The sequence below is a fragment of the Pungitius pungitius genome, chromosome 2, assembly GCF_949316345.1.
Source record: "Pungitius pungitius chromosome 2, fPunPun2.1, whole genome shotgun sequence".
Classification (NCBI taxonomy): Eukaryota; Metazoa; Chordata; class Actinopteri; order Perciformes; family Gasterosteidae; genus Pungitius; species Pungitius pungitius.
This window is the reverse complement of record NC_084901.1, coordinates 21,768,618-21,912,796: the sequence shown is the minus strand read 5'-3', so window position 1 is coordinate 21,912,796 and position 144,179 is coordinate 21,768,618. Positions and strand designations below refer to the sequence as shown.

At 40.7% G+C, this 144,179-nt stretch overlaps 2 protein-coding genes and 1 long non-coding RNA gene across 5 annotated transcripts; 2 read left to right on the top strand and 1 right to left on the bottom strand.

Annotated features, from left to right (window-relative positions):
• Positions 1-23,102: 23,102 nt before the first annotated feature.
• On the bottom strand, positions 23,103-141,560 carry pcdh11 (protocadherin 11). Of its 3 annotated transcripts, XM_037460122.2 has the most exons (7): positions 140,651-141,559; positions 134,488-135,068; positions 127,082-129,589; positions 86,736-86,795; positions 69,466-69,501; positions 65,166-65,364; positions 23,103-27,236 (listed from the first exon to the last, which is right to left on the bottom strand). In XM_037460122.2, exons 2-7 carry the CDS (start codon positions 135,025-135,027, stop codon positions 26,776-26,778), a joined length of 3,804 nt encoding a protein of 1,267 aa, XP_037316019.2. In that variant the 5' UTR covers positions 135,028-135,068; positions 140,651-141,559; the 3' UTR covers positions 23,103-26,775. The 3 variants fall into 3 exon arrangements, with proteins under 3 accessions (XP_037316019.2, XP_037316021.2, XP_037316022.2); XM_037460124.2 differs by lacking the exon at positions 86,736-86,795 and having other exon boundaries at positions 140,651-141,560; XM_037460125.2 differs by lacking the exons at positions 23,103-27,236; positions 65,166-65,364; positions 69,466-69,501; positions 86,736-86,795 and adding an exon at positions 120,858-122,848 and having other exon boundaries at positions 140,651-141,555.
• On the top strand, positions 94,432-96,228 carry LOC134121203 (uncharacterized). Its single transcript, XR_009952750.1, has 4 exons — positions 94,432-94,539; positions 95,753-95,842; positions 95,946-96,080; positions 96,170-96,228. It is a non-coding gene; the product is annotated as an uncharacterized LOC134121203 (long non-coding RNA).
• Positions 96,392-99,010, top strand: LOC134121187 (uncharacterized). The gene is made up of 6 exons (XM_062560607.1): positions 96,392-96,567; positions 96,821-96,914; positions 97,008-97,334; positions 97,941-98,118; positions 98,208-98,335; positions 98,540-99,010. Exons 1-6 carry the CDS (start codon positions 96,476-96,478, stop codon positions 98,870-98,872), a joined length of 1,152 nt encoding a protein of 383 aa, XP_062416591.1. The 5' UTR covers positions 96,392-96,475; the 3' UTR covers positions 98,873-99,010.
• Positions 141,561-144,179: the final 2,619 nt, after the last annotated feature.

Genomic DNA, 144,179 nt, shown 5'->3' with positions numbered 1-144,179 from the left:
TTTAATTGAAGTCATGGTATCTAAAGTCAATAAAAAAGCAATTTGTTTCTTTTCTCAACAAACCCCCCCCCCCCACAGTGTGCCATGTGGTTATATAAGTATCTGCCCCTTTTTATAGCCGACCTGTCAGAGTACATTACTACAAGTCTTATTGGTTCCCTGATTTTAATTTAATCTCCCTCCAAGATGCATTATCGCCCACTCTTTATGATCTCATATTGTTTTATTGAACATGCATTGTGCTTCTCTGGTAGTGCTTGCTTTTATTGCAATGCAATAAATTCTACTCTTTTAAGATGAAATCTTGAATTACTTTGAAAAGTTGGTGCTGGGCAGCATAGAGGGCATGGACTAATTCGGGGAGATACGGTGTGGTGGATTTGTGCTTTATGGTCGAGCTCACAATAAGAATAGACTGCCGTCATGGAGGTTATTTTCAGATCCAGGTTCTTTCCTAAATTTGTCGCCGTGGCAGATCAACAATGACATTGATGAAACACTCATTGATTGTATTACTTTGGCTTCAAACAGCCTATAGAGTACACACATGAGGTATGGAGGTGACTATTATCTGCTTTGGGATTTAAATGACGGATGGCTCCTGCTGACATTTCACCTGATGTCATAAATGGACACATTTCTGATGCTCTAATCAGTTTTATAAAGAACAGCAGTTAATACGTGACAGGGAACTGGCAACAATAACTATGGGTTTGTTTTGGCACCCTGCCTACAGAGTCATCCAATTATCCTTAATTATGAGTTTTGTATTAGTAACCAAACTAAGAGAACACGTGATAAGGATATTATCCCCTCCATCGCTCCGACCGAGCTTCATAAAAAAGGAAATAGCAGTAGAAAGATGTGTTATATATTTGACAAACCGGGATATTTGACCTGATATTTCAAATTCAAATATTACCGGGGTAATGTTTCAACACCTGTTGCATGGTTTTCTTGTATTTCATCTTTTTGCATTCTGGCGTCCTATCACACGGTGACTAATCTTATTTGAATCTAAAAGCATTTTCTGCAAGTGTCAGCAATGCACTGTGGATTGAACATGTATGTTATTATGTGCAGACCTAGTGCCTTTTGAGTTGTGCATTTTATTTAATCAAAATGTGTTATTTATTTAACAACTGCTATCTAGTTGGAATGAAAATGTCAGTTTCACAAATGTGGATCTGAAATGGAACATCTTCTGTATCATAGTTAGTGTAACCACTGTACAAAGTCCTTCCGTGGTATTGCAAGTATTATGACTACACGAACACAAATTAATGGTATTCAATAAATAGTTGAATGGCTCTGATAAAGTTGGCTTTGAAAGAGGCAGAGCACACATTCATAATATACAAAAGGAGCACAACCAATATTACTAACAAGCTCTCTAGTTTCCACAAGAAATGGCATGGCAACCAATAAAGAATGGTTAGTTTTGCTTTATGGGAATCATTGGCTCTGTTAGAGCATATCTTTGACCAAATTACTTGGCTGAAATGCCAAATAATATAATAACCACAAACTATAGGTCAGCAAAAGTCAGGATGCATTACAGCTGGTGCAAGCACTCTACTTTTTAGAATCATTAGACAACCATTCCATAACAACCATTGAACACAGTGTACTTCAGAAGGCTCTGTTTTAAGGCTATTGCAAAGTCAAAGGTCACATGTCATTCCCAAAAGGGAATATTGATATTGTCTATTTATGGTATTCTGGGGAATTTTCACATCCTTTTTGTGAAAGCCTGATTCAATGATGGAATATAAAAGTTGCATTTCCTACACAGACAAGACCTACCAAGTACAAAAATATATTACTCTCTAAAGTAATAAAAACAGGTTGTCCAAAAGTCATGAATCAAAGTTACATATAAATTACGGCAATTCAAAAGAAAACAGGACTATAATTGGGAATTGGCACCAAAATGAAAATTGCAATGCGGCTTGATGTCTATTACATGTAGAGGTTAAATGGAGCATGTGCATTTAACTATGCCTGGCTGGTGCCATAATTGAATTAGATCAATAGGGGTTCGCAGGTACCTTCAGACAAAATATATAGGCATACAACTGGGATTCATGAATTCTAAAACATCCTGAAGTTCATTGACATAACACCTACACCTAACAGTTTTTTAAATAATTTAACTGGAAGTACTAAAATATTATACTGGAACCCTTTGTTGACCTTGAGATGCCAAGCACGAACACTATTCCGAGTAGTATTATATGCCTCCATTTGAGAGCATCAAACAACATATTTTCTATACAAAAATGTTTCTATACAAAATAATTAATATGTTATTCCCATTATCTTTAATTTAAAAGAAATATTGAGGTAATGCCAGCTACAGATGTTTTGCAGACACCTCCTGTTGATGTTTACTCGATGTCAGTAGGACACTCATTGCACCGATTTTGAGCGCTCAGTAGCTCTTTCCATGGTGCTGTGTCGGGGTGTTCCTCGCTGTGAGAAGAATCATATGAATGTTTAAATCAAAAAGTGGATTCTCAACTGATAAAAAGGAAGATAAATAGGCTCAATCCAATACTGCCTCTGGAAGGAGCTGTGGGTTTGATGCATTCAAATGCAGCCCACCCTCTTCAATAAGCCATGAGAGACGAATGGACTGCTCTCCCATTCTGGGCTGATTGGTGCTGACAAACTATAGATCACCTGCGAGAAGGCAGCACCCTATTTCAACAGGACGTGTCTCACTCTCTTCCTCAGCCCCTAGAATCTTTCTGCTCAAGACAAAAGGCTTCCCAGGACTTCTGTGGGATTTCCTTTCACCCACAGAGCAAGTTTAGTTCTGTGGAAGGATTTTTTTAAAGTACAGGTATTGTCAATTGTTCTAACTATGGACATTTTAAAGGGGGCATGGTGGTGAAGTGGTTAGCACTGTTGCTTCCCAAAACGGTGCCTCTGTGTTGGGTCAGTGGCCAAGAACATAAAAAGTTCTGTGTTTGAAAACAAACACTTGTAAAATATCTTGGAAAAATAATCATGAAATTCTTACTATGGGGGGGGAGCGGGAGGGGGACCCGATGGTGAGAAAACATACATTTGAAAAAAAAATCTGAATTTTTTTTAAATGGGGTAATAAGAAATTAGCACGGCTCCGGTTGACCATTTGGTTCGGGTTCAGGTTTTGACTCCACACAACGGTGCCTCTGTGTCCACAAAAGCCCAATATTTGAGCAATAAAAAAAAGAAGAAATGTGAATTGAGTATGACAAAGAACACTTTAAAAGGTTGCATGTTTGAAAAGAAACATTACAAATATATATATATTAAATGTTTGTGGTCTGAAAAAATACATTTGAAAGATCCCCATATACAAATTTCAAAATTTTCCCAAAGAGGTGTTACAATTTGTACAGTTTAGCCTCTGAAGAAGGATCACCTACCCAGGATGGACAGACACGCTGTAGATTCCGTGTGTACAGAATGAACAACATAATTCATTTCTAATCAATAAACATGGCAGAAATGATACATCTCATTTTAGTTTGTATGAAGATGATATTTCAGGAAGATTTCAAGCAGCCAGTTGTTGCCAAACCAAGATGGAGACTTAGCCATACAACCTCTTCTCTGTTTTGTAACCTGAAAAGAGGACAGGCACTCGAGGAGCACATCATCCACACGGGTCGGAGAACGACGCAAGCACACAGGAAGAAGGAGAAAAGAGGCAAGGCTGAAACACCTGGAGGATGAAGATCTAGAGCTAACATGTGGAATGAGGTAAATGAGAGAGACAGAGAGAGAGTGAGAGAGAAAGAGACAGAGAGAGAGAGATTTCTTTGGATGAAAAGCATTAGCTAAAGGACATGTAATGAAAGAGTTGCCAAGATGACCTAAACCTTATTTGTGAGAAGAATTGTTACTCGGTGGAAAATATTCCTCACTGATCTCAGTTTGTTAATGCCTGGCATCACTCTTGTCTGTGTGGACTATGAAAGCCATCAGATTGAAAAAATCTCAAAACGCAGAGATTGTACCCAAATCATGCAGAGTAACCCCATAAATGAATCATTTTAAGAGGACAAATGAGGATGCCATGTCCATGGTGACTTTTACTTTGAAAATCAGCTCATTAGAAACAGAGAAAAGTACATGTTTCTAGAAATAACAAAGAACAGTTGGTTTAGTAGTTACCGAAGCAGTTTTTTTTTTTTTGTGAATGATGAAAATACTCTGTGAACTAGAGGCAATGCTAAAGTTATCAATTGAATACATTGCAGGATTTTTATCCTGTTAATATATCCTTCAAACTCATTTTTAATACATCTTTTATCGCCTAGGGCAAAACTCTTTTGCTTTGATCCTCTGCAAGTCTGTGCATAAAGGATCATAAGGAATTGTGCCATTAGGATTAGGGGAACAGCTTCTTTTATCAATTACATCAAAGTTTCAGCTGGTGCCCATTAAATACATGCTCACAAAGCCACACAAACAGACAAATACACACACGCACACCATTTAATTCTCTGGACGTGCAAAAGATTGTTGGTAAAAATAAGGAGCAGATTTTTGTACTCGACTTGACTCAGTGTCTGCATAGTAATCAGCTTGTAAATTTGGGTTGAATCACAAGTCAATCCTCAAAGCATCATGCTTGTTATACCCGTATTCTTGAGGCTGGGAGCTTGGAAGAAAGCTAGGGGCATTTAAAAACCGTCTTCTATCCAAAGGGATGAAAGCTTACTTTTAACTCTTGCTGTGTTTCCAGTGTTGAAAGTGCATCGCTGTGTTCTGTGTAAACATGCTGAAATGTACACCATCCGTAAATGACACTAATGATAATAAGCAGCAGGGAATATTTTGATTTTACCATCAGTGCTGAGACTTATGTATCTCATTAGCTTCTGAAAGCGCAGCTACTATTTACAGTTAAGGGGATTTTTTCTGATCAAGACAGTACATTTACTTTGACTACAGATTGACTGGAAAGCAACCAGCTTGAATTAAAACTTAAACAGCAACCTTCACACTGCCCTTGTGAGACAGTGAATTTTATGACGCCCTCTGTGTTGGCCATTCATTGAATAAAATCCCTCATGACTTGTTATATGGCAGCTAAGAGGAGATGGATCACCCGCTCAAAGCAGATGTTGCTGCCACACACAAAGCCCCCTGAAAACAATGTGATCCTTAAAGACCAAGCACAGCACACACACACACACACAGCGGCAGACATCAACAAAACACAGCCTATAACACAAACTGATCTTAATATATTGCATGGTCATCCCCCCCTGTAGGCCATGCACAGACCCACTCGTCTTCACACACATGATTGTACTCCTTTTATGTACTTTCATAGCACGGAGACGCACAAACACAGCAACAGATACACAAAAGGATTTCGCAGGCACAAAAAAAAAAAGCGCATCAACCAAGCTTTATTTGTTTGCGTTTTATCCTCAGAGCCGCCATAGCAGAGAGGACATCACACGGCGATGGGCTGTCGATAAAACCTGCTCAGCAGGCCCTATGGTATTTATTTTAGTATGAGAGGTAAGGTCACACCATTCTTCAGGTAGCAAGTACATATAGAACACAGAACACAGATATCATTTGTGTAATATTGCTGGTTTTATGTTATGTTTTCTTTGTTTTCAAATGAAGACAAACAGGAACTAGAAATCATGCAGTCCATGCTCTAAGAACTTTGTAAATCTTCTTCTTAATGAGGTAGCAGCTCACGTGGAGCCATTTCTATTCCTTTTTGATATCCCTTTTATGTTTTAAAAATTCAGATGCTTGCATGTTTTGTAAAGCCACCATTGTCATGGGAATATAAATGGAGCACATGCACACAGAGAGCTAAATGTCAACCCTCCTCCCTTGGGTAAATGAATCATATGGTGCTTGGAGACTGAAGAAAGGTGTGTAATAGACCCAAGTTACCGCCGATTTAAAAGTTGTTGAAGGCTGGCCTACAAAAGTAAAAAGATTAAAAGCATTTAGTCTTTGCATTCTTTTCATATTTCTTACAAAAGAAAAGCGTCTATCTTAACCTTGGTGTCTCAGTGGTAATTTAATTGAAAGTAGGTGAGTACTTTATTCAGTACAAAGACAGATGCAGAATGAGCACACTTGATGAAATCCAACAGACAAATTTTATCTTGCAATTTTAGGTGAAAGTCCATCTGTCCTCAGCATGAAGGACAATGCCACGAGCTCTGTGTGCAAACTTCCCCATTGTCTCTTTTGTGTGATCTGTAAATGAGAGACAATTTGCATTAAGTGGCATTGGTTAAGGGATTTGGGGACATGATTTATGCTCGAAAGACATTTATCGTTCCAAGCAAACGAGTTTCTTTTCTCAGTGGAACAATGGAGGGCTGCCTGACTCCTCCCTTAATCTTTGTGAACAAAAAAGAACTCACTAAACTGGAACTGAGGGTCCATGTAATTCAGACCCTGATTAAGCCACTTCTCCCTAATTTTACATTAGCCAGGCTTTCTATTCCCATAGTTATGAGCATTAATCACGGTTACAGAAGCCAATCAGAGGTCAAAACAATTTGATGGGTTGCTTTTCTATTGGTTATTGTTCTTTGGAATTTCATTAATTTTTTAAAAATTGGAGAAGCTGAAGTAAAGCAAACATTTTCTTTGTTTCTTTTGTTCCTTCCTTTTCTCCTTGGGAGCCATTTTTTTACACTGTGATCTGAAGGTGCCTTTGATTTTTCTAAAATAAGCTGTTGCAAAAAAAAAAAAACACTGTTTGCTACTGTCCCTTTTGAAAATGATTTGTTGGAATTGCTCCCTGACAGCTCGAGGATATTTTGCAGTTAACAACCGAGATCCAAAATATTGTTTTTGACCTCCTTCTCTCCCATTCGCTTTTTCCGCACCGCACACCTGCACCATAGATCTGAAACCCACACTGCGACTCCTGTTTCAACCTGGGTCCAGAAACACATAAACTAACGGCATTGACTGGAGTGCTTCCTGTTTACTGGACATTACGTCCTCTCTGCAGTTATCAGAGGTTCATCCAAAAATCCCAAAGAGTCCAAGGGGACGTCAGGTTCAAAAGAGTCCATGTGATTGGCGTGACTTTCAACCTTGGTATTGGAGCTTAGCTGTGGAGAGGGGGGCTGTGTGGGGGGTCTTTGCTGTTAACACTTGGCATGGTACTCAGCCAGGGAGATTAATGGTTCTGACTGCATCAGCCCAGTGAACGGGATCAGAGGATGTAATTGGGTTGAGCCCAAATATGGGCATCCTTAGACAGCTGGTCAAAGCGGGAACCAATCATACGCTCTTACCCAGTTGTTCACCACCTCAAGTCAAGATGCTTGAATTTCTTTTGCCCTCCAAGCTGTTTTGATATTTTGATAACTTGTCTGATGTTTCAAGAGTTTCTTCCCAACATTAGAGACTTAACAGATGAAAAATAATCTTTTATAAGTGTCCCTAGGAAGAAGTAACTGCAAAAAAGTACGATTTTATTTGAAAATATAAAAAACCTCATTTAAATAAACTGCATATTTTACTGTATCAAATCCTCCTGATATTAAATACTCATACTGTATGGGAGAAAAAAGTGGAGCAGTTTCTTAAAGGTATCAAAGACTTTGGTGTCCTGGAGGTCGAGTGGTTTAGGATGCAAACCATTTTATTGCAATGCTCCTGTTTCTCCTCCCTCCTCCTATACTGTCGTCCTGTAAAATGGATGCAAAGTGCCTTGGCAAAATCGGATCTATACAACTTGAATAAGAAAAACAAAGGGGGGTATTTTTCAGTTGAGCCGCACAGTGCGTAGAGGAATACGGCCTGCTCACTTCTGGACTTGAATTATTGTGTTCTAGTTACATGTGTAGCGATTTCTAACTAACTATGTCGAAAAGAAGTATCAATGTTTACTTCAAAACTTGAAACAAGCTGGTCCTGCTTTTTTTTGACATTGTCACGCTCCCCTAAATCCAGCAAAGTCCTCTCTCTGATCCCAGCTGTACCAGGGAAAGAAATCATGTAAATTTATTGGTGACATTGAGATGGTTCTTTGCTATTCAAATGAGGCCTGCCTCGTCAGACGCTAAACGGCAGCGCGTATCGGCTGGTAGCGGCGACCTCCCCGCAAACAGCTGTGACCCCGCGCAGGAAGTCCGACGCCCCACTTCCTGTGGCAAGCTGTGCCGCTGGCTCTCTTGGCCGAGGATGGCTTTCTAATTGGTGTCCTCTCACCCCTTTACTCTGAGATGCTCCTGCCTGACAGGTCTTGGCAGCGGGAAGAGATGTCCTTGGGGGGGTGGGCGGGGGGAGGGGGAGTCGGATCTGAGAAAATATTAGAGTACACCATTTCAGAACTCGTCCCTCAAAGTCTCTTCAGAAAGTAAACCAAGGGGGAGTTTTATTATATAGAAAGAACAATGAAGAGCAGAATCCATGTGAGCTGCCATGAGCTACCCGCCGTTGAAGTGAGATGCCATGAGAGCAAAGTGAACCTCTTCATTGTGTCAACAGAGCGGCTGCTAGTTTAAAAACTGGCATTCAGTCAATCACTTTTTTTTTTTTTATCAGGGGCTGAATAGGTGGCTGTGTAATGTCAATTGTTCATTGAAAAAACTCATCCAAGGTTTTTAACAAGCTGTACTGAATATCTAAAAGAATTCATTGTTATGAAGGTTGAGATTCTTTTTCTTTCATCTTGGTTCTGTTGAAAGTGTGTTATTCAGTAGCACCTAACAAAGATTTTTTAAGCTCGAGTTCAAGAAATGTACAGATTTTGTTAAAGGTTTTGTAAAACGTCAGCAGGATAAAAAGCTTGGAGATGAACACTGGGTTCTCTTTGATTGGTGGTGTTGTTGACCATAATGTCATGACATGCCAATTATAAAGCCTCATGGGATACGATGAAAACAGTATACACTGTTTACATGTTACGTGTAAAATAATGACAGTCTAAATGTCTATTTTTAAACGCACACTAATCGAACCATTTGTATCAGCAAAACATTTACTTTATTACACAAAGGTTGCCGTCTAAAAAATGGACAAAAAAAAGAAAGTGGGAAAAAGAGGGCAGCACAGACAGCTCGTCTGAAGGAGACTCGCGTACGTGCAACAGTCATCTCTGATCAAACATCGGAGCTCTGGGCATTGCTGTTTGTGTCAAAGGTTTGAATACGGCTGTACTTTGCTCCTATTACTGTATTGCTTGTATTTTGTGTCACACTGAATGACGCTAACAGTCCTTGAGCTGTAACCGTCTGCTTTCTTTCTTTTGCTCTATTTCAATTGAAATATTATTCCTGAATGGACCCTGTCAATTTTCTTCTCTAAGTATGTCCCCATGGCGATGATTACATGTCCATCTTATCTCTTATCTATTGAGCGAGCACAATATTTTTAACTTTAATGATCTGCAACCTACGTATGTAAAATCCCATTGTATGGGTACTGCAGTAACAGTGAATAGAACAGAGGAACATACAGCATCCCTGATATCCAAGGTTCCGATATCGAGTGCACTTGCTGTGCTTTCACACTTTATCTGATGATGCACAGAGGAAAGGAGCACTATCTACATTGTTCAAGCCAAAGCCTGTGGGCTTCAAACATCGAAATGTCAGGGTTGGGCTAAATTCAAAGGATAAATTATTCATTTGGCCCTGGTAAAGGCTGTGCATGAGGTCACCAGCAGGCCTCACAAGCCAAAGGAGAACTTGACAGGGTGCAGCACACGAGCAGTGTTAGGAAATGTGGGTGGGGAACGAGGGGGGGGGGGGGGTGGGGGTCATCACTAAAGCAGCTGTTCAAGCAAGCAAAGGAAGTGACCTGCTCACTAAACCATGGAAAAAAGTGTGAGGAATATGTTTTAAAAAAAAGCGTCGGCAGTGTACGGTGAGTTAGATTTGGCAGAATAGCGTTTTCACCTTTGGGAGGTGATGAGATGAGAGAGGCACGCCAAGCCAAACACACTGATGTGCGCAGATTTAAGAACGTGTTTGATCCCACTTATCGTCCCAACGTTGTGACAGGAATCTTTGCCATCACATATCACATGACAAGAAAAAACATTCCGGGTCAAATAAAACACAATGTTGTTGATTGGGTTGCACTCTGAGTGTGAATATGTAAAAGAAAACATCCCTTTTTGTTCTTTTCACTCAGCTTGATACAAGAAAGCTTACAGGATTACAGACACATCAGGCTGACTAAAGACTGAGACAGGTAACAATTTCATCTTTCAGTATGCCTGCTGAGAAGTAACTCCAGGTAAATACGATATAATTATGAAATGATATTCAGGCTCATCCTCAGGAGAAAGACACTTCCTGCTGTTTCTCCTATTCGCTGGGACAGTTCAGTCTACATTAGAGAATCATTTCTATCCTTCTCACAGCAAGAGAGCGGACACAAGTGTTTATCGACTCCTTTGATATTGCAGACAAGGTTAGAAACTGAGGATGTTGAGTTTACTTAAACTTAAAAACTGGGTGCATAAATGGTAAATGATGAATCAATCTCCCGTTACTTTCGGTGACTCACTGTCATTCGTTTGATTTCCAACATTAGCAAAGAAAGTTTTTGAAATGCAGCCCATCTATAGAGTCTATTTTAAATGCTGCCAATTCTGCTACCTGAGTGGTGTGTTTCCTCCTTTGAATGAGGCCGTTTTGTTCTCTCGCTGTATGTGCGCACATGTGCTGTTGCACACTGCGTCTACGACATCCTGCAAGCTGAAGAGAAAAAGTTGAATCCCTAAAGACAATAGCAACCACTTCCCTTCTTCCCGAGACCTTTTCCTTTCAAGAACACAGATTACTATATTTCTATTGTGTCTCTCTGAGGCAGTGACAAGGAAACCAATGCTGACCTTCATTTAGACTATGGAATGACAATACTGGAGGGGAATAAGAAAGTGAGAGGGGAAAAGAAAAACGGAAAATCAATAGCTCATTTTCTGCTTTTTTGTATAGGGATTCTGATGTTTGCTGAGATAAAGGTCGACAAGCCTGAGAGATCTGTTGCCCTGTCTCAACTCGAACAACCCTGAAATTGCTATTGTATCCACGGCCATTCAAAACTGAGAAATCAGTTTTTTGCCTATTGACTCAGATGTGCGACTCATAGATATATAGTTCAAATGTGTGGCAAATTTTTTGCACTGTCTAAAAATGGACCTTATTTTCTCTCATCAGAAAGAAGGTGGTCGTTAATCCAAAGGAATACAAATTCCACATAAGTGTATACTGATTATGTTGTAAATGATCAAAATAAATGATTTCCAACAGTCATTTCAAGATCATGTGTTAGTGTTTGTTTTAAGCAGCTACTTGCAGAAGAAAGTGATGTATGATCAAGAGACAAGCATCCTCCAAGCTGGTAAGGTGTGTCTACGCTGTACATAAACTTTGTAAAATATACTTGATGCAAAATATCAAAACCACTAAAAACAGCTTGGATGTGAGGACCCGACAGATGTTGAATTCTGACATTATAAATTACGATTGATGAGGGGATATCTTTGAAATAAAGCTATGGACTAAAGTTAAGCAATTTGCTTTTGGACTGAAATGTCAGTAAGCAATTATAAACAGATTTTCTACACATGACTCGTGACATATTGTCACGCATTGAAGTGAAGAGTAGACAACTGGGGATGGACTCAACCGGAGACAGACCACAAAGACAAGATGTCAAACAAGCAAGATACAAGAGGCAGATCATAGAAAACTAAGAAGATTATGAAGATTATAACCGATACAGCAGCTCAGTTTGTTGGCCCAGAGCACAGCATTGGAATACTAGGAATGTTTCAAACTATTATCAATGAAACATTGCATTACAAAGAATGAAAACTGACCAAAAAAATTAGGATTTAAGAATGGCAGAAAAATAAATATGAAATACTATTTAGTTTTTACAATTTTAACAAGTTACCAGGAAATAGCAGAGAGAACGAGAGAAAATGCAAAATCAAATGGATTCCTGCTCCTCATCTCTGCAGAGCGGTCCATCCATGTTGTGCATTCTTAAAATAATTTGTTGGTCTCACATCCATCCGTCCTCACTTCCATCATTTCCCCCATTCGAAAGGGGGGCGAGTGTCTAGTTCACATCCTCTGGTAATTATGATGTCCTTTCTCAGCAGGAGGGATGTGCCGAGATGTGTCACAAACCACCACTTCAACCCATGTTAGGGCTACTTTCAAGTGGAAAAAAATGGAAACTATCGCTCACACGGTCATAGAAGCCTCCATACACTCAACAGACCGTTGAAAGAAGGATTTGCATTCATTATTAACTGTCGGTAGCTTTCCTCCCTCCACAGCCGCAGTCCTATCGAGTCACAAACTTGAGTGTATGTGAGTGAGAATCAGGAATATTGTGTTCACAAGAATAAGTTTGTATATCATCAGTCAACCCAGGCTCTGTATTAAATATCAAACACAGCGTATCATAAGCCACTCTGCTATCCAGGGGGGGAATTCTGACTTTGATGTGATTGTCTCCTTTACGTTATACCACATGCAGAATTAAATGCAAAGTCATCAATTTAACAAAACCAAGAGAGTTGGAGTATTGAATAATAATGTGTTCTGAATTTGATATTCTATTTTTTTTTGTTTGGTTGAGACTATGTTAGGGAGTTTTGAAACCCACTAGCTTCTCGTCCTAGTCTATTTATTGGGAACTCTTTTCCTCTGGCGAGTAATGATGTTCCAGCGAGGGCTGTACGTATGGCAGCAGAATGGTGTATGGATTTGAATTCAAATAAACTACCGTGCACATGTTCATTGAAAGGAAGAATGAATGCAACCCAGCGCAATAGTTTGTGAACAACGATCAAGCTGCTCAGCGAGAAGAATTAACACTTATCAGGCTTTGGATTGACAGACCGTAGCGTACTTATATATAGCATCAATTCATTGCTAATCATGTCTTTTCATAGGTTTTAATTGCAAGACGAATCTCTAACAGCTTCAGCCTTGTACTTTAAAAAACATGTCAAAATCTATTCTGATATCTAGTTCTCTATTTTTTAGAACTGAAGTGTCGAGCATGTGATGAATAGTGATGTTCTCCACCTTTAGTCGATCACTTGTCTGTCGCCTTAATTGAGATCCGTTTATAGAAGCGTTGTCAACCACAGCTGCAGTGTGCTTGACAATCTATTACAAAATAAATCGTGCTCCAAACTGTAAAGCTAAATACAAAAAAATACTAATAAAACCCCTCTTCATTCTCATGAATCTGATGACGCCAACGTTGTGTATAGATAATGAATAATGAATAATGTAAAGCAGCAGGCTGCATATTAAAGTACCTGTAGCTTTTAAACCACCTGTTGTATGTGATTATTTGTGACATTGATGGCATAAGGAATGGAACCAGATAACAGCTGCTTCCATCTAACCAGTCTGCTGGGCTACTAATTAATCACAAAGCCCTTGAATGCTAAGTGGCATTTGAGAAGTCCCAGGGTAGGCTTGTTTTTTTTTTTTCAAATCTGAATGGTTTTCCCAGTGCACCTGCACTGTGGCAGCTAGATGCCTCTTCCAGTACATCACATGGACAGCTTTTCAAGTGTGTGATGAAGGATTTAGGGTCGTAATTGAGAACATGTTAAATGGTCACATACAAGTATATGAGTATAACATGCTAAAGACGTGTAATGTATGTACGGTAATGGCAAAAAAGTACAGTTGACGCATTGTCTCTAGTGACGCTTAGCCCTCGGTGAGAGTGACTCGTGGCAAAGTTGGATCTGAATGAGCAGCATCCTTTTGTCCCCTACAATTGACTTGCACACATCAGCTGTTGTCTTCTGTGATCAATTACCTGGGATGAAAGTGACAAGGCTGCTGCACCTTTACAGTGCAGCATTTCCTGCACCAGCCTCAGCCGGAGGAGTGATGGGACATCTCTGTCAGCAAATCTATCTCTTGAAATTCAGGCCTCTCAGGTGTGACACGTGCTCAAAGAGCAACAAAGATGTGACTACAGTATGGAGGAGGGGGTGTCAGTTATTGAATGACCCCCGCACATATTGGTGGAAAAGAATGAGGTGTCAGAACAAAAGTGGTAATAGACCGGAATACATTAAATGATGGGAGTGTCCATTGGACTGGAACCAATTCTGCTCATTTCTTTAAAGCTCACATGCTCGAGGATCAGCAGTGGAGAGTGGACTGCTGGTTGGTTTAGGGGATTATGTGAGGGTTTGGAAATAGGGTGGAAATGGAATGTCAACAAAGCTGTGTATCCTCAAAACTCATCTCTGATTTCAAATGTATTTTGATGTCCAATGAGAAACAATTTAAAGTTTGGATTTGGATTTGGGGGGTTTATAAGCGAAAGATATTTATTCAATATTAGAGATTTTTTGTCTTTTTTGCTGCATAATGTTTGGGCTTGGATTTGCTGATTGTAGTACGCGCTGTGGGAGATTATTCCTCATGATTTAGGAAGATACATCCATTAACAGAGTCACGTTGTAGGGACTCACCTTCCTCATTAGCTGTTACATTTAAAGGTGAAGACTTGGTTTCGTAGTGGGTTTAGCTTTTTGTTCCGGTTCATGAAGCAGTGTGTAGGAATCCGTGTCACCTTGTGGTGAGGTTCCAATTAAGTCCATTCAATTGAATGTGAAAGTGGGTCCAAACTTTTGATGTATATATATATATAAATATATATACATACTTCATACATACTTCATTAAGGAAACATAATGCCTATTTTGACTCTTGGATGTCTGAAATTGTCTGAAAATTGTCTGAATTTGGAAAAGCACGCGCACACACACACACACACACACACACACACACACACACACACACACACACACACACACACACACACACACACACACTCACACCTCCACACTCTCCTCTCTAGTAAATCTCATAGCATCGGCTTTGAAGCTGCTGGGATCTGCTATTTTGTTCTCTTTGGGATTGCTGCCTCTTCCCACTTGATCCAAACAGTCAGCTTAGGGAGTTTGTGGCACACAGGCGTACAAGTTGCCAAGGAGCTGTCACAAAGATGTCCACACAAAGGATTTCTGCTGCAGACTAGTGGAGTTCGGTATAAAGAACAGAACTTTCCCTCGGTATTTGAATGTACATAGCAGTGGGGGGTTGATCCAATTGCAGCCCCAGGAAATGTTTTATACCACAAACGCAGTTTAGTAATGAAATGACAGCTTGAGAAACACATGGGTGTTGATGAGGTACAAGATGCAGCTTCACAACGCTGACAACAGGGTTTGTATGGCAGAAAACGGTTCATTTCTGATGCCGAGCAAAGGAAAATCAGGCAAAATTAGGGAAGGCAGTTGGGGAAGATAACATAGTTATCTTGTATTTTTCTCCCCGGCACTCTAGAAAGGTTATACATAGTAAATAAAAAGGAAGAACACATCCAAACAGTTTGAGAATATGCCAAATACACAGAGAAGGTTGTTGGGAACTTTGAAAAACAAAAAAATCTCTACTCCTTTATGATTTTATTGGCCTTCATCTCTCCTGATTGCTGATAATAGCACAGCCTTGATAGTTTTTTTTTGATGTTTTTACCTTCGGTGTGTCGCAATGATTACTGACACACCAGTGTCATTCCGGTTGGACGGGTTTGGTTCAGGTTTGGAAAAGAAAAGTGAAAAACTCCAGAGAGAATCTTCCGCCGCTGTCCGTCTAATGGCATAAGAGGCTTGAGCGAACCCCCGACCACGGACAGCACTCAATCAGTCTGGGCCTTCAGACTGACCTTGCACAGCAATCATCAAGCTACAGGGGATTAGGCAATCACTCAAACCACCTGGAAAGGACTGTTTGTTCACATCCCACAGCCTCCATCATATCACAGATATACGTCAACGTTTATTTTTATTTTTCTTTAATCGATACGTCTCTGATGAGGGAGCAACGCCAGCGTTTCACACAATCAATGTTACAGTGTCAATTGTGCATTCATCGCGTTCATTTTTTAGATAAAGGAATGTCTGTGCACTCCTAATTGGACATTGTTGCCTGATTATATCTATTATACACAAGATAATGAGGAACTGCACGAGAGACATTCAGCCCCGCCTTCTGTTAGAAATAACACAGGCAGAATATCAAGTTTGCTCAAACCTCTTCCAATGCCGTTCTACTTATTTTATTCTTAGCTGTTTGAATTAGTAAGTACTGCATTATTTAAAGAAAATGGTTGTGACACTTATTCCCACCAGAATAAGGGTGTCATGCAGCGTCCTCCTCCCCCAACATTATGGTTGCTGTGTGACAATTATTCCCACTTCTCCTCTCAGACGCTTTCATAGTTTACAGTTTGCTCTTTAATGGCAAGTGAGAAGATCAAAGAGAGATCAGGATATAAGAATGCACGTGTTTTGTTCTGTTATTTTGCTTCCATGTTTTTGGTCGCTGTCATGCGTGGCCTTATTTCCATGAAGCCACACGTGTACGGTGGTTACGCAAGTACATCAAAAGTCAGAGAAATTCAACTTGAAAACATCCATGCTAACTTCCTTTTTGCTAAATGTAAACGTTATTTAAAGAGTGAATGCATGAAGACTTTCTTCCAAAGAAAGCTGTTGGAGCATTCAGCGTTCAACGATAAGTGTAGCCGTGCTATCAAATGAGTCCTTTCGTTCAAGCACTTGCTCACTTGATATTTTTAAAGTAGGCGATGCCGAATAGCTGGATGCAACCCCACCAGGCATAAACACATAGCAACACACCTCGACAACTTGAGGGAGTAGCACCGTGTCACCGGCACGAAGGATGTGCTCAATATATTCAGAGTTTCCATGGAAGCAAAATATTGTGTTTTTTGTTTGAAGAGTCAGATATGATTTACTTTAACGTTTACTTTATTTTGCTTTTGTTTGTCAAGCAAAGCCACTGTCCTTGAGAAGATAAAAATGAACTTGCAGTAGTGCTCAATACCAAATCTATGTTAGAAATGCTAATAACTTCTGTCTTCATGCGGTACAGAGTTAATTAAGGAAACATATATTTAAACGCCTGTCATGTTACAAATCCTGGTTTAAATCTGCTGTACGAACTTACTGACATCCGACAGGGAAAGACAAATGATTATTGCATGAGATGTGGGAGCCAGCTTACGAGTGACTTTTCAACTCAAGACACAAAACATCGACTGCGCTCATCCCTTGACTCTATGCTAAATGTCAATGTATTAGCACAAATGAGAAGGATTTGCTGGCTGTCGTTTTCAATCACGCTGCACCATCTCTCTCATCATCGCTGTAGTGTTCCCTTTAAAAAAAAAAAAAAAAAAGCATTGTTTCAGGAGCCAAAAAGCCCCGCCGCAGTTTTCCCTTTATATTATACTTCCTGCATCAAATTACGGGCCACGTTAGGGTAATTGTCTCCGAGGGGCTGGATTTGCATTCTGTGCAAGACAAGCGACAGGGATGTCAGTCATTAATCATGCCCCAACGAGGGCTGTCGGAGCATTGTCAGGCTTGTCAAACGTCCGCTCTCTAAAGCCCCTTCAGTTATCAGAGCCACATCTTTGACCCACCTGCAAAGCTTGAGAGAACTGGAGGTGACCTCTTTAAAAAGCAGGTAAAAGCATTTAGGAGGCGAAACGTGGGTGTGTGTGTGTGTGTGTGTGTGTGCGTTGTGATCTGTCGCCCTGTCCTTCTTTCTCCCTCACTTGCCGTTTGTCACTCTCTCTCTCTCTCTCTCTTTCTCTCTCTCTCTCTCTCTCTCTCTCTGTGTGTTTGTATATTTGTCTGTGTATTGTGTTGACCGAGATCTCAATTAGCTAATTGCTGTGTTTGTTGCTCGTGTTCTCAGGGATTGTGCGGCCGATAAAACGTAATAGCTAACGGCGCTCTAACAGAGGCTGGTGATTGCGTACGAACATAAAGAAGAACCCGATGATTACATCATGCTAAACAATGCTAATTCAGCTGTGGAAAAGCAGGAAAATACCAACGAAAAAAAAAAACACTTTGGCTTTTCTAGAGCCTGGCGACACTAAATCCATGCCAACAGCGCCAGATGTGAGGGAATGAAATGTTTGCGGTATTTGAATCGGCTTTATGTCACCTCTTCTTTTTGGTCATTCCAAATAACACCTTGATGTCCATTATCTGCACACATAATTGCTATATTGATTTTCCCTGTTGCTCCTCTCTTTTAATCCCACCATGCTTTCACTTGCTATTGTTCATTGGATGTTCTTGAAAGTAAAGGTTGATTGGGGGTAGAATAACACTGCTTTGTAGAGTAGTTTCATATATATATATATATTGTATTCGGTTAACAGGGACTGCTCATTTCATTTCTTCAGTAAAATCTGTAAACAGACGATTTTCACATGGTCAGAGAAAATGAACAGTGAGAAAAAAGTTTTAGATAGAATGATAGGTAGAGACAAAAGGAAGCCAGAAAGTTAGGGTACATACATACAGCGCAGTACGCTATATTAACACATTCATTATCCATTTATTAATGTAGCAATAATACAACAACAACAACAAAAAAAACCTAACCATGGAAATTGATTATATATTCAAACCACAAACACAACACACACACACACACACACACACACACACACACATACTGCGTCAACAGTGTTGTTTTGTTTGATCTTTCCGGATTTCAAAGAGGAGGGCGAGGAGTCCCACCATCGAGACTCTGACAATAAACTCCATGGAGGAAGAGCTTCGGGGACTCGGTGCCTTGACTGCAGGAAAGCTGCGTGTTTGCTGAACGTGAACCGACTCGTCACCACAGCGGCTGCCCTGCGATTCCGTCTTTAGATTCGCAGTAAAAGCAGTTCCTCCGATGTACTTCCTGACTGCGAAAGGGGCATCACTGGAACCTCATTTCTCTCTCCTACTTATCAGGCCAGCCAACAATATACATATATTATCTTTTTCCTTTTGTACTCCAGCAGGAACACCCTGAGAGAATGAGAGTGATGTTATTAAGGGGTTTGAAGCAGCCAACCTTTTCATACTTTTCATAATTTTTTCAGCCGTAGGCAGCGTCGTTCACGCCTTGGCTTTGGTCCAAGCTGAAATATTTCAAACATCTTTGGATTAGTTCACATCCATTTTCATACAGACATTCATGGTCCTCAAAGGGTGAAATCCTGTTGACTACAGGTCCAAGGACTTCTCAACTATGTGGTGGATATTTCTGGTTTTGAGAGAAATACCTCAACAACTATTGATGGATTCAATATGCTGGGCTGAATATTTTCAGGGATCCTCAAAACTCATTTAGGTTCAAAGGTTAACTTGAGGCGTAAGTAATAGGCTTCCAGAAGCCTACATAACAAATGCAACTCCCATCCACTTCATGTATACTTCATATTCAAAGCGAAGTGACTTTGAGCATGTCAGCATTCTGAAGTTGACATTGGGTTCAATACGCAGCTCTACTGGTAATGCCATAAAGAGCTGTCAGTGTGTAGATGAATGTACTGAAAGTTATTTGCGTTGGCTCTGATGTCATATTCTTAGAAGTAAAAAACGTATTTCTCAATGACAAATATTATCATGGAGTAAACAACAAATAGAAAATATAAACTAACCACAAATGCAGCTAAAAATGTATTTCTGTCTGCTGTCTCCCTTCGCTTTATTGGCAGCGAGACATTTTCTGGCACGGCTCTGGTTCTCTAATGTCCAAGGGGACAAGGTCATTGTTAATTGCTACCAATTACCCCAAATTTTTGCTAATCATTTGTGTCTTCTGTGATGGCAGTGAAGAGTGCTTTCCCTGACCCTCTTTCCTCCTATAAATACCTGACAGAGATCAGGCTGAATGAGGCTATTCAGAGGGCCATGCCATATGGTTAACATCATTGTAATGGGGTTCAGTCCACATGTGCCTCCGTAACAGACATACATTAACTCTGAAGGAGCCCAAAGAGAAAAAAAAGGACTCTCTTTTTCTTTTCAATCATTTGCAGTAAATATTCGGCACTCATTTAGCCACAAATCACCTCGATTTGTCATCCGTTGCCACGTGAGTTCTAAAGGTTTGCGTAGCTTTGAGAACTAGTTTCCCCACTGTTTCTTTATTCATGTCTGAAATGTGGAGAACATTGTTTTGGCGAGGTCCTGGCAGTAATTTCTGCAAAGCGTCCCTAAAGGTTTAGCAGAGATGGGAAATAAACTCTCCCAGACCTCTGGCCTCTCTGTGCAGAATAGCCCACAGAAACATTTAAGGCAGGAGGGAGTTGAGGCTGCTGGAGGTTTTTGAAAGTCACTGCAGAAGGATGAATCGTGTGAAACGTGTTGCCACTGCTTTGTACATTTCCTTTTTTTGTCTTTATGTCCTTTCTTTCATTTAACATTATGCATTTCTTATGCGACAGTTCTTATGTTCTCCTAAAAAACATTGTTTTTTAACTCAATGGGGTCTGAAATATTGAAAAAATAGAGAATAATGTTTCTTCATATTGCTGTTTTCAGTTTCACCCTGATGCAAGCTGCAGGACCTAACTTATTAAAATAATGTTTATTTCTTGTTAAGTTATGTTTAAACCACCAGAACATGGATTAATGTGTCAGTCAGTAGAGTTGAGTCCACTCAAAAGAAGTGTCATCTTGGATAATATTGCTTCTTAAGCTTCCCCGTGACAAGGCTATCTTCTCCCTCCAAACTCTCTTCAAGATCTTTTACTTTAACTATACATGAGTTAGTCTATTTTCTGGTCAGCAACATTCTTCATGCCGAGAAATGTCCATTGTCTTTCAGGGTTTATAGCGACAATCATATTTTCTCGTACAAAACAAGTTACATTTTTATCCATCAGCTGACCTCGTTTTCGTGGCAAGGCGGAAATCTTTGAGCGGAATTTTCTGTGTGTACACTCAGCCGTCCCTTGGATGTCACTGGCATGTCTCCGAAGCAATTTTCTCAACTATGAATAATTCACCAGATATTATTCCAAAGGTCATCTTATAGTAATTAGTACCTGCTGTTGACTAAACAGCCGCAAGGTACCTGATGGCCAGTTTAATTACAATTTGAAATGAGTGTACTGTTTGACAATCTCTATATGTTCTCATGACACTTCAACAGATGACACCTTGAGAATTAAGTAGGCTTACAATAAGTTGGCTTGTTAGCCCACTGGGACGGAGAGAATGTGGGGTGAGAAGAGACACAAGCATCGAGATGCGCCGTGCAGAGCACCAAGTACTTTCTGTTCAAATATGCAGTAATTGCTGGAAATGTAGTTTGGTATGCATGTGTTTTGACACTGTGGACATCTCCTGCAATGTCACTGTCTCATTATTAGCCAATTACCATGGAAATGTAATGGGGCAGGTCAAAGCCGGGTCTCGTAAGTTGATTGGGGACTCGACATATGCTGAAGAAGCGGCAATATGACCCAGTCCAGCAACCCTTTGGCGCGTTACGAGGTACATGACACGGCTCTCTTTGGGATGCGAGTTCGGACTCGGTGCCAAGAGATGCTGTCATGTCCTGTTGTCGTGAACATCAACCTCTGCACCACACTGTAAGCTTGAGCTTTCCTGTCTGAGGCCTTGTGTGTATTCATAGGATGACTGTGGATAAAACATTACAGCAGAATGGCCTGAGGTGGGACACGTTGCCCACGGGGGATTGTCGAAACAGAGTTTGCCTTTGAGGTATCAAAGCTCATGGATGGATGGATGAATGGATGGATGGTGGAATGATATATGGGTGGGTTCCACAGATGGATGGATGGATGAGTGAATAGACACACAGCATTGGATGTGTAACAACGTATTGCCGCAAAAGTGAAAAATAAATAAATAAACAGAATGCCACATGCAAAGCTATTCGCATTTGAGGCCGAGCAGCCACATGGAGAGCGGACGGCCTCCAGGTATCACTGGCGATGCAAGTTGAATCCAAAGTAAATCAAAGATGACAAGCTGAGCAGTCACAAGGCATGAATGAAAGCATGTCTTTTATTCTCCTCCTTACTTAAGCTGACATATACTTCTTGGCCCAAGAAAACAAAATCCCCAAATGAAGGTTTATTGTGTGGTATTGATTTTCCGCTGAAACCTATGGGCTACTTCCTTTGGGCTATGATCTATTCTGATATGATAACGGCTGTGCAGTTTAACGAGTGGACGTGCAACCTTGTAAAGGGAAGATCATTGATTTACAGTTTTGGACCAATTTAAATATTTTGTAAGGGATCGATAGGTGTTCTGCCCTTCCTAAACAGAAACCCTCAAAGGTGCTGTATACCACATTCCAAAGGCCACATTATTCATTTATTCTTTTGATCACCTAAGTTTGAGGTAAAGCGACACAAGAGTTTGACTTCAGAAGTATCTGTTTCTTTCTGAAGAATTTATTACAGCTGCAGTGTACCTGAGTTGTCATAGTATATAGAAACAATATCTGCAATGTATCAAACCACTAATTGCATCATACCAGTGCAGGAATCCAAATGAATGAAGTAAGATTTTTAAGATGATACTACGTCAATGTTGCCTTAGCCGTTGTTTTTTTTCATCTTCTGCCACACTGAAAGAATCAGGTAAAGGCAGAAAAACAACAGACACAGATTTCTGATGATTGCATATGCATTCAGTGTTATCTTTAAACGCAATATGTTGTTGTATTTTCCGATATAACGTGAAGGCAAACAGAATCACTCAGTGTTGGTTGACTGTAATTACATGTAAAGTTTAGAAACACGTCAATTTATATTTTCCTATTTTAAACCTTAGCCACCTCAAAGGAGATATATTGTTCAAGGAGACATCATTTTTCCTTTGTTGGAAATGGGAAAGCAAACCCCCTTTTTGATACTTTCCATGAAAGCTGTGCTCCTTATCGTGTTTAACAAGGCTTACGTATTTTGTTCTTTTCCCATAAATGTAGATATATGTCAAATGTCATTGATTGAGTTGTCGCCCCTGCGCTGTTCATTTTCAGACATGAAGGTGAAATGCCATGTCCAATTTGATGGGTCTTACATCATTAGCTTGTAATTGCCCTAATTGGAATACTGTGACAGTATGCTCTCATGTCACATCTTTCACTGATATGACAATGCTCTCAGAAAAAATAATCAAACAACAATGTAAAGTGAAGGACAAGCAAGATACGTGCATCATTTGAGGACTTGATATTTAATGGCTCAAGTAAAATTCAATGACAAGAAAAAATCATTTTACCATATTGAAGGTCATTTTTTTCATTTTCATAGATTGAAATGGGATATCTTACAAAGGCATGACAACACAGACTGTATAGCTTTAACGGACTAATACAGATTTGCCGGGCCAGGATTGAAGCCTCTTTTCAAAGCAAAACTTGACCTGACTCACTGATGACTAATTTACAAGCATATACTTAAGTCTTCTATCATATTTTAATATTATTTTGTACAAGATACATTTGTATACATACAATATTCTGGCAGGTGCATGCCAGTACACACAAATGTGCACATACGCACGCTCATACATGCAAAGAGAAACACAGCGTCTCCCTCACACGCACACACGATCACCTATAAACACATTCAAACACACTCTCAGCAATAATATGCATATGTGACCATTTACATTACAAGAGAGATTGTCATCTCATCAGTTGTGTGTTCCGTTTTTTCCTTTGAATCAAAATAGCGACGTCAAGTATTTTGCCTTCGGCATTTAGTCTTTACTTTATTTGTCTTTCCAGTTCATCATTGTTGTGTTAATTCTGGGGTGTACTGTTATTTACAGTTTCAAATCCAGTCTACCTGACAGGGTAGATATTGTGTGCACGTAGAGGCAAAAGTGGTACGCACACTTTACAAAGTCTGAATGTGCACACTGTAACATTTGTTTTGTTTCAAAGACACACAAACACCAACACTGACACTGAATCTAATGATTGATGCATGAACTACAAGTGTTGCGTTGTAGAGGTCCAAACAGATCATGCAAATTATGACACAAATTGACATGGTAATTGTACATTTCAAAAAATTGAAAATTCCGAAAAAATGTGTTATTTATACTATCTTCACTTTTAGGGCAAAAAGAATTAAGAAAAATATGGGTAAAATAAAAGGGAGAGAAGAATCGTGCAAAGTGAGAACCTGTCATTGCCGTCCAAATTTGGTTCATGTTGCTGTTTGTTTTTGTGAAAGATGTAAAAAAAATAAAAACAAATGCACATTCGTAAGCTCCTTTTTTGAGGTATAACATTTAATTTAAAAATGTACTACTTTTACCTCTAGGAGGGTAAATGGTAGAATAACGTGGGACAATAAAGCAGCAAAAAAAAGTGACGTTGGTGTCCAAACGAACAACATAAAGATGTACATTCACGCAGTTGTTATACTATTCTCTTTAGAGGTTGTCTTTCAATGTAGCTGCTGCAACATTACAATAAGTCGAAATAAATGAGGGTTATAGATAGTAACATTGTGCTCACTGTACACATGTGATATGCATTCATTGTTTCAAACAATCACATTTGTATTACAGTGTGAAAGAGTATTATCGCCAACATATTTCATTGTTATTCTCTCCTTCTATGGTATGTGAGAGGGCACTATTTCCTGTCGCAAAACCATAAACACTCGAAAAGCAACACGTCTGTTCTTGTTTGTCAGTGTGAGAGTTTCTTAAAATCATGTGTTATTTTTCAGATTTTTTTTGTATCAAAAATTTCTGAACAGGAATTTCTTTGCCCTTCTTTTTTTTTGACGGTAAACATAGAATGAAAAAAAGCTTTTTGGGGCAACATTTGGAAGAATTTCCATTTGTGAAAGTGATATAATTTCATTTTCAATGACTCCATTTTATATTTTCCCTTTGATATGTGCTCCTTTTGATTAAATATGTATTATTTACACCATTTGGTGATATATGTCTGCACTAAAAATATGAAATGAGATGATAAGGCAGACTTTATTTGAGGATGCTTCTAAAATGCTTGATTTGAATTAACTTCATTTCTGTTATTGACTGGGGGGAAATATAATTACCCACTTTTCATGTCATTAACACACTGTTACTTTAAGCGATCATTTCACTGACTCTCAGGTAAATCCTCTTTTTAATAACACCATTTCTGACCCAAAGTACCAGAGAGAAAGGTGTGGCACCTAATAGCATGCAAACACAATTCTCCTAGTGCATTCGCTGGCACATGCTGAGTTGCATTTTAGATTTAGTACTCTTCCTAATTTGCAAGATGGTTCAAGAAAATGAGTTGCATGAATCACATACTTGATGATTTCAACACCTGGTTTGGATGCTACTTAAAAGAAAAATGCATATCAGCAAAGTCACTTATTGCTCAGGCAATAGATTAAACTGCCCCCCCAATCTGTTACATCAAGTTAGTCTGAAGTAGTTATCATCATCAGTATGAATTAAATAAAATACACAGGCAGTTATGCAGTGCACGTATGAAGGAACTATGGTAAGGGGAAGTTTAAATTGTGCCAATGCCAAACCTTATGACAAATACAAAAAAGAGCGTTAACGTTAATAATTTAGTTTGACTTTTGGCCCAGAGGCCATTTTCCCATTTTCTATTATTCCAGTGCCAACACAGAAAAACGGATAAAGGAAATTTGTTGCCGGGGTGAGTTGCATAAAAACACATGAAGTAATTATTAGCACGGGCAGAAGCCGTTATCAATGATTCCAGGTTGGAGGAGAAGGAGTGTTTGAAGCTGCTATTTCTTTCATAGCATGCGCACAGGCATCGCATGTTTCTTGCTTGCCAACCATTTCTTACCACAATGAGGGTCGCTGCTGAGATCACACATCAAAGTAATTAGACTGAGAATTTCATAATTGGCTCAATAGCAGTTATTATTGTCAGTGATTCTGAGCAGCAAAATGTGAGAAGAATGTGAAGGAAATAAAGTGTGTTTTTCCAAAGTGCTAAGCTGCTGAGATGATGCCAGGAGTGAACATTTTCTTAATGGAGTTGGCGGAGATGGAGCAACCACCACAAGAAAAACATCTTGGCTAAGTGTGTGCATGTGCAGGAGTTTTTTTTTCTTCTTTTATATTTTCTATGTGTCGCTCCATGGTGAAAATGTAGAGTGTAAAAGTTTTCCGTGGTGTTGTCTACCATTGGCCTAGTTCTGCTTTGTAGACAGTTTGTTAATGCTCCTGCAGTCCCTGACCAAAATAGACTTCTGAAAGACATTCATGCGAGACAAAAAGAGAAACCCTCCACCGCCAAAAAATTTTGTACTGTGTGTTATACAAAGCAATACTTTACAAGAACTTGAACAGAAACATTATTCACACAGGGCTCAAAATTAATGGTAGGCATGATGAAGCTCACTCACCACAAAATACAGTATTTGCCAATGTTTTTGCGCAAATGAAGGGTCGGTCCCCTGATCCCACTGAGCTGGGACCAGGGGGCTTGAGGCGTAAATTGCCCACCTCTTGTCACAAAGCAAACATCACCCAACTGAAAACATTTTTTTTTCTTTTTTTTTTTTGTTGTTGATGGAACTACTTTGGCATAGAACTACCTTTGATTTATTATACATGGGTGTGCTATGTTACTTACATTACCTTTCAAATGCTTTAGCTGTAAGACAGACCCCATATGTGATTTTGTCTGAACAACATCGTCATATTCAAATCCATTCTCAACTGCAAGTCATTAGCAAAACCCAGCCGGAGCTGGTCAACTCAAATGATGCATCCCTGCCCCCCGTGCGCATACGCAACGATCAAAACCTCACTGACAGCAAGTCGTCTGTGGGTTGAGTCGTATGTATGTCAGGGCGACGGCGATCTGTCTTTTCCTCTTACAACTGGTGCTCGTGTAAGAAGGAGCTGCTGCCCCCTCCAGTGGGCGTCTGCTGCCCAGGAGAGGAGAAGCTCGCCAGGGGGATGACCTTGAAGGGGTCCTCTTTCTTGCTGCAGTGTCTATCTAAGGTGTTGTAGAACTGCGGCCGATTGATCCCTTTGTCCAGTTCATCTTTTTTGGGCACGGACCTGCCCAGGGTATGGCGGCCGTCCATGACCCCCATGCTGACCATGTTGACTTTGGCTCCCCGGGCGCAGCTCTGCTGGAAGCCGAAAGATGGCATTGTGCCGCTGATGGCGGTGGCGATAGGGGTGGAGGTGGGGCTGTTGCTGCCAGGGCCCTGGAACTGGGCCAGGGCTGGGGGCATCCAGCAGCTGTCAGAGTGGCCCAGTATCAGACACTCCTGGGTACAGGTCTCAGAGGCCTCGGCCAAGGCTTTCTGTAGGTTCACCTCGATGGCTGTGAAAAGAGAATGAAAGAAGGAGAGGTAGAGAAAAAAAACACACACAGTTAATCGAACCGTTCAGAACACGTAGAGGGTGCAGTCTGAATGCAACCATTTTACCACTATGCTGCAAAGCACTGCATGAAGTCACGGATCGTGATGTAAATAGAAGAAAGCTGTCATCTTAACAGCAGTTGACCCACAATGTCAGTGATGTAAAGAAATTAAAGTCAGTAATAAATGTTTCATTTCATCTTTAAATAAGAAAAAACCCCAACAGAGCATTTCATTTCCATTGGTATTCCCATGACTCTATCTGTTTATCTACAATATGCAAGGAATTCCCTATAGCTTAATTAGAGTTAAAAAAAAGGTCTAGCTGCTGTCTCGTACTGGCTTTGCTGTGTTAAATATTTAACGAACACCTTAACAAAGCCTTGTTTATTTTAATCACTGTCAATGTGGCACACCTAAAACCCTTCTGATCTTCCACAATCCCAAATAAACCTTGTCAAATAAGAAAACCCATTCAGGGAGTGTTGGGGAAAGAAATCCCATCACCTCGGGATCCTGTGAGAAACTTATGAAAGCCCACTAAATATACACGCTCAATAGTGGCTGCTTTGAGGTTGCATGGGCAGGGAAGACCAAACTAAAACGGGAACGAGGAGGCAACTGAGCAAGGCTAAGCACTCAAACCATCTTATCTTATTATCCCGGCATTGACATCACATGTGGAACGAGTCGGGGATGAGACCTCAGCATTGAGTCTCGGCATTATAGCCTGTCAAGCCAGATAATTAGAATGTAAAACAGCGGGCACCGAGGCAACCAGGAGCCTGCAGTGTTATGTTTCCTAGGCCACGCAAAGGAGAGAGGGGCCCTCACTCAAACATCACGTTGCCCCTCCAGGCATCAGCTCCAAGCTGTCATGTAGAAATTATTTAGTATATTTGCATAAGTGAGGATGCTATGAATAATAAAGTGTTCTCACACAGGGCATGGCTATTCTTTCATGCGCTCAACGTTTTGCGTGCTCCGTGTAATCCGATTACACGGACATCCGCGAATCTCCTCGCCACCTTGTTTAGTGTTTCTGTGACATTCTACTAAGTTTATATGAATATTCGGATTATGTCAGTGATAGGAGCTTGGCCTCCCAAAACTATCTGGATTGTTGAAAAACGGCCCAGCGCACTTTTCTTTTTTTTTTCTTTCCCTGTGCCGGGGCGGATAGATAACACATTGTCAACTTTTTAAGAGCAGTGTGTCTGAAAATAAATCACCTGGTATAAATTGTGAGGATATACTTGGAGTGCCCACATGGAGTCAAATCTGTCCTCTCCATATTGAACTGGAGCCTTGGAGCAGGAGTGTATAAATCCCCCGGGTGGTAAATGTGTCACCTTTCAAAGGGTCACTAACTTCATTAAGGAAAAAATGGATGCTGCCTTCTTATTCTCTGAGCTTGCACAATAGGGCCGAGCCAAGTCCTGGCCGTGCCCTGACTCAATCTCTCTCTCCCAGTGTTTTCTGCCCACGGTAAGACTTTTTTTCATGGTACTGTCATTTTTGAGGCGGTTAATGTTATTAACACTAACATCTTATTCAAAAAGCATGCACGACACAAATAATTGCTCCTAAAAGCAACGCGCTAAAGGGCATCTCTGCAGGATTTCCTCCCTCCTCTTCAACTTTGAATGATCGGTGCAGCCAGAGGTAAAGCGTAACATACTTTGCAAATGAAAGCACAGTGTGTGGCTCAGTAACATCACACAGTCTGAGCTCAAAGCGGTTCTGTTTCAACAGCCTTCGGTGGCTCGGGATTCTGCATGCAAAATTTCCCCAAAAAGACGTAGGTCTGTACTATTTCCTATTCCGACGGGATGGTTTGGATAGGCGGTGGCGGAGTGGGGGGGGGGGTTGGGAGCGTGGTGTGAGTGATGTTGCTGACAGCTGCGGCTGCTTTCGTCAGCTAGAGGTATGCCGCAGCCGGCTTGTGATGCCGATGCCTTTTGTATTCAGGGGAAACAACTGTACCCCGCGGAGCTTTCGGGAGGAATCACACTTCACTGACGCCATGGATCCCCTGATGCTGAGAACATTTTTTTCTACGTTCCCTTCAAGGAAATTTGAATGGCAGACAAGTGGGGATAATGGCAAACAATTGGTTGTGATCGACGGCATTGCTTGGATCAAACCTGCTGCTTTCTTTGGAGAAGATTCATCTGTGCTGAAAGGCGCTTGTAGTGTGATTGAAAGCCAGTCTGTGATACCTGTTTAGTTACTCTACACTAGACTTGAATAAACATCTCATACAAGTTCAGCTGCAATGAACCGGCTGAACAGACTGAAGTTGACTGAAGTGGAATTTAAATCAATCAATCTTCTGATTCAAAGAAGCCTGCAGGTATACTGCACTGCTCTTTCGTGAGGTAAATTACATTATCAATTGTCTTGTTGTGGATTGTATGGATGCTTCTCAGTTTGAGACAAGGCTTTCTAGTTGATCCTGTGGTCATATGCAAGGTCATGCAAGTTGTAGCCTACAGCAGTCATGTTCTGCAACATCAACACATCCTTTGGCCAGCCACATATTGAACAATGCCGCATCCACCTTCAGCTAACCTTCCATCTGTGCGGTCAAACATTGCAGCTTGTATAAACATGTGTAAGCGAGAGGCCACACCATGCTGCATTGCATACACAACATGATACAACAACTAAACTGGACACACTCTATAAAGTGACCATTTAATTAAGAAATACTAGAGGGTTAGACACAACAACAACATTTTAAATGCCTTCAATGTTTTGCATCCACTCCAATCTGTTGGCAATCCAAACCTTTATTATGTAGACTTTGGTTTGTGTTGTGGTAAGAATAATATTTAAAAAAACAACATGAGCACGAGAATCACATAAACTGCTTTCAATCGAATGCAGTGCAGTATGCCACCACGGCCATGCACCTGCTAAAAGCAGAATTAAAGCTCTTCTGAGCTAATCTTTACAAAACCTACCTCAGAAATGATACATATATTGTATTAGTTGCACTATTGGGTACATGTTCATATGTTTGTATCCGGCCCAGTTTCATAATCCAACCAACGTCTCAACTACAGTCTTCCACAACTGTGATTAATATAGGATTATTCTAGGAATATTTTAATATCTTAATTTTTATGTGTGTATGGCCTTTCCTGTTTTGTATATTCATACAGATGGTAATGCTGAAATAATAACCAGTAATAAAAATGTTGTATATTATTGAGGCTAGCGCACACAGTTATTATAGTAATATAAAGATAAAGGGTTGCCTGAAAGTAATGTAATCATTTGTTTATCCATGACAAACAGTACAAGGCTCAAACCCATGAAGTTGTTCAAGTGCTACATCCCCAACCAGATTTCTGAAATGTTGACATTATTGTACGCAATATATTTTATTATACTGATATGCTTTAAATCTGACTCATTTGTTTCTCTAATGGCCACTAAATGCCCTAATTCAAACACAAGGACTGACAGGCAGATGCTCACCCACAGAGTTAGGATGCACATTAGCCGCCTCCCCTGTATAATAGCATGAGATATTTAACATGACAGTGGATGATATTTACTGACAGAGGTAGTTACATCTTGATGAGCTTCACATTGACGTCTGCACACATATCACGATTCAACTTTAGTATTTACAAACTCATTATAGCTAATTAACAGGATAATAGCATGCATCTAGGATATTAAATTCCTCAGTCAACAGTCATCCGGAAGGTGGACTACACCTCAGACTGTGGTGTCTTCTATGGTCATATTTAATGCAGTCTTTTCATTCTTTTAGCCTGAAACTTGTATTTATCAAACTCACTTATATCGTCAAGTCATTTTCTGCAGACCTCTTCTATGTAAGCATGTAAAGTGCCATTTTTATTGTATATTTGTTTGTTTTATGTGTCACATGTTTTCTATTCATTCCAGAATGTTACTATGCCAAACCCTACAGCTTCGCCCCTCTCAGTGTCAATTCAGACGTAAGGCCAGAAAATAAAATCAAAAAGGGAAGTTTCAGCTGTATTTTATTTATTTCATACAGCAAAAATGTCGCTCATCAAGTCCTTCAGCTATCGTACGTTCAAACCTTTTCTAATTATTGTGTATTCTTATATGGAATGAGATCTGGCTAAGAGAAAGAGGAAAAGAGGCAGAAAGGTAATACGAGCATGGGTCTTGTGTCTTGTATTTGGCGAAGCAGACCAAAAGAATGTGGAAGATTCCTTCAAACGTATAGAATCCCAGTAGAAATAATTGGGTTTGTAATTACCAAGACTTTATCACTTCCGTCGGCCTCAAACCCACTCCAAACGCACAATCTGGATACGCAAATCGACGGTCATTAATAATAATAGCACTATCAAAACCTTTTGGTGGGGCACGCAAAAGAGAGATGCCCTTACTTTCATCACAGCTTTGGCCTTCATCATTTGAAGGAGAAACTAACGTCTCACAGAATGACAAACAGAAGACAGCCGACCAAAATTCAAGATTGTATTCGAGGTGGAGTTGCTCTGATGTCCTGCTTATACATTGCTGTATGTACGTAAGTATGACATAAGGATATGGCTCGTTCCCTGGAAGAAGCTTGTCTCTATGGCAATCAGAGCGAAAATGAACTTTCCTCCTTTGTGTTTCTTTACTTTTAAGGCAGTAAGAAGTTGCCATTGTCACTGCTGACAAGGTCATGGATGAGGAGGAAACTGTTTAATTGTAGCAAAACACTTTGTATGATCTTTGGAAGGTAGATATCAACTGGGCCGCCGAGGTCTCTGGTCCCATGTAGGAGGCTGACATGCATTACGACCTTTAAGGAGACGTGCTGGGTTAGACAGCTGCTAATTCATTTAATTAACTCGACTCTATCATAGAATATGTAGTGAAACAATATAAATTATTAAATTATCGTTATATATGGTCTCAGCTTATAATGACCATTCATCCGCTATCACATGCTCTGAGAAAAAGCTAATTAGTTCGCAGGGATAATAGTGCAGTGGATTTCTTCTCTAATACATACATTTCCAAACAAATCTGTGTAGAAGCAATTGAAGGTGAGATATATAAATGGCCAAGCCATCGCTCCTCTCCTTTTTGTTAACGTTTTAAGACCAACCGTGCCAGGTGCAATAAATGACCCTTTTTAAAAGCAGACAATGTGACGCAGATAAGAGAAAAGCAAGGTTGTCCATATATACTCTCGACTAATTAGTTTTGATGCATTTACTGAGACGGAGCCGAACGCGGCGAGTCTCTGAGCCACATACGTATTTATCACCACTTGTGGGACCTATACAGTTCCTCGCCTGTAATCCATCTAGCCTTGTCTCCTCTCGACCCCCTTTGCTTTCCTAGTGTTTGACCCATTGTAACTGAAAGTAATTGCAGGCAGAAAACAACATCTAATGATTACTCTATCTGGGAGTCTGAGAGAGAGCGAAAAGTCACAGACAGGTACTTTCAACAAAAGGAGGAGGCCTTTTTGTTCCCGACACACAATTTCAGACAACAAAGAATATTATTGACTTGGCTGAGATTAGAACACCAAAACAAATAATAAAGCACAGAGAGAGGACAAAGTGCACAAAGAGAGAAAGGATCCCCAGAACATCCCAGTGCCAAGCACTTGCTCCTTTCTTTTTGTTACCATTGATTTAATGTATGTTGCAGGTTGAAGCACCCATTTCTCCCCTCAGAATATACAAAAGCAACACGACGTAAAGAAATTGTTTCATGTTAATTCCGTTCACACAAAGTCATCTTTGTTGTCAGGCGGCAGGAAAAAAAAAAGCCTAAAATGTTTACAAAAACAGAAAGGCCGGCATGAACAACAGCGATTGTGTGATTACCATCAACAGAGGACACAGTTGGTAAGGTAGAACACACCAACAGTCCGTTTTTTTCTTCTTTTTTTTCTTTGACACTTGATTTTCTACGTGTGACATTGGTTGATTACATCTCCTTCATTATGTGTGGACTACTATTGGGCCTCCCCACCAGAGGACACGATGCCGGTGTCGACATCAACACAATCAGGCCTGGCCAAATACCCAGCATGGGCCAGATAGATGAGAGGTGCAAACCCCATAACAATCTGCAATCAGCACTCATCACCACAATGACACAGAGAGGAGGAGGCACGGAGCTTCTATGGGGGGTAGAGACACAACACACGCTCATGCAGAGAATCACACACACACACACCAGTGCTCTCGTTTATACAATATTATAAAAGAGCAGCCATTTATTCTCTTCTTTGTAAGTCTCCACTTGTGCAAAGACTGAACGATGCTGGAGATATGCAGTAGGTGTGCTGTCCATGACAAGGAAGCAATACATAAATGCATATTTATGAGATTAAAAATGTGAATCCACCTTAGCATTCATTGCACATGGATGAATGTCTGAACATTTCCATATTGTGTAGATAATACAAGGTCTGGGAAAAGAAAATAAAGACCGCGGAATGAAAGGTAAGTGACATTTTTTTTACGGGGATAAAAAAAAAGAAAAAATAAGTTGATTAAGTGGGACCGGACAAAGCTGTTTGATATTTGCAAGAAGATTGGATTGTTCCAGCAGAAATACTATCTGATCAATCATGCTTTCTTTTGGATGATTAGATCGAAAATTGAAAATGCCACTTTACACTCTTTCCTTTAAACATCAAATTAAAAGCTTCTTTGAAGCATAAGCAGGACGTCAAAGAAGAGGAAAAAAAAACCTGTTGCTTGTGAACCACTAAAACAAATGGATTCTTTTCAGATAAAAGCTCATAAGAATGAAGGCTTTGCTGCACACAATGGGGGAGAGACTAGAGAGACAAACTGTATAGCAATCACTGTGCAACATCCTGTGTCATGTAACAAGCAAATTCATCACACTGACCCATTGCCCCCAATTATTATGGAAAACAAGAATGAATCAAATTAACATTGAAGAAGCTCCCGGATCTGGCGGCGTGTCTGTATAGCCGATGGATTCGGCAGCAGGAGAAGAGAGGGTAATAAACAAGGTGCCACCGTATATGCTATATATCTTGCAGTCATTGATGATTAGCTCTGTTTTCCCTTAGCCATACATTACTGTTATTGCCTCCATGGCCAGGCAGATAGGAAGTGGATACAAAGGCATCGTGAAGCCCATCATTCAATGGATAACTGGCAGGCTGAAAAGCACTCAGCACCAGCGGCGGCTGGGTTTCAGTGCATGAGTTATCTGCTCGGTGGAAATCGTAATCTCTTCTATGGGGGAGCCCAAAAGCGGACCTGCGGTGCAGTTTTTTGTTGGGTGTTTCCAGGGTGTTTGTTTTATTGTACAGTGAAGTACAGATGACTCTCTCCTCAGATGACAACAGCTCAGGTTTCAGTGACTGAAACCCCAAAAGCCTGTGATCTATATGAGGTGTCAGTGTCAGAAGCGGACTCTCCTGCTGCCCCTTTTCTGCCTCTTTCCTAGGCGTGAATGCAAACTGTGAGTGCCGTATTAGTCACAGTCATTAATGCTTAGCACACTTATATTTGCAATATCAGTGTTTAACATGAACGGCAGACTCCATAAAGATCCCCCTGTGCAACAACACTTTAAAGGTTTTCCTTTCCGGAACGCCACAGAACCTCCTCCAGGGACAACTATTAATTTTTCACTGAAACCCCCCCTGAATAATGAATTCTGTCCTATTTATACGCTGTGATAAGTCCACTGAATGTCTAAAAAGGGGTTATCATGAATAGGGTAAGGCTTTCACGGAGAGACCTCTTCCTGCTTAACATGTTTAATTCATCCGCATCGCCATGCTCTTGAAAGCAGGAGAAAAGTCATATAATGTATCACTGGCAAACATGAAAGCAGACCCAAGCGGCACATTCAATAAATCAAAGCTTTACTTTAAGTGTTTTGATGTTGACTGTCACAATCTTTAACCCAAACACCAGCCGTTGAAAGTTCAGCTATATGTCGCTCCTGTAGGCTCCGCTGACGGACACGCTCTCACTGAAAGCACATCGGCGCTCAGTGGCTTGTGGTAATGTTTCCGTCACTACGTACTTCATTCGGGACGTGTTAAGTGCAGGTCATTGTCAACTAATGTTGCCGAGAGCGAGACAGACAGGAACAAAAGGGGGGGGGGGGGGATTTTGCTGGTGAAAACTAAGCAAAAATGGCTATTAAGTGTAGCGCATACATATCACAATAAATCAGGAACATATTTCAAAACTGAGAAGAGAAAATAGAACTGATGGAACTGATTAACATTAAAACATGTTTTGCCTTAGTTTAAGTTTAATTCACATTACAGCCAGTGACATCACATTGTTCTATTGTCACAAATGAACTCCACATAATGAAGATGTGTGCCGATATTCAATATCCAATACACATACAAATGTACAAAGTTGATTTGCATTTAGACCGTTTGAATATCCCGAGACATTGCTAACATGGATATTCCTGTTAATGATATTGTGCTGTCATTATTTTAATATATTGTTAGCAGTTTCAATCACAGGATAATCAAACCATTTGGCCACCAGGATCTCCTCAAGTGTCCTCGGCACCGCTCTCATTTCTTGGGTGGCAACATCGAACACCAAACAGTCTCAACAGAAACATCTACTCTATATAGGAAAAATGAAAGGGCAAAAGCAGAAAGTAGGTCCGCTGATTGTGTCCCATATGTGATGATGAAGACAATGCTCCAATGGGTACAACGGTCCACAGAGGAAAAGACGGTAAAAATGGCCACTAAAATAAGTTTGCTCTGGAGATAGCCAGCGGCCCATTGACCCTGATTTATTTCATGCTGTTTAGCCGCTGACTATTAACACCTTGCGTCTTTCATTTTGCATACCTTTGAGTCCCTCGGGGTGCCATCCTCTTTACGTCTGATGTTTCGTTTCATCCACCTTTAACAGGACAAAGTCCCTCAAAGAGGCAGAGGTATGTCACATTTCTCCTGCCTCGCATCTAGAATTGACTCTTATGTTCACACGTTTTAGCGGAGCCTGGGGAGGGCGCGGTGAGACAGGCAGTTGGAAAAAAATAGGAAAAAAAGGGCCCTGAATGTCACTAACATGTCTAGGTGTTTGTGGACTTGTGGGAGACATTTGCCTGAGCTGCTTGGCTTATTACAACCACCACCGCCACGCTTACAATGGCACCACCACAGCTAATTTTAAGCTGCTGGGTGTGTGCGTGCGTGTGTGTGTGTGTGTGTGTGTGTGTGTGTGTGTGTGTGAGGGCGTGCGTGCAAGGAGAAACAGGCTCGCCTTCTATGTAATTCAGTGTGTGATGGCACCAATACCCATCTCTATGATAATTTTATATTCACCATGAGCAAAGACAGCAACGCTGATACAATTCATTCCCCCTTTTATTAACTGGTGCGGAAAATGTTGGGCCCGGCAGAAGTGACTTCTAAAGTCCATCATGGGGGTGGGGGGGGGGCACAGTTTGTTTTACGGATGGGGGGAGAAGGCTACTAGTACAGGTCAGGGGGATTCTTGGAGTCGCGCATCCAACAATGACAAGAGGCTGAGCGTTTATTGACCACTGCATGACAGGCTGGGTCAAAGCAGGTCCAATGATACACTCGCCTTATGTAGGGAAATAAAAAAAAGTCAAGTCACCTTTTCAAACTCCTGGCAAAGTTTTAGTAGGTGTATTTCCCGTATATCTCGTGGGCATTACTTGTTTGGGATTCATGTGTGACATGGAGAGTCAAGTCCAGTCAATCACAGTGACATTCAATTCACTAGACGTGATGACTTGCCGCCAGTCTGCCACTTTTATCTGGGCCCCGGTGTCCTCTTTATTTTTCGTCATCCCAGACTCTTCGTTTCACCACTCTGATAATGCTAATTATTTCAAACTCTCAGGTAGACAGTTTCAATTTCAATTGGATTGCGTCTTCCTTTGCTGACCTTGGGGTGGGAAACGGGGATGCTCTCTCAGCCCTGAACAGTTTCATTGGCAGTTATGGGTCCCATTTAAGAAGAAATTTAAACTCAATTTCAGCCTGACTTCAGTGAATACAGTGTTCACCCTTGTCAAGACAGAAGGGTGCTCAGTATATGTATTCCAGTAACACACTTAATGTGATAATTAAAAGGGTCCCAATTAAAGCTCTAAGGCATAACTGGCTTCTCTGAAACATCCTCGGGTAGCTGTGAAGGACAGATTTACAACCATATGCAGCTAATCTCGCTGTCTGGGATGGGTTATGAATGGTAATACACTAATGTTACAGTGACGTATTGGTGTCGTTAGTGTACAAACATTATATCCTGCTCACAGTATCAATACAAATATAGCCATAAAATCACTGTATGGAAAGCAAATGTGTGCACTTGTTAATAGATCAAAATTTTAATAATATCATTTTTGCACGATGGAAGAATGAAACAAAATGAAGAGTGAAGCCTGTTGCAAAAACAGAGGGCACCATGTACGTAAGAAAAAACAATTACGTGGTATTGACAGCTAGTGCAATCAACGGCTCCCCTGCCAGACTCAATGAGGTGCCAATCAACTGAGTGTCTGCCTCACACTGCCGCTGCTGCCTTTCATTTTAGAGTCAGAAGAGATTCTGTCATGGTGAATCATCAGTCAATACCTCAGAGCTGATGGTAAATGCTGATTGATGACACTCACCCCCCCCCCCCCCCCTCCCCCCCATCCACACCCCGGTGCACATGACACAAGCACACACACACACACACACACAAGCACACACACACTCCCCATCTACCGGCAATGAACAGTTAGGGTGGTAAAAATCAAGAGGAAACAAGCAAGCAACGAATGCATTTCAAATATTTGTCATTATTGGCGGTTTTTTAAAGTAGTACTGGCAACTGTAGTAGTAGTGATAGTAAAAGTCTGGTTTTTATACAAGCTTAAAAGCCTCCATCGTCATGTTTTGATGGCTTTATTGTTGCTCGTCTGCAAGAAAACCGGCTGCTCGTCGATTGTTACTAAAGGTCGTTCATGATTGATTCAAGCTATAATTAAAATGATTATTAAAATAAATGATAAAGCACCAGATACTTTGTCTTCACTCTTTGCGGAAATAATGTGAGAATTAGAATTTATATTGAAAGCATGGCATTAGCCATGGCATCGAAGAACAATTTAGTAAAGGCATGTAATTAGTGTGATTCTATCAAATGTGACATTTCTATCACCACAATACTTAAGCGTGCTCTTCCTTCCCTTCACCTGTGGCGGCTCGCTCATAGCCTGCATAATAGAGCAAGATTGCTCCTCAACAGCAAAAAAAAAAAAGATAATTTCCTCCGGAAACGTCTTAGCGTGAATTTTTGTGAAACACGGAAATGGGGAGCGGTAATAGGCACCTTCCAACTGTCGAGCAGGAGAAGGAACATTGCAACAAAACAGAAGTTTGATATTGAAGTGTCACGCCTAAAAACACACACACACACACACACACATTCTGCGGGTGGTTAATATTCCTTCAGTCTGACTTCGATATGTTGACTCCCTGAGAGCCACTTTAAATAAATAAAGTGGATGAAGGATTGTGAAGTGGGAGAGAAATAATCATATATATATATACTGTATGTTTATTTCTCTTGTTTTTCCATCTTCTTGAGGACACAACTTACGATGTTCTGCTTTGCTAATAGAGCACGTATTGGATCAGACAGCTTCTTCGGCACATTGTCTATCCAACCATAAAAAAACATTATGGTGAACATCGTCTGGTGATGATTTCCTGTATTCGGCGGCATTTGAAAACGGTTCCTTCATTATTTCTCTCCCACTTCACAATCCTTCATCCACTTTATTTATTTAATGTGGCTCTCGGGGAGTCAACATATCGAAGTCAGACTGAAGGAATATTAACCACCCGCAGAATAAACTTTTTTTACTTCTAAATTGCAAGCATGTTACCACAGTAATTTCTGTTCATAATTCATTAGTAAATACAACCGGACATGATACCTCTCCTTAAGACAGCATAAACATGTGTATGAGGAATGAGGAAACCTTAAACAAACTATCTCCACTGGCAAAACCATCTCAACAATGTGTTCAGTGCTTGGAGACCGCGAGGAAGGCATGTGACTCCCGTCCTCTTTCTCTCAATCGCTCTTTGGTTCACGTAGGTCTTCAAAAAAAAAGGTGGTGCAATTATTATTTTAAGTGTTTAACATGCCCCAACTGGTATTTTCTTGCATTTTCATTAAAAATATCATGCCTTAAAAATGTAGAAGAGACTTTTTTGGGTTTGCCAGGCTGTATTGTAGATTTTAGCCACGAGTAAGTAGACGGAGGGCAACTAAATTCAAGTTTCAAGAGAGGAATAATCATCAAGAATGGGCTTCCTTGAGATGCTTTTCTCTCCGAACCAGGTGCAAAGAAGTGAAATGCTAGAAGGAAAAAGTCACAATGACATTCCATATATACAACACTTAACTCCCCATCTATCCCTTGTTCTGTCCACACTTCAGAGAGCACACAACAAAGAGTTGTGAACTCTACTGGCAGAAGAAGAAAAGGTATTCATTCTCCAACCTGTAAACTGCAAACGGAAAATTGCTGCAAAGTAGATAATTCTGTCAGGGAGAGACATGCATTTCCTCCCTTCCTAGTGTCAACACAACTTCTTTTGAGGTGTGCAGCGATGTCTGTATGGACCTGATAAGTCTCTTATTCTTAGCAAAGAGTAATTTGCAAAATGCAGACGGCTGTACACAGACTCCTCACATTGTTAATTAAATCATCCCACTTTTGATGTTTTCTCAGGATTTAATGGGAAAATAACCGTAATAAATAAGATGCGCACTTCCTTCCTTGTGAAAAGAATGATCCACGGGTGGTTTGAAGCTGGAATTCTGTAAATACATTAAATTAACCATAAATAAAGCTGCATGACGTAATACTGAAAGCAAAGCATTGTTTGTCTTTAAAGGTGTCTGGCATATGGTCAGGAAACAAACAACGCAATGTCTTATTTCAAACCAAATGCCGTTTCTCCTGGCCATATTAAACAGACCAGCAAAATGCATGTATGGTTTATGGTGACATTATCCATCCATGGAAAGTTGGACCTATCCGCTTAAGCTAATTTGGAAAAAAGTAGGACAAAGTACACCTGTCATCCCTTGTTTCCTCTCCTGCGAGCTGCCTTTTAATTTGATCAATAAGGATGAGCTTCCCTCTTGATCACAAGTCCGTCAATTGCCGCCATTAAAAGGTCAGGCACCAAAAGGAGTGGGTTTTTTTTGTAATTAGTTCACTCTGCTCAGCAAAGGGCTGCCAAACAATGGTGTTTCTGTAAATGATGACACCAAGCATTTTTTGTCTTGTCAGTAACTCTCTGGACCACTGATATGCTGGGAGCATTACATGGTGACCTTTGCAGTAATACATGCAACATGTTGTGTCTAAAGACTGAAGCAAAATCGAGGAGGGAAAGCAGATTTTCCAAATAGCTGATAACAGAATAGAGCCTCTAAAGTGTTAATGGCATGGTGATTATCTGAATAGTTAGTGTTTTGTACTGTGACCTCTAATTACTTCCAAGGCTAGTCTTTAAAAAAGCAATCATGAATTGGGCTAAAATGTACATCTCACTTTAACGCTTGAATTCATTCATTATTAATTTGTTCCAATTTGCAAACACCCGCAATAGGTAGATGAAAATGAAAAATGAAAAATGACTTTCCCTATTTCTTAATCACTGTAACCTGAAATCATCTTTGCAAATACAGCTGGTGGCTATGAAGATCAAGACTGAACAAGATGCATTACTTATAAATATAAAATTTACCTTTGTCTCAAGCATTTGAAGAATTTTAAATAGGCCCATAATTTCTACATATGACTACATATGGAAGGAACCTAAGCTCAATTATTTGCTTTTATCCACCAGTAGATGGCATATAGTCTCCCTCAGTGGTTCTCTTCAATGTCTTGCATGAAAAGTTACTCAAGACTTCACTTATGCTGCAGCTAAACCCCTAGATGTGCCATTTGGTGTGAGGTACATCTGCAGAGCTCTGTGTTGCTATATAACCGTACTACAACATGTGTACCATTGCACAAGGGAGAGCAACACAAACAAACCCCACCATTAGTGCTGGTAGTCCTTGAACAGTCAAGTGCACACCAGGGACGTGCAGGCAGGACAGGCAGAGGAGGCAGAGTCCCTCTCATCATTGAAAACTAATTAAAGCAAATAATGATCAAATAAAATAAACATTAATATGTCTCTACTGATCAGTAAAATGCATCTGTAAATGTAATTTCTGTTTGATTAAAGGCATTTCAAGCAGAAAGTCTCTGAATCTGCGCGTGTGCAGTTGAAATGAAGGGGAGACACGCGGGGCGAAGCAGCGACGAGGTGGGCCTCCGTCTCTGATCGCGCCACATCTCACAAACGCCGCTGTGATATTCCTGGAGATTTAGAATATATGCCCTCTCTTTTCCTCGAACAGGTAAGGTAATTCACATATGTGTAGAATTTATTTGGTTTCGCTGATCTGACATAAAACCCTAGAGGGGAGGCAAGCCGTACCTCAGCTTCCATGATGAGGGTGTGGGGGAGCACACGGGCGGCTTTATGCTGCTTCTGCAGTTGATTTTCATCTTATATTTTCATTATACCGCAAAAATGATATATTCTCTCTCTACACTACCCTTTTGGCAAATAAACCCTTCATTTGTTTGATGTTCTCTTTATACGTTCCGTGTTTGTTACACAGATAATCAAGGCATCTCAACATTTAAAAACATATATATTTATACTCATACAAGTGAATAGGTTCTTGAAACGTTTCCGGCTGTCTCGTGAGCTTTCAAAGGTGTGAGGCGACCCCTTAAACGATGTGTCCTGCTTCTGTCTAGCCGCAGATGTCCAGAAACAACTTGACAGTGAGTGTGGCCCCACAGACAGGCCCAAGATTAATGATTTGTGACAGCTTCAACAAGCCGGGATATGAACAGTCATCCTGCAGCCATTACATGAGTAGAAACAGCTGTTGTTTCAGCAGAAGCTTAGATTTGCTACCGCAACAGTCCTCACAGAAGCGTGGCTGGAAGGAGCCCCCCCGCGCCACATACAAACAGGCTGAACAATACTGTGGTGCAGCAGCTTTGGAAGTGAGTGAGCGGCTGAAGTACTGGTTGCAATTTCACCGAGAGCTGGATAGAGTGGCTCTCTAATGTCCGGTTTTCCTTGTCGCCCTCAAATATTGAGACGTCGATGAAAACAACTAACTCTATCCACGCAGTTCATATTGATGACTTCAGAAGCTGCTGCCAAAACCTGTTTGTCTAATTATAACAGCCGGAATTCTGTTTGGCGGTAATTCGGCGGCACAGACTGAATTGTGATTAGAAGGAGCATGAATGGAGCTAGATTACACCCAGTAGGAGAATATAGAGACGGGACTGCAATTAGATACAACATTATTCCTTTTATATTTTATTCTGAGAACACTGCCTTGTTCTGCCACAATAGGATTTAAAAGCCTATTTTGAAAACCTGGTGACTTTAAAGAACATGACAAACCACTTTGTGTAAACTGGACAAAGGACGGGATTTGCATTGTTTTCTGACAATTGTCTTTGCTTCTTTTCTTTTTGGATCACCCCATAGAGCCGTACAGAGGGGCTTTGAATAGACGTCCTGGAAACAATCATGAGATTGCTTTGTATTGAAGGTACAAGTGCCTAGTGGATTCCTTTTGAATGGCTATTCTACAGCTTGATCCATCATCACATTTCTATGTTGAGCTCATATTAGATTGTTATTATCAGAAAACTTTGTTTAATGTGTAATTCAGCACAAATTAACTGATGACTGAATGTTACTGTGTACATTATGGCACACTGCATGACAAAAATACATCACTTTCTAGCAGCGCTAGATAACAGACCCTCAAAACAATTGATCATTCGTACGGATTCCCCTTTAACACAATTCCTCAGCAGGTGTGCAAGATGTCAGTGGCTGGGTTTGCGTGTCCGCATGTACTGTCGTTGCTTAGGATTCAGCAGATGGAACCATGGGATGGAGGTTATCAGCCATTCCATTCCCCTCCAGACTGTAATTCGTTGTCGACAATGTGCTGTGGACCCTAAAGGCCTGCCATCTGTTTACTTCCCCTCATTCCAAAGGTGAGAAATTTCCAATCACCACCTGGTTGATGTTTTAGCCATGCGTGGCACCGAGTCACTAGTTCCCATGCACTTACTGCATAAGCATAGAATGTACAGTATATGTATAATAGAAAAGGCAATACCTAAAATAAAATGAGCTGTGTGACCGGCATCATTATAAAATGTTGTATTGTACGTGTTCAGAAGGTAATCTTGAAGATAACCGCTTTAAGGTTCCCAAAAGATCATTCAGATCAGAGTTATTATGAAAATACCTAACTGGAAAAGAAAGGAAAACAGTGAACATTCTCTATACACAATGGAATAAGATTTCAATCTACAGAATGTTTTCTTAGTTGAAATACTCATACTTTTAGTCATTCATCTTAGTACCAGTCTATATTCTACACGCAACAAAATAAGCACGATGGAAAATAGACAAGCGGCCACACACAACCTCCCTACTTATTCACCGCTCCTTCACGATGTGTCCAGTCTTTCCCGTTTTGCCGTTCCTTTGTGGTCACAAGGAGGAAGTCATTTCCTAGCTCTGACCGGATGTCTTGTTACTTAAGGATCAACACTGTGTTGAGCCTTTGCATGTTGACAAGCAAGTCATCCTTAATCCTTGGTCACATCCAGTTGCCGAGTCAATGTGACAAAATGTTCTCTCCGGGTACGTTTGTGTAAGCACATTTTGGGGTGGGCGGTGGGATTTAAACACAATATAATAATCTGATCTGTCTGGTAAATGCTGGATGTTGCACATTTAGTACATTGCTGCCTCCTTCAAAATGTTTCACGATTCATAGCGCAGTCAGTTTAGGGAGGTTAGGAACAGAATGTAAAAACAAAACAAATGTATACTGCTGGTGCACTAAATGACCACATGGAAGAAGAACAAGCATTATTGGATTAATACCAGTATATTCCAGCAATCAACATGGATATTCAACCATATTTCGCAATGCGCACCTCTAAAGAAACAGTGCCCGTGCATTTTTAAGGTTTTCTTTTGGATTTAAAAAGCTAATTCAAGCTGCTGATTGTGAATACTTCTCATTAAGAACATCATTTATTACCATGTGCTGATGATGATGCTGCACATTTATCTTAAAGTCCGTGGGCTCTCCCGTTGCTTCACAATGTGTTTCTGCTGAAACAAGCAGACTGAGTAGAAAACAGAGGGGACTTAACGCGGTCCCTTGTGTGTCTTTACACTTAGATATTGAGCTCTTAGCCCGAGCTGCCAGATAACCCTCAATACATCATCAAATGGATCTAGCGACGAAGATTTAAGCCTGAGCTCAGAGACAGAAATCTTGTTCCAAAGTCGGGTATTGGAAAGCAAAGGTCATAGGTCACCTGTCCCTCACACCTGTCCTTGATGTATCCCAAAGCCCAACTCCCAGAGGGCCCGAGGGGATCCCCATTCTGCTGATGAGTTAAACCTCCTTGAGCCACAAAAATCCACCGGATTTCTATTGGCCTTGTCTCCTGCTGTGTAGGACAGCAATCGCACCACTTAGCTACATCAATCAATACCCCTGCAACGCGGACACAACATGTAGCAGCTGATGTAGCCAATGCATGACGTCCACATCTTGCCCAGCAAACCAAAGCTCATCCCACAAAGATTCAGGGAAATTCATCAATAGATGGATTATTGCAAGAAACTTTTGACTCACATGGATTTCTCCGGAGGCATAATCCACAATCCTACTAAATCACTCATTCCCTTGATGAATGGATGGGAGAAGTGGTAGACTGTGTGGCCATACAGTAAGGTTCGGGGTTACTAAGTATAGTGCATGCAGCACATGGAAATTGTTGACAGAAGGTATCCCCTGGGCGCTCTGAGAATTATACGTATTAAATGGAGCGGCAAACTTTTTTATTTTTTGAAATGGGGCATTATGTATGCATGTGGGGATGTTTGTTAAAACCCTTGTCTGCCGTCAGGCTTCAGCTCCTTTCCCCTAAGCGTGGAGAAGGAAACGTAAGCTGTTTACAAATACAGTATGACAGGTTGAATACTGCTAACTTAAGTTTTCATGTCAAAACCTGTCAGTGACATTTAACAAGAAGAGAAAGCATGTCAGATCAAAAATGCTTCCAGAAGAAAAAGGCCAAAACACATGATGTGTGACTGGAAATAACACAGTAAAACAGTAAATTCATTTCATGTGCTGATATTTTGTGATCTAATTTATATCTATATTTATCTTTTATTTATATTTAACTGCATCTTACGTTTACTCTGTGAAAAAAGCAAATCGCTTAATAATTCATTTGATGAAGAAAAACATTTTTTTTTGTGTGGGTCGGGTAAAATCATAGTATACATGTTCTACAGTAATTCAGTACATCAAATCCTGTTGTTTCTTTTTTTTATTTTTCTTGTCCATCTATAGCTGAATGTATACAGAAAAATATTGAGTTTGGTGAGAAAAGGCTTTGGGCTGTTTTGAGTTCAACAGGGAATAGATTTTTTTCAAGGGCAGTGTGCAATCATGCTGTGTTATTCCCTATGATTGCAAGACCACTGGCAAAATGCACACGCGCGCACACACACACACACACACACATGTGCACGTGGCGAAACTGTGTGAAAGTGTGAGTTCACAACATCAACAACCTATTCAAAGGGAAGATCAGAGTGAAGAGACATCAGACACCCCAGTCCAGGAGATATTAACATTTCTGTGCACCGGGGCTGCCCTTTGTATGGCCCCTTGAACTGTTTAGCCACGTATTTTTCCAGGGCAACAGGATGACCACATATAAAAATAAGTTAAGAGGCTTTTAAACTAATACGAACTAGGGCTGTCAATAGATTAAAAAAAACGAGTTGATTGTACATTTTGAAATGTATTAATTAGCCTAGCAGCTGGCTTAGCCCAGTAGCTAGCTTAGATTAGCAGTGCATAAAGTGGCCCATTTGCCACTCATTCCCCTTCTGCTGGAAATCCTCTGCACAGTATCTCTGCACTGTATGTCGCGCCTCTGTTTTACTTCTAATGCAAAAATCATGCATGCAGTGTTTTTGTTTTTCACTTCCGGTGTGCCGGAAACTGCGTAAAATATTTGATTTTAAAATTAAGAGATATTATGCTATATATTATACATTCATTTTGACAGCCCGAAGAATTCATCAAAATGCTGCTAGAGCAAAAAAGCAAACAATAAAAAGCAATTGGAGCAACTGTAGAAAGGGGACTGTCTAGTTTCAAAATCAGCTGTCCATGTTTCCAAAATTTGGTCTAAAAAAAACGTATATCTATGAATCTTTAAATATCTGTGAAGGACATCCTATACTCAAAACAAAACAATTATTCCATATTCAGTTTGTATCAAGAGGTATGGCGTAACTCAGCTACAATACTAAAAGAATTGCTGGAAATATGACTCATGGCAGTCCATTTTTCGTTTCTATTATCTTATAAACAGACTACATGCATATTGCTCATCTTATAATTAGTCAGGTTAACTTCCTTTATAAAAGAGTATTTTTTGGGCTTTAACTTGAAGGAATTATTCTGGGCAATGAGAGTATAATGGCTCGACGTCAATGATCTAAACTGTGGTTTTTAGGAAACCATAATGAGCCTGAGATCCGAGTCTACCTTTCTTCCATCGCTACGGGCAACAGCAAAAAGTCAGAAAACAAGTCAAGGCGGAAATGGAACTCATTTGCTGGGAAATATATTTGTTACGCATTTAAACTTATTTTAGCAGCCAAGTAAGTTATTCAGGAACTCGGTGAGCAACTTAATCAGGGCAAAGTACAAATGTGAAGCCTGGACTATGGTTGGAGACTGGCTTCGATCTTGCTCGAAGCGCCTTGAAGTTACGTCGGAATTTAACAGCCGCTCCCACAGATTTGGCTCTCCAACATTGTAGAGGCCTTTAAAGGCCGGTTCATCACTCCTTTTAGTTGCAGACAGCAGGGAAAAAGCAGTACTGAGATATGCTAAAGTCATAACCACATTTTGCCCTCCTGCCTTGTGCGTTTTATCAGCTGAAGGAGTTCATGACAGAATGACTATTGAACTCTGACTGTCTCCATACAAACAATTTTTACTATTGAGCTTCTTTTGTGTAGGATGGAGCTTGATTATAAGTTCCTCTTACTGTCAACCAGAGACAGAGTTTGACTACGGAGTTGCTTGTCAACAGTGCTCAGCCCCCTAGTTGGCTGGGAGCGTGCCTCACATCAAGTCTTCTTTTTAACCTTCCCTGAAGGAATCCTCATTTCATTGGGAAATTCTCTTTTGTTGCAAGGCTGCTGACAGACCTGGAGAACAAAAAATACAATTAAACAATTTTCTGCTGCCGACACGTCTTCGAGCACAGCAGGGTTTGGGGGCAGAAATCTACGGGTGGGATTTGGCGCCATTACGAATGCTATTAGATCTGACTTTGATTGACAAATAACTATCCCAGAGGCCCAACGAAGTTTTCCCCAAATGGATATGGTTAACGCTACCGTCCTGTTTATTCTCATCATCAAAACACATTATCTCCTGGCTGGAAATGCCAAAGATTGACAAAAGTGACTTTATTATTAATATAGTTTGATTGGATTGATTAATAACTAGGCTTAGCATATGACGTGTTTTTGAATATGTTCTATGAATTAATCATTCATTCTGTCTTTCAAAAGCCGCTCTGTTTTTTCTTCTGAGATTTACGCAGCAGATGCTCTGAAAAAGTATTGCAAGTTACTTTTGCTGTTGACAACAAGGCAAATCCTCAAATGGGAGTAGCCTCAGGATTTCTTTCTTTTCCTCCTGAAAGTCTACGGCTTTATTGCTTTGTTGGAAAATAGTGTTAGATTTGTCGGAGGGTTGAGTGTTGGATTTTGGCATACCGAGTGCTAGGCTGCATCCTTACATTTTGTTTCCCTCCAGTAGTCCAATTTCATATTGATGAGCTCCGCAGCAATTCAAATTGCATGTCTTCTTCAAACATTTAAATAGCAAAGAGAGCAATCACAGTCTTTGCTCAAATCCTGCCTCTGTCGAAAAAATGCAAATGCTATTGCTGTGAGTGACAATCTGAGAGAGGTACCGTACCTGAAGCAGGTCGGATTTGGCAGCTAATAAAAACAGGCTTTGTCTTACGGTTATGACATGGACACAGTGGGTTGGAAATGCAACCACGCTGCATGATGGATCCTTTGTAGTTCAGCTTCCACTGAGGATCAATAGCAATACCGAATTATAATTTCAACATCTTTTTCAATATAAAAATCGCAACTTGCTCTCAAGAAATGTGCCGTGCTGCATATGTATTTCTCAATGGATGTCAACGACATAAAACAATAAAGTCGGATGCCTCTCTGATATTTGCAATGACGTCCATGGAGAGACCAGTGACACATGTTTCCAAAATAGAGGTCTCAGTTCAAGTTTTTTTTTACATGAATTATTTAAGTAATAAAAACATACTTCTGTGAATTAGCACTTGGTATGTGCAATTGCTCTATTATTCGTTCACCAATAAAACTGATCAGCTTCCTAATGCATTGTTCACATAATAGTTTGTGAAAAATGATAGATATGCCAGCAATTACTTGACACAACACAGTATAGCTCCTAATGCCTTTGGAACTTGCTTAGAAGAGGGTGGGCAGTATATGTTAAGCAATTGGCTAAATTGGCATAGTCTATTTTTTTATATTGCTCATTCTGGATCGTCCCAAGGAAGTTGCTAAAACATGATAATCCAGTAGAGGAAAGGAGAATCCCTATAGACCCGCCTCAAGCTCTCTTTCAACCCTATTAAGAAATATTATGCAGCCTTCCAACGAAACCTAGAAATCAAGCCTTCGCTGCCTGCAAGCCTTCTTTAGCCTCCCCCTCTCTGGCTGAGCAGGTATCACAATGAAAATCTCACAGCACCAGTCAAATAACTAATTAGTAATGAATGATTACCTTTGACAGATATCCATGCATAAATTACATCATTAAACATTACAGTTTAGCATTGTGTTCTATTCTAATTTGATGGTATTGATCATTCTGAACAGAATCAATACTGTGTATAAGCAAAAAGGGCTATACAATAATGAAAAGACATGCAGCGGCCCCCTATGCACTGTAAGGGGCTGTTGCGAACCCGCAGCTCAACCAGGCAAAATTCACTTTTTTTTGTTGATAATTTTCACAATGATTTAAAAGAGCATAGCTTTCTCACACAACTAAACCAAATCCCAAGAGGGCTTTATAGAAGAGTGCTCTGCCTGTTTTTTGGCTATTTAGGTGAGTCTGCCTTGGGCAAATCGTGGGACTCTTCATCAAATGTAGCAAAGGCGCATTGGCCCGGAATCCATCGAGGGCTTCACTTCCTGCTCTTTCTCTGTATAAGGTAGCTTGATCAAGATATGTACCTTCTTCCGTTTGAAACATAACGTTCCTTTATTTTCATATTACGAGTTACGTGTAGTTTCTACTTACAAGGTTGCGGAAATTGAGCGAATTTGAGCTTTAGCTAATGTCTGTCTCTAGTGCTGCAAACAACACTTCTCAACACACTATAACATAGGGATTCAATCAGGTACAAGAAGATGTTACAATGTGACATCCGCGTACTTCACTCACAGAATGTAACTCAGTGTAACTCAGCAGAGCTATTAAAGACACCAGCGATTCCTTATGGATATATATTTCTTTATTAATGGGACTTAACAGCCCAACGTCCCAGCTAAATGTGGACGATATATAATCTGTCACACTTAGATGAATATTTACCTTGACAGACAATCTGTTGAACTTGAAGAACTGAAGATCGAACTCGTAAAGTGTTTTTTGATTTGTTGAGAAAGTCATTTGAGGAATTTTAAATACAAAGTTATTCCACTAGAAAGTATTTTGTTATTATGTTAGATTTGTCATCGGCCCTATCAAATACAAATGATAAAATATTGAAATACGTATTTCAAATACAAGAAATACTGCCCATCTCTGCATCCGGGCCCATTAGTAGGCCTGGTTTACACACACATTTCTTCGACAGGGTGCAGGCAGACAGAGCTCAAACCAGAGTACACAAGCTTCTCCACTAACAGAACACTTGCAGTGCAAAATTCCAACATTTTGACTGATGCATTAAGGGTTTGATATATTTGATTTGTTTTAGGTTGCATCCAAAGGGGAGCAGCAGTGGTGCTAAGGCGCCGTCCGGCCGCATATGGCATTGATATTTCGTGGAATTACTGGATTTGTGTGAGGCTTTGGTTTGGTTTAAACTCAGTGCTTTGTCAATAACTATCACGGCTGAAAATCTTAAGAGTCCATGCAGTGTTCAACAACTCCCTTAAAGGCTGTCTCTCTTGTGGCACATATGTCAATTTGTCCGGTGATTTATTTGTTGGCTAACAGAGCTGGTGTCACCTAACTCAGGTAGACAGTGTGTGTACTTGTGTGTGTGTGTGTATGAGTCACAGAGAGAGAGAGAGAGAGAGAGAATGAGCAAGAGCGAGACAGACTATACAATGCAATCATACTTGGCTTGCATCCACTCACACTATAATGGGAAAAGCAACGTGCAGCCATAACTCTCAGGAGAAAACAGGGAAAGATGAGAAAATAAGTGGGTCAAGCACTAGGCGTGAGGGGCAGGACTGGCAAAGAGGACACAACAGAAATCAATGCACTTCTCAGAGCTTGCTTTGGTGGGACATCAAACACCAGAAATGTGTACTTTGGTGGTAAATTATGGACTGAAAGCTAGAGGTGCCCTGTCTGAGTTTGATTATATCATTCCCAAGGCATTCTTTGTCATCAGATCTTGTGAGTGCATAATAGTTGTGTATTTTTGCTGTTACAGTAAACGCTACCCCAATTGTCAACCATTATAGTGCTTGTGTCCCAAGGTAAAAGAAATGATACATCTCTGGACTTTTGGGGTAAAAGAAGATAATCACTGCGGAAAAAAAACGGTACGGTTCGTTGTTACCACAGTTACAAGGCTCCTTTATACGAAGTACTGTATATTTAGATTGCAAGGACCCGGGACACAGGTGCACTGATAACCCCCATTTCTGTAGCAGGTGGCCAGTTCCTACTTATAACACCTTCAATTGATGACATTGTCATCCTGATAATTTCAAAAAAAGGGTATTTTAACAGCCATCATTTCCTTTTCTTTCCTCGCCCCAATACGTCAAATGCTTCATTTTTTTCCAGGCTGAAACTCAAAATAAACGTCTTTGTCTTCACATTAAGTTACATTCAGGTCCACGTACACACAAAGGTCTAGGTCCATCAGTAGAGCGTGGTCGGCGAGACATCAACCCATCAGCTTACGTGAGTGACGTGGTTAACAACACTAAGGTCTCGCAACAAATGAAACCTAAAACAGAGGTTTTCTGGTAGTGGAACTACCTCACATGTTACGCTACGCCAGTCACTCTGAGCGTGTAAAAGGACGCAGATGCGTTTCCCTTGGAATTGGTTGAAAGCCTGGGGAATGTTGTGGAGACGATGAGCAGTTCCTCCGTGCGTTGAAGACAGACGTCGAGGGCCACTGACCAAGCAGAAGTAATGGACGCATTAGAAGTGACAGTGGGTTTTCTGTCGCAGCAGGAAACATGTTAAATAGAAATATGCAACATATAGCACCCAGCCCATAGAACCAATGGTCGGATAGTTGCTTTCAATTGGACAACACTACAGCCCCTTAGAAATGTTTACCTAACCTGGCTGCACAGATTATTTTTGACATTTTGACAACTTTTGGAGCTTTTGGCTCAATTACCAGGGCCGCTGCTGTGGGAAATTGCAAAGTGCTTTGTCACAAAAGGTCCTTTAGACGGGGCTTTTTTTCTATAAAGGGATGAACATATGGAATCCCTTACACACACACATGTCAGAAAATTGACCATAATTTGGACCACTTAAAATACAAAATGGAACACTTTCTGTAGAGCAACCAGGCTTGATGGAATCACGGGTGACCTCAACTCTTTTTCTGCCTGCTGCATCTCTCTGTATTTCTGTCTCTCTCTAACTACATTGCACTCTGTATCCTCCACTTGTCTGTTTAATAAAGGGCAATAAAATATCACAATTTAGCTTAGGGAATTCACAATGGTTTATTTTAATTGAAATATATGCAATATATGTTTGACTACTGGATGGAGTTTTGTCTACTGTCATCATCATTTTAAAATCACGGCTTGTTTAGTGTTTTTTTTACCATCATTCACAGAACTGAAGGAATTGGTTTATAAAGGGAAAATAATAGAACTCTTCCAGAGCCCTCAGGGGGAAATCCAACATTTTAATGTCATATCTACTTCATATTGTGTTTGATTTTGGTCAGTGCTTTAATGCGATATAAAACACCATGGGTCCAGTTCAGGGCGAAAAAAAAAATCCCATTTACAAATCATGTCCTCGTTTGTTAGTGCCACGGCACCTCAATTACCCAGTGAGCAGGTTTTTATTTATTCATGCAGACAAAGTCACGTATTCATGAGGATTAACCCGAAACTCGCTCATAGACTGGCAGGCACAGATTGCATATTTTACCATATGAGGAATAGCTGACGCGTTTACCCTCAGAAGATTGAGAGAGAGCGAGATGAGAGGAGGAGGAACGGCTGCGTGAGCTTTTGGGTCACTCCATGGTCAGTTTCACTAACTTTATTCTGATTTGTGTTTTCAAGAATATATAAGAGGGTATTATGAATAATATGAGTGTAGTGAAGGAAAAGTGAAAGAGCATATGCACTATAGCAAAAGATGGGGATTTGTAACCCTGCTCTACATTTTCCCAGTGGAATATGGGCTCTGTATCTGGAACTGCCGATATTGCCCAAAAAAATCCAAAAACAACATCAAACTATACAAATAACAAGCTTAAAACTACACAGAAAATATATGCATTGATTCCTGTAACTAAAAAGTCATAGTGTTACACTGAATGCCAACCAAATACATTCCCTCCAGATCAAGTGTAGTCCCTATGGAAAATATCAAATCATCCTAATAGCTAAAGTTCTCTTCAGAAATTGTTAGGGAAATCCTCTGTCCCCTGTCATATTACCCACATTTATCAGGATGCAGCTTAGCCATTACATCTGGGGGTTTATCAAATTATCTGCACGCGGAATGGCCGAAAAGGGACACATTACAAACAGCAGCTCTTTGTCTGAGCTGCTGCAAAGCAATATTCCGGGATGCTGCAGCAACCAAAAGCAAATTATGGTGAACATAACACAGAGTTCAGTGGAGCGTTAGCAGAATGGATGGCCCTATCCTGATTTTCTATCTGTTGGGACAGATGTCCCTACGTCTCTGTGACTCGCGAGGTGGACGGCCCTGTAAGCGATGGCAGATGCTTTAAAGGTAAGACAGATGGATTTTGCCAGTGTTCAGTGAAAGTAGGCACATTTTTCACTTTGAGGAAAATGAATATTAATTGTTTGAAACACAACAATGGAAAATATAATGATTTGCTGGAAATTAAAAAAAAGAAAAAAAGGATTGTGATGTTGAAGTTGAAAGAACAAGATTTCTCTCTACAAAAGGTTGGAATTGTGATAAAGCGGCATGTTTTTAATGCTTTTCCTTTTCACATCGACCAAAATTAAGAACCTCTTCACCTGCTTGACCTTAAAAACACCCTATGGACAGCCCAGACTACAGTATAGAGGGTCTGATTGGTCCTGAACCGTGAAAACCAGTCTGCAGCTGAAAGAGATTCTGTCTGCTTTCATCTGCTGTGGGAGTAGTGGAAGAGTGGATATATTAACGTATATTAAAGTCAATGACCGTGTGTTCGAGAGCTCAAAGGCCTCCGTCTGCTTCACATTTGTATACGTATCCACGTATGCCTCTTATTTAAATCGCAGCAGCAGCTGACAACATGCCCAAACCCAGTATTTCACCATGCCTGCACTGTGATATCGAGCTCTCATTGTTGGGTAATTGCCACAGACGGAGAAAAAAAAAATATTTCATTCAACGCAATCTGTGGTAAACTGAAATCAATGAGGCTGAATAGTGTGATTAAAATTTGATCGGATCACTGACGACCAACAATGACAACAAACATGGAACAGAGCCCCTTTTTCTTTGAACACACAAAGCCGCTCAGTGGTTTAAATGTTGTTCACTGTGGCCTGGATAATGGCAGCCTATTGATCCTTTTGGAATTTATTCTGAAGCCCCAACTTTTCAGTGCTTCACGTTAATTTTGAATAGAGGTAGTGGCACTATGTGAGACCTGGTTATTGAGACACACTGGGAGACTTTTGTGATTGCGTTCTGAGTCGTTGAGCTGCTGTGTTTGTGTTTGATCTCCTGCAGCAGGAGAACCACAGCGAAGAAGGATCAGCGCGGGGAGCCATTCAAAGACCCTTTAGCTCGTCAATGTTAGTGTTTTGTGCTTCTTACTTGTACAAACATTTGCTCAACTAGATTCAGATCAAGGTGCACGTGTAGGAATGTGCCTCTGCATGCCTGGTGCTTGAAAATCTGAAAAGCACGCGCTTTCTTTATCTGTGAAGGTGACTGTGATTAAGACTAGAAGAAGGCTAGAAGAAAGTAGGTCATGTTTTAAGCTTAATGTATGACGAAGTTGGAACTGAAAGATAAAGATAAAGATTTGCTCCCCTACCCCAAACTGTTTTTCTTCAAAGCTTAATTTAAAATAACAGAAAAACACACACGTGTGGTGCGTTCAGTTTTGTTCTACATTGGACTTGATTACTTTAACATATTCTGGCGTTTTTAATGCCAATGAGAGCATTAATAATGTATGTAAGGACTTCCTTTAGGGGGATTTCAGTTGAGACCTGAACATGTATAAGAAGTTACGTTGCAATGGTTGTTTTTCAATAGTTTGTTAAATAGTTTTTGTTCCCTAAATCGTCCTTTACACTGCATGAAATACAAGCCAGCATGAGACCCTGTGGCACCTCTGTCCACACCACCGTGTGTTGCATTAAGGGTGGATTATGTCATGGACCAGTGACTCCCAGATGCGACAGCAGGGCTGATCATCAATTATTATACCTCAGTGAATCAAAATGAGCATATCCGCTCATTTCAACATCCCCAGAGCTGGCCTGTGGCGGCTGAGCGGCGGCTTAGTGCACCTGTAAGCCCGGCGACACCAGCCGGAGCCCTCGCTGAGGCGGTGGGACATGCCTCGAGACAACATCTGCCTCCCCTTGGTGACCTGCCGAGTTAAGCCAACTGCAGAATCAAGGGCAGGCTCGCAGAGGTCCCTGATTTTATCATAACAAAGAGTACCGCTGCTGCCTGTCTGACTGGCTTCAGGAAACGTTCCAGTCTATTTTCTGCTGGCACTGTGATCTCACTCTGTGCAACGGCGTTGTCTTTCACTCCACATTTATTTCATTTTCTTGCCTTAATGTTTAAAAATGAACACAGAGGCATACAGATTTGTGTCCGTGGATTCATGAGCCAACATTACTAGGAGGAAAATTTAAAATAAAATGTGTTTTAGCAAACTTTGAAAAAAAGGAAAATCCCCCCCGCAAAATATTTGAAACATGCTTTTTGCTTTCTCTGTGTTAATCCCATTATTTTTGCATACTGACAATCAGTTCGGTGAGGTGTTTGTTTTTTGTGAAAGGGATGCATTAGTCGTCACGAGGGAGCCTCAGTATGACAGATGTTTGACACTTGAAAGTTCAGTGGACCCCTCTCTAAATGGAATCAGGACAAATCAATGCAATCACGCTGGTGTCTGGGGGGCTGGGGGGGGGGGGACAAAGGGACAAAGGGACAAAATCTGTCCGCTGGTTTGCAAGAGCCCCTGGCGAGGATTAAGCACCAGATCTGCTTCCCCTTTCTGCATGGAATGGCAGACAGCTGACTGACCGCACGAGGGCTACGTCGCCTTGAGGTCCACACAGATGCTGTGTGCCGGGCAGAAGTGCCTCTCGAACTTGACCACGGTGAATGTGATGAGTACCTCGGCCCGCTCGCTGAGGAGGCTACAAAACAACACGGTTTATGCGTTTCAGTGTCAAGACCCTCAACGCCCTCTGTCATTTTCTGTTAGGGCTAACCTGTCTTGCAGGGCCTATCTGGAAATCTACTCCCTCAGCAGATCCCATGTGAGAAAGTGCATTCCTACTCGTTCTGCCTTCCTGTGCTCATGCTGCCACACCGTCACTCCATTTGTCAGGGATACTGGCCTTTGAGTGGTTTCCGAAATGTGTTTTTTTTGCCTATGAATACCAATTCATCAATCGGTATGTGCATATATTGGTGCATTCCGATACAGTACATGGGGCAGTAATCCCATCCATGGGTGTGCATTCAACACCTGGATTAAGTCACTGGGGCACCTCAGGATGCAGATTATAAAGCGCACTGTAACCAGCATGTTCTATTGTACCCCAACGAATTGAATTAACCGCTGTTAACTTCATGAGAATTCCAGTGCGTCCTTGTGTGTTTGTGTAGGTGTGTAGGCGTGTGGCTGTGTGCGTGAGGTGTACTGTGATTCCATGCCAGTGCTTGTGAAATTAATGATTTCACAGGAAAATAATGCATTCCCCACGAATAACACATTTGACTTGAAATATGCTAATACGTGAGATGTAGACAGATGGCATCATAGTTGTAGCCGTCTGTCATCATATCATTGATGTCATGGAAGCAATACTGCACTAGTCACTATGAATTGAATCTCATCAAATCTGCGGTTTATCTCATAGTGATTTCTTGACGAAAAGTAAGCCAGAGACAACAGCAATATAAATTTACATTGGTCACAGCGTGCCGTTCTCCAAGCAAATAATCCTTGTTTTTGTTCCGTTTTATCATCTGTCACAATACAAAAATTAATTTTACTCTGATGCATCCAAAATGTGCTCAGTTTGGGACAATGCAGCTTTTAAACAGCTCTGCCATACAATATTCTTTCAATTCCGGCATGCTGTTCTGCAGCATATCAAGACAGCCCAGCTCAATAACATTAAAGGCTGAAAGAGTTGGTGAAAATACAACCCCTGTGATGCTGTGGTCCGCTCAGCCTTCAGGAGACATATTGATGCGCAGTTATTTTGGTCAATAAGTCCTTCTGAGCAGAGGCCATCCTTATCCTTGAAACCGACTGCATGTGAAAAATGAGAAAGGGATGAGACCATGCATTTTAATCTGTCAATGCCGCTATATCTTAGAGGGAGGAAGAAGGGATGTGGGGAGATGGAGCATGTGGTGTGTGTGTGTGGGGGGGGGGGATGCACTTCCTCTAACCCCCATCTCAGCCTCACTAATGCAGTTGTTAACAATAAACCATACCATCGGTTCCCGTGAAATAAAACACCCCTAAGCCCAGGTATAATGACTTTATTGAAATACAAAGCAGATTGACCTCTGACCTTATGAAATAATTTATAGAGCATACATTCTCAATTATGAGATTTTACATATGCACAGGTGTAGAACAATTGTCCTGTTTGAAAGCCAAAGAAAGACCAGTCCCCACTACAGTCAGTAACACAATGCATTGTGTTGACCTGGGAAGTGACAGGTGTGCACTATGTTTGTACAGTTATATATGGGCCGGGGTGCATTGAGCCAGATGGGAGGGGATGCTGGGAGGGACAGCAAGAGTTAAATTTCAGGGGAAACTATTAATACAAACACAGGCTCTCGGACTAAAAATGAAAACCAGTGGGGTATTTTTTTTGTGTGTAAAAAGCTATCTATAACAAATGGCCTTGAATAAAACATTAGCGCATCTATATTTTATAGCTTCCCATGTTTCCCCCTGCTTCTGAGGGGAGTGAAAGTTTCTGCTCTTTCAGACAGGTATGACCTCAGCTCTTCACAGTGAAAGGACAGCATGGTTCTTGAAAAATGTTGGGACGTTCTGGTGTCTACAGCTGCGGTGAGATTTTTTTTTTGAAGTTTAAAAGTTCAATTTATAAATGATCTGGATGAATCATTTTTTATGACTGCTTGATTCCAACCACATTAAAACAGGGATCAAAAATATGTGATGAGAGGCCTTTTGCATCATGTGCCAAAGACACTATTAGCATCCAATAAATGGCTTGCCCCCTTTTTTAAATCGTTTTTTTTTTTTTTCAGGTGTGTAGCTGTTCATTTTTAATGATTTGTGTTTGATGTTAGAGATCCTATCAACTACATGGAATCAAGGACTACACTAGTTAACTTCTCTAGATCACAGCCTTTCAAAGGTTTAATATGCTGTCCAAGCCATATTCCAGTTTAGGCATCACAGAGTCATTGGAATGGAAGAAAGTGAATTGCTGGCTGGGGGCCTTTGAGCCTCCATTCTTGTTTGAAGCCTCTCCCTATCCCCGCCGAGCTCAGAATACATTGTCCAGAGACAAGATCAAACTTGGCAGCTATTGATCCCATCCCGAACCAGACACAAGACTTACTGAACATGTTAACAACTTCGGAATGAGTATTTTAATTGTACAGGTCTTTAAAAGCCTACTCAAGTCACAGTGCTGCTGAGCGAATTTGAAGCAGAAGCTCTTGGACGGTCAAACATGGTGTCACCCCGCCAACTTCCTCCATTTAGTTCTGAGCTCTTTGCATGCTCAAATCACGTCTTTAAGGGCACGCCTGAGCATTAACTAATGTTGAAATGAGAAAGTATGAGGAGGTGCATTAGCAACTTAGAACATATGTACCTCGTTTAAAAAGTTATTTAATTGCCTGATTAAAAGTTATGGAAAACCACAAGATACATATTATTAAAAAGGTTCATTTATATATGTCTAGTAAATAACTAAACAAGCTTCTATCAATTCTCTCTTTAATAATGTGCTGTAGACATCTGTTCTCAGTTGTAAACCTGCTTTTCTGTGTCAATTAGGTTATAATTTAGCCCTCAACGTTGTGATAATGTGTTGAAGTTCCATTATGTGTGTTTTATTCGGCTAATGACATTAAAGCTCTACCAATTATAAGGAAATTGTAAATATCATCCGCTGAATTATTGCAGTAGCCTATATTTCCCGGGCTTGTCCTGTATCGATTATGATGTTTGTACTAGAAAGCCTGTGTCTCAACTTCACAGAAGACTATGGCAGAGCAACAAAGACGGGGCCTAATACTCTGGAAAAGGAGGTTTCTAACATGACACTTCTCAGTTGTTTGAAATAGGGTGGAGAGAGATTTGAGAGCTGAGTTGACTCCTTCAGATCAATAGCTTGTGTCTCTCTCTCTCTCTCTCTCTCTCTCCAAGAAAACTGGTGTGGTATCTGAACAAGATAAAACAAGGGTTCCCCTCCACCTCACCTCTGAGAACTGAGCACTTCCGCAAAATCCCAATTGGTTGAAAAGGATACAGATGAGTCCATCTAAATCCCCTCCTGACTCAGCTGAAGACCCCCAGCGGTCAGAAAAAGGAGGGAGAAACCCCCCCCCCCCCCCAGATCATCTTAAAAGGAGAGGTACAATCTATGTAGGTTAATACTCACTGTTACTTCATTTAGCTCTGTTGCAGGCCCGCTGGGGCAGCTGTAAAAAGTTCTGGGAGCTTGAAGGCACCAAAGCTTTTATTTATTTATATGATGGAGAATATATAGCAAGAAGCAAACGGGTGAAAATGATGTGAAAAAAAGGAGTTTGAAGAAGTTATCGTGTACGTTGTGAAATAACCGCGAGAAAAGGAACGGCTGCATTACCATTTCATGGCCGGCATGAATTAAATATAGACACCGCAGACAGAATATCACTGATAACGTGACAATTTGTAAGGTCACGATGTGAGATGAATTAGAAATCCCTCCTCCAGCTTTTAAAAAACTAGCAACGTACACTTAAACAAGGCACCTGCTCCTCGATGACTTCATCGTCGGCGCTCGTTTGTCAGCCGGCGATGACGAGATGGTAAAAGCAGGTGTTAATGTGGATAAGAATATCACTATCAAAGAGAACGCCTGCTCAGGCAGATTTACACAAATCAAAAGTTGTGCGTGAAAAAAAAAAAAGAAACTAAGCCTTCTTACAACAGTTCATCATCTTTCCAACCTGTCGGCCAATTATCTGGATCTTCCTACATCGTTGGACTTTAAACTCTCTGAACGAGGGTCCTCTTCTCCTTTGCATGTCAGCTTAGTCTTTCCCCCTGGTCGCTGATGACATTGTAACACTAATTACAGCTAATTGTTCTATGCTGAATGGGTTTAGTCACATTGCAAATGATATACCATTGGTCAGTGTCACAATGTTTCCACAGAAAAATTCAATGGGGAATGGAAATTTGCACAAATGAATGTAATTAAGAAGCACATTCATTACTTCTAATTGCATCTGAGAACCCTCAAAGTGAAACTGAGATTGGACTCATATGAATAATTAATGTAGCTTGCTCAACTGAACACTATGGCGTTGTTGCGTCACATAATGATGTGCTAAACTATTGGCATGTACGACAAAATGCATGTTTTACACTGAGGCTGGTGCCTCTAAGTTGAAAATTCCAATCACAAACGACTGACTTTATTTTCATGCTACCTCTCAAAATCTCTTTCTTTAAGGGCAGATTGTGTCTAGACAGTCAAATTCCGATCTTAGCGCACGCTTGGAATTGGTGGCCAGACACACTGGAATAAGTTGGAGATTTGAAAAGTATTAAAATTTCAAGTGTTCCCTTCACACTGAATTTTTCCAAAAAAAGGCTGTTCAAAATCAGTCAACCGCAAATTCAGTCTGAGAGCTATAAGGCACATTTTGGACCTACAGAAATCAAAGCCTTGGCAACGTAACCCCCACAAGGTATGCACTCCTGCAAGCCTTTAATCAGATTATATGTCTACTGGCATCAGATATTATATAATGATCTACAAAAGCCTTCCATATGTAAAATTGCACAAGGAAAACAAATACAATTCATCAAACAAAATCATTGATAGAAATCTGTTGCTTGATGAAGCTTTTTCCTTTGGTAATAAGTCAGTCGTTTTTTAATACACGAGGAGCAGGTTTAAAACTATAATCTTATTATACTTGCAGTGTTTAAAAAGGATTGGCTTATTTTAATAGCAGATTTAGATCTTAGACAGACAAGGTGTAAGCTGGTCATTTGAAAGCCATATGCCACAGATTAAGATACTGCACTATTTCATGTTACTTCCAGAGACTAATGCACTGCTTCAAAACTGCCCGTAGTGAGCTTCGTGTAAGTGGGCAAAAAGCACAAGCTCTTAAATCCCTCATCTCCAACAACAGGGGAAAGAAATAAGTATATTACAAACCACCCAGAGAACAAAATTGTGTATTGTTTGAAAAAAGTGAAGGATTTAGACTCAGGGATTTGCTCCCACTTTGCTGCTCTTTGTCTGGGGGCTTAGCTCTGTGTGCTGTTCATGACATGACGATTCCCATCATTCAGAGAAAAAAAACAAAAAACTAAGTAGGACATCAAGTCAACAGCAGACTGTCCAAAATGAATATACAGGAGTTAATCGTTCCATGTCAACAAATCAACTGATTCACATTAATCAGAACAAGGCCATCGCTCACTGTTAAACAAAAAAAACGACAGAATCCCGAGCACTTTGTGAATCCAGGGAAAGTCACCCACTCCTGATGCCCCGAAGGTCCATCTCCGTTTACCGGTATCAAGGTTGTAACTGTACTCGGCCTCTGACGTCACCTAAAACGGCGCATCTTTGTTATCTGATGGATACAAACATCAACTCCTGCTTCTGACATTTGATCAGGTGCTGCAACTTGGCCCTTAAGGGACAGGTGAGATTCACCCTGCCTAATTGTTTTGGGTGTGCACGTAAAAGCCGGCTGTCAGACCTACGGGGGGGGGGGCCGACCTAAAACCCACACGCTAATGACATTAATTTGCAGCTTTTATCTATTTGCCGAGGCAGAGGAGGAAATATCCAAACCTTTGGAACAGCGTGCAACAAAAGAGGCGACGGCACAGAGAGACTGATGCCGGGCGGTGAGGAAGCCCCGGAGGGGGGATCAAGAGCCTATAAAATGAACAGCCGCCTAACTCATAAATAATAGAAACATAAAATGTCATATGAACTTTGTTTCAAGAGTGGGTGGCCTAATAAAGATGCAGGTTTAAAGAGGAGTTGAGAAATTCATTGTCACAAGAAGGCCACACGGCTCGCCTTTGGCACCCACAATTATTCAGCGCCAGCTGACATTCTGTTCCGAGTTGAAGCAACTTCACGAAACAATAGTGCGTTTCACTCCTGAAGTTCTCTTTCTGGCGACTCGACGCGTGAGTCATTCCGTTTCTCAGCTCCACTTCCTCTGCTTCACTTGTGAGTCTTTCCATTTCCCCTGTCCCATTTCCACTTGCCCTTGTTCTTCCTGCTTTACAAACTCGGTCGACATAACAAGAGATAGCCAGCGCCCCGCCAGCCTGGTGCTCATTGATAAAGCCATATCGTATCCATCTTAGACCCCCCCCACTGTGTCACCAACACACTCATCTCTGAGACGGTCAACATGCAGAGGATCCATCTCTCCTTTTGAACTGAGCATTACGGTGGGATAGTTCATCTTGAACCTCCGGAAAGAGAAAATGGAGTCGGATGAGTCAGGCATCTCACTCTGTCTTCAAATGACGTACCAACGGGTGTGAAAGTGTGTTAGAAATCACTTGCTTGATTATAGTTTATTTGGGGTTTAAAATGAATGTATTTAAATTCCAGATTCCTGTATTTCTAAGCAGCTTGGAAATGAAAATAATACCGTACATACTGTATGTGGAAGCTGAATAGCTACATACAGTATATTTCATAAGACATTAGGTATATGTATGTAAAATGAATCAAATCATTATCTGGTGAATATACAATACAAACCTCAAATATGATCTGTTTTTTATCAGTGAAATTTGAATTGACTTTACTAATTTTCAGTGATAAGTTTCAAAATAAATATTACTGGGAGCTTCCTGGTCAAATAAGTAAAATGTATTTTCTAATATCAAACTACTAATATGCGACTCCAATTTTGCACTCTTGTATGGTTAGTGTGCTAACCTCTGATTTTTAATGCAGCAATTTGTAAGTGTACACATGCATTTACCACATTAGCATGGTCTTCTATCTAAAACTAATCCAATTCAATGAATATTACCCCAGAGGGGAAGTGGGTAATAAGTGCAGTGTTTGAGTAAGTGTATGAGGTAGGAGATGTTTATGTCACTGAATATTAATGAGATGATGAGCAATAGCCTCTGTGTGTGAATGAGTCCCATATATGAATCACTGCTGTCATCATGGTGAATACATTAAAGGGAACAGCTGGGAGGGAGGTTTGTTCATTAGATGTATGCGTTTGGATATGTGTTTATACACGTGCCTGGTGTACAGATATGTGTGTGTGTGTCAGTGTGTGCGTGTGTTATGTGTTTTGGGGGGATATAGAGGTCAGCTGGTTGTTGGAAAAAAATAGATGTCCTACTGTTACAATATCCTCTTTATCAAAAATAGACAAATCACATATGGGGTTGACGTTTGCATGTAAATGAACACGAAGCCATCGCCAGGGTTTCACCCATCCTGTCTGAGGTCTAACAAACGCAGCCACAATCACACGCTGACACCCAAGGCCCAGACGTGTCAGTGCAGCTGCTGCGGAGGCAGATGCACCGAGAGCTTTTTGTCTCACTTACAACTACGACACAGTGGCTATGCTGCACGTAGGCGCATGCAAACCAATCTATTTCTTCCTGCGCTCTGGATTTTTTTTGCAATATTAAACAGAAAACAAAAAAAAAGTATTTCTTTTTTGACAAGAAACGCAATGTCAGAAGCATTTCTAGCAATGACACACATGAGCCAAAGGAGGAGTGAAGGTCTGCTCTGATGTGAGCCTCCATCCAGACTGCAGTGTAAAAAAAAAAATATACGCAACCCATCAGGACTAGAATATCCAGCTTGAAGTCAGAGGGTTGGTATGTGACAAAGACAGGGATATGGGACTCAGAGTACCCTTGTTCATCTTAAGTTGGAGCAAAATTGTTTCAGCAGCATCATTGGCATGCTGCTTGTGTTGAATCTCAACTAAAAAACCCAGAATCCTCTACGGTGTGTCTTCAGCACACTTCTTTTCTCCCTCAGCCAGTAATTTGAGCAATGCGTTTGAAACAAATCTGTTGTATATGTATGAGGTAGGAGTGTTGATTTCCTGCTTTTTGTGGAGAACACCATTGGGCAGCAAGCCAGGCAGCGACAGCTGTCTCGTGATTCATTTGAATAAACTTAGTTCCAACTTCAGAAGTGCAATTCCTTTACCTTCTACAGCATAGCACTGAGCAACATTGACAAAACTCAGCCTTACAAAATTAACAAGCGATGATAAAATGTTCACACTCCCATGACAACATGGTCACTGTTTGTTTTGATCAAATCCAATTACTTTGCTTTTCTAATACAGCTGAGATTGTTTTTGTTTTTAAATCTCAACCCAGGGGTTTTATTTTTCTCTTTTAGAATACAACCCTCTGTCTTAGTTGATATTATTGTGCAACAAAACAACCTCACAAAAACAGCATGTATAGCATAGAAACTTTTCTGTTTAACTAGTTTGTCACCACTTTTTTTTTTTCCAGAACATTGTACCTTGTTAAATATCTTGTTTCCATGACAATCACAGCTGTAATCCCAGTGAATCATTTTACCGTCTAAAAACCCAGATGGAAACTACATAATGGAAAGTCGGCCTAAAAAAATCACAACAACAATAAAAATTTGAACAATAAATGAATTTCCTGTTGTCAGAGCCAAAATCCGTACTCACTGGATTCAGGGTCTGAGTTTCCATCTCCCTCGGTGCGGCTGTTTGGGGATGTTTGCTCATAGTACTCATCCTGGGGGAAACTCAGGGGGAGAGGTTGGGTGGTGCTGGCAGTGCTGCTTGGCTCTGGGTCTCCGAGCCCGCTGTCACTGCAACTCTCCTGTGAGCCGTCCGGAAGATGGAACGTCACGCGGCGCTGGGTCTGGAGCACACCAACAAACAAAGCAAAGTTCCGTCAAAAGTGTGTCCTGCTTTTATAAAATGCACTTAAAGTGTGGCAAAGAAGCGAAAGGTATTAGAACCAAAGGCTGAGACTTTGATTCGTCTTGGGGACCGCGGCGGTGTGGGCATTTTACTTTGAAAGGTCTGGGCTTCTTTGATTCCCCAGTGGTTTACAGAAGTTCATGCTGCGACCTTTCTTTGGAGCTATAAAAACAAAACACGTCTTGTGTGTGTCCGCTAACATGTGCGCGAGCTTCCTCCAGCAGCCACACCGCACACATCTGGACCACAGTGGGTAATCTGTAATGGAGATATCGCTGATTTGATCTTTTTACTTTGAGTTTGACAAAGAAAAGAGGACTCAGGCGATCTGACTTTTAGATGTATCCGTAAAATTGTCACAGGAAAATATACTTTAGCTTGAATTCAAGAATTCACATGACTCCCAGAGTAGCGCCATACTGCATCACAATGTAAAGAACAATAAAAGACATCAAATATAATTACACCTCTGCTACGGTTGTTGCTGGGAATTTTATTCATCCCATTATTCAAGCTGATGAGGGATTTATTTTTCAAGAGCGAATCCAACTGAAGCACAAATTACTGTGTTGATTTACTTCATCACTGTAGCAACAGGAGCAATATGTGAGTCCCGAATTAAAAACATCATAAACACATGCTCCCTTAAGCTCAGGAGGAAGCGATGTCTCTGTGCCAACATGTTTTTGCTTCGCTACCAGTGCATAGATAAGCACTTATTGTCCTTGGATAAGACTGAATCGGGCACAAAATAGGAAAATAGGAGAGAGAGAGGGAGATGGAAATAAAGCCTGGAACTAATGGAGGACACACTGCCAAAAAAGAAGTGCACAAAAGGCTTCATTTACAAAACTATCAGAGAGGGTTGACTAACCTAAATCCACACAATTAGTACCCCGAAGGCACAACCGCATGGTTTTCAATGGGGTGATGTTGAAACAGCTAGCTAAAAATTCTATTCACTTGATTCGAGTAGATCCCGAGGCCACACATATATTCCAGTTTCAAGTGGTAGAGACACATAATAAATAATAATGTAAAAGACGTCAAAGACAAACAGAAAAAGAAACACACAACCTTTAATACTTGGAGATAACTCCGAAACAAAAGTTTTTTGTTGGTGGTTGTTTGTAGTAGGAGAATAATAAAGAATGCCCTTATTTCTGTTTGAGAAACTGGACCCAAAATACATTGTTTTTGTTGTTGCATGTGTTGCGACGCCTTCTGCAGACAAACGCCAGGGTGTATTTCTATGGTTCAGCATCAGGAGGGATGCTTTTCTCCCACCCCTCGTGTGGTTCTATTCACGTTCTATGACAGAGATGAATACTTACTGACGAAATCATATAACGTGTGCCATGTCTGCCCACGCTTTCAAGTAGTCTAAATATCTACTTGTCCTCAAACAGCGTTGGCAGCCATTTCTCAAATTACTGGGTGATGCACGCAAACAGCATCGTCCAGGTTCCTTCATGAGAAAGAGCCCACTCATGAAAGGGTGGCTGCTTCCTCTCTACATGACTCTAATTATTCGAAACTTGCTCCAACAATGGCATCCAAAATCTATTAGAACAAACAGCTGTCCGCGACAATTAGTACATAATCATTTTTGCATAAGGGAGTGTCTTCATTTTAGACGGTTGTTTATTCAAGCCCATTCAAGTTGCTGCCAGATGTTGAAGAAAAGTCTAATTTGATTTCACCACACGCTCAATACTAATTTGTATTGAGCTAAAATATTAATTCCAATTAAACACTTAATTGGTCTTAAATAAATAAAAGTTTAGAATGAATAATGAAAATGTTGAAAGATAAACACGACAAACAAACACAAACATTCACCAAGGAGTCAAGGGGAGTGTTTTGCTAGGAATTATCACTTATTTGAAGAAGCTGCCAGAAATCCATAAAGCAAAGACAAGCTGTGGTAAGAGATATCAAGACCAAACAAAGCCTGTTCAACCAGATAAAACACTGCCTTGAGAAGTATGTACACAGCGATAAAAGGAACAGCAGAGATGCATGCCAGGGTCTAGCATACAAGATGCAGGCCATTCCAAAACCCTCCCTCCGGGATTCACCCAGACCAATAAGCAGATTCACAGGTTTCTGGATTAATAGTGCGTTATATTTAGATATAGATGGTAGGAGAGGCCAGGTGGCCGCAACCTTTTCCTTCGGTAGGTCGCAGCTCTTTCTGTTGTATTATTAAATATACATTTGCAGCGACTAAAACGCTCTAGAAATAGCAGGGAGTTAGTGCTGCGCAGAGAAGGACTTGGCTGACAACCTCCTCACTTTGAGTGATAAACAGGGACCACTTAGGATTGAATCAGGGGAGATTGGCTCTGCCATTTCAGATAAAGATCAGCTTGCGGGCACACCTAAACATGCATAAAGCTGTTGAGAGGAGATGGGGATTTGTCCTGTTGCACATGTGCAAGAGAAAGCAAAGACAAAAAAAAAGCAAATGGCTAGGTGTTTATCCTGAAAAATGCTGTCCCACATGTCCCTATTCTGCATAATACCGCAATATCCACTCAACTGTTAGTCATCTTACTCTGCGACTGCATCCTTTGTTTTTCGACATGCTCAGCCTATTCGGTGTGAGGTGACGCCGCGTGTGAAATGATGATGTTAGCGGGAACATGCAAGTAGGAGGTGATTGTAGCAAGTGGGTTGAGAGATGTCTGGGTGATTTTTGACATCAAATTTGAACATTCTCAACCAATGTTGAGTCATATGCCAGGATGATCTTCTTTCTTCTTTTTTTTTTCAATTGTACCGGGTCCTATACAGAACTGTAAGGATCCTGAGTAGTAAACAACTAATAATCTGTAGTTATATATTAACCATATCATAGCAATATATCTGCAAATTGCTGTATGAATCCAAATCAAATAATATTAGAAAACATTTAACATCATAAAAACACCAATGTAAGACTGGTCTCCCTCAAATTACAGCTGCAGATCATTCTACAAGTCAATTCTTCTTCACATCTCCGAAGTCAATAAAAGCAAATAGCTGAATCGTGCCTGAGTGTATTCCCCCAGTCTGTCTGACCATCAGTATGCTGGAACTTAGATGTGTTTTTCTCCTGTGAATAGGACTAGATTTCCCAAGTGTAAGACACTAATAAACCCACCACCACCAAAATACCTCTGCTGATTAAATGCATGCTCTACTTTATATATGCGGTGAATAATATTTCTATTTGGCAATTACCTCAACCAACTGCATTTCAGCTACGTTTGTGGCTATACTATTTACCTGTTCCCAGCTGGGAAAGGTTGCATTGACAACAGTAGAAAATTCAATTCTGCTGCACATAAAAAGTCACAATACGTTTAAGATGCTTGCAATTCTAATGTGATGCAAATTGGTTTAAAGAATGTTTTCTGTGCATAAACAATGTGCAACATGACCAGTAAACATTTTTGTTCCAGTAGAGTGTAGAATAAGGCAGATAACTTTCAATGTCTCAGAATGCTACAATAATACTTATATATATATATATAAATATGTTTATATATAGAAACATCATAATAAACCTATATCTGTTTTTGGCCATCCTTCTGCACAGTGAACTTTGTCGTAGTAGTTTTAGTGTGATTTAGTGTGATTGTATCTCGCCCTCACCTTGAGAGGCCGTGTGTGACCAAACTAAGATTGACAGGTGTGTTGCTCAGTTAAATTGATTGTATGAGCATCTAAAAAAAAAAAAAGCAAACACACCAAAGGACAAATATTCTGCCGGTAAAGAGCATGCATGTTTTAAACGGGTATTGCATTAGTTCAAATAATTTACTACATGGATGGTGGTCCTCTCAGTTAGATAGCAACTTTAGCGAAACATACAATTGAATTACAAGTAGAGTCCTGAACAAGAATCATCGCAGTTGGACAAAAGCCAAGCATTTTTAAGACATAAAAATAACATCTTATTTTTTTCACAAATTACTAACCAATGTGAAACATAGTAATTGATGTTATGGTTACGGCATGTACATGCAAAAGGAAGAGAAAACATACTTACATTCATAGAGGTTATCTTGCCAAGTTGACAGGCCTCCTAAAAAGACAGAAAAACATCTCACGTCACTGTTTGACTGCAACTCTAAAGAGCAAATACTGTGGAAATGTGTAGGTGTTGCCAAAACTGCACTGTTTGAATTGAGATTTAGGATACATTTTTTTTCTCCACAGAACCAGTGCACTTTGAAGCATATTTCCATGCTCAGTTGGCACGCCAGCAAAACGTGGCCACAGAGTATAAACCCTCTCCCCAGAAATGTAAAGAATAGGGCGAGCCTGACATCCTGGCAAAACACGCCATACTGACTGACACTTTGAAATAGATGTTTTCTCTGCGTGTCAGAAAGGAAAGTGGAAAGAATATCAAATGAAGCATCAGAAATTAACAATAAACAGCGACAAGCTTCTAAATTGGGAACAAAAGACAACTGCAAGCCTGCAAAATAGAAGCCTCTCTCTGGGGACGGAGATGACTCATGGAGAGATAAGAGTATTTAATTTTTAATCACCAATTTTGTTTTCTTTGTACTGTGTATAATAGTATAAGTACATGACTTGATTTTCAAAGAAAATAAAAGAAATCTGGCAGTGAGAAGCCACTTAGACATGGAGAATCATAAAAGACTGCTGGGGAAGAATGGTAAAACAATGAACAGGAAACACATTCTTGTCAACAGATTATCCCATTATAATTGTTCACCGAGGGATGCTGCTACTAACTGAGCAATAGAGCTGTACACCCAAAGCTTTTCATCAAAACAATACGGAGCTGCAAGGCCTACAACTGAACCAAATTATCTCCGAACTTCTGACAAATGACCACCTGGCAGAGAAAATCAATGTCACCGTAGATTAGTTGTGAGTCGAGGTGGTTGTGGACATATTTAAGAGATGTATAAAGGTAAACACTAAATCGGTGCATTGCCATGAGGCATAGACACGGAATATTGTTGACTACAGTGTGAATAATATCAATGTCACGAATATGAACATGTCACTCACAGTGTGTCTCTACAACAGGTTCAAGTTTTCTATCTTTTATTTATATTTTGTATTAAGGTGTTTATCATTTTTAACACCAAATAATGGCGGAACTAATGTGCTTCAATGCCACCTCACCTCTGTTTTTGATGAATAAATCGTTGTTGTTTGATGTTATGGTAAAACTGCTTAACCAGCACATAATGGCAAGATATAGTGGATCATTTGGAAAGTCAGAGCCAAGACATTTCCCACAGGAGCTGATGGAGACTAAGATATTTGGTAAACATTGGACTTTTCCAGGTGGAGAGTAACAGGATGATTTTACATTTATTTTTGTTTTGCTGGATGTGAAAAAAGGTAACTCTGCAAAGATTATGAGAAAATATCAACACAATCAAGTACAGGACTATCCTGCAAATGTTAAACATATGTAGGTTATGTTTAAAGAGATCTTCGAACCTTGTCATGAGCTGCTGAGTATAATTCCACTGCACATTCTATGTACCACGCACAGCTGTCTGATATCATGGCTGCAACACGCTACGGCACAATCATCTCTAGATTAATTGAAAGGGATAATGCATGTTTAATAAACGTGATTTCTTGAATACATAGATTAAAATATATATATGCATGTTCTTCTCTCATCATTTATTGCATAATTCAGCACACCAACATTTGTCCAGACTCATTTGCATTCAGTGACTGGTCATTTGAAGCAGGATTTTACTTGGCTGCCATCAAGCCGTTGTTTCTTCTCCAAGTAATGTTTTATTCAGCATCTCGTGACACGTACTTCAGGCTAGAGACCTTGCGAACCAATTAAATATATGACAATGTACATGAGGGATCTGAGAAGGTGACCTATGCTTGTTACATACTTAGATGACGTTCAAAATAGTTGTACATCTCATTGCAGGAGAGGTTTTTTTCTCCTTTTTTTGTACTTACTATGGTTTGGTCAATGACCTTCTCTCTTCATGTACGCCTCTCAAACTAACCAAAGCACCCACATGTGTGCCTGGGAGAGAGAGTCATGCTCAGGTGCATTTGTTGGTGAACCACATCAAAGTAGAGAGGGGTGACTTAGTGAGCAAAGGCAGTGGAACTCGAACCAAGCCTTTGATCACTCCAGGCACTGTGATCATTAACATATTGGATAAATAATTGATTTAAAACACCAGATCTTATTGTGCTATGTTTCTGTATCCAAATGAATCCCTATTTTGGGATACAGTGGGCAACACGATTAATGAAAGCATGTATGTAGGTAGGAGCATATTGAACACTGTAACATTGTACAGCCTGCTTTCTAGGGCTGCATGGTATGGCCAAAAATCCGTATCACGGTATTTAGAAAGATTCTGACGGTATTCCGGTATGTGACGGTATTACTTTTTAAAGTAAACACATTCATTCATTAGCCCCAAAAAAGGACCGCCAGCTAACCGAACACCTGTTCGCCGCTTGCTGGCCAACTTGCCTACAACTGGCCGGCGAGTTAGCTTGTTAGCATGTTAGCTTGTTAGCGCTTTAGCTTGTTGTTGCTGCTAGTGTTTTCCGCCGGGGGCTTGACAGACTTTGCAATTAATCGTTTTCTCACCTAACTTACGTCGTATTTTCCAAAACTGAAAACCCTCCAAACAGACACAGCTCCTCTGTTGTGTTGGTGCGTCTCTGGTCTCTTCTAACCATGACTCAATCTCAACACACGTGAGACATGTAGCTCCGACCGCTGGGTGTTAGATGTTTGATGTAAAAATAAATTCTGCCGCCTGCCCGAAGACCAACATGACGTAACACCGGTAATTCATACCATACGGAAATCTTAACCGTTTGAACCGTGCAGCCTCTCTGCTTTCACAGAATACACCGTCTTTTTTTTTTATTATTGTACCATGTGAAACATTATCTATCCGTTCCCCTGCGCTGACTCACACTATCAATTGGAGGCCGGTTGGAGGGCTGCAATAATCTGTCTCTTCCAGTGAGGATCTGAACTACAGCACAGAGGTGAAAGGAAACGGGTTATAGTCAAAAGGTCGGTGAGAGTGCATTGCAGCTGTGCACAGGTTGCTGGAGGGGAGCTAATATTGGATCTACAGTGAGGCCTGCAGAATGCAAAAAGACAATGAACCCACTGCGTGCATTCAGAGGATATTAGAAAGAGAATTCTCCATCAGCTTTTGTACATACTCTACTTAATCTCCTTCAATACATTTACAATATGAAAATGAACCTAGATTAATCTAGGTTTCTAACTTAGAAGAGCAGGCCAAAGAGTTCTGCTTTTATTACTTTACATGCGTATAAGCATTAAAGCTAAGCAATATCCTTTACACAACTATTGGGTTGTCAGTAAAGGCACGGTCGGTTGTTGGTAATTTCATTAGTTTGTGATTGTGTTTCATTTTAGAAGTCCTGTACTGTGATGTAGCTACAATAAAATATGAAGCTAACCGGAATGCCAGCTCTTCACACGAATTGATGGGGAAGCAAAAGCATACATAGAAAACTTATTTAGCTTAAGTGATCATTGTTGGCAAGCTGTCACAAACGTACTTAAAAACACCTCATCTCAGTCACCTGATCTCAAATGACTAATCGTGAATTTTCTTGTTCTTTCCATTTCTTTGATACAATTTTGCTATTGACATTTATGAAATTGATGAATCAGGGCCTTGCCATTGTCCTTGTGCTCATTTTCAGCAATTACTCTGACAGGTGCCAAAGTGAACATTGACTTCACAATCTGTGCTTAAACATTTTTACATGTCCCAAATAATTTGTCCGACCTCATCAATCCGTCAGAAACAGCACATCGCCACATATTGAGTGATATGTTTATTAGCAGTAAGGTCCAGGTTTAAATTTGTTTTACCTCTGCTTTAGTTTGTACGCTTTGCTGCAGTTTATAAAAAAAATAATTTTCAAGAATGTATGATGTGATAACTTTTAAGTTAGAATGAAAGCTTTAAAAAGGAGCTCCTCCCAGGGGTCCCCATGCTCCTAATAGTTTAACACTAATGAGATCTGCTGTTCCCATCTCTACTGCCTCCCACATTACAGAAGTCTTCATAGGGTGAATACCTTTGAAGGTGGGGAGAAGCGCAGAGCGAGGCAACGAGACAGGAAGCATGCTAGCTAGACATATTCTCTTGAGCTGCCAGCGTGCTGCTTTTCAATTTAGCCAGTCTTCCTGGATGAAGTCTGTGAAAATAATGGTCAAGCAGGACTTGTCAGGACTTGTCAGGTCTGCTCTGTGCACCAGAAATATCTGGCCGGTGTGACAGTCTTGGACTGAAGCTGTTTGGAGGAGGCTTGGAAGAAAGCAGTCGGCCTGCTATCGAGTGGTCATCAACACAGGTGAGATGGATGCGGCGGAATTCACCAAGAGAGGAGAAAATGACAGCTTTGTCAGGTTAGTCACACACTTTCAGACATATGCACGCGTAATGCAAATATAAACAGTGGAAAAACTCGGACGAGATTGCCAACTGCTCAAGAGACGTGGACGTCTCAGCCAAAAAAGCAGTGGGCCGAGGTTCAAGTTTGCATCACTTGTGTTTCTGGCAAACGCAGCATGTCTCAGACAGCGTGATAAAACTGTTGCAAACAAAACACCTCCTCATCAAAAGGAACTAATAAAGTCTTCAATATACTTAAGTGTAGCCTCAGATAAATAGAATCCCCATTTCCCTCTACATTGGTGTTCAGTTGTCCAACGTGTATCGATGTACTCATTGACATTCAATAAAGAGAAACTCTCTCAGCAGACCCTGCAGAGTGGTGTAAATCCTGTACACTTCTTGAGGGCGCGCAAGGAACAGCTTTCCTTTTACACAATTACTAGACAGCAATAACGTCAGAGTGGGTTCGAACCAATTTTGATTTACAAGTGGAAAACATGTTGCCTTTTCATCAGCTTATTATTATTAAGTGGTCTGTATATGTGTGTTTTCCCCCGACAATCCCCCCTCTTGCTACACTCTAAGCGAGGTATTGATCCTTCCAGTCTACCGCCCCCTCCTAATTTCATTAGGCTAGCTGCTGTTAATTACTCCACACTCTAACCTTTAGCTGTTTCATTTGGACCAACAAATTGGGTGAATTAAAAAAAGGGAAGGTGGGAAGGGGAAAGAGAGGAAAAAAAGAAGAAGCTGCCTGGCAGTTGTAGCGACTGACCCCCCCCCCCCAATCCCTCTCTCTGTGGTGCCTGTGTCAGAATCCCAAGCGGTGTAATAATTAAAAAAAGTTCATCAATTTTCTCTTGGCTCATCAAATTATGCAGAAGGAGGCTACTCCGGTAATTGTTGCAGATGATTCATTTACAAAAACCGCGCCAGCTAGATCCGGTGTGGTCGTCTGGGGAGTTGGAGAATTTTGCCCTTTTTACTTCTTCGTGTGTTTGTAAAAGGTTTCTCACCTTCCACCAGGCCGATCACAAATACTCTCTTCATGCATTGAACGGACATTACTGACAGAATTTGTGTTTTACACCCCTATATACTGACAAACGAATTTCTCTTTTTAAGGAAGGTATTATGAGGGTATGATCTGACACTGCAAAGTTATAATTAGACTCCATTTAATACCTTGTGTCATGAGATTACACGCGTGGTACATGGCAGCTAAAGCATACTTAGATCACTGGGAAACGTAATTTATTTACCACATGAACCTAGGAGGCAGTTAATGAGGACGATGCTCTTAATCCATGTTAAATCAATCTAGCCACTTCCTGCACATCAAAGGATTATTGGGAGAAATGACTACTAGCCGTAGTTGCTGATTTACAACACATCAGATTTCACATCACATTCACATTCTGGCTTGGTGCATCAATATGTTAATGCCTACGAGTGACTCAAGAAAAAAAAAAATCAACCGGAGTGCTTTAATCACCTGCTCTAAAGTGGGACAATGTTTCAACATGGATCCATTTCCAACCAAGTGAGTGACATTTATAGGATCTTTTGGATCCTTAATATGGGAGATGCCCTTTCCTCAAGGTTGAGTACAGTCTAGATTAAAAGATTCTACATGATGCAGAAGGAGCTATTCAGTCTACTCCCTTTGGCTGAGATAATAACTTCATCATAATTAGCTTGTGGTGCTCGGGAGTGTTGAATTGTCGGTTGCAGCGGGATCTGGGCTGATTTATTGCTTGATTTAATTACGTATCAAAATTCAATTAGACATGCTTTCAACAAAATTCAAAGTGAGTTTTGTCAAGCTGTCCCTTGAAATCAGGCGCAACTTGAAGGACATTCTTCATAATGCAGTGACATCTAACTTAATGATTATCGCCTACCGAAAATCGCTCATGTGCTGAAAGACAAAGATAGAACTTAAATAAAATAATAAATACATAAAAGAAATGCTCTGCCAGTTTTACTTGTTTCACATCTCGACATCGACATCAAACGGCATCAAATAGTTCGAAACAAACCTTGGATTCAGTGGTGATGTGAAGAGGGGTTGCAGGTACTCTACCAGAAGAAGCTACATGACAAAATGCTCTTTGAGGTCGACTCCGGCTGAGGAAGTGACTTTCTTTACCCCCATCGCTCACTGCCTGCTCACCCCCTTTCACTCCCCAGACTACACTGGGGAAAAAAAGGGAGAGCTGTTTTGAATAAGTGTCACACCAGCCTCCACCAGAGCTACATTGATCTTTACTACTATGCAAATTCTGGATGTCATGGTGTCTATGTTAAGAAGCCCAGGAAAAGCATAGAAAATTCCAGCCGGAGGTCTTTGAGTGTAGCCCTTTACCAGTGTGTTGTATACACTCATTGGCAGTTTTATTAGGTGCTCCTTGGCATGACTGCGTGTAGCACTTTCTGACCCTCAGAAGAGAAAAATATTTTCGAGGCATTGATTGAACCATCCAGATGTTTTCAATAGGCCTGATGTATATTCACTCGACGGCGTGGTTTTTGAAGTTTTTCAGTTGCGCAAATTCTGTGAACACCCCACTTTAACTCCCCCCGAAATGGAGTTTATTAGGCTCTATTCTGGGGACGGAGCAAACCCTTGGAGTAACGTAAAGTCATTTCCTGCAAACCTCTTCAAACAAACACACATTATCTTGCAAGAAAATCCCCTTGACAAAAAGCCATTATCCTGTCAATATGAAGGTTTGCACCTGGTCAAAGAAAGGTTGGCTGTATTTATAGAAGCAAAACTATCTGTGCAGACCAATTACTGGCAGACATTGGGCCTTTTCCTTCTGTCATTCAAGCTCCTATTTGTTTCCTTCAGGATCAAGATGTCGCATTGCATAGATTAACATCTTGCCCTTCAATAACACCAACATCAGATGCAATTAAACCCGAGTTAAAGTCATTTTAACAAGCTATTGTTTTACTTTTTCATGGTTATCTTGGGTATATCCATATCCTATGTACCGTTCCCACCCACTCGCAGTACTCTGAGAGAGGTAATGGACTGTAATCCACTGACAACTCATGTCATCTTGAACGAGGACGGCTGCCACTGTGGAAGTCAGGTGGCATAGTTTAAAGAGCAATACAGTCCACTTAGGGACAGAGTTACTCATGGAGGGATCGCTCAAACAGATCCGAATTCTAATCCACGAGATCGCTGTTCATGTCTTATTTGAAATTGGGGTCATTTGAAAGTAGATGTTGCATTAGATAGCCGTGTTTTGGATACTCAACTACAGACAATGTTCTACGTTAGATAATTATTTTAAATGCTAACTTTTTTTTCTGACGAAAGAAAGTCGTTTTGAAGTATTTTCCCCCGGAGCTTGATCCTAATTCTAACCAAAAAGTTGTACTGTCTAAACAAACGAGTCTGCACTGTTCTGGGGAATATCATTATTTAAAAGTTTTGCTTTTTTTTAAATTCACATCATTGTTTCATTTTTAAAACCAGCCTAAACTGCTTGTGTGTGTTATGTAGACTTTGAAATGAAATAGACACTGGACAAGACTACTTAAGCATCAATTTGCTCACAGAATAATCTGTTACTTTTTGTAAAACAAGTTGAGGTTCATCCACTCTTCAAAGATTACCTTTTAATGACCACGTGTCTACGATGAAACGCCTATAAAATGTCACTTTCATTCAGGCCAATTGTGCTTCACGTACAATAGCATGCAGATTTTCACACAACCCCAGCACTGCAGCGTTCATTTAGCTTAATGGGGCACTTTGTACCAAATCAGTGGGGGGAAAAAAGAGAAAAGTGTCCTCAGCAGAGTGCAGATCGCTGCCAGGTGTGTCCACTGCGGCCACTTCTGTAACGTTCTGTTGAATGAGCACAAACCACAATTGTCCAACTTCACCCGCCCGTCTCACACATCTACCTGCTACCTACCGTTCAGCTTAACTGCAGTTCATTGTGCGACACATCATATTTAGAGGAACACTTTCTCTGACCAGAAATGGTCAGTCGTGCTGTGTGGTTAGCTGTGTGAGACAAACGCACTTCAGGACTCCCACCAGCTGCTAGCAGCTAATTAGCTCTCTTTCTACCAACTGGAGGTGGCGCTCCATTTTAGTCAGCAACAGTTGCACATAATGCAAATGTCTTCTCTCATCGCGAAAAATCGAGGGAGGAATACATTCACAATCCGAAGCGGAAACGAGACTCCACACTGTTCAACGGGAGAGTCAATAACGGTGTTAAACGGAGACACACACACACACGGAAACGCAAAGGTGGGGCATTTTAAATGTATGGGTACGTGTAATAGAGTGTATTGTCTAAAACAAAACAGGGTAGAGAAAATGTAATGCCACTTGATTTGTCAAAACTTCACATTATCAAGATCTGAGAAATATGAATCTGCTTGATCTGTCTGTCATCGAAACCCCTGACAGTTGTTGTTCGTCGTGACTGGCAGAAGCGTCGTACATGGGTTGTGATGTGCAATGACATATTGTATCAGACGCTCATGTTTGGACCCACAATGATTGTCACTCACTGACTAACATGAGGCAGTTTCACCTGGGACTAAAAATGTATATTGCCATTCTTTACTATCAACACAAGCATAAATATTTCACAAAGAGGTTTGTTTGTTGTATTTCAAGCGTTATGTGACCTGACCATTGCACTGACAACAACAAAGAGATCCGATTTATCGTATAAAATGCAATGAATATGCATCTTTGAATATATTGTGCAGGCATTTTATATGAGGGGTGAGTCAGAATATCATTGCTGTTATATATTTACTAATATCTCAATGTAAAACGTCTTTGAAATGGCCAATTAGATGACAAACCTTTAAGATGTAATTCCTCACTAGATAACTCTCCTATCCTTTCTAACTATGATTAAATTAAGGGATATACAGGATACACACACATGTATATATATATACATATATTCCCCCTAATAAGTACACTTTGAGTCTTGCACATTACTGTTCAGTGAAAGCAAAAGACTGTCATGAGTAAAACAATTCTATGCAGATACTATTTGCTCCTCAAAGACGCAATATTTATAGTCAATATAGTAAATATTTAGCAAATTCTTCCACAGTCTTGTGTGATACAAATGCAAAGTTCAGTGTCTACGGTGATCTAACAATTAAGCAGTATGTCTCTAGAACTTTCACCTGACAGACCTCACACCTGACGTACTTCACACTTGGTAGGTAAAGAGTCTTTTTCAAATCGGCAGGGGAGGGGGGCGAACATGTGGTACCCAGGCATGTGGGAGGAGATTTAATTAAACAAAATGAAGATATTTTTCCTGAGCCTAACCATGTAGGTCTGTTGCCGTCATTCAACTGTTTTTCTCAAAGAAAGGGTTCTCTTTGAAGGCAAAGCTCTCACGGGTGCCTTCCGAATGGTTCGGCCCACGGTGGGATTTTACAGGTCACAGTTCGTTGACTGCAGTTTCCGTTAAAGTTGTGATTTGTATGCAAAATTTACCAAACATTACAACCAAACCCTTCTTCGCGTCCCCGGAGTCGATAAGTAATGAGCCCTTCTTGAAATGAAAGGCCCCGAACAGTCATTGCACGAGTTCATACGAATGCGAGAGCAAAGAAAGGTGATTACTTGGTTGCTGGGAGTCCCTGTCGGCACAGGCTCACCCAACCTACATATCGTTGGCAGTTCTTGGGCATTTCAAAGCACACCGTAAGTAGGAAGTTAAACTGTGTTATTTCCCCTCTCTGTGTTCGCTAATGGTGACTTGTACGAACAGCATACATTGAATTAGATATTTTTTCTGACAACTGTGTCCCAGTATGTACTGTAACTGTCACCTTTTGCTCGGGAAACGCAGACAAGCCGTCTGGCGAAGCCAGTGGCACAGACTAAGTAAAACATTGATAAAGCACAGAGACAAGGCTCACAGCCGTATCCCCATTTGCTTCGTGCATATCTTCCTCAAATATGTTGATGTCAGTTTTTCTGGCAGTGCAGTCAGGGAAAAGTGTGGCACTGATGTAATTCAAAAGCCACCGAGTACAGAGCTGTCCCTCTTCTCCAGGCAGCCTCACCCAATTGGGGTCCATCACCATCACCAAAACAAACTTGCCTCGCTGCCAGGGTAATTTTTGCTCCTCTTTCCCCACTGAGCGGCAGTCATATTAATATCTTTTTAGAAGGCAAATGTGTACGCCAGGAGACCAGTCCCATGTGATTTTTTTATCCAAACCTCTTGCTGTTTCTCTGGCCACAGCCAAGTGCATTAACATATGTTCTAACAGTGCACAGTGCTGCTCTGAATCAGTAAATGCCTTATTACAGCAGGACCCGCTCTGTGCTCTTCCACTGAATATCCATAAGTAGTAAAACACAGCCATATCGGCCCACTCACAGCAGTAGGGATGTGTCTCACATGACAGGGGGGGGTCCTTCAGATTTAGTCAGAGGCCATCTTTGTCAAATTGATATTCCTCCCACTCACAATAATGGCGGGTGGTAATAATGATAAATAAAGGCAATATTGCTACTGCGTAGTACACACTGAGCGTAATAAGGTCATCTGCTGGTTATGGGTTTTTTTGCTTTCGTATTTATGCCTTTTTAGCATGCAGAGTCACATTCTCTCAGCATGACTTACATCTCCAAAGACCATGCCAGTGTGAAATATGCCAAGGCAGAGGGTGAGAAAAAGAAATCCGGAGCAATGCAGCAGGTTCTGGCCTGGACAGCTTGTCCGGTTGTACTAATTTCCAAACTTAAATATCCGATTATTATTCCTTGTTATTTTGTCTTTGTTTGGTTCTCCATGTCCATGAAATTACAAACCATTTAACCAATTAATGCATCCTTTACAAATTGGTGCAAAATTAGGGCGGGGGGAAGCTCACTATTATCTAAACAGTATATTTTGTCAATAATCCACGTTCTACTTGTCTACGACACATGGAGACACTCTTAGAGAGTAGCAGTAGGGACATACTGTATGTTTGCTGTTAATTTAACGCATTTGTAACAACATTAACAACCCCTTTGGTACATAAAACATAGAGGTGATGATATTCAGGGGAAAGCCCGACATGTTAATATTTTGCATGTTAAATGCATCAAAACAAATTGTGAAATTGGACAAACCCACGACACACCCACACAATCTGCATATGCAGCTTGCTGATGATTATGGTGAAATGTTAAAACGTGGCTTCGGGTAAAATGGGTCTGCCGATATCCACCGGCCGTTGGGGTAGTTTCAGTTAGAATGCTGGTGGTCATTGTCTCCCTCAGAGTCTATTCAAGATTTGTTATACATTTCTAATTTGGGCAATATTTGTTCTGTCTGCCAGAGACACTGTTGTGCGGCGTTGATCTGAGTAGATAATCTGAAAGAATTATTTCAATCTCTATCGAGAACTTGTCAGATTCTTCCACAAAGAACTGAGGGCTGGCACCCGTGTCGCCCCACAGCGCTGCACTGATTTATAGCGGTGGGAGGGGAAAATAAGAGGCCAGGATACATCACTGAAACATGAAGGTATTGAATAATACTTGCTCATGAATAAAATCATTGAAATAAGATCATTTATGACTTACACCATAACTGTGAATCTTGATTTTTTTATGATTAATGCTTGATCTATAAATTAAAGCTTTTAGGTTTTGAAGGTTTTTATTTATATATTTTTGGGTCTTTTTTTGTGTTTCCACGTTTTGACGGGGTGGATCACCTAAGGACACAAGTTTTGTTTGCTTGAACTTCTTCCTTAGACAATCTAGTTTGGTCTGCACCACTGTGCAAACTAATGAAGCCTCAATGACTTTGATCAAGTCATTAAACAGGGAAAACTAACTACACAGTTTTCTTCTAATGGCAGCCAATTGCATTATAACAACCTAGCTGAAGAAAATCAATCTCATTGAAACCTAATTTAGTAGTAATACTGTTTAAGCCGGGAGGATTCCACAAATATACATGTTTACATATATAAATATACAACCTCTGTGACCCAGGCGTAGTCCTTTTGGTTCTTCTTTCTCCATTAATTTATAAGAAAGGATCAAATATCATTACATTATGTTAATGTATGCCACTAACTCTTCTTTACTTGTTTCATACGAAGAGCAGCAATAGAAACAAAGGTCTGACTATATTTAGGTGAATGGTTTGCATCTTTTCCTTCACAATGTAATGATGTGGTAGTTACCAATATCATTGACATTCATTTAATTGATGTGACATCTATCATCGGGATCTGAATATTTTTTGTTGCATTATCATCATTACCGTCCTTAATATGGTGATTTTAATACAATGAATGTTTGTTTATTCATAGCACTGCAGTTGCATTTTATTATTTACAGTTTGAATAATTCAATTCAGACACCATGCTGTACGGTTGACCTTTTTATTTCTGATCATTGTTAATGAGAAAAAAACGTACAGCATGTCTCTACTCTTCCACTACTACGCTTTATTTTCAAGTAGTAGGTCAACTGTGATTATGCTGCACTCTAGAAATTCAGCTTAGAACAAATTCTGTGGCGTTTTCTTCAGTCCACGTGAACACCTCTAAAAGTCACATTTAGTCTGCCTTAAAAACTGTCCAAAATCATCATTATAGCCCCTGGTACTTAGTATGATCCACCCAGGCTAAGATGCTTATACATTAGCAATCTAAGGGAGCAGGCAGCTGGACATCAGTCCTGGAGCACACAATGACTTCCCATTCATGGGTTGCCGAGCATCGGGAGAGCCCACCCCGAGCAGAGATTTCCATCTGGGTGTGACCTATGGCAAAGGGGCACCTGCCCCCAGTCATCTGCACTGATTTGACAAATGATTCTATATCAAAGGCCTCTGCACTGATTTGGGTGGTAATTGATTGTAATTGGAAGTGAGTCGCTCAAATCCCTGATTGATTTAGCTGCAAGTTAGGGTGAGAAATGCCGTGGCATAGAGAGAGAGTACAGTGGCAGAGAAATATAAAGAGCTCATTTGCACTCACAACATTTTATGCGATATGCAATTTCTAAACACAATATGCATGACAAATACATTTTTTTTACTGAACCACCCATCACATCTGTTTCTGTTTCTTTCTCTAATGTAACAGTCAGGATATCCAATTTGTTAGTGTGTCCATGAAGATGGGATTTCACCATTCAAAAAAAGGAATCTGGTTAGAAATGGAGTATTATTGATTTGTTCCACATGGAGGTGTGGTCTGATGCAGATATATGAGCATGGCAAGTTAGTTGAGAAAGAGGCACGGAATATATATTCCTTCCTCAATTTTCCCTGAATTGTTGACACTCCTAACCCTTGTTGTTATAATGTCAAAGATGAAGGCTGGTCATTGTTAGTGATTCTCCTGAGGATTACCTCCACCTCAGAAATCAGACTGGCACAGCACACACATTCATAGATGAATGTCTAACTGGAAACATATTTTATGTACTCTGCTTTATGTGAGCCGTGAATCTGAAGGTTTGAATATTTCCCTCAGAAGTTTATTTGAACATGCTGTTTGATGACAAATATTTTCAAAGTCAAATTCATATTTTTTTCCTACGGTTTTCTACATATAGAAATCATATCAAGCTGTGCCAGTCCTTCAAGGGATCATGTGTACAGTACGGCCTTTTGGATGCTTTGCAGATAAGCCGGCAAAATGCAGAGCCCTGTTGAGGCAACTGTAACAGCAACAGCAACAGCATATATATATATATATATATATAGAGAGAGAGAGAGAGAGAGAGAGAGAGAGAGAGGCCTAACGTCTTTATTATACAGCAAGCCGGCTGCACCGCATACCTTTTGCCATTTGACACAGACTTGGGCTTGCTAGTGACAGATTCTGCACAGTACTGATCCCAGAGGTTACAAATGACCTTTGGATTGTCTTTTCTTTCGGTCACAAAGAATTATTTGTTTGACAACGGCCACCAATGGAACCCCGAGCACTTTGATGGAGCCGTGGGTTTTCCCCGCTTGTCTTAAGAGATCACATTAGCCTCTTATGAAGTTTGCACGTGTGTGTGTGTGTGTGTGTGTGTGCGTGAGAGGGGTGGGCGCGAGTGAGTGATCCCGTCTGTGTTTTGTGCAATGACATACATGTGGACGTACGTATTCAGGAGGATCCCTCACTAGCAAGCCAAAGGCAGCTTGATGCCTTTAACTAAACTTAATTGCTGCATGACTAGCCCCTTGATTGGAGGCCAGAGGGATTATCTTTCATTATACAGAATGAATCATCCCTAAGATGTGCTTCTTCAGTGGCCTCTTCTCGGCTTAAAAATGCTGCCGTCCACAGGATCTTTTCAGCATTTTATCTGTGGTAATCAGCGTGCATTAGTGTGCATTTGCACCCTAATCAGAACCCACAGGAAAAAGTGTGCTTCAATAGGCGGCATGTCTGTCTCTCATTTTCGTCCCTTAACTTTCACATTGTTAAGTGATGTTTCACAAGAAGGGTTCTCGTCTTGTGCGCAAAGTAAAACTGTAAAAATGAAATGGCTTGGAGCGGCACGGCTTTAGTTTAATTTCAGAGCTGGCAGGAACAAGGTTCAGTGCAGGCCCCACACTGTCAGATGTGCTTGATCCACACCCTCATCCTTGCCCTCTCCATCTGTCACCTTACTAGAATGCACCGTTCACATGGACAAACAACATCTATTTACGTATGCACCGACACACACTATCTCACCCACATACGTAACAGCCAGAACTCTGTCGTCAAAATTCAATATCAAGTCGTAACTAAATATTTCACATCGGATTTTGACAAACACAGAAATAAACAGTTTCTGTTTACCATCGGTGCGACAAATAAAACTGTACAGCAACGTGTATGCATACGCACATCAGTCTTCAAAATTCTTTGCTATGCCGTTCTGCTGTAATGAGAAACTGTTATTCATAATGTAGATTCAGAAGAAAACCTTGTGAAAACTGACACAATTTTCTACCGCCTGAAGCCTACTGTCGGAAATATGATCTTACCGTCACCTCTTACCCTGACGCCGTACTGTAATGATGCTCGGAGGTGAGCGCACACATCAATTATTCACAGAATGCAAGATTTTCACGCTTTATCTTCTCGCCAGCCAGAGGAAACCATTTAAGAAAAGTAGAGGAGGAAATAAAGGAAAAGAGAGAGAGAGAGAGAGAGAGAGAGGGGGAAAGCAGCAAGCCGCTTGCCGGATGAATAAGATGAGCTTGCTGTGGACGGACAATGCTCTTGATGTGAGTTATAATTGTAGTTTAGCAACGGGCGGACCTTTGGGATTTTTAGTGTGCAATATATGGCCTTTAGACTTGGATCGCTATGGAAACCAAAGGCCCTGGAAGACCTGCATGCCCACCCACTCGGACAGCCGTTAATCATCTTCGCTCAGATCCTGGCACTGCAGAATTTGGCCAATGTGTCAAGAAGCAATTATATATACTTAGTGCTTGGGTAGCCGATCTCCTCCCTCCCCTGTCTTTCCTCACTCTCACACTCTTAATATAATCACAGAGTAGTCAGTTTAAAAGCCCTCTTTTCATTTTACTATCTATCTAGGGATGCACACAATGCAGATGAAGAGAAGTGTAAAAAGACAGAGGATATTCTATTCTGAGAGCCATTATAATCAGAATATTCTTTTCATATAAATCACACCCACCCATTTACTGGTTTTAGCAGCCTCCAGAGCTGATTGACATACTAAATTAGCCCAGCTGGCCCATTGCATTCACTGCACATATTGGGTTGGTGCGGATCACGGAGACTAATGTGAGCTGACTAGAGGGAGATTATGTTCCGCTGCTAACAGCTAAAAAGTGAATAACACGATCCGCAAACCCACGGTGTTCCCCCGTTACATCGGTGCCGATCATCTGTTTGCAAACGGAGAGAGAGTCAGTGGGACAGAGAACAGGACGGAAATGTACCGGCCCGCAAACAACGCAGACGCTAAAGAGAAAAAGTGCTCCTGCCGTGTTAAACATGTGTCTGACTGAAAAAAACACTTCATGTCAAGAGCAATCCGAAAATTTGAAGGTAGAGGTGATGTGTGAAGGACACGCAGCGTCGACAGACCTCCATCTGATTTACAAATGGCGGGGGCGGGGGGGGGCGGAGGGGCGGAGCATATATTATTATTATTATTTACTGTCCTGCCACCATCTAAAGCTTTCAATGCCAGCAAAGTCATTTTAGACGGCTAGCTGTGCATCAGCGACGTAGAAGAGTGTTATACTTTGCACAGTTGATGACAGGCTGTCAGACAGCTTCCCTCCATTGGACTTTTTTCTTTTTTTTTTTTACCAAGGTCCACTCATGTAACAAGCCACCATACCAGCCATTCATCCAGAAAAGGGCACAGGCATTTTTGACACATTTGGTGCTAAGTGAACTGAAATCGTGTGAATTTCACCACATAGCGCGTTATCACATTTGCAAGGGGCATGCACCAGGAGCAGGAACTGGAGGGGAAAGTTACTTCACCGTGTGGAAACGACTTGAGACTATCGGGAGGAAGTGATGACTTTGACTGTGCATGTGCAAGTCTAATTATCATTGAATAAATCTGACCTTCTCGCCTCAAGCTAAATAAATGTCGGATCAAAATAAAATGCAGGGACAGAAAAAAGTGAAAATCCTTTTAGAATAACTTAAAAGCTAATTCATTTCCGCATACTTTGGCCAATGGATTTGCGAATGGAATGTGGTGCACGGAAGAACATATTTGGCGTGATATGAAGCTTATTTCCAAATGTGAGATGAGAGTAGGCGCACAAAGAACCACTAATAGGGACATTAAATGCTTAAAATAATGTGTACATAATGCTGTTTGTTCCTCGTCTGAATGCAAACTGGAGCTTACCTTATGAGGACAAATGGGGGGCGGTGAGCTGAACGACTGCTCCGGTGTCGGGCTCAGGTTCTACAAGGAAAACACATTATCAGGGATGTGTTTTCTGTGGGAGGCATCTCCCAGTAAATCATCAGTGACAGAGGTTGCAGCTTATTCCCAAGTCTTTACCATTAGCATTTTTGCGCTATATATTTTGGAGGGGTTAAGCGACAATCTTTGCAGCCCACTAATCCAAAACCACAGCTTTTGTTGACAGTTGTATTTTAAATCTTTATCTTGACAATATTATGTTATAAGCCACCATATGAGTGGGTATAGTGATGTACACTGTTTTGTTTTTTCAGTTTCTCCTTCCTTCTGTCCTTCCGCAAAGATGTTAAATCCTTCTTTGTCAGAAGATTTCACTGAACATATGTTGAGACTTCTTCATACACAACTGAGCTCATTTTTTGAGGTTAAATGATAATCACATTGTTAATACACCAATACATCACTCAGATACATGAAAACACCATTAAAAAGCTGACGCAAGGTAAGTCAACAAGCCAACAACAGATGGCCCTGCTGCTTGTGATTATGCAAAGACTCAAAGTATTTGCATACTCACAATGCCTTCATAGAAAGAAGGAAACAAAAAGCCATCTTGAGCTGACCTCGGTGAGAAATGAAAAGAGAAACGAGCGAGGCAAACCCAGCAGGGATGTGGATGGGCTCTGCAAACCTTTTTGGGAATCTACCAAGGGCTTCCCTCCCGGGAAGGCACTGCTCATTTCCAAGCAGGTGCCTTCAGTTGTGCCCTCATATCCAATTATGTGCCTGTGGTATGTCTGATGCTCCCTGACACTATTAATGGCTGCCTTATGGTATCACCAGGACACATGACACACTCAACTCTCTAGACTCTTAACATCTATATTTCATAGCAACATAGAAGGAGAACACATCTGTGGCCGAAGCAAGTCAGAGAGTAAAAAAACAGCCAGGCTTTCACTGCAGGATAAACACTGCATCATTAAATATAAATGAATAAATGGGCCCGGCTGCGATGATGGAATTAGTAGACAAAATTTTCCCAACAGATTGAGTAGTCTATTTGACCATGATATCTTAATTGATGTGACAAATAAACATGAGTCATTTTCTTTGGGGATGAGAGCAATACATGGAATTTGCTTTGGAGCGTGTTGCATGTGTGCGATTTACAGTAGAGAAAACAGAATGACTTTGATTCCAAGCAGTCTCCAATATTGTGACTTCTATCTTTTATATTGCACATTTAAATGGAAATGAATATACTCTGAGGACATTCAAATGACCTTTGAATGACCGAGATTATTTTTCCCACTGAATCACTATTGACAACCAAAAATAACAATTCTAATAAAATACATACACAAAACCTTTCCAGTTAACCATAAAACTCTAATTCCTTCTAGAATAGATCCATGTGTTACAAAAAAGGTCTAAATCATTTATTTAGTGTCAAACGCGTAGAACAGATATCTGCATACGTAAGGGAACACACTTTTTTGGGGCCATCAGGTCAGGGTTATGGCTAAGCTAGGATTGCAAATCACTTGCCAATCACTAAATGCTGTTTACCTGTGCACATCCTGGTGGTAGAGGCTCCGCCTCTTGTTAACTGCAGCTTTAAAGGGCTGAAAGTAATGAATCTAATCCGTGTTAGAAATCGAAGAGAGAGAGAAAATTGCTGAATTCCCCAAGCACCAAATGTTGGGACTGATTTTATGTCAAACAATAGGGTTTCTGTTTCATCTGCATCAACCGTCTCAATTTGAAATGACAAATGAAATGGAAAAAGCTTTTTTTACAAATACAATGTGCTGCTGTTTGGATTCAGTACTTTAGTTCATAGAAAAAAGGAGCCTGTTGAAGCATGAGGCCGATCGTAGATCATCTAAATCCGTGTCCCTTTCTTGGACACAAACAAAATCACATTGCATGATCTCCCCAGGCTATCATCAGTGTTTTATTTTTTACTGAGACCCAGCCCCCCCCACCCCCCCCATGACCATCTCGTTTTAATCTTTGAGCAGAGAAAAACATCATTTTTATTTAGGCTTTGTTCCTTTCTCACACACCTACAGTGTTAACCATACATGTATAAAGTAGTCATGAATCATTTGTTTTTTCATCAATGCAGAAAGCATGCAAGCTTTCTGAGAAATAATTCATGTTTTAACACAAAACACAATTGGAATGACGCTCATGTTACCAGTAGATAAATCACGATTAGAAGAGGAATGGAGGAAAACCATTTTTTTTCAACTCACCTTTGGTCTGGAACATTTTGCATCTGATAGGAAAACATTATTGACAAGGCGTGCAACCAAGGGCCTTGGATTACACCATATATTGATGTTTTAGTCATTTCAGAGCACTTGAGGTGGTTATTGTAATGTGATAAGGCCCAGGGAGCACGAGGCTATAATACGCAGCAACATTAATTTTCTCAGGAAACGGAAACATGATGTTTCTATGTCAGGTTTCATCAATACACGCTGATTTAGCGAGAATCAGTTTCTTTTTTTTTTGCAGCATTCTTACCCTGAAACTAACCTAACCTACAAATTAACCAAGTCTTCACTGTGCACTTTATCAACATATGTAGGTTAACCATTCGTTAGCAAGGAACAGAACCATCCAAACATGCTCAAAAAGAATATTAGACGACACCCGGCATAACTTCCTTTCTGTTTCTATGTGCCAGATGTAGTATAGTAGTCTGGTCACATTCAACAAGACAACATCCCGTACAAGTCCCCTGAAAAAAACAAGAGCCCTATTCAGAGCTGAGTGGACAGGGACTTGTGGCACATTTGTGTTTCTAGCTCCATCAGCTTAGCCTCCATTCTCTACACACAGGGAGGCTTTATTCCGTCGTCTTCCCCGGCTACATCAAAAGTGCCAAGCTACGTTTAGTAAACTGCGTTTTCACCAGCTAGTTAATGCTTTTCTTACTCTGTTGCCACCCTTGACATTGTCCCAGCCCCCCAATCCCACCCCCACCCCCAATAAAATATAGTACTCTCACTAGGATTAAAAGAGCAATATAGTTCAAGGATTATCAAATGCCTTTGATCATGTGACTGCCATGTTTTTGATCTGCAGCACACAGCACCAAATATATTCTCTTTTTCTTGCCTTCTGTCTCTGTCCCTCTCCATGGATTTCCCTTTGCTTGATGGTTCTCTGCAGTGTGAAAAGACCTCTTGACAGGCAGTGAAAGAAGAGAGTATAATATGCCTAAAACACAAGTGCCATGTGAGATAAACCTTTCTGGTTTTGAAGTTTGATTAGCACGTCGATAACGTGTAAGGAGAATAAAATGTTTGTATTTACTATCATTTTGCTAAAGAAAGTTTTCATAGCCATCTGAGTGCATATTACATTGAATACACCATTTGATGCAATTTGAAGATGCTTTGAATATAAAAGAAAGAGACCATACATCATCTGTCTGAAACAGGAAGTGAGGTCTCCGCCAGCTCAACCCCCCATTGTACCCCCAACTGCACCCTGCTGCTGTTCATTAGCAATTCCCGAGCCTCGGGCTATTTTGCAGTGTTTCAATCCCTGCATTATTATTATTTAGCAACTGACTTGGACATGCAATCAAAGGGCCACGCAATATGTGCAACACTTGTATCGCAAAGCAATGCCTTTTCCGTGATGCCCAGACTAAAACCCTATAACTGCGAGCCAGGGGATTACGTGGCTCAAATTTAGTCAATATACTTCAAAAATGTTCTTTATCCTCATTGTACGATCACTCTCTATTCATGTCATGCCAAGACCAGAAACAGGACATATCAAATCAGTTATTTTGATGTGGCTTCAAGCAACAATGTGAATGGCACTCAAACCTTGAATAAATAAGGCGTGGTTTGGGGCAACAACAAAAAAGCCCATCAAAAAATGATTGAATATCATTTTAATGGTTAAAAAGCAACAAGGCGTTCATACTGTCTACCTGCCATGTTATTAGATAGACCACGTCAGTCAAGTTGAGGCACACAAAAACATCACGCATGCTGCCTCCCATATCCGTCCCCGCTTGGCATGTTTATCTAGTCTTCAATGTGAGCTTAGCGCAGCACTGTGCATATGCATACAGAATGATGAAGGTTCAGAAAATAGTGCCTAAAGGAAGCTGCACATATAGCACATCCTCTTTGAAACTGTGCCAAGCTGAGCCTCATTTGCAAAGCAATTTGACAACAAAAGTAAAATACTCTACAACTTCAAACCACATTCTGGAGATGCCAACTGGTGCAGCTCTGCAGTGCGCTCACAGAGGGAATTTGAAAGGGTTGCATCCGGGTGTCCTGTGTGTGCTTCTGACATGGCTTATTTGCAGACCTAGCATTGCACCAGTGCAATGTCATGATTGCTTTGGCAGAGAAAGAGGCCCTAATTTACATGAGAGAGAGTCCTAGAAGCACAGAGGGGCTTGCCTTTGACCAAGGTGCCCACAAGCCTGCAGAAAAACAATGTAATTACCACCTACGTAGCTGCTGTGTTTAAAACAAACAAGGAAAACATTATTGTTAATCAGTTCAACAGCCTTAACCTTAAAATATGTTTTATAATGTTTAGAATTCATTGCAATGTAGATACAGTCAAGGTTGACTGGAATCCCATACATTTAAAGCATTAAACCTTTGGTCTCCATCCACCAGTCTTCACTCATTGGAGACTTGGTATTTTTAAATAGTCTTTGAGGCCATGGATTGTTTTGACAAGTGCAATATTGCTTTGGATTAACTAGAACAGGATTTCATAACATGCGGGGTTTATGATAATCTACTATGTGTCAGGGAAGCTTAATATTGTTTTTACTGCCTTTACAACGGCTATGCCATTTCACAAGGACATTTCGATTTCAGAACCCTGATTACCAACAGAAAAGGCACAGGCTCATACTGTTTTGAATTAGGTAAATTAAGTAATTTGTTGTATACCGCAATACACGTAGGGCATATTTAAGTGGCTCCGGAAATGTTTTGAGCATTTGATTGCCTGTAAAAAATCAGGTCACGCAGTTTCTTGATGCTGCCAGTTACAGAGGGAAGGGACCTCACCTTCAGGTGAGAAAAGAGGCGACTTCATTTTTTAAAATATAAATATCTTTCACCTCCAACAAAAGCCACAGGTCCAAAGCGTGTATGCACTCTAAATGAAGATCGAGCTCAAAACAACATTTATTAAACATAGCACTGCTTTCCGAGAAGGTTTCATTCAACAACTCTGCCAAAATGAAATTAGGTAGCAATGTGTGCTGGCAGGTCATGATGGGGAAAAACAGTTTGTTGAAATAGTCAACTAAGTAACACATTCTGAATCAATAATTAATCAATCAGAATCAAATTAGCATGGCATCATATTCAAAGAAAGAAAAAAAAAACTTCCTGCTTATTATTTCTGTAACTATTTATAGAAAGTTAATTTCCTGGTTTGCAGGGGAGACATCATCTTGGATCAAGATGGATGTGATGACATGTATGTTTAGAAATCTGTGATTATTACACCAAACACAACCAAATCATCATGACAGTTTAGAGAGGAGTGGCAGTTCGATACAAATTGACTCCACGAGAAGAGTGACTATGTGCTGAAGAGCTCTCTAATCCAGTAATACTTTGGGTGACTTTCTAGAATAAATACTTTGGCATTGTCTTGATGAGAAAGCTTCGCCTCATTTGAGTGTCTTTGGCATCTGGATCAATCCACATGGAGGGAGTCAGACTTTTACACTTGACCATATAATACGGCATGCTTGTCACAACCCGAAATGCATTTCTCTCTTCAAAGTATATTTCTTGGCCTGCTCTCGTCACTCACTCCCTCTAACCAATTTGTCATTCTAAGCCTGGCCTCGCCGCTGCCAGCGCCTAGATGATAGCGGAGGGCCTCTCTGATCCAGGCAGTGGCTAGGGTGCAGGCCAAGTGCTACGCCAGCCACCCTGGGACACCGAGCCGGCGCTTCTGCCGGCTGATGCACGCCTCCACGGCCGAGAGGAACTAGCTTTGCAGAAGCTTTCAATTTGACACAGAGTGGAGCTCATCTACTTTGTGGGGACATTTTGCTTTGTGTTTGCGCACTGCATTTGTGCTTGTTTGTGTGTATTGTGCAAAAGTGTGCATGAACATGCACGTGTGTGTGTGTGTAGAAAAGATTAAGAGAGGTCTGGGTGTACACACGCATTGGTACGTGAGTTTGTGAGCATGTCTGAATCTGTGTGTGCATGCATGAGACTGTGTGAAGCTGCTTTTATACATAAAGAGACAACTACCCTGAAATGAGGATGAGCTTCTTCTTTTTGGTTCGCGATTATGGTATTTGCTTGATGACCTACTACTTCGCTGCTGGTTTCCCTATAAAAGTCAATCCCGTCACCATTTTCCGCTATTGGCATAACTTTCTCCCAAGAGAGAGAGAGAGAGAGAGAGAGAGAGAGAGAGAGGCAAGACAACACTGTTGGTCATCGCTTCATTATTCCTGTTTTAAACGACCATTAATGGCCTCATTCAAATGCTTAGATGCCGCTTTGCTGTTAAGCTTATCTGCACCAGTCAACCAATTTACTACTGCACGTCTCTCTCTAGTCGGGTGAGCAGTGCATTTAGTGTGTTCAAAATTACATTAGCTCTTCATTGTTATTGACTTGTTATTCTCACGGTCAGGCAAAACTTTCTTTTGATAAATGAAAATAAATGACATCCAATCAAGTCAAATTACCGAGTGCATGTGTAATACATTTGCTAATCCACTCTCCTGCTCTCCTCACGGCAGAGGTTATAGACTTCGACCTTTCAGGGCTGCTTTTTTTTTGTTTGCGATATTGTTTAGGATTCAATTATGCACCGTGCATTTTCACTCGAGTGGACATATTTATCTATAGCACTTTCAAACCCGCAATTAGCCGTCCTTAAAAAAGAACCTTTTTCCTTGTCTGCATGACAGTAGCTCGTGGAAGGCTTAGCCCACGCTTTCTTGTTAGACACCGATACCCGTCTCACAGCACAACACGGCCATTTGATTGGATATGAATCTGGAACGCTCCAATCAGTTTCCCTTTGTTATGGGCACAGTTAACATGTGTGTGACTGCTCCTTGAGCACTGATGGCAGGGGCACGGACGATTAAGGCCACAGCTCCAATCAAACCAGCTGTGAGCCATTCCCCCAACGGCACTGGCTGTGCCAGGCATGTGTGCGACGCTGCTAGCCGGGCAGTTTGCCTCAACCCAACTCAATGTCTGGAGAGGCATGGCCACATGTGAACCCGGACATGTAGGCAGATTTAATTTACACAAACGTTTAACAGAGACAGAGCTGCTATGCAAGCACAAATCATTGGTTGTGTGCAAACCTCAGTGGAGGGGTTTTCTCTCCACGCTCCTGGAGCCCAGTGAAAAGGGCAGGCGGTACGATGGTAGGTAGCAAACATTATGAATCACGGTGCTATTCCTACACAGCAAATTTCTGAGTGATAAAAAACCTAGTGTTGAGCAGCTAGTGATAGAATCTGGTGTTAATTTACAAATAGTATATGCTTTATCACTTGTTTAGTGATAATGCAGAGTGTTTCTTTTGGGTGTTCACACAAAATCAACATATGCGCATGTGCAGAGCATTTTCAATCTCTCCGCCCATCAGTATACTGACTCAATTTCGCGCTCTTTTGATCCGCCCTTTCATCTTGAGTTCACCATTTCACGGTAACGAATGACTGAAAGTGAAGCGGTGAGACTACTAAATTCGTTAATGGAGGACGATGGAGGTAGACGTAAGTAACTTCATTTAATTTGTGCTAATTTTAATCTTTTTTTAAAATAATGCAGCAGTTTTAGCATTTTCTGTGTGCACGTTATTTTAGAACTGACTGGATTGAGATGGTGTATGTTAGTGCTAGCATTATAGATTTTGTAATTTGGCGAAAGTAACGTTATCTTTATTAGGGTTCCCTATAACTTAAGACCGTTTATATCTTTCATCCAGTAACTAACGTTACGGGTTAACTTCGTTCTGGTGTTTTGAAATGTCATGCAAACGAGAAAGCAGCCGTTTAGCCGAGTTAGCTATTGAAATCATATTTTCTTGTGTAACTTAGCGCCCTGGGGCTCGAGCACCGACGGATTCGGCCGAGCACCGACGGAAACGGCGTGACTAAGAGACGAAAATGGACCTTAAAAAATAAAAACTAAGAATAAACATGCTAACTTTCGTTAACGAGACGAGACGAAAATGTTGGTGGTGAAGTCACAATACTATTATTATTTTTTTTTAATCGCGTACGTTATTACGGCGGTCCGTAACTGCGGTTATTAACGTCTCACGATGACGTCATCCACGGACCGATCGGTCACTGTGGGGTCCCGGTGGTTCTTGTCACCGATACGGACCGCGACACTATGTTACGCTTTGGTGAGTGTGAGCTTCCTTGGTTTAGCTGGGCTGTTTCCGTTTAGCTAACTGTTAGCGGCTAAAGCGGAGCTCCATAAACCGATGTGTGTGGAGATGAAGACCCGTCTAACAGCTCGGGGCTGGTCGGCCAGCAGAGATGTTCATGCGGACCTGACTGCTCCGTTTTCTGGTGACGGTGCCAGCGTTTCGAGACACGCGCACTTCACACGCCACATCTCGAGAATACGATGTTAAACGGCCACCGTACGTTCGTTATCTGGCAACAAAAATTGTTTTGGCATAGGCTAGTGGTAGTTTTTGTGTGTGGGTATTAAACAGAATCTGTAGTAAAACACAAAGTGACCTATAGTACTCATATTGAGTCTGTTATTTTGCTTTTTCCTATGAAGGACAAGCACCCACTGGCAAACACATAAGATAACACCAGTGTGCTCACACTGTAATGTTGTCAGTCCCATGCATTTGGTGACAAATACAATTCTTATTAGTTTACTGTATGAATTTGTATCTTAGTAATCTTTCTGTGTCATTTTTGTTTGTATAAAATGTCATTCAAGTTTGCTTAACTTTTACAGGTTGGACAGTAAAGGCAAGAACACAATACATGGACACTAGAAAATATATAAAACTCAAAGAGCCATGCTTTTTGGAGTTTGTCACTGAAGGTAAGTCTATAAATTAAGCTATATTATACAGTAAATGCACAAAGTACTTTGATGTCTACATGATAATATTTTGGGGGGTAGTAATGAAGTTATTGATTTACAGCAAAAAAAGCATTTGCCATTCGAGAACAGACACCTGTTAAGGTAACAGATGACACCTCTACAGAAGTGGACGAGGATGTATTTCCTGAACTTGTTGCTGAAAGGGGCATTTGCTTTAGTTTACATACTAATAATGGTAATTATGTTTATACTTTTCTGGTCTTATTTTTAAATTGTGGTGATGTTTACATTTTTGTTAGTAATATTTGTATATACTATATACAGATTCCACTTCTGCACATAAGTTGTCCCCTCTTCTGACTGATGGGAACTCTGTCAGCAAGACTTTAACCTTTACTGAATGCAATGAAGGCAACAAAACGTCTGCATTTCATTCCAAAAGACCCCGGTTGGATGATTCCAAGCTTGCAAAAGAGGTTGGTAAGACAAGGGATTTAACCCAGCTTAAAGAAAATGTTCATCAATGTTTATCAAAAAAAAAAAGCTTTTGTATAGATTGTGTACATTTTGGTGTTGTCTGTTTAGACCATTGAAGACATCCTAAAGTGCAAACCTGGTGGTGTAGAAGTCATGCAGCACTATAAAGACACTGGTAATCTCTCAACCTCCAAAAGAAAGGAGATGATTAATATATTGGTTGCACACATGACTGAACAAGAAGGGTAAGCTTTGTTCATTTAATGTGTTAAGATCACTGTACTTACAACTTATTCAAATGTGACCCTGCCTGTGAAATACTATTAAATATTTATTAATAAATAAATACATCATCTAGTTGCTTAACCCGTGGTTTCTAAAGTGATCCAACATTACTTTTACGCCAAGTGTACCAAGAACCGTTTTTATAGATGCTATTGTTTCTACCCCAAGTAAACAGGAGGGTTTGGTTTCATGGTGTATTGTTTATTATTGCAGAAGGATACCGCTTAAGGCCACAAGAGAGATGTATGCCCTTGGCATTATTACTCTCTTTCCAAACCTAAAAGATCCTGAAGGGAAGACAGGCTATGTAAGTATATCTGCTTGTTGTTTAAGATATTTGAAACTTAAAATCATAGCTTTTTAAATTTATTCATTTTTCCCAAATTTGTCTCTTTAACAGGAACAATACTATGACACACAGAGAGGCACAGGTTTTATTATGAATCGCCTAAAGACGGTTCAGAGAAACACTAATTGTAAAATGCCCTCTCAATCAAATGAGAAATCTTGTGACCCTAGAATGGAGGAAATGATCTGCCTTACAGATCAGCTAACAGCTGATGATTGCCAAGAAGCAATCTCACTGCTTAAACACAGCACTGATCGTGATATCATCTTCTGGAAGATGAAAGAAACGTTTCAGTACCGTCAGGAGATTGTAAAGGACCCAAAGTCGTCCACCTCCATCTTTCACATTTTTCCTAGATTCCGGGACACCAAGGGTCTGGTGAGTATTCATGCTAGCTGACTTAACAATCCAAAGTATTAGATTTTAGCTTCTCTGCTGCAACCTTCACCTAATATGAACAACTTTGAATTATGGGTGTTAACGATTAATCAATGATCGATTAATTGTCAATTAATACATTTGCAACTGACCTTGAGTTTTAAAGAAGCATGCGCCAATGAGCAGTTATAAACTATCACTCACTTACAATACAACACGTTTGGCAAGAAAGGCAGCAGCAGAGAAATTCTATGTTTAATATTATATTGTACAGCTCTAATCTTCAGTATAGCTTGAATACGAACCCATGTTGACTGGCCATTGGCTTTACTTTATCAGGACTTAATGTTGACTTCTTCACTGCAACTTCAAACTACCATATGTAACACAAATACAGTGAGCATTGACTCACTGTTTAGTTATGAATGTGGCATATCTTTCAGTACCATATCAGTGTAGATCAGTACATGATTTATGAACATCTGAATTTTATTTTTTTCTGACTACATTTTTTTTTGTGCTAAAATGTTACCAGTGCTAATTTCTGATGTCATTATTTGGTAGTTGAAGCAGTTTTTTGTTTGTTTGGACCTATTTTTTCTTCAGATACATCAAGACTTTGCTTTGATGTTTGGCCTGGAAACAGCCTCCAGATTTTTAGAGAAGTGGAATACCTCCTTCAAGCAAAATGTGATTAAGGAGGCAAAAACTCTAAATCCATCTGCATTCCTGCTACAGCTACTGAAATCTGCTGAAAAAAACAACGGAGACAACAGTAATGAAGGTAAAAGTACTTCACAGTTCTCTAGAAAATGCTACAATTTGTATTTATGAAAGCTAACAAAATGTTCTCTCTGTGTTCTGTAATTATAGAATGGGATAGTGACATAGCATCTCTGCTTTTGCTGTTACACCTCCTTGCACCCCAACCTTCTGGAAGGAAGAGAGCAGCCAAGATCAGTGTGAGAGATGCTGTTGGTCGCCTCCTGAAATTTGAAAAGGTTAGCTTATGTTCTGAATTTTTTTCTAGAGCATAGCAAATATAACTAAACCGAACCATTAGAATAGTGAACTGTTATAACTAAAGGATGTAGGGTTTTTCTTTGTTTAAAAGTCTAAATTTGTGGTAAATATACTATGTTCTGATTTTAAATGTATGCTAGAATTTATGGCATTTAAGTAATTTTTATATTGTTATTAATCAGTCCTGCAGAAGTTTGGAGGACCATCTCTCAGAGGTGGAGGACAGACAGCCCTATCTTCTGGCCACTGGACAAACCAAAGCAGATGCACTTAAATTCTACATTGTGGTCGACAAGAATCTCATACCCTGTCAAGCAAGTACTTCACTTGGAGCTTTTGATGAGCTTTTCAAAGCTCATTATGTCTTTGGTGCACAATATGACCCATCTCTCAGCAACATGTTCACCTTTATCCAGACAACAATCTACAAAATCCATCCTAGCACGTCCAGCCAATCATCACGCACTCGAGAGCTGAGAGCGAAACTGTTAAACAGTTCAATGGAAAGTACATAATGAGAAGATGTTTCATTTGCAAGTCTTTGCTGGGTACAAGCATTAAATTGTTTCGACACCTGAAGTTAGCTCATGGCATGTACCCATGGGTACATGCCATGAGCTAACATACTTAGAAAAGACAACTTGAGGATTATTTCTTTGATGCACAGATCTCCTATGGTGCTGACTCATTTTTTTACATAGTTGCAAAAAATGAACTTGTTTGAAACACTCAGATCTATTTATTTAGCCTGTACAAGAATAGTATATTTGATCAGAATGAATGTATATTTTATATATATATATTTTTGACCATTGATGAGTTAAAGATGACATAAAAATGTTGTATTTTCAATTGATGTTATTGCAGTGTATGTTTACTTAGAAAATTTGAGTCAATTTCTATTGAAAATGTCAGCAGATTGTTTGATAAAGTATATAGACATGTACAGATGTCCTATCGTGCTGACGAATTTCTCATTTTTTTACAAAAATGTATATTTTCACACTATTAAGATGCTATTGCATTGGAGACTGCATTGTTTTATTCAATTGTATGTCATTAAAATATATTAAAAATGTCTAAATAAAAATACAAATGTCTAAATAAATTCATAGTCACTTGGTTTTTTGAAAAATATCTACAGGTATATCTTTAAAATTTCATCTGCATTACCATTTTAAAATAAGTATTTACATTAAATCAACATAAAATAAATACACTGGGGTTGTGTGATTAATCACCATAAAGTGTTAAATGTGTACACTTAAGGTGTTGAGAAATTATCACTCTTGAGTGATAAAATGAAACACTAACACAGTGTTTGAATAGTAAACACTTTCATCAGTGTTGTTTTAACACTAGCAAAGATGGACCTGTATGTTCACCCGGAAAGTAATAAATTTAACACCCATGGTGACAAATCTCCCAACATATTTTTGCTGTGTAGGTAAAAGAATGCAATTAGGGCTTCATTTGATTAAATGAGAAAATTATACCTCATTTTCTTTTGTCAAGAATTTCATTCACACAAGAGTAATTGCAACCTGCTAGTTATGTGTTTGTATTTTAGAATATATGCTATAGTGATGCATATCAGATTAAAAAACATTTGTATTTTCTATCTTCAGTGTTCAAAGTGTACCAGTTAGAAAGCCTTTTTTCAAACATATATTTGTACATACCAGTCAAGTTAAACTGAAGAATTACCAACCAAGTCTTACACAACCAAGACTATACCACGCATTCCCAGTACCATTATTATTTTGACAGAGGTGATTAACATTCAGCAAACATATTACAAGGTATATGATTTAAGTAAAAGATCAGCTCCCTTCCTTCTTTTTATAGCAAATACTGCACAATTAAACAGTATACACACATACATAAACTATTTGATCATTTTATGAATTCCACTGGGGGGGGGGGGGGGGGGGCAAAGTCAGGTGTCAAATGTTTAATATTCATAAATAGTCAAATATCTTTGATTAATACCTGGAGTTTGACATGAGCGTGATCTAAATGCAATATGGATGAATTCTCCAGACGTAAGCTGCATTTATTAAGAATCAAATACTGCCGTAGATGTGGTCAATAACTCGTGTTGCAGCGGGATCAATCTGTAACCAGTAGCCCTTCATGCTGACCTGTCAATTCCCACAGGTGCCTCTAACATAATAACTGTTATGATCACAAATTGAAAATCTATTCATTTTTCTGCTTCAGGTGGACCTACATGAATTATGCAAATATAAGGTGTAAGACATTTGAAAGAAATTGGTTTTGAAAAGCTGCTCTCGTTCTGCAAGTCAGACCCCGGCGGACTGCAAACCTCCCCCCCCCCCAAAAAACAAACAAACAAACAAACTGTGTTCTCTGAATGACATGGCGAACTATCACCGGCTATCAATCAGAGAGAAGTACGAGGCCTTGTGAACACCTATTAGAGGTATCGATGGCCGAGGCAGAGGTTATGACCATAGAACGGGGCGGATATTTGTGTCTCTCACTCCGCATTACGGGCATCTTCGGAAAAGGGCTTTATAGATTTGGACAGAGGCAAAGGGAGGCTTTATCTGCACCAACACAGAGAAACACATTAAGGGATCAGAACCCCAAAGGTCAATTGTGGCTGTGGGCAGTGCTTTGTTATGGTGTCCTCTCTGTTTATACTGCCCTCAAGCCAAGGGGCTCGTGTGAAAACATGAAATTATACCAATTTTTGGGATGTTTTTGATGTGTTAATTTTCACAATATAATACTGCCTCTTCACTATTAAGCTCTTACATGTATTAGTGTTCCTCCTTTTTTGTGAGATACTGGGCCAGTGTTCAGCATAAAAGGTATCGATGTGTCATGAAATGAAAAAAAGATTGATAGTGGAAACAAAATGTCAGAAAGCTTTTTGATAACTGTTATTGGAACTCGGCTGCGAACATCATTCTTTTTTTAAATGATGTGACGTGCATCTATTAAAAGAGCACATTGCCCCTGTTCAGAGAATGTAAAACATCTCCTCTGCAAGAATAAATGTTTTTTTTCCCTCAATATATATTCATGATCTGAACAGACTACACTGTGACATGGTGTTGCTATTTTGCACAGAAACACTCAGTGGTTGAGATAAAGCTATAATCCCTCTTAAGATATTAAAAACAGCAACCTTACTGATAATATTAATAATAATAATAAAATAGTGGTGTAATCTTCATTTCCAGATGGAACCATTTCCTGAAAAACTGCTTTTGGCCCGTAGATGTTCTATTCAAGAAGAAGTCCAATGGAAAGTGACTTAAAATACACAGTAATTAAAATAAGACACACAGTCCAATCCTTTCCGCCATGCTAATCCTCTGTGAAAAAGATGTTGCTATTGTAGTGCAGAAACTTGCTCATTTTACTGTCTATCGTGTATCAGGCAGTAATATTGCCCTCTCGTTCCATCCCAAGTGTATTTCTTCAGAAAATGAAAACATCTTCCCAGACGCCAGAAGCTGCAACAGTGGTCTGACTAGCTGCCGTGGAAGAAGCACACCATTTAGATTTCAAAATTCCCAGTCTAAAACACTTCGGGGGGGGGGGGGGGGGGTTAAAAAAAAGACAAAAAATATGGCTGCAACAGCTGCCGCAGTGCTGCTGTAGAATAAATGCAGCCCAAATGAAAGATGATGAGTGTTTTTTTTTTACTCCCGGACTTCACAAGAGTCTAAGAACACACACATGTGCAGGCATTCACATAGAAACGCATCCACAAATGCAAAACGCTGATAAACATACGACTGAAGATGACTGCTTTATCTTTTTCCTTTATAATGCAAAAGACAACAGTAGAAACAGATGGAATGACTTCTAACTCTGAACATTTTTCATGACCACAATTAATGATGGTAAATAATCCTAATGATTGCTACGCTATGTTTGGGATTGCCATATTGCTATCTGCATACAGGCTTGTGGAAAATGTTAATTATTATGCTAATCTCCCAAACCAGAGATAAATATACCCAAGCAAAATCCAATGTGTGAGGCATGCCAAGATTATCAATAAACATTATATGTTCCATTTAATGTATGTATACATTATTTGGATACATTTCTTTTTTTCTTCCCGTTGTTATTTTTTTGTCTTTTTTCCTCCTCTATTTTTTTTGTTTTTGAAAGGCAGTCTCTCCAAATCCAATACAGTTTCTCACAGCATGAGGCATCTTCAAAGCCCTGCTCTGTGGTCAGGCCCGTCGATCCTCTCAACCACCTCCTGGTTGTTTAAGAGAGCGAAAGCACAGCAGTGCAGTTTCTTAAACACGCAGATCCAAGCCAGCACCAACAGAGGGACCGCTGTTTGGCAAAAAAGTCTCTCTCTCTCTCTCTCTCTCTCTCTCTCTCTCTCTCTCCCCTGCTATCTTTCCTCAACCTTGTACTCTGACTATCTCCCCCTCCTCATTACCCTCCCTCCTCCATAGACCTCATTATACCCACATACTGTCTCTCTCTCTCTCTCTCTCTCTTCTCTCTCGCTCTCATACAATTGCCTCTCTCACACTTATTCCATCTGTCAGTTACCTCACCCTCTCCATCCCTCTCTACCACCATTTACCTTCTTCCATCCCCGGCTACTCTAGCTGTCCTCACTTTGCACCCGGCACTCCATCCCGGTATCCCGTGCATCCCCTCTATCTTTGCAGCAACTCAGTCCCTATCGCCGCCTCTCGCCTCGCACTCGTTGTAAGTTGATTGATGCCAAGCCCGGGCTCGGGGCCATCCCTCCTACCGCACACGCGGGGGACATCACACTGAACCCAGAGGGGATGCATTACCTTGGAAAGGGAGTTGAAGTGCAGCGTAGCTATGGGAGGTTTTGGCGAACAGGCCGTACCCACCCATGTCTGAGGGGAGCCAGTCTTGGGTGGTGGTGGTGGTGGTGGGGGGGCTTGGTGTGGAGCACAAATTGGTACACTGGAGTGCTCATTATGGCTCTGTAGGGACTGTCCTGCGGGCCAGCAACTGAGCTGCTCTGGAGCTTATTACGGCGAGAGCTGCCGTGGAGCTCCTGGCACCCGGAGGCAACAGGGCTCGTTGCGGAGACAAGAGAGGGGAGGGCTGCCCAGATTACCCTTAATCAGAGGCACCTGTAGACAGTCAACGCCTCCCTCCTCGTTGCCGTTCCGTTAAGCTCCCACCCCTGCCGACGCGCACGCACTCTCTTTCTTGCTGCTGTAATTATTGCAATTGCTTCACTTGACTGTCATTCCTGAGCACGAAGTTGCACAGCTTGCCTCCTAATGAGAAACCCAGCTATGATCCGTAGGTGTTATTTATTTATATAATTATTTATTCAACGCAGCATGTATAATGTCAATTATTTAAATTTGTGTGATTTTAGCACGCCGCGCTCTGCAAAGCTCTCCCTACTGTGCGTTATCGGCATTCGACTCACATCACTCACCATCCACAACGTAGAGGTGGATGGCGAGTTAATTAAGTTTTAATGCGACGTGTGCACCAAACTGAAGGGATATCATTCAAATCAGCTCTTATTGAAATATGAGGCGACACATTGAGTTCAATTATATGAACGCTTCACCTCTGTGGTATCTAATGAAGTGAAAAGGTAAACGGTTTAGACAGTGCCCAAAACAATACATAGAGTGTTTATAAGCACACGGGAACGGATTAGAAACGCCTGGGTCAATATCACTCGGATGCCATCACAGTTAAGCTGCTATAAATGAGTTGTACTGGAGCCCAGGTATTTGGATTTCGGTGAACTAACAGAGGGCGATCTACTTCAAATTACAGCATTTCAGTTTTTGGGTCAGCAGGAACTGCAGAAATTGAAAATTGCAATGATCTCATTCACTCAGTACATCCCTTGCCCTCCACCTGTAATCTGAGCGGAGCAACACAAACTCCAACCTTCCTATTTGCATGACAGGAAACGTCACTGTCAGCTGTTTGGGCAAAACGTCTAATTCTAAGGATGACAGAACAAACAAACAAGTGTGGACTTTGATGTGGGTTAGAGGGCGCTAGCTGCAGTCTGCTTTAAGTGTAAAGGAGATGTACAGTAGGGATTAATAAAAACAAGAACGCCGCGATGTGCACGACTGAACCACTTTTGTTATTTTTTTTCCCTTCCTTGCACGCATCCTTTTAAGGTGCTGAGACTTCTTCTTTGATACCGACTGTCACACTGTTGTCTGTGCAGGCAGCATACAAAGAGTTCACCCTAAACCCGCACTTTACTATTTGAAACGCTCGGATGGATGTGCGGTTCGGCTTTTCTTATCACGCTCTGCGAGATATGTTGGAGACATAACTAACCAACTTTAACATTGTTGTCTCTCACATTCTTAACAGTTTAATATGAGCCACGGTGAAGTGATTATGTGCTTTTCATTACTATTTAAAACAACATGTACGCCATAATCACACTACGGGGGAAAAGTACGACTGGAATACTAAAATTGTTATTCCTCGGGTAAATCACATTATTTCATGTCACTTAATTGGTATTAGGAATTAAAAAACCGAGAAAGCATAGTATTTAAACTGTTTAGCTGCTTAAACACCCCACCCTCATCCATCTATAATGTCAGCCAACAAATTCAGCCTAAATTAAATGCATCTACCCACTTGGTTTGCTCAATTTATCATTTAAATGTTTAGGGTAAGCATATGTTGTGTATTTAAATTCACTATTTTGCGCAAATGTTTGTGCTGTATTGTGGTTATATAGAACCTCTGTGTAAATAATCACAAGTGAAGCATTTTAAGTAAACAGTTCATATTCAAATTAATATCTAAAGAGTATTGTCACAAATTATGGAACTCATGGCCTCATTATTTCAGCTTGATGAGCTGCCACACCTGACAGAAATATGACAAGAATAACAAAAACAAAAGATTTGTGTTCCCTTGTTGGCCAGTGAGAATACGCACTTCATGAGCTACACTAGCTGCACCATGGGGGGAAAATCAAGTACAAAGAAGTTGTCGTCTCTCAAGCCGGAATAAAGTGGTGAAAGATTCACAGAACATCCCGTTTTATACATGTTTTATCTCAGAGTTTAGTTGATGAAATGGAACCGCCACACATTTTGTTTTGCCTGCAGTGAGAAGGCAAAAGGTGAAATGAAGAAACAAAACGCAAGAAACGGGGAAAAAAAACACTTCCAACATAGAAAGATGTGTTTCCAATCTCTGCCTGTCACGGTCACATATCAAAATCCCCCAAGTTCCCTGAAAGATGCAGCCCCACGAGCCTTTGCTTGTACTCCTTTAGTCTGTTTGTAGTTATGCAAGTCTGAAAACTAAAAGCTAAGGGCTTATGACAGAGTTACTGAAACAAAATTGTCATGAATTTCCATTGCTTACAAGATGATGGATTACATTCATCAGTCGGGGTCTCTAATCTTATCGGGAGCTGCACTCATCAAAGTTCTCTCAGAGGAGGTGTGCTGATCTGGGATCACTAAATATGTCCTTGTTTTTTTTCCTTTTCTGGTTGATCCAAGCCGAAAACTGATGTTGGATCAGCATGGTCACTTTGGAAATAATATTTCTGATCTCATTGGTGCTTTTGATGAAAGAGCTATAAAAGACACTATTGTTGAAAAAGAAAATCACAAAACGATATCTAGAATTAGTAACAATGTAACATGATGTGTCTGCAATTCAGACAGACACAGATATACAGATAGATAGATAGATATACTGTATTTGCAAGTTAAAATACATTAGTTCTGTACGGCAGCTACATCCCTATCAATCGAATGCGATGTGTTTCTTTTTTGGTTTTCAGTAGCAGTGTGCCTTTTGCTTTCCCTCTCCCTGCCCACACTGAATGATACACTTGAGTTGTTAAGCCTGATGTTCTGCATAGTCCAGTGGCGCAGTCCACATACCAAATGACACTGGAACGTGAACTATGGTGTAGAGTATTTCTTTTCTTCAGCCTAACCAGTGCATTTGTTTTCATTAGACGGGATCGGTCAGCAGTCTAGGCCCTCGTGTCCAGTAATGGGCCGTACAATTGTGTGCCCATTATAGACTCGCGGTGAAATAAATGATGTATTGATCTTAAATATTTCACACCCGTGTCTCTCTGAACAGCTGTTACTGCCGCCACGCGAAAACCTCATTACGCATCTCCTTAAGGGAATATTCAGTGCACTTCAAGCATCTCACTCATTGGGTGTAACTCCAGTGAATGCGAGTCTCCAGGTGCATATGGTATACAGTGTGATACATTTCTTCTATAGATATATAACACCTAGAACACACTTGGTAAAGCAATCGCAGCTAATGCAAAGCTGTCGTGCAAACAAACTATACGCAGAGGTGCGACACTGAGCATTAATGAAATTAGAGAGCTGGAACTCAGCTGACTTCTCTGGGTATTGTGCGATGAAACAGAACAGGACAGCAAAGCAACTGATGCATGCAAGTCACAGTCACAATTACTATTTCATTAAGGAGCTGCTACCATTGGCAGGCGCTCTCTGGCATTGTTGTGAGGAGGCTGGCACGGCACCGGAAGGAGGGGTGGGGGATGAGGGTTTGGGGGCGATGGCGGGTGGAGGGGGGGGGGGGGGGGGGAGCAGTGGGTGGGGAGGAAACATGTTTTAATTTGGGTCATCTCCCAGTCTGCACGAGGTCGGGTGACAGAGCCTCCCCTGCAACTAATCTGAAAACACATATGTTGTACTGGGTATCCACCTGAATTAATTGACCTAATTATTCCTGATACAAGAGAAGAGGGGGAGTCAAAGACAGAAGAAAACATTTTTATAAAATGGTATGTTATGGGGGTCCCACAAAAAACCTGTGGCCCGCATGCATTCAGAGGGATGGAGGCTACATGACTAGATGTCAGGTCAGCATAGCCCTGAATTGCTTCAGAAGGGAGAAGCTATGCATGGTTTATGCTAAAGGGTGACTGTGGTTGATGGTGGAGGGAGGGTGGTGTGTGGGTGGGGGGCATCTGTCTTCCCACAAACACTCACAGGCACTCACTGAAGAACACTGGCGGGACTGGTCAAAATGTTCTCTTCAATGCTCCATTGCTACACAGTTGTGAGTACTGAGCCAAAAGGACAGGCAACGACCAATAGTCGAAAAGGAAAATTAATGAATTAATGAATTAAGAGTTAGAGGCAAAAAAATGCACTTAGTCGGACATTTGCAACTATGACACATTTCAACTGACGTTGGAAAAACTGTGTCCTTGTGAATCAAATGAAGATCTCTCTGAGGCTCAGGATTACGAAGGGATTTGGTGTTTTTGATCTACAAATGACTGCCTGACAGCTTGTATGCGTTGTGCTAAACAGAGCTGCTGCTACTAAAATGCAATAAAAGACAGCAATTGGTAAGCAGAGTGCAACCCGTTGCACAAATAACTGAAATTATAGTGAATTTGTGTTAATTTTCAAACTGCCTTGAGTTAGTCTGCCTACTTCAACCATCAAAAAAACTGTCTGATGGTGGCTAATTTTCGCAGGTGTTATACTGCACTTTATTCATCTCACTTTATGTGTAACTGGTTATGTTAATGGGATTTCAACTCAATTTATTCAAGTGCTGATCAATGGCATGCAATCTCTGCACTTCATGCATTATGTATTTTAATGGAACTCACTTGCTTTATAGCTGAATGGCTAAAGGTTAACGGTCCCAATAGGTGGGACTCCCTGAAGACTGGTCTGAACTTCAAACACAGCTCTTTTTTTTTTCTTCAGCGCGCAAGGCAAAAGCGCCCAACAACAGAAAAGTTGTTTTTATCACCACTTATTACGGCTCATTGGGAGAAAGAAAGCGATTTATTGCTCCACATCCTTTGCTCATATTAATGTGACTATAAATGCCCATAGCCATTTTACTCTCTGTAGGAAGTGAGGCAGAAAACAGGAGGAGTTAGAGGTTGGGGAATTAGTAAAGGGGTACTGGCACAAGCAAGGGGGGGGGCAGTGGAAAAGAGGGAGGGCGGAAGAGGAATAGAGTAACGTGTGGGTGGGGTGCAAGTGAGATTAGAGGAGGGTAAAGTGCGGGGGGATAGGTAAAGTGGGATATAATATCACGGCCAAAAACAGATAGATGTCACAGTCTTGATAATTATGGTACTTTATCTGGCATTTTGATATTGAAAATGAAAGCCATTCCACCGGTAAGATCTCTCTCTCTCTCTCTCTCTCTCTCTCTCTCTCTGCAGTTTAATATGGAAAACATCCAAGCGTCTCTGAGGGCCCTCGTCTCTCTCCACTGCCACTCCCTGCTCAATAAAACCGGCTTGCTATTCCCAAGATGAGAGTCCCAGTGGACTGCGTGAGGACTGTGAGGTAAAAACCCCTCCAGTCCATACTAAATCTAGAAGTGGGAGACAGAAGGTGCTAGAGACATATCCTGTGAGGGTCACTTGGCGGGTTTCATCTTATTGTATTCTCAGTCATCAAGATTCGCCCGTGGCTTTTGGAAAATGATGTTGAGCCGCCAATAAGATGACTTTTTCTTTTCGTAAAGAAACTGTACATTTTTTTTACCCTGGCTAAGAAGAAATACAGTATTTTGAAATGTTCGGTAACGGTACAGAGACGCAGATATCTGATATATCTGGTCATTTAAAATGGATCAAATAAGAAATGTGAAATTTAGCTTTTACAAAGCTTAAATGGACAAGTACCGCAGTGAGGCTCACAGCTGTCCTCCTTGAATATGGATGGTTGGGCTGGGACACTTTACACTCTCGCTAGGTAAACAACATGAACGCATGAATCAATTCAAAACAACTTAATGACTACAAATCTTGATCTGTGCAATCACAATTGGGCTGCATCAACTGCCATTATCATTCTGTCCTTGTTTAAGATCTACATGGATGAGAGTGGATTATTGGTAAGATGTAAAATTGCTGAGCAAGTAGGGATATTTGGTGAGGCAAGTGGAAGCTTAAAGCTGTCAGAAAATCACTTAGTCGACAGAAGATTCCAATCGGAAACCTGTAAAGAAGCACTTGCCTTCAACGCAGTCTGATCTGGGACCAGCCGTTTTAACTGGCGCCATCAGTCTCCTCCAGGTAATGCAATTAGATGCCACTAATATCTTGGGATGCTCTTCAAAACGCAAATGCACTTTTGCTAAATAGCAAGCACTGTAATAACTAGTGACAGCACTCAGGGAGCCAGATTGAAAAAGCTTTTTTGCATGTGATTGGTTCAAGTAATTGCACAAACAGAATGCTCCCACTGACAGAATCCATGAACTGCAACCAGATGTTATCCAAATCTATGCTGGCTTTTTCGCTTTGTTGCCAAGCAACACAACTCACCTTGGGTTAGATTATCCATGGTATATTTGTAAGAGAGTCTTAGGCAAAGTGCCATTCCATTCTGTGGTCTGTTTGTTGGAGTTCTGCTTATAGATCAAGTCACCCAGTTCACAAGCCAGACCACAGAAAATCAAATCCACTCACGACTCGGTCGCTGCCCAAAACCTGCATTTATGCTGCGTCCCATCTGAGCATGCAATCAGGTGTCTGTGATCACATTTTAACTGCTAGCATGTACTGTATATACTGTATACTATATGTTTTTTTTTTTTACTGAAAAGCAAACTATTAAAAATTCACACTTAATTTATTTCTGTGTTTTGTCTTTAGCATTTAAAATGCAAAAAGCCTACAATAACGTCTGGGTAGTTAAAAGGAAGCCGAGGGTATGACAGACGCTCTCACTTGTCTTGTAACAGTCAAAGCCGCCCACATGAGACATGAAGACAGCCACCTTATTTAATACACACTAACATACAAGTGCACAAAATGTGCATCGTGGAAATGCCTCATGGCTCTAGACACGAGTAGTGTATCAACAGAAGTTCATTGGATCACTGTAATCTCGGGCTAAATCTCTTCACTTCACGGATTAACTGGAATATCAAAGAACACAATGCAATATAACTAAACAGGGCTGATCGGGAGCTGTGATAGTGACCATGAATCCAGAGAGAGAGAGATAGAGACACTGGGAAGACAGGGATGGGAACTGCTTCTTTCTCCCACTATTCCCCTCTAGGCTACGTCAGGATAAATCTTCTAAGGGATTATCCCAGCTACACAATGTACTCTGTTCTGCCCATTGCACGCCTCTTCAAGCACAATTGATAAATTAGTTATTTATATTGTGGATCGAGAGTCAAACACTGGATTTTCTTTTGATTTGGCTGGTTTTAGGAGCATTACGAGCTGTGTGTGCTCTTCCAGTGCCAGATTCCACCGAGAATTGTAAAAGTGTAGATATTGGAATGGGTAAACTTTAGCACTACAGGTATGGTTTGCCAAGTTACACATGGGATCAGGTATCTCTGTGCTTTTAATTCAAGGTAAACTAATAGCTTAATTTATTTGTTACTAGAACAATAGTAATATCCTGTTTTTAAACTTTATAATGTTATCCACTTATCCACCGGCAGGTCATTCTTCAATAGTTCATGAATTTTAATTTATTTCGGTGTTTAGGCCAATCTCACCATTGTGTGAAGAAAGTTCTAGTCAAATGAGTTACCCTCTGTGTGTTTCACTGGTCTCCCTACCGTTCTTATTTCCCTCATCAGTCTACTCCTCCACCTTCGCCCTCCTTCCCTTTCCCTGTTTCTTTGAGTATACCCCTCCTACTTTTCCTTATTTTACCCATCCATATAACTTCCTTACTCTCCTCAGACTGCCTCAGGACAGCAGTAAGTTGTATGTCTGTGTTTTAACTCTGGTTGCCCCTAGCACATGTAAATGACTTTGGTACTTTATGTTTGAAGGGAAGAGATGAAGAAAAAAATCCCTAAGTGCAAAATCAAACAGATAAGAGGCAGGCATTTTCGCTTTGCCTGGGAATGTGTGTCTTGACATATGCTGCCTTTTATGTGTCTCTTTTAAAGTACTCAAGGACAGTTACTTTTGGAGGAATTCTAATTCTGAATAAGGATACAATCATGGTTTCCATTTCTGTGACTTTAAGTCCTTTTTTTATGAGAAATCCTATAGAAGTCGAACAGACATTGCTATAACTTTCACACTAAACCAAGCCAAGGTGTAAATGGTAGCCCTTGGGGTTTATCACCCAGTCCCATATGTGTGACTCTGCGATCTTGAAATAGTCCATTGAGTGATCGTACATTGACAATACATTAGTAACCAGCCACAGTCCTATTACAAAGAGAGAAGAAATATCTCACATGACAGGCAGTTGGTGCACAGTTGCTTTGTGCGTTTAAGGCTACATGGCCATATGACCCACATTACACCGAGCCATTCCAATGACCTCTTAGGTGTTATCTCCAAATGGCAAACATGGCAACATTACTGCCCTATCCCCCTAACCAAGAAAATATCTGATTTGCAAAGATCCAGTCTTGCTGCGTCTGCAAATTCGCATTTTGAAGGTTAAATGTTGCATTGAGAATATGGGACATAATAGTGTTACAATAAATAATGGGAATGCATCTCTTTCACAGTTCCAGATGAATAAATAGATGGTTGAACAGTCCTCAAGGAGGGAAAAACCTAGCATGTCCCGGTGCCGTCAGTAACAACCTTGAGATTTAGAAAGAGCATTATGAACTAAACGGATATGATTTGGCAAGAGATGAGGCTAAAGATGCAGTGAAAATAAGATTAGTGTTCAGACTATGAAATCTACAAGGTTGAGAGGTTAGGGTCTGTCTTGTGATCCTTCTTAAGAATCTGTTGTTAACTTCTGGTGTTGAGCACTTAGTCCTTCTTTGACCTGGATCATCAGCAGAAAAAGCCAATAGAAAGAGAACGGCAGATGACAAATACCCCAGCATCATGCTGAGCATTCATCTGCCACATTTGTCTGAGTGACAAAGCATTTCCTCATGGCTACAAGGGTCATCTTACTGGGTTACCATGTAGCCAATGGATACCATCTGTATGTTTCAAAATCAACTCACTGACCATGCCCATCATCTATCAGTGTGGACAGAATGATGACCCACGCACACATCCATCTAGCGAAGTCCACAGAGGCTTAATTTACATTCACTTGGGGGAGATACTGGCCTCTATTTCTTCCCAGCGTGTGTCTTAGCCCTGAGACAAGCGGTTGTACATTGACAAGTGGATAAAACTCCATAACTTGACGGGAGAGACTGGACACCCCTGGCAATCTTTTTGTTGTGGCTAAAAATAGTGGGTCCCAACGGTCTCTGTTGAAAAAAGCAGCCTCACTTCATTATTTCATTACATCCCCCACTCTGATTTACATGCACACCAGAGGATGAGAAATTTCTATTTGAGCGTCATGGCTGTGGAAATGAAATGTGTACTGATCCCCAGCAGAATAGCAGGTTACAAAAAGCAAGCCAGAGATCCTCTCAGAGCACACCACGCTCAAAAGGATGACACAATCTCACGTTATCCATGTTTCCCCCAAAGCATGAAGCTATACATGCATCATTTCAATGAAATCTGCCTTTTCCGTCATGTTAAATAATGTCCAGCTGAATGGGGTATAATTTGGGACAAATCCAGGATTCAGTGTTGCATTGGCATCTGACGCACTCAATTCACATACCTTTGTATTTTGCCTGTATGTGATGCACACCTAAGTACTGAAATGCATTTGCATATCGCCTAAGAAACTATGAATAAATCCTTATTTACTTTATCGCATTGACTCACTGGCATTGCGGTGTATTACTATGCACTTTTAACGATAGTTGCCATTGAACTATTTGTGACCTCAGTGACTCTCCCTCTGTACCGTCAGCACCCATAGTGAGTGCATTGCAGTATTGGACACATAAGTAGCAGCATGCTGAGCACCATTCATCGATTACACTATATATCATATTGTTACCCCGTCGGAAAAGAAATGCGGCCAACTGAACCGTAAAAGGGTTCATATCTGCGAGAGCTCGTTGCATCCAGACAATGAAGTGAGAGGAGAATTGCGTTTGGCTACTTGTGAGCTTCCAACTGTGAGATATGTCACCAGAAATGTAAAGACCTTATGACCTGTAAAGAGAAAACAAACTTTCTTGCACCTTAGGACAATGGAGTACTTCTCTTTTTGCAGGTGTATATAAACATCCTGATAAATTCTCCCAAATATGTTGTCAATAGCCTATGTTTGCATTGGGGAGGAATCCCACAAAAGACTCCCAAAGGATTTGCAGACATTGGTCGCTGTTTGTCACTGCGGGGGTCAAACAAATGTGGTGTGTCTAGGTGACCTTAATCACTTCCAGGTTCACCCAGGCTCCGATTTCACTTGTGTGCCTTATTTCAGGTCACTGCCTCAAAGTCAAAGTAGGGCAGAGTCATTATCTGGGGGAGCATAACACAATCATCCACACAATACAATAAGGTCGGCACAATTCGCTGAAGTGTTGTCCATTACCTCTGGGCTTGAACACGTGTGCGCCATCACAAGCTTGTCTATATATGTGGAGTTTGGGTAATATATGTCGTGAATTTGTCTGTAATACATGTGCAATTCTCCTGGGCGCCTGAGACTTTCTCTTTTGTTGAAAACAGATAATATAACCTCAATCACAGCAAAGCACAAGCAGAGGGAAAGTGGTTTGGAGAAAACATGGTGGTCTGTACATGGGATCTGAGAAATAGAGAAAGGTTAATTGAAACGGAAAACAAGTTGATGAAATGGGTTTGAAGTGTTTCCGATCTTCCCGTAGGATTAGCTACAAATGTATTCATGGAGAGGAAGACCGTAAACAGTAAGGATTGTGAGAGTGGTCAGGTACCTATTTTCATTGGTTTGACTTGGCAGAACCTATAAATTACGTCAGTTCTTTAAAAAAAAGGTTACAGTTATAACCAATACATAACTGCAAAAGATGTATCTCAAGGGGTGTTTGGAAAGCACCAATTTCCCTCAAAATTTTCAACGCAGTATGTAGTGAAGCTTCACAATGACTGTCTGGACAAACAACAAAGACCTCTGCAACAAAAAAAATCTATCAAGATGGCATGTAATCTGTCTGACTGATCCTGGGAATGAGTTACCGGCTTTTTTGAAGACTTTGTGCACATACGTCCTTGATGAGCAGATGTGAATACCACAACCATTATTTAGGAAGACTTCAAAAATATCTCTGATTCTATTGTGCTTTCATGTTTAAAGCTCTGGCTACTCATTCACTTCATGGTGCAAAATGATCCCAGGGACTAAAACTATTTTTTACATTACTAGATATGGCAGCGCTGCTTTTAATGGAGAAAAGTGATTGGATCAAAACTTTGTTAACAGCTTGTTGAGGACAATTTTGATGACACCTAAGACTCGTATTGATACAGGTGTAGATGTGAGCCATTATTATGTGCTGTATAATGTGTGTAACCATTGACTAGCATTTACTATTTTTGTGGTCCAACATCTATCATTCTCTGCTAATGGCTATTCGCAAACTTCAAAGGTGATATGCCGTTTTCACACACATCTCAAGAATATGACAAGCAGTGCATTTTGTATTATGAGGAAGCACTTACAATGCACATCACTGATGACAAGGAAAAAAATATAATTAAGGCATTAATCATAGCAAGTATGACACAAAGATATCAAGCTGCGGATGTAGTTGCAATTATAACGCGTAGCGTTCGTGGATCTCGTACAAACTGCCTCAAATGTAATCAGATATTCACATTTGATTGCTTTTCAAGCATTCACTTTGAACCCGTGTGCTTGTCACTGAAGGAGAGAGAACACAGAAAAATAAAATCAGCTTGGTGTTGTGTACGTGTGGATTAACTTGCACTGTGCAAATGTTTGATGCATTTGGGGCCACTGCTTGTCTTTTGTTGTTTCCGCCCCAGATTGAGCCTGACAACCATGTGCAATATCCTGTTATAGAACACAACTGCACAAAGAACCCAGGAAAAGCATCAAATGCGTTGGTTAAACAGTCCTTCTCTATGTGCAAACCTTTCCGCGATCATCCTGCTTATGTCATGGGAAGCTCTAATTAGTTAATGGGTTGATCTCATCAGATAAATTCTTTGTGTCCAGTCCGAGCAGAAAAGATGGTGCCAGAAGCACAAGGTTTGATATGTGGACTCAGAAACCCTGTAGATACAACGCAATAGCTTGTATTTAGTCAGACTTACATACACGATACTGCATCTTGTAGTTGTCCCAGTGAGGTTATGTGCACTGTACATCTATTTTTGGTCTCTTTTTACCAGACACCATAGAAGAGAAGGGGCTTGCCTGCGTCTGTAGTCAGAAGAAGTCAGCACACTCCCTGTTACAGTTACCCTGGAGTAGGTTTCCAGGGTTCGTAGCGTGGGTTTCATCACATCGAGGAACAAGCAGCGTAAACCGTGATTACTTCATGAGGAGAGGACTCATGGCACGTCTTCCCCTGCCTGGATATGGCATGTCCACTGCCCCAGAACAGGGGGGTGTTTAAAATGCAGTGTTTAGCGCAGTGTCCAGTTAATTTTAACAGGGTTTGCAATGGGACTAATCAGGAATTAAGAGTCGGCATCAACTTTAAATCGCCTTCTTTACGCATCCGAAGGGGGATACCGTCAGGATAGAAAAAGGCAATTGTCTGCGGCCTCCCGATTATCCCCTGGAAAAGCCTATAATCTGGCTGAAAGTACTTAAAGAGTCAAGCAGCAAAATAAACAACATTGATTATCATTCCACTGTTCTTTTTTTTTCAAAGTGGACCATGTGGAAACTAGAGGGGGTTGGCGGCTGAGGTTGCACCTTCCCCCTTCAACGCCATCTGCTTGGGCAAATGTTAAGGCAGACTAAATACCCCCTGAGTCCTCTGTTCAAACCAGATTATCAGCTATTCTAAGGAGGCGGACGAGCATCTTAATCATCTCCCAATCTCTTTTACAAAAGCAAATCAAGAATTCTGCACGAGGATTACCAGGATTAAGGAGGAAACAGACAGAGCTCTCCTTGGACAATGTCTTAAATTGAAGCCTCTCAAGCTGACTACCTTCAGCAAACATACACAAACTGAATCCTGTCACCACCTAAACACTGTTTCCTTCTCTTGAGCTGGAAAACGAATGTTGGTACTGGCTGTTTACGTGAGAAATTCTATATGATTATCATTTTTCTACACAATACAACTAGTGCAGCCCTTACACTGTTCAATTGCATTCAGTTGTGACTCATTTTGTCAAAGAGCTCATTTACTCTTCAGAAAGGACCCTGAGCTTTGCAATATTGACAGCATCACAGACGCTAAGTGGGACGAGGCTAGGTTGGGTAACTGCATTTATTAGTGCAACAGAATGATTGATTGCTAGACAGGTTTTCCACTGTATGCTTCAAAGAGGATCAAATGAGGGCAAATATCAAAGCAAATAACCTCTATGCTGATACACCTGGGAACAAAAAAGACATTTTGCCTCATCTTTACTGTTTTGTGTGCTTCAGGGAATTATTATTACTTCTCCATGGGCCAAACTATGGTTAAAGCCTTGCGCTCAAAGAAGGGTGGGGTGAGAGAAATGGGTAAAGAGGGCGGCTCCTAAAGAGGGCTTGTAAAGCTCGCTTATCCCTACTGTAACAACTGGAGTAACATCTACTCAACAAAACAATCAAGCCCTGACAAACCATGCCAAAGCACGTACATCTCCAAACCTTTGGAGAGTCAATCGTGAGGGCATCACTAATCCCGCACAAACAATCACGGTGGATTTCTCTACCTGGGGTATTTTAAGGAAGACAGAGACACACAACTGCCTTGCAGGCACACTGGCAAACCATATGATCCTTGCACACTATCAGCAACCACTGTTTTAGATCACACTTTTAACAAGGAACAAACAATTGTAGGAGCAATCGATGTTCCTCTGATCCCCGCACCACAGTCACACCTCGTTTAATCAACCGAATTGTTTTCAATGAAAACAATCTCCGGGCTGTAGAGCTACTCAGTGTCTCAGAAAGAACCACTCGGCGGGCTTCCACACTGATTTGATTGTTGCACACACAAAGGTAGCTAGACCACCGCAGCTATGGGGATGATTGAATTATTCAGTTTGGCAGAGATTTGGCAGCAATTGTGTGGAGTGTTGCCCTGAGTGGAGCGCAACAGAAAGACAGCATCTTCTTGTTTCCTGCTCCACTGCACAGCACATGCATAAATAGCCCCTGCTTTAACAGTCAGTATTGCTTCAGGAGAACATCACATCATACTCTGAGCATGCATGCTGCTGGGCCAATTGACCCACACCTTTCCATAGACATACTTAGCATTAAATGATCCATTTAAAGCATTTATCAAATTCGTACTTGAACACTTAAATAAGAGTAGGCTGCAAGAGTCCATTGCTGGCGCAAAATGCAAAATATCATTACCCTGAATTAGCTGCTATATTGGATTATTCAGAGCATTGATACAGCAGTAAACAGGTATTTTCTATGTAAAGATAAGGAGGAGTAATGGCATAATTTACCTGCCCAGATAATGAAGTCGCTCTCCCTCTGTATTCTCCTTGTGTTGCTCACAGAGCAGGTCTAACCTTGAGTGCTTTTAGTCCATGTTCTTGCTTGTGAGTGTCCCCTCATTAGCTTGTGCATGGTCAACACTGCGCAATCACCGTGCCCAGTGGTAACAGCTAAAAACAGTGCTGTCGCAGAAGCGTCTCAGAAGCGCCAATCGTCCGGTTCCACCATTAGCTGAACCTTGCTCTATTTTTTTGCTAGTACTATTGTGTTGAGATAGGAAGATTAACTAGCCATTCACATTCCTACGGTTTGACAGCAGTGGAAACAATATTTTGACATGCTTAAAGCATGGGAAGAACTTGTTAAATGTCGCTCATTTCGGAGCTAGTGAGTTAGTTTACGAATTCAACTTTCAGGAAATGAGCCAAAAAAATGTCATCACTCATCAAGAATAAGCATTTGATTGATTTTACTCATTAGGCTGCTGGCTAGTTAGCTAGCTAATTTGAAATTTCCGTGCCACACATATTGCAGAGATTGAACGCAAGACGTTGCATCAGTGAGAAGTATCCTTAGCAAAAGGTAAAGGTAAAATATACTAAATGTACTATGTTGAGTTGAAAAAAATCATATCTATAGAAAAATTAGCCCACAACCTTTGCAACATGTACAAACCACTCAGAGCACAGTATTAGTTTCTAACAGCACAGTAGAGCCAACAGTCTATGGTAATATTATTGGGAGTCGTTTGAGAGCTGAAATAATCCAAATCTTTTATTTAGCAATTTTGGGGAATATGTAAACCATTCAATGACATAGGTGCCATTTACTTTAAAAGAGCCCGAGACACGTTGGGGACATTGTTATTGAAACCATTTTTCCGATATAGCCTTTTGAATTTTAAAATCTGATGTCACCACTGACACACATTGATGCGTTTGGACTTCATGACCTTCAATAATACAAGTTAAGTAAAATGTTGTGAAAAAGGTAGCCCTGTAGAAAACAATGGAATTGTCATTTTATACCATCAGCAGCCGAGGACTGTGATCTCAGCGGACAATGTGAGTGGCCTGTAAAATCAATGTAATGAGAAGAAAAAAATGGTTCTTGCCATCTAGATATCTGCCTGGTAATGTTATCCACAGAAAAACAAAGCTTCTGGTTTTATGTTACATTTACCAGAGGGCAAACATTGCTAACTGTGTGAGGTACTGATTGTACTGATTGCAATGCCAAGGTTATGGAAGGTTATTGGAGTCTTACAACTTCCATTTTTTCAAAGTTACAAACTTCATCTAGTTTCTGATTTGTCTAAAATGCATGACTAATCATTAACATGTAGGCTTGATTATTGCGAAGAATTTAAATATTTATTATCGACAGATAACTACCGTCTAAACAGTTTTACTGAAAAGGCCCTTTAGCCACACTGTGAATGGGGGGGAAAAAGTGGAAAGCAATGAAAAATGCAATTAATGAAGTCCATATGGATCGCCTCGCCACTGCAGCACAATGAAATGCTGTGTAGGTCTGTGTAACCTCTTCTATGCGGGTCTGTTCCTCCATCTGCAGACATATCATTGCATTAAATGTGATCAAACATATAACTGGCTTCCTGGCCTGACCTGAAATGTAATACTGCATCTTTACAAATCACGAATCAATACGTCATGAAGTAACTCCTCATGAATTACTTCCCTAAGTGAATATACTGCAATACAACCATGGGCCAACCTTTAAAAGTTATTTTAGAGATAGTGAAAACACTGGGAATGAATGTAATGTTAGCTGACCAAAATCACAAGTGCATGCTGGGAAACGTAACAACCACCAATTTCTGTCGCTGCAGAGCAGCAACAACAAGATGGTCCAAGGACAAAGATATTTTCTGTTATAAATCAGACAGGCAACGCCTGCTTCCACTAAATCTTTTTCCTTCATGCCATCCCCTTTCTCACCTTTGACTTTAAACTCGGGAGAAGAACGCATTGATCACTTCTATCTTCTCATTAATGCTGTCAGAGTTTTTTTTTCTCTTATTAATGGATCATCTGAAAGCATTAAATTGCTTAATTGTGAATAACAAGAACAATTCAATCATTATTTATCCAGCTCTGAGAGATACAACCTTATGATCAACCCAAGCTCTGTGTTTTTCTTGAGAGAAGAACGAGGCACTTAGCAGCTTTACATTCATCTATTTAAAGAAGGCTGACATTTATGCACTCTCCATAAGAGAATGCTCTACTCGACTGTGTATCTTTTTCTCAAATCACCAAGGAAAATTACCCCGAGGGAACTGATTATCTCCTTTTCGGTTTTAAAATGTGAGGTAACTTTGATAAGCAATTAAACATTTTCTGTTGTCTCCTCTCTGCCTTTGTTTTATGCCTTTCAAGTCCGTATTTTTGGATCAAATCCGCATAAACACTGCATAACACAATGTTAGAGCAGCGGTTATTGTACCCTCAAGCATCAATCTTCTCTCAGATGTGTGAAACCCTCTGTTTGTAGACTATACATCATAATAGCAGGGTTATCATTATCAAATGATCATTATCAGCTCTCATGGAGGAGAAACAAAAAAAAAAACGACATTTGTGTTGTTCCAAAAAAAGCTTTTCTCGCGCTGTTTATTCTGTCTGTGCACTTCAAAGGATGTGCTCCAACCAAATTTCCATAACTTTTTTTATTCGTAATCTGTTCCTAATGAGCGATGTATATCCAAACCATTTCTCTATCGCAGTCCCCTTGTTAGTCTGTTGCCAAAAGTAGAAGAAATAGAGGAGCGGGCAGGTTTTTCTTATGCTGAAATGGGCCAATTAATGGTGTCCAAACCAACACAGCTGCACACATGTCTACAGGCCACAGCCTGTTTGACGCATACTATGTGCTCCTAGCTAACTGTATATGAGAAAAACCAATAATTATTCTACAATGTGTGCTGTGCCTCATTTTATTTTTACTGTGCAGAAAACTCAACTGACTGGGTGATGTAGACTAATATTTGATGCTCCAAGCAATGAATAAGAAGAGTCGTCAAAATCTGCAATACAATGCAAAAGACTTTAATAAATTTCAGAAGCGCACACATACATAAACAAAACATTTACAGTTTTCTGCACACCGGCAAATCAAATTCAATCACAAAGATCATGTAAGGTGCATATTGTACTTGACATTGAATAAAAGTGAAGTTGTCTGTCTCCCTTACAAGGACAAAAGCTCTCCCCGTGTATGACTTTTTTTTTTTTCCTTCCCCAAAAGATCAGGCAAATCTAATCATTACACAGTGCTAGGATGCTATGTATATTTCATTCTGTGGATCCTACGCAGTAGTGAATACATTTGATACCATAATTACATGAATATACCTCCTTCAACAACTGACAACTGACATACAATTGAAAGCTTCAAAATAGACACAGTCTGTGTAGCCGTGACTTATCAAGCCTGGAACCATATTAAAACGGATGTCTGTTCCCGTAATTTCATTTAACTACATGTAATCTCTCAAGTCCATCTGTACATTTTCAATTGAATACACAGGCTATGTCTATTTTAAAGACTAATTCTATGGTTGTATCTAGGTGTATTTTATGCCTTACCTATCAAAGCAGTCTTTAGCTTACCAATTAACAGGACTATTGAACAACAATGCTGCTAACCCATCAAGCCATTTATTGGTGTATACTGTAGAAATGATTCTAGGCAGGACAAACTGTACCATAATGATTCTATAGGTGAAGAAACAATGGCAACAAAATGAAAAGGGCTCAGAAGTAGTAAGTGCACCAAAGTGGATTTTCTGTCAAATGTTGACAAATTGCTGTTTTTTAAACCGATGCTTACATTTCTATTTCAGTTTGGTGTTTCAATGTTCTTTTCCTCAAAAAATGTATTTTGTCAACGTAAATAAGTGCATAAAGTCAAGTCATATATACTAAGCCCAACAACTCATTTTAAAGACTGCCCGAGGATTATTCTTATTCTCACCGGTAAAATCACTTCCAAATTGAAAGCAAAACACAAAAGGTCAGGCTTAGTGGTCTTCAAATCTGCCCTACATAAACAGCTTTTGATTATAACCCCTAGCAGTTAGTCCCTTGTGATTGTGGCTTAGCTCAAAGTATTAAACTTGTCCGACAATTCGTCCCACTGTAATAACAGCGTGGCGATCGGTCGCACGGTTGTAAATCACTACCAATGTGGGTCGTATTGTGAGGCCATGCATATTTCTGCAAGGTTAGCCACGCCGGTCAATAACAACGCATCCGGTGGCATCAAAAGTGGGACAGAAAGAGGCCAAGTTGACAGAAAAGGTACACTGTGATGTGGCGCTTAGTATTAATGCAAGGCTACAGGTTGTACACCTTGTAGCATGAATGCACTATAAGTGATTACTTCCATGAGCGAGCCCAGAGAGAGCAACGTCAAAAGACACAAGAAATCTGAAAGTAAAAAAATAAAATGGCCACCAGGCGGTTTTGAAAAACAAAGCAAAGAATTGGAATCAATAAATATAAACACCATTAGCTCTGTGACATACATAAATATAAACATAATTTACAGATCTACTCACTGTATTTAACACCTATTTTACAGAGTGGGTGCTGGACAGGGACATTTTTCCTGGCATACAGTATTGTCCTCACTGTCACAGGTAAGTAATAACATACGACTCAATAAAGCATTTCAAACTTCCAACAGATTCGCAGGAGGAGCTTTGTCAAGAGTCAGCCAGGCAACATGAAGTGTCTCTTTTTGTGAGATACCCCCTATCGGCCGTCCCCTCCAAGTTCAACTTTTCTCTCGATTTTATGTGGAGATGGGGTTTTTGAGGCAGTAGAGAAAGTAAAGTACTTGTTTCACCTCTTCAGTTCTCTCCTTCCTTCTTTCCTCCCTCTGCCCCCTCTCTCTCTCTCTTTCCTCTCTTTGTCTCGCTTTAGGTAGTGGAAGCTAGAGATTGATTTTAATCCTGTGGGAGCGAGCTGTACCTGTGCCACAGAGTGTGCCATAGTGTGGTGGTTTCAGTGCCGTCTCCTGAAATATAGAGAGACAGACAGATATAGGGAGATTGTAGTTACAATATCATCGAGCTCTGCACAGCCTAAGCTGTAGCCTTATCAGTGTGAGGCTACACCAAACACCGAATAAAAAATCTCCAAAGAGAGTGGAGAAGATAAAAAAAAAGCATTCTTCAAGGCACGACTGGCAATCAAGTCTTTATCTTGTCAGGTTTCCTTGAAGAATGCTACAAGTGTCACATGCTTGCGTGTTTTCTTGTACTTATCAGAGCATGCAGTCCAATTATCACTCCCAATTTGTCTTTTTGTCTCCCACCACACTCGTGCAGCACTCTTCATTGCCCATCAAAAAGTCATTTTGATGAATTTAGACCCACTCTTTCTTTCGGACCCTTGCCAGTGGGTCCTCTGATATGTACAGAATAAGAGATGTTGCTGTTACTAAAAACTTTAGCAACACATCTGCCAATATCTCAGCCAGGAACAATCTGACCTGATAGTGCTTACATGAACAAGGCACAGTAATGCACAGATGAAATGACTCAACAGAAATAAAGAAATGTAAAGACATGAATAAAAAACAATGATAGCAAAACAAGACAAAGCCATGATCAGTAGAGAAGATTTAATAATGGGATCCAATTTGTTTTATAAGACTAGTTAGCCTTTTAAAATCATGGCTTCTAACCCTGGCAATGCAGCCATCATGAGTCAGCACAAGCTAGTGTGAAAGGCCCATATCTTCGCCCACACGGATGCAAATAATATGTCCAGAGCTGCCCTTGTGATCCAATCCTTTTCATAACCTCAGCACTTATGCTCTAAGGTCTGCATGTGTGTGTGTGTGTGATATTACAAAAACACCAGCATCAGTTTCTCTTACATTGAGTCACAGCAGGAGTTTTGTTAAGCAGTGACCCTATGTGCCCCGTGTGCCCAGAAGTATGGGCCAAACAAAAGGATGTATTAGCCTTTTTATGCCGTGAATATTCATGGGGATGTCTGAGATCACTCAAGCACTCATTTGATCTGCCTCCTCTTAAGCAAATGCACTCAAAAGAGCTCCTGCTCACTGGAGGCAGATTGACCTCTAATATCATGGGATATGGGTTAAAAGAGAACGATGAGATGCGTAAAGAGGGAGCACAGTGGTGATGGGAGGGAGGAAGTTTTGCATTTGCAAATACATCTCTCACTGAACAATGAAGCCATATGGTAACACAAAGCTGTGGTCTCTGAGGTATTTTAACAAGCTTCACTCCCTATCAGCTACATCTGTAGAGTCCCTCAAAACATTTTAGTGACCTTCAAACATAATCATCTCCTCCTTTGTGCTCTCCACATCGTTGTTCCATGGGAAGGCTTTTTGTCTTGGCTTTATTTTCAGCTGCTTAAGGTGCCTGGGAGGCTGTGGGGCAAAGATATATCACCGTAAAGGCCCTAAAGCACCATCTGGCACAATGAACGAATAGTGAAACGCAAAGACCTCAGAGATCTTTAGTTTTGGACTTCTGGAACAACTTTAGGCTCAAAGAGAGACTTAACCGCTGAAATAATCTCTAAAAATCAAAAACAAATGATCACCTCAGATTATAGCACCAACTACAAAAGCAAAGAAGTGTTGTTCTTTAAATGTGGATTTACTCTAAAGGAGCACAAAGTCAAGCAGCAATTAAATTATAATAAGCTTTGACAAACGGGACAGCTTGTCATGTATTGTTACCTCCCTTTGAATCCTGAGAACGTGAGTCACCCACAGATGTGGCATCACTGATAATCTTAAAGGGCGGCTGCCTTTTTTCTTCTTATCCACCTCATTCGAAACCCAATTACAGTGATTTTAATCATACTGTACTACGAGTGATTAACCCTTTAGTGCATTTAATTAACCTTTACAGCCAGTGATTCTCATCAGGCAAAGTTCCATGCTATTCTTTTTTTGTCCATGACACAGGCTTTAAATAAGCACAGTTAAAACTAGTGGGAAATCTAATGTCTAAAGTGGGAGGCCTCACTTTTCAATTGCTCCAGGGAACTAAAAGATAGATGTATTCTCAGCTTAACATCACTGATGATACGGTTGGTGAGCAGAACTATTGAGGATATTTTCTTGACAGTATACAAACTCTGGGTGCATGTGGCACTAAAATATGACAATTAATCCGACCTCTCTTTGAGAAATTTTGGAGAAGAGTATACAGTACCTTAGAAATGAACAGATTCAAACAGAGCCTGGAGATTAAAATGTTTACTAATCATATATTCATTGATTTTTAAATTATTTTGACGAAAATACTCTGATCACCAACTTAAGTGGAAATCAATTTAAGTCCGTGATGCATAAAATTCATGATAGAAAATAATTCAGAATTGCAGAACGCATACTGAATATTTCTGCATATTTGAGGCCAGTCCCTACCAGTAAAAGGGGAAAATCATCCTGACAACTCGTCAGTGATGTCATATAAACACATTATGAATGTAACCGTTGGTGCTAAGGGCATGTAGCTGGCTCACGTATAAAAGTACCATGGCAGATAGTTTTTAACATGGATTTCAAATAAAAGGTGGATGAAGGGTATGACTATCATCTCTGTGTGGGTGTCTTCATAAATTACCCTAAGCACAATACTTCACAGGATCAACAGTCATTCATCAAAACTATGCCATAAAGATATTTTAATTTTCATAGATGTTGCATAGAAGAGTACTGGGAGCAAAAAGACAGACATGAACCAAAGATCTGAAGACTGTGTGCAATATGAGGCTAGACGCAAACAAAAGCAAGCACCTCATCTAACAAAATCAATTATTGATGCAATATCATGAAATTGACCCAGATTTGGATGAATGGCAGTTGAGATAATTAGGATCAAAACAGTAACAAAAACAAAATCCAATGCAACAACAACCACACCTTCAAAAAATTATAAAAAACAATTTAAAATGTTTTGAAAGTTCAACTTAACAATGATTGACATTGAAGAGAAATATGGATAGAAACGTATCCGTATACATAATTGCTATCACATGCACACCCTTAATGAAATCCATTGCGCTTGTGATAGCAGATCAAATATCAACTTGTATATACTCTGTTTTACACTGTATTAAGGAATGAATGATCTTCAGTGTCCTCTCTAACACAAACTACAATGCATCACAGCAGCCACTGCCTCTCAACAGCCTCTCCTATGTGAGGTCATTTAAACGATGTAAAGAATGTGTATCTACATATGCCGTTTATAACAATAATTGGGGGTCATTAAAATAGAGCATTTATGGGCTGAATGCAACGTCTGCGCAGCAGGCTTTTTATGAACTAGTGCTCCCTTGGTGTTTAAGTATATTGGTATCAAGGCTCTGCGTCACCTTGATCTCCGTGACCCCCTCCCCATGCCCCACGAAGTGCTCAGTCTTCCCCGCAGTGCTCTGCTCTGACTGTCAGCACTGAGGAAGGCCACCTCTCCTTAACTCTGATTTACATTTATTTCACTTGCTGGCTTTTATTTATCGGGGCACTTCGCATTGGGCACATATGTCTTACAGAATCATAAGCCCTTTGCTGTACCTTGGCATTCAAATAAAGATTCTCTCTCACAAAAACCTCCCCGGCAAAAACTAAGATAGCATCTAATAGTTTAAGGACAAAATCAACAAGTTGGACTATTTATCACATTGGTTTAGAATGTCCAGATCCCTTTTTCTTTTTGTACTATGATCATCAGAGTTTTTCCACTACTATTTTTATGTGGTTTTATGACATGTTTAAGCATGTGCATTAAGTATATTAGCACACAGCATCATTCGCCCCTGACCTCAAATACATCAGTAGAAAGTTCAACCATTGCTGCCTAAGGTACACTACCTCCAACCACTCAGACTGACGTTAAAATAGCTTGCCATCATAATTGCACTGGTGCCATTACTCAAGCTTTTGAATATGAAATTAACCTGCATATTTTTATAAATGATTATGCAATTATGAGTGCTTGTGAAGGAGGGTGAAAACATGAATTAATAAGGGTAAAGTGACAGGTTTCCTGCATTAATTGTGACAAATTGGGTTCTATTATTTTCATTTTTAAGTGCAAATGACATTCATGTAGACATGGTCATGGTCCGTATGGGAAAAATCCTGGGCTCCATGCTGCCACCCCCCCCCTTTCACATCACCTACCGTTGGACAGCAAGGGGAGTGTGAGTGGGGACTAGTGTGGGTGGATTTAAAAAGGAAGTCATGAATTACCTGTCGGGTGGTGATTTGCCCCGCAGTCTTGAATCCCCCCTGACAGCTGCACTCTGAGACACTGTATGGGTCGGAGCTAGTCGATGAGCACTTGGAGAGTGAGTCGCAGCCCACCACGAACGTGTTGTCCAAGGGGAGTTCCTGGATCACATGGTGTTTCTTTGGGGCCACTGGAGTCTCGGGTTTGATTTGAAATGTGGGCTGAGGGGACGCGGACTTGTAATGCTTGGCTAAATCTGGGCTGTCAGGTTTGAAGGTGGTGGGCGTTGTGGCCCAGTTGTACTTCCCCATGGTTTGCTCCTCTAACTCCACAGGGAGATCAAGTGTTCCATTAACATGCTCATGGGTGGGGTCGTCAGGCTTCGATTCATCTATGGTCACAAAGTTCAAGAGGAGGCTCTTGGGGGATCGCTTCTTTCTCTTCTTCTTTTTCTTGATCTGACGGTTGTCTTGGTTGGGTGACACCCACTCGCCACTCTGCTTGCCCTTCTGTACAACTTTGTGTCTTGGTGTCTGTCGGCAGCGCACCAAGGCAGTTACAAATATCACCAAGATGACAGTCATGGTCCCGGCTATGATTGCTATGACAACAATCACATATCCATTGGCTTGGGGGGTTACCTCACTGTCCCCTATGTTACGATCCAAAGGTGTCTCCATACTTTTTCGCAGCTGCTCTTGGATGAAGGTTGCATTTGACACAGTGTCATTGACAAACAAGTGGATAAGGGCGATGGCATGTAATGACTCAGGCTGACCCAGATCTTTGACTTTGACTATCAGCCTATGCAGCCCTTGATCAGCCGTCACAATTTTCTCCTGCAGTGTTATGTTACCCGTCGTCTTGTCGATGGCAAAGAGACCTCGAGGGGAGACCCTAGATGTGATGATGATGCTGCTGATAATGCTGTACTGCAGCTCAGCATTCATACCTGTGTCATTGTCAATGGCAAACACTCTGGTGACCACAGCCCCAGGGTTGGTAGTGGTTCGCACTAGGTCATATGAGTAATTGGAGGATGGGATGACGAACACTGGGCGATTGTCGTTGACATCGACGACATTGATTGTGACCTTGGCGTAGGATGAGCTTGGAGGTTGCCCTGCATCAACGGCCTTAACCATAAATGTGTAGGAGCTTTGCTGCTCCCTATCAAAGGTGATGTTGGGTTTGATCACACCGGTTTGGGGGTCGATGATAAAATTATCTTTCCCGTTTAAAACAGACAGGGTTATAATTGCATTATCTCCCGCATCTGCGTCCGTCACTGTGATTAAGCCCACAGTCCCATAGAGAGGCAGGTTCTCGGGTACATAAAAGTTGTACTCAGGGTGTGTGAAAGCTGGGCTGTTGTCATTAAGGTCCTGGACGATTAGCCTGACAGTGACATTGCTCTGAAGGGACGTGGAGCCATTGTCCCTTGCTATGATAGCGAATGAGTACCTCTCCTGCTTCTCTCTGTCCAGTCGTTTGCCAACAGAGAGAATTCCTGACCGTCTGTCTATGTTAAACCCGTCAGGTGCATCAGGGCCAAGAGTATAAATAATCTCCGCATTATGTCCGCTGTCTGCGTCAGTGGCGCTGATTTTTATTAACTGGGTAGAGGGGTCATTGTTCTCCGGTATGGAAAGTTGGATTTCCGGCTGGGGGAAGATGGGTGAATTGTCGTTCTCATCCTTGATTTTAATTAAAACCATAGCTGAAGTGTTCAAAGGAGGAGTCCCCCTATCCGAGGCCACTATCTTAATTGCATATTCTCGAGTCGTCTCATAATCTAACTGGGCAGCTGTTTCTAGTAAAAATTGGTCGTTAAAGACAGGCTTCAATCGAAAAGGAACATCATGGTCAGTGTAGCAAGCTACTTTACCATACAGGTCTGCATCCTTGTCAGTTACAGTGATGAGAGCTATTTTGGTGTTGAGAGGAGCATTCTCCGACAGCAGAACCGTCCCATTAACCAGGTTGATAATGTAGCGAGTGTCTATGGAGGGAACATTGTCATTAACGTCTGTTACATTAACAATCACTGTGGCTCTGGAGGGGGTGGAGCTGCCATCACTGGCAAGGACAATGAGTTTGTGAACAGGAGTTACCTCCCTGTCCAGTGGCTGCTTCACAGTGATCAGTCCAGTAGTGCTGTCAATGACAAAGTGACGTTTGGTGGACGCAGAGACCTGGTTGCTGAAGGCAAAGTGGATCAGTGCGTTGGAACCCAGATCTGCGTCCGAGGCGTGAAGCTGAGCAACAGATGTCCCCATCGGGGCATTCTCTGGCACCGTGACCTCCTGCTCACTGTCCTTGAAGACGGGGCGGTTGTCATTGACATCGGAGATGGTTACTTGGAGGATGGCAGTGCTGGACTTGGGAGGGTTGCCACCATCCTCAACCTTTATCTTCATCACAAAGGTGTCCTTCTGCTCGCGATCCAGGTTCTGCTGAACAATAAGCTGTGGCCACTTGTCCCCTTCAGGAGTCTCTATGATGTCTAAGCCAAACTCGCTGACACTCTGCAAAGGCAAGAAAACATTTTCTGATTAGTAACAACTATTACTTACAAAATTCTACCAACATTTTGACGATCCCTATAGTAATGTGTAATATATTCAGAGTAATTCTTACTCCTACCTTTGTTTGTGGAATTTATATTTATAAATTGTCTTAGAAAGCCCAATAGCTGTCGCGGTATTTTCTTATGTTACACAGCTTTGTTGGTAACCCTTTTTGCCATCAGGCTTTTAGGCTCTAATGAAAGTCAACAGAAAATGAATATAAGCAAAGGACATTTTTGAACAATGCAGCTGGATTTTGGCTTTGCACTGCTCATCTCAGTAGGGCCCCTGTTAATCAAAAGCCTTTTCAAACATGCTAATCATTGGATTGTTTGACTAATTTCCCACCTACACTATACAAACATAGTCATTTTTACAAATGTGACCAATCACTGTAGAAAATTAGGTCTCTCCACCCCTCCTTTTAACATTTGCTCGAAGGGACTGATTTACCTCTTTAGCCTCCTTTTCTGTTTTTTCTGCATCCACTAAAAAAAGATTTCACGCTACCTTCCTATCTTGTATCAAGTTAAAATAGAGCGGGCAGCCTTTAACTTCTAAATGGGAGAGAGAACGCTAGAAATGGAGACACAACACTGAGCTCCCATTTTAAATAGACCGCAAGAATAGATAACCACAGATTAAGAGAAGAGAGTAAAACAGCCTGAATATCAGAAAGGCTTTTTGCTCAAGAAGGGCTAAATCTAGGCAAAAGTAAAGCCGAAGGAAATTGAAAACAAATGCATAAGTAATCCCCATGAGAAACACGGAGGAACTGGCACCGGCTGTTAAGAGTAATTGCCTTCCTCCCAAAAAACTAGCACTGATATTTACCATTCTAGCTGGAGGACGGTATGGATCCATTCATTTTTTACATTCCATTCCATTCATTACAGAGAGGAGAGAGGAAGGAAAGGGAGGACGAAAGAGGGAAGGAGAGAGAGAGAGGGAGACAAGTGACAGAAAAGGAGAGAAAGGGAGAGAGAGAACGGGGAGGAAATAAGAAGATCAAGCCCATGAATGGGCTGCATGCACATTATGAAACAAAGAAGCTCTTTGAAGCTCTTTCAGTCAGAAGTAGTTTCATGGTGAAACAAGAAAAAGCATCCTCTTTAAAGAGATAAGCTTCATGCTGCACATAATGTTGGAAGAGATTACTCTGTCTAGGCACAGCTATCAAATGAGATTAAGATATATACATTTGCCTCGTTCAAGAAAGTAACATTTTAACCAAATTGTGAGTCTTCAGTAGGTTTTAAAATCTAGAACCCCACTGGTGCCAGCATAAGTGTTGTTGCCGACCAAAGAACACGCACAGCTGCAGCATGTAAATGATTATGTACTTGGAAAAACTGCTGGCCAAGGGGACTGTTGTCAACATGTCAGTGATTGACAGAACTACTTAAGCCAGCAACCACAGCAGCAATGATCTCTCAGACCCTATTTTGTGATCATTCCGGCAAGCAAGAGTAATTTTGGGATAAGCAGTATATGCAAAAATGTGTGCTGATGTCGAGAAACTCTTTCATGGATGAACTGCGCTACATGTTCATATTCTTTGCAGAACTATTTGTGCCGTCACCAAATAGTCCAAGACATTCTGGGGGCTCTATTGCTAAGGACTACTCCATCCACAGAGCTCCTCAATCCCCAGTTGTTTGAATAGTGCACACATTTGACACTGAATCTGACTATCTGATGCACTGATATTTGGCAAAGCCTGACTTGATATTAGGATGTTGAGTTAAAATGTGTCAAAGGGAATCCTGCACAATGATTTATGAGCCAGCATTTCCTCTATGCTTTTGTCTTGGTTTCACAAAATTTTACAACTGACAAGGCAGCACTCAGTGCATTTCAATAAGTTGAAGGGAGCTATCTTTTAGGGCGTGCATCCTCCTGAATGCAGAATTAGCCTGGTGGATTGTGATCTAGGGCAGGCTAAGAAAAGGCCAAATACTTGCATGAATCACTCACTGGAAAGCCTAAGGCAGAGAGAGAAAGATGTAACTCTTTAAACAGATAAGTATGCCCATTATACACCTTTCTCTTCCTCCACACATGTACTTTACAGGTGCATGTCTTCTTGAACTCCACATTACCGGTTTTGGGGGCGATCAGAATGGTGAACGTATGGTGCACTATCGTAAGACAGATAGCTAATATAAATGAAAAAGGGATACTGACAGAAGTGGCTGATGAAGAGGGAAGGATGACACCAAACACTGTTTTGGAGACAGCGACTGATCAGAGGATGCATCGTTCAGTCAAGTTGATGACCTTATTAAAACTAAGAGGAGACTGAGATTGTGCTGTGAATATATCAGGAGGACTCTAGTCACGGTGATGCCCATGGATAGGGCTAACTGGGGGAGGCTATTCATCACATGCTATAGCACCTCTTTATAATGCTGATGGAGACTCACACCCTCTCAGTCTCTTGCTCTCATTCCTTCCCTCCATCCCTCATCCACTTTTGCCCGTGGCCATGATCTCATGCATATAATTAAGACAAAAAACTGGGAATTGTTTGACTCTTTTCGTTAACCCTTAGAAGAGGATAATGTGTCAAAATAGGATGCTAATGAAAACTGGAAAAGCTTGACAGTGAGCTCTCTTCCCCTAAACCCTATTCACTGCCTGTAGGGAGCATGCAATGCATTAATCACATTTTTCTTGCTATTTGGGAAGGGAGCTTGAATACATTTTGCATCCTCAAATGCAAAGTTAGCATCAGTTTAGGAATGAAATTATTCAAGCTAAGACTTGGAGTACCGGCAAAAAGACCACTTCATTTACTGAGAAATCTGAGGTGTATTTCAGAAAGAAATGTTGTAAGGAAAAATCTAGGTAGGTGGCAAAAGGTTAAAGCTAAAAGCCCTCCAGATTGCCCAACCAAAATGCACACAGGCACTTCATCATACACTTCATCAGCATAACATGGCTCAACATGTAATTACTTGAACGTGACGCCCGACCACCTGTCTAAAGATGCCGACATAGGTTCAACTTTGATTATTGTAGTGTGTTTTTCTTCTAATTTATAATCTACAGGAAAAAGGAGAGGCCAATGTTTGTGAACAGTTTCATGCAAAGCCAAAAGCAGAATCTCCTTTTGTCCTCGTTTCCATGTTGGCCCCTGAGCTATCCTGTGAATACTTAAAGTGATCTAATCTGGTTTCATGGGAGATCCTTCCTTCATCCATGGATGTGATTGTTAACTCTGACCTTGACCATTTCTTGGGACGCCTTCTCTGCAGCTCTGGTGACGTAGCACACCACCACACAGTACAAGGGTGGTGGACCCTTGAGTTTGGCCCACCGCGCTGCACAATGGTAGCAATTTCAGCACTGTGCCTTGCACAACGCAAGGAAACTGGGAAAACTTCATTCCGAGGGAGCTTCTGAGACAAATCTCCCAGGACCATACAAAGATAGTCCAAGGGTGGCTTAGCGGCCAAAGCTATTCTAGGAAATGCTGGCACATTCCTTCCTCACTAAACCCTGGGCTTTCTGCTGCACTTCTGAAGTAACAGATAACAAAGGTTGAACATGTTTCTGGTTAAGGCTTTTCCCTGTGTTTTTTTTATGGAACCTGAAACACAAGGAAATGAATCTTGAGTACAATGGGAGTATAATGAGAAGAACTAAATCAGGGACACGGTGCCAAGGATGCTCTAAGAAAAATGTCCCGCATAAGATAATGCAACCACGGTCTGGGCGGGGGTTTTAGAAAGCTTTATATTGTGAAAAGGGCAAAGAAAACGATTGCAGATGATCGTCATAATGAGCGGAGCATTTGGTTGGTGATTTTCCAGGCATGAACAATTCACGACATTGCGCTGGAGAGGCCTTGGCAGAGGACCTAAAAGTGTGAATTGGTATTCAAGGCAGACGCGGAGAGGAACAGTCCTGTTGATTCCAACACTGTGCTAACTTCATCTGAGAATCTAAGATGGACATGCCATTTCTGTTTTACACTGTGCCCTCAGAATCCACTAACCTTTTGTTATTTATCATGTTTAGGTTTTCCTCCAGAGTGCTTGCATCTCCTCCCTTTAATTACACTTCATTTGAAAGAGCTCATGTCATCTCCGATATCCATCTATCCACAGAGCATAGAGTGTTTAGACCACAATGAAGAGTGCAAGATACACTTCTGGGTTTAAGGCTGATTCCATTAGGCGACATGGAAATTTGCATTGTAGTTTAAAAAAGCATTAAATGGATGATGAAGAAAGGATTTTTCTAGTTCTTCATCATCTATTTACATAATACGGTATTATCCTTCTGACATATCTACTTAGCTCAGCACATGTAACCTGTTGGAAAACCTGGAAATTGAACACGCACTATATGCTTTGTGTGCACTTTCTTGTTCTCAGATATTACCGAACATGGTGAAAACTCAGCATTACATTACATTATTTACATTACATTACACTTTCCCTTTGTCTTCCATCATTCTTAAATAAATAATATGGAAGTATTAAGGTACAAAACGATTGTAAGCCTTATAATATACAGTTTTCTACTTCATGAAATACAGTAATATCAATTTTCTTAATGATGTTAGAAATCGAGCTTTGGGTACTTTTGTTATTCATTTTTTACCATCCTCTAGCAGTCCTAGTGCTAAATAAACTAAATCAACCTTGATAAAGGAGCCTTCAGAAATTATATTTATATGAACCCAAAACAGTGTGATTTAGAAAAACGTTTTCTTTTTCATAGATGCTGTTTGTAACCCACCCCCAGCGTGATATGTGAAGATGATTAAGGTCACCCTGAAAGATATTAAATACCTATTCATTTTCCTTTCTATGTGTGAGAGATAAAATGGGTGTGAGCCTCACCTTGACCAGTTCATAATGTTGGATCCCATTGATTCCCACATCAGGGTCAAGCGCTGAGGGCACTGGGTATCGAGTGTTGATGGCGGTGTTCTCCGGGATGGAGATGTTTATTACAGTTGACTGGAAAAGGGGAGCGTTGTCGTTTACATCCTCGATCAGGAAGCGGATCTTTACCAAGCGGAAGATCTCATCCGGCAGAACGGCCACCTCGATCTCATAGTAGCAGCGTTTCTCAGCGAAGACCCCTGAGCACAGCTTCTCCCGGTCGATTCTGTGATTGGTGGTAAAGATCTCCCCCGTGTTGGCCTCCACCCTCACCAAAGGCACGTCACCTGTCTTGTACACAGGCTTGAACTGCAGCGGCGAGGATAACCTGATGTTGGGGTCAAGGTTGAGGTCCAGGTCCTTGCGCAGGTTCCCGATGCGGACGTTCTCCGGCTGCTCCTCCTTCACCGTGTAGTCCCTCTCCTGGGCCTGACATAGCAAGGCCACACAGGCCAGCAAGACCACCAGCACATGGGCCTGACTTGCTAAGTCCATACTCAAGAGTGGATGGGAGCTTTGCTTCTCCAGCAGCGAATCTGCCACAATAGAGGTGAGAAGCAGAGAGAGAGAAAAAAAAAGAAGGGAGAAAGAGAGAACACACAATGTCAGTGCACAAATAGGACATGGCATTCAGGTTCTCAGGTAATTAGTAGTATTTCCCCTCATGGAGAGTTTTTCGACTTGACTTGTTCATCCTAAATGGTTACGACTGCACATCCTTTGTACGTCTTTCAGAGCAAATTAACGACGGTTTTACACAATTAACCTTTCATGGCATCCTTTCAGCAAGCGGACACGTAAAGGTTAGTAGTTCACATATTCCATCAAACCATTTCAATGCTGTGGTTAAACATTACATATTTTTATTGAGAAGTATCAAAGCCTTGGAGTCCTGATTTGTGGTGAAATTCTTTGCTTCGAAAGCTTGCTACGAGCATGAAAAAATGGAATGAAGAGAAAACCTTATACTCATATCTGAGTCAATGTCAGTCAATATGCGACAGTAATGTCTTCATAAACAGCACCCCACATCCGGACTTGAGCTTATTTGGAGGCATGCCCCCAAAACACACACCCACACTTGCAATAGTAGCGCTTGATAGCAGCTATTAATGTGAAACCTCAATTGCTCTGAACGAAAGAAATTGAGCTCTCCAATATTTTATGAACACCCGTGTGAAAACATACACAGACTGATAAGAGCTCTGTCTAGAGTATCTGCCGTGGAAGGAAACAACATTGTGTTATTTACCCTGTGTGCCGGCATCCATTAAATTAGTGAAATTGAGTCATAACTTGATTACATCCTTATAAATGTTTTTTTCCAACATCAAATTGTAGCACTTAAAATGTTGATTCTTTACAAACCTCTTCAGACTGTACCTTGACTAAAAACACAGACAAATTGTAGCTCTTATCTCTAACAAATTGTAAATAGGCTTGTTTGATGAAATTGCACTTTCTTGTTTCTTGTTCTTCTGAGTCTGTCTCGCTATGGTTGAAATGCGCTTATTGTAAGTCGCTTTGGATAAAAGCTCAATGACATGTAACAGCCTTCAGTGTGCTGAATGATGCCTACCAATGAAATTGTTTACCATCACTGAACAGTATGTATTAATACATCTAATCATCCTTGGTTGCCACTTTATTTCATGCCGTTATTCTACAGAATCTGAACCTGTTTTATATTTCCAAATGTCCGCCAAAGGGCAAGAACCCCATTTGTCAAAACCCAAGTAGGTCATTGGAAGATGATGAAGTAGTCATGCTCTGCAATGCCTTCCTGCCAGTATATGCAACTATGAAATATTGACAACCTTTCACCAGTTAGTTGCATATTTAGTACATTTTTACGGGACAGACTTCATATAATTTCCTAACTAACATATGGATTTTTTCATTGATTTAATCAATTCTTGGGTAACTTTAATAAAAGAAAAAATATCACAGCTCTCCATTTATTATTGGCCACACAGGCTTTAATAGGCTTTTGGCATTACAGTGGTGGTAATAGAGTGTAATTATCAAAGTATACTCTTGTTCAGTGATTTTTTTCCCGTAGAATTACATTACTGGCCCTTAGATTGTATAACTGTGCAATGGCCAATCACCGTGAAGCCACCAAGACACAGCCATGTTTACTTCTCCTAATAATTCTGGCTCCCCATGTGCAATATATTTTACGTCTAATATAATTTCATTGCTCATATCCCAGTGTGTATTTAGGTCCACCAACCTCCTTGAGTGTTTATCAACTGCATGATATTTCTTCAAGATATTGGTTTATATTCATGAGGCAGCTGCCTCAAAATCAAACGTCCATTTTCTTTAAAGTATGGAAAAAAAAAGTATGACAGCCATCATAGAAACGATGCTGAAAACGCATACATACCCACATTAACAGGGGACCACCACTAGCTCTTTGGGAATCATAATATTTTATACTCTGTGAAACTCCCATCCATTTACTTGACTCAAACAATAGCCTGTGGAAAAGGTATGACTACCTAAACTACCCTACAGGGGTCTTCTAAATTGCCACGGCAACAGCGTTCTTAGCCATTGAAGCTTCAGTCCTACCCACAAAGGGGAATTGATTAAAAATACGAATTTAATTAAGCTGGTTTTGAATCAGCAACAATTGCGAGGCATTCATGCAGCCTGTAAAGACACATTTCTTTTCACACATTTCATAAAGCAGTCACATGAGACTCATTAAAGAACAGTAGAACATGAAAAAACATGGCCCTGACATTGATCAGTCTGAGGGTTATTAATTTTACACCCATAGCACAAGCAGTGTTGTACTGTCATGTCAAAATGTTGATGGGATATATCCCATTAGTAACTGTGACACCCTTTACTTTGAAGTGTGCATCTTTCTAAGAGTGAGCAGCAATTGCTTTACTCTGATGATCGCCGGGCAGTCCAAGGCTGAGCTCGCACAACGCATAATGAAGTTTAAATTACATCCTTAAATGGGATGTGATTCAGTAAAGTGAAAAAAAGAAAGGATCAAAGAATGATCCAGATTTCCTTTCCCTTATAAGCGACAATAATGTTTCAAAGGATGAAGACTTTTAGTCTGTTTTGGAGTAGATGCAGGAGTACAAGTGTAGTAGCGAAAAGAACATGTTATAGGACATATACAGTACATATACCCTACATGTGATGTTATGAATATAGGAGAAGCATTTATAAAGCTATTTCTCTCGTTTTGATATTTTACTCACAAGAGGCACGTGTTGCCATTGAAATCCATTGTTGCCAAACCTGTTTGCCAAATACTCCTATTTTATTGAGGCAGTTTTATTTTCCTGGTGCCCGTGATTTCTCCAACATTTGCATGGCGTTTCACTTGTCACAGCTCCTAATATGCTTGTCCACGAGGGATGGGCCGGGTGAGAGAAAGAATTGTGCTGGACGGGAGGCAAAAAGTAAAAAGGTAGGGAGAGAGAAATCCTGGGTGTCAGTCAGAGTGTCTCCTTTGCTTACATTTCACTGGTCTCCTGAAATGCTATTTTGAGCCCCAGACAGCAGGTTGAATCCAGTAGGCAAACTTAAAACTCCCTCTTGGGAGACGCGCGGTGAAGAGGAGCGGTCCAGCCCAGGATCACTTTACACAACAGCCTGACGGACAAGCCCTCCTGCCGAAGGTAGCAGTGAGAGGGGAGACGTACATTGTCAGCCCCTACCTCCACCCCTGAAGATACCCTCAACTGGAAACTTTCCGTGTATTTAGTTGGAGGCTGGGAACCAAGCCAAGACATTTGGTGTGATTTAACTGTCAAAGGGAGGTTTTCACCAATGTTGTATCCATCAATGCTGCCTTTGGATTTTCAAAAGAGGGCGTTGGTAGGAGTATTACTTTTGATTGTCGTGGGCTTTTTCTCTTTTAACAGCTTTAAGGATCTCTGACAGCCTGACAGACCAGGTTTCTGTCAAGATCAGTCAGTTATTCTTCAGTCCACACGGCTAGAACAATTCTCTTTACATGGTGGAGGAATAGAAGTTGTTTTCTCTTGGGACACGTCAGCGATGACTATATTACCTCAGTGGTACTTTAAAGTGAGAAAGTGCAATGAAATGATGCTCGACTTAAACGACCACAATGACAATGTTAACACGAACGTTAATACCAACAAAAGATTTATATCAGAGTTCAAATATCGCTGGGATTGCACATCAGAGGAAAAAGCTGATGAGTAGAAATGTTGACGCATTATTCGTCACGCAATATTTGCATACAGCCTGCCAATCCTGTCATGATGCATAACTCAGTGGCTTTTCATTTTTCAGTCATTTTTTTTGTATAGACCTGGGTTATGAATAGTTGTACTTATTGCACTTGTTGTAAGTCCCTTTGGATAAAAGCGTCAGCTAAAAGACATGTAATGTAATGTAATACTTGGGTAATGAAATGGTCACCAGGTAACATTTCTGACACTTCTGCATTAGCAAGAAGATGATGAACCAATTTACGACGCTGTAATGATAGACCTCAAGAGGGCAGTCCATACATGCAATTGTAATCCTAATGTTAAATATAAGTTGGTTATTCTTGGTGTACATCATTTTTAATGTTTACTTAGCTTAAAAATCCATTATCTTTAATGAAAATGGGACAACATTTTAAATTATGGAAAGTTAAATTATCTGGGAAACTATGCAATTAATTAAAACAAAGCACAACAAAAACTTATGATTAACCTATTATGGAAATTGCTCAAAGAGAAATTACTTTTTTAATACTCCAGGAATACAATTTTCATATATATTGATGTCGCCATATTTCAGGGGGAAATTGTGCTCAAGACCTAGTCATGAATTTTAAAATATAGGATTAATTTCAATATATATTAAATAAAGAAGACAGTTCAACTACTAAATGATATCAGATGAGAGGATCCAGAACCGAAGATGGTTTTAAATGATAGGCAAACTCAAGTTTTTACATAAAGCATCTCTGGGAAGCATCTCTGAGACAAAAAGTCAGTTTCTCTATGAACTCTATACAACGCATGCAGTTTGCCGCCAAGAGATTGACCCCCAAAGGCATTACATCATTTTGTTGAATTTATCACAAGCTTCAGAAGAATAACTTGAGATTTGTTTTTTACAGGTATATACCAGAATACTTTAGATCAAGATGCATTGCTTTGTACCTACTTGAAATACAGACATGCGTGTGCAGATGGTTTTATTACAAATTTCAAACAAATACTTAGCCTTACTTCCATTTACCCACTGGCTCTTTTTCAATTTAAACGCCTCAGCCTTAAAGCCAAAATATACTGCTCACCTTGGGATAGTTCACATTAACATTTGATTTAATTCTCCAGCAAACCTAGAGCTCAGTGGTTCCTTGTGGGACTCTTTAAAAAAAAACAGGCCCAGTAATAATCTATTGCATACTGAGCAGGTGTGACCCAACTCAGCCACTTCATCGTGACGCCAACGGGGATTTACGTCGTGACAATTTCAACTGTTTCTACTGCAATACATATATACTGTATATTTACGAATGGTAATTCTAGAGCGTGCGCGTGAAAAAGACTGAGCCCCCGAGGTGACGGTCTGTGACAGCTGCACCGCTTGACCACGAGCGCCCTGTTACCGCGCACCCACGCACCGCGCGTTACGGCCAAGCTGCCGAGAAACACGCACCGACAAGTCCCTGCAGTTGGATGCACTTGGAAAGTGGGGCTGTTTAGCGATCGGCGTCGGTCACTCATAATGCAAAACAAATCGTCTCCCTTAAGCACCGTGTCCGTGGACGCTTTTGGTTCGAACCATGCGCCGCGACGCGGTCTATCTGTGGAGCAGCTCTAGGAAGAAAAAAAAACGCGAGAACATCTAAACGACCCACCGTCGTGGACTAGCACTGCGTTTACGGTCGGCTCATGTTGCTCATAGTGATTATAAATATAATGCAGGTCCTCGTCGGTGTTGAGACGTCAATTTGGTTTTATAGGGACCACACAGATTTGGCTGTTGGGCGCACTCCAGCTTCTCGCAATGCGCCCAGGATTCGGACCCGCAGAGACTACCGAAGTGAAAGAGAATATAAGCGTTTCTCGATCTCCACAGTTAAGTCGAGATTGAGAGCAAACCTTACCTTTTTCAGCTCGAATATGATGAAAGATCAACCGTGAGTACCGTCGCGTGGAGACATCACCGATTTACAAAAAGACAAGTGCCACGAATTTATCTGAAGTGGGAGAGGATCCTCATCAGAAGTGGCAGCAAAACGCAAGGCAAGTAGAAGAAAAGAATTGTTATCCACTAAAAAAACTTATCCATGTGCTAAAAAAAACGGCGGTCCTCGTGTGCACGAAAAAGAAAACCTTCACAGCGATCAACTTTGATTGAAATGGTCGCTGTAATTCCTCTTCCTCGGATGTCTTGGACTCAGAATTCCACGGCCGACGATACGCATCGATCCTGGCTTGTTCTACATTAACTTTGTAACCCTAGCCTGCGTTGCCTTGAATTTTTTTTTCTTCTTTTTCTAGCAGACTAAAAAACGCCGGCACCCAACTTGCGCGTGTGCGTTAAACGCGTCTTGACCAGCGCGTAAAACTTCCATCCAAGAGCGCAAAAAAAGGAGTTCTGATGGAAAAACTGAAAGCGTAAACCTAATTTATTTTACAACCACTTGTTTTGACTGATTCGAGGTTATGCACGCTCCCAAAATACTCTTGAAGGAGGGATGCAGAGAGCGCATCGCCCCCCAATGGAGTTGGATCAAAGTGTGCTTCAGCGCAGCATCATTTACAGGAGCCGGGATAGGCGGTTCACCGTATCTGTCTGCTAAGCTGTAGATGTCTCAGTAGTATTGTATGAACTCAGTTTCTCAATTCTGCCCACCTCTCTCCCTCTCGCTCTCCCTCCGACTGACATCATGGGGGAAGGAGGAGCCAGCTGCAGATTTAAGAGCCTTGGTCCTCTTAAAGCCGCACTGCGATGGAGAGCGTCTTGCGTTGAGGTGGATCGCGCGCCGTGTGTGGAGCGCAGATGCCTTCTGCTGTTCGCAGTAGCCACAGTGCTCCAGAAATCCGCCAGAAAGCAAGAGGGGGGCACTGTTCACTTTTATACCGAGCTCTGTTTCTCCTTTTCGTTTCCAATTAGTTCCACTGTATCATTGGCACCTCGGCATAATGATGAGGTTGAGTTTCTTTTCAGACATTCCCAAGAGTGTCAACAGTCTGTGGCAAAGCTCTTATCGGGGATCAGAAGATAAATTAGCCCGATAATGGCTTTGCTGACAATTACCATAGTTCCCTTGTATAAAATGGTGTCAAATAATCTAATTCCTGTGGTCGAGGATCTGAGTGCAGTTCTTCTCACGAACCTTGAGCACTTCTAATGCAAGGGATGAAGAAATGGCAACAACAAAACATGGAGGCAAATGTAATTGTTTACAAATTAAAAATGTAACACAACGGCTGCATTAAAAATGAAATCGAAAAGAGCACAATGCCACACACGATTACAAACCATCATGCTTTCACTTTTCTCTCTAATTGAATGGGTGTGAAAGTAAATTCTAACAGGTGCTTGTATGGAGGTCATTAAGAGCTGTTGTCAATCCAAGGTCAAATCATCACCCCGCCATTACACAACGGACTGCCCTTTGCCATCACCTCGCACAACAAATGGCTGCAGCTTTGCATTTTAAAATGTTTAGCCCCTGGCAAGGTTTCATTACCAGCATTCTTTACCTGTGCACCGTTTCTATCATCATTTCATGCCACAACACACATCCCTGAAGACAAGGGGGCTGGGGTAGAGCCAGACGACTGTTCTCATGTTTAGGCCAAAGAATATTTTACTCTGAAAGCAACTGCCGGGAAATTGCATCGCCATCTTTATTCATCCAGTGAGAAAACATGGCAGAACACAAACAATATGTGTTTGTTAATTTTACTGTTAAGACTCTGAGGATGCTTCTCAGAACAGCCAAAAAGTAGAAATATCTGTCAGAATACTCAACATTCCTCATGCATGATGCATATGGCTATTTGGATTTTTTTTTAAATAATAACTTTTAGAGGAAACTTTTGGCATTTCTAATGAGTTGAAAATAATCAGGCAGCATTTGCAAATCTTTTAGGATCCATCATTGAGCTGTTACATTCAACAAAACTAAAATATATTGTTAAGCGTAAAACGTGTGACAGTGGTTCAGATTACTGTTTTACCCTTGATTGATTATTCATGGAAAGAAATCCTTGGTTATACTTTTGTAGCAGAAGATTAACTTTAGAAGTCCACTTACTATTCTTTACCCTGATTTCTTGTCCTACTCAATAGATCCAACGCAACAGTTTCCAGAGTTTATCACACTTCTTCCGTCCAAACAGTCAAATATAACATTTGTTCCCTACAATGTTCAAAATGGTCACCGGCTAAGGGACCCAATGGTAAAAATTTAAAGAAGTAACGATCAAATTGACCTTTTTCTCGACATTTCCTTCAATCGTGCTTGCTGTTGCCAAATCCATGACTTGTCATGCACACGCTAAAGAAATAATTGGAGGAAAGAGCACACTCGCTAATATATCTTATCAGTCTGGTACAGCAGTACAAGGGGATGGGTGAAGAAAGGGTTAGTATAGTGACATTGCATAGTCGGCCAGTATTCAAATAGAGTTATTGAGAAAGATGATTTGCCTCCTTGATTCAATGCCGTTCTATTATTTTATTATCCTTTCCGCTTAAACAGCATACGTTTTCTCAGCCTCAAAGGGACCACTATAGGAAATAGCTGTTGTACCAACATCTTTGTTCATCACTCTGTTAAATGTGGCTGTGTATTTTTTCTTTTTTTTAAGTGTCTGTAAAGTGTCTGTAAAGAATAATCTGTAGAAATACAGCAGACACATTTGAAGGTTGGAGACATCCTGACAAAACTAATTTTTCTCTTGTCCACACAGGCTCGGTTTTTTATCCATTGCAACTTTTAAGAACCACTGAGACTGTTATTGTGTCATTTCTTTCTTTCTCTCTTACTTTCTCAAGGATCTCTGGAGACAGAAAAGATTTGAGGAAGATGGAGTGGACAGAGCGAGGACAATTCAATATTTGCTTTTGGCTTATTGGCAACAGAGGTAGAATTTCAGAGAAAATATGTAGAAACCTGAGATAGTAAAAAAAAAAAAAAAGATACCCTGAATGGAATAATATTCGAACTTATGAATATGCCGCATGCATAACGGTGGTTTTGTCAAGAACAGCGAGGCCAATTACAGTCTATCGTGTGAGAGGTAAAATTGGTAAAAATAAGGTTAAATCCAAGGGCATCACTGGTTATAAAGTATCGGGAAGATTCATGATATCTTTTGGAGGTGCAAAAAACATAATTGAGAAATCCACTGTAGTTTGTTTGGTTACATTTCCCTTAAAATGAAAACTTGTTTTATGGAATTAATCCATCTATTGACTTTTGACAATGCTATTTTAACACGTTTGCAAGAAACTGATTGTGCCATATAGGAATACAAATCCACACTTTGGCTTGCCTAAACATAGATATCCTAAATGATCACAGATATGAGATTTTAGTTCTAATTGAGTAAAAAAAAAGGGTAGAGTTGCCCGTCTAATGAAAATTATTAGTAGATAATTGCACACACATCTTTAAA

What these genes read in the sequence shown, in the direction of transcription:
- pcdh11 (XM_037460122.2), bottom strand. Translation starts at nt 135,027, where the DNA reads ATGGACTTAGCAAGTCAGGCCCATGTGCTGGTGGTCTTGCTGGCCTGT. An exon ending in GGCAAATCACCACCCGACAG is followed by an intron (nt 86,796 to 127,081) that starts GTAATTCATGAC and finishes TTTTCCTTGTAG; the next exon opens with AACCTGAGCCCGACACCGGA. An exon ending in CCCCCATTTGTCCTCATAAG is followed by an intron (nt 69,502 to 86,735) that starts GTAAGCTCCAGT and finishes CTGTCTTTTTAG; the next exon opens with GAGGCCTGTCAACTTGGCAA.
- LOC134121187 (XM_062560607.1), top strand. Translation starts at nt 96,476, where the DNA reads ATGCAGCACTATAAAGACACTGGTAATCTCTCAACCTCCAAAAGAAAG. An exon ending in CACATGACTGAACAAGAAGG is followed by an intron (nt 96,568 to 96,820) that starts GTAAGCTTTGTT and finishes TTATTATTGCAG; the next exon opens with AAGGATACCGCTTAAGGCCA. An exon ending in CTGAAGGGAAGACAGGCTAT is followed by an intron (nt 96,915 to 97,007) that starts GTAAGTATATCT and finishes TCTCTTTAACAG; the next exon opens with GAACAATACTATGACACACA.